The sequence below is a fragment of the Sciurus vulgaris genome (assembly GCF_902686455.1).
Source record: "Sciurus vulgaris genome assembly, chromosome: 16".
NCBI lineage: Eukaryota > Metazoa > Chordata > Mammalia > Rodentia > Sciuridae > Sciurus > Sciurus vulgaris.
Genome location: NC_136477.1, coordinates 3,485,527 through 3,621,568, shown reverse-complemented (window position 1 = coordinate 3,621,568; position 136,042 = coordinate 3,485,527). Strand labels below are relative to the sequence as shown.

Sequence of the window (136,042 nt, the reverse complement as noted above, 5' to 3'; positions counted from 1 at the left end):
TCTGGCAGCGGGCCGGGCGGGCGGAGGGCTCCAGGCACCCCAGGCCTGGCCCCACCCTGGCCCAGCTCCCTGCCGGGTCTGGGAGCCACCCACCCCCTCCCGGGACAGCCCCTTCCCACCCTCTCAGGCCCCCCAGCCTCTCTCTTTCCTCGGTAAGGACTGAATGGGTTAATGGCAGTGGCACCGTGGTTTGGAATTGGGGAGGATTTTGGCTGGGCCAGGGGTGAGCAGGAGTATCCCCCGCCCCTCATCCTAAACGGACCCTCTGGCTGTGCGCAGGAGTGGAGGCTGCAGAGGGGAGGCCTGGAGGCCACAGAAGAGAGCTCTGGGCCTGGGCCACTCTGCAGCCCTCACAAGGAGAGAGGGACTCAGGACAAGCACCTTAGACGGCGGGGACAGGGGGAGGCATCTGTGGACTGCTCAGAACCAAGCAAGCCACCTGGCCCGTCCAGGTCCAGAGAGACGGAGCTGGTGTTGAAACTGGTAGGAACTCCTGGCCAGGTGGCACCCCGCCTGCAGGGCTCGTGTGTGGGGGCCCGCGAGGGGAGCCAGGCCAAGGCGGGGCCTTCTGGAAGCTTCTGTGCCCGGCGTGGGGGAGGCCGCCCAGACCTGCCCTGCAGCCCCTGACCCTCCCTGCACCCCTCCCAAGCACCCCGACCGGCTCTTGGTCATTGCAAGGACTTTGCATTTTCTTCTTTTCCTTGAGACTCGGCCTCGCTAAGTTGCCCAGGCTGGCCTTGACCTCCTGCCTCGGCCTCACATGCTCTGCTCAGCACGAGCTTCTGGGCCAGGCTGCGTCCTCCTCACATGGTGCGGTTCCCCAGCTTGGTCCGAGCTGTGGGCACACGGGTCACGTGGGTGTGCGCTGCATTTCCCCGGTGAGACCCCCGGGCGCGCGGGGCTGGGTCACCTGCTAGGCGCGCTTCTCTCCAGAAGGAGTCGGGGCTACTGGTCTGCTTTCCGTTGCTGTAACAAAATGCCCGGGGCCATCAGCTTAGACAGACACAGGGTTTGCTCTGCTCACGTCCTAGAGGTTTGGGCCCTGTTGCCTCGGGCCCAGGGCGGGCGGCAAGTTGCAATGGGAGCGTGGGGCGGAGACAACTGCTCCGTGAGTGGCCGGGAGCGGAAGGCGGGAAAGAGGAGAGGCCCGGTTCCCCAGCGACAGTCCGCCTCTGGTGCCGTCCCGGAAAGACTCCCCCCCCCCCCCCCCCCCCCAGCACCAAGCTGGGACCGAGCTCAACCCAGATCCCAACCTCCGTGGGCTGAGCATTCGACCCTAACGGCTGCACATCCCAAGTGCGGGTCTTTTCCTTCCTCTTGAGATAACTCGGAAGGGGAGATAGGGCGGGCCACGTGGCTGGCAAGTGGCAGTCCAGGGCAGGGACTCGGCCAGGGTGTCCTGGAGCAGGGTGGGCCGGGAGTCCGCCCCCTTCAGTGTGTCTTCTGACCTGGCCGAGAGCAGCGTGCACTCTGCATGGTGTTCTCTGAGGGTTGGTGTCCAGAAGTCACTTAATGCATGCTCACAGAGACGCCAGGGAGAGCTGTGCACCCAGCAGGAAGTCGGCTCTCCCTCCTCCCCACCTAGAATCTGCAGGGGCTCCCTACTGCCCTTGGGTTAGGCTGAAGCTGCCTGTGCCTCCTGCAGGGGCATCCGAGGCCTCTCCCCGAGCCTGCGCCTTGCTGTTTGGGGAGCACCCAAGCCTGGGCTGCCTCAGGGTCTTTGCACTTGCTGATCTGCTGCCTGGAACCTCTGCTCTTGAATTGTAAGTGGACAGCTCCTCCCCCGTTGCGGTTTCACCTCAAAGTCGCCCCTCAGGTGAGCCCTCCGGCCTCCCGTCCAGCTTAGACGGCCCCGCCCTCCTCTCTGCCCTTAGAGGCGACACCGCAGAGTCCTTTACAGTGGGAGAGGAATCCTCTCGGGGCCTGGGCTGCGTCTGCACAAATCTCCTTAGTACTTCCTGTCACAGAGGAGGAGGCCGGCTGGGCGGTCCTGGCCATGCCGCTGAGGGACCAGGGGACACGCCCACCATCTGCCTGGGCTGCCGGCCCCATAGGGTCTGGTCAAGCTCTGGTTTTCTCAGACGCGGTGCCCGCGGCCCTGGGGTAGAGGTGACGTGCCCGTACCGAGGGTCCCGTCTCAGGCTCAGGATGGGACCTAGAGCAGCCACTGTGCGTCTGGGTGGGGGAGAAGCGAGGCCCGATTTGCAGTGGCCGTGTGGCTCTCATCGGGGTCTCTGAGCACCTATGGAGTGCCTGCTGGATACCAATGCCTCGGAAACACCGTGTAGAATCCAGGTTGCTCACGCCAGGTGGCCTGGTGGTCGGGGTCTTGGGACGGTCACCCCCACATTCTCCACAGCAGCCCCCAGGGCCCCCTCCCCACCCCAAGCCGCGAGGCTGGGGCCTGGGAGCCGTGGCCTGAGGGGGTGGCGGGGTGGCGCTGGCACCGGCAGCAGGCAGATGCCGGCTATTTCAATCCAGGGGAACTCGTTAGACAGCTGCTTCCCGCCCGGAGCTGGCGGAATTAGAATCCGACTCATTCCCGAATTAAAACGCGCGCACACATGCACACACGCACACACACGCGCACCCCGCCACCATTTGGAGGCGAGACTCATTCGCGGTTGGCAAGCTGTGCCTTCCCGCCTGAGCTCCGGGGCTCGGTTCCGCCTGGCAAGTTACATCACAGCCCAGCGGTTGCCAGCTGGGCCTGCGGCCAACACGCCCCAGGGGCCCTGATCCTCCCACCTGCCCAGGCTCCACTGCTGCCGGCCGGCTGCCAACCGGGCATCCCTTGGATTCCTTCTGGGGCCTGGGACCCAGCAGGGTGCCGACCCACGTCTGCTTCTCCTGGGGTCCTCGCTTCACCTGCCACTTATGGCAGAACCCGTGCATGCCCCCGCCTCCTCGTCAGCACCTGCAGTCCCAGACGGGACTTCCGGTGGCTGTGTTCCTCCCTGGCTGCTACTGCACTGGTCTGAGCCCGTATCACCTGCAGCCTGGATGCCTGTCCCACACCTCCCAGGCTCCCCTGCACTCTGTTATTGTCCCTCAGCAGCCAAGAGGATCTCCTCAGAGCTGCAGTGGCATCCTGTGGCTCTGCTTCCCAGGGTCTGGCTGGGCCGCACGTTAGGGGTTTCTGGGGCGAGGGAAGGCAGGCCCGTGCCATCCAGCTGGGCGCCGTGTGGCTGGGGAGCACCTGCGAGGGGCCATCTGGTGCGCCGTGTTCTCCCTGCCTGGTGCTGGCAGCATCCGTCCTCAGCTCTGCCCGAGGGCTCTGTGTCTGCTGGTGGCTGCTGGGGGGCCAGCACTGCGCCCCAACCTCAGTGCTGGTCCTGGGGGCGCTGGGAGGTGCCCACAGGGCAGCCTCGCCCAAAGCCGCTCCTACCGGCAGCTCTGCCCTCAGTGCTTCATGCTGCCCCTGGGCCTCCCAGCCTCCCCGCAGGAGCCCTGCGCCCAGCCTCTTCCCGCCCCGCCCCTCCCAGCTGCTTGAGACCCAAGTCGACCAGCCGCTCAGGCAATGAAAGCGGGCGGTGGGCCCCAGCTCGCCTCTGCCCGCCCGCCCTGCGCCGGCCTCGGCCTCCTCCTCAGACTTCCTTCTCCTTAGTGCCTTACGGAGTTTTTTTAGTGCCTAAGGTTTTCTGTTATTTTTTAAAAATGTTTTGTTTTGAAATAATTTTAAACTTACAGAAAAATTGCAAAAATAGCATAGAGTTCCTGAGCACCCTTCTTGCGGCTTCCCCTGCAGTTAACATCTTACATAAGCACAGAAGGACGATCAGACAGGGACAGCCGCCTGGCACCCTGTCACTCAGCCATCCACCCGCCGTACTGAGTGCCGCCAGATTTTAAAACAGAGACTTTGTCTGGGTGTGGTGGCCACGCTTCCCCTCCCAGGTACCTGGGAGGCTGAGGCAGGAGGATTGCAAGTTGGAGGCCAGCCTCAGCAACTTATCAAGACTCTGTATTAGAATAAAAAATAATGAGGGGTGGGGGTGGCACAGTGGCCGAGCCCCTGGACACCGTCCAGTTCTTCCTCCTGCCCAGCTGTGCCCCAGGACCCGCAGGCCCAGCCACGCATTCTACTCTCTCCTAGGAGTCCACCCCCCAGATCCTCCACTAAGGCCTTCTTTCTGTCCCGGGGTCCCAGGACCCCAACGAGGGGCCCACGTGCTGCCAGGTTGTCTGTCACCCCGTCCCCGTCAGACGGCTCCCAGTCTGGCCTCATCTGGAGGCCCCTGCAGGTCTTTGCAGAAGGTCCCTCTGTGAGGCGCCTGGCTTCTCCTGGCCAGGCGGGGCTCTGCTGCTGCCCAGAGCCCGGGAGGCGCCCGCCGGGTTCCCTCCTGGAAGCTCGCACGCTGTCCTCCGGGGCTCTGCGGCCTCCAGGGCTCTGCGGCCCCCATGCCCGGTCAGCCTCGCAGGTGGCCTCGCCCTCCAAAGCGTCCTGCTCATTGGTCTGGACAGAGTCCAGCAGCCTCTGTCTGGCAGAGCCCGGGGTGGGGACTGGGGGCCTGCGGCCACGCTGGTCCAGCACCCAGCACAGGGCCAGGTGGCTGCCAGGAACAGGGTGAGGACCAGGGACAAGGACCCGGGGATGGACAGATGGACGGATGGGAATGGGGCCCAGGAAGAGATACCCGGCCACCGGCCACCACCCTCAGATGGCCAGGGCCCGCCCACACCCGACAGATGCACTCCAGAGGGTCACAGGTGACACTGAGCCAGGGCAGAAGGTTCCGAGTGGGGGCAGAGGACCCTGGCAGCCTGGGCAACGGGCCAGGAGGCCTCCCTCGGGGCCTTGGATGCTGTCCCTCCCTCTCTGCTTCCCTCCAAGCTCCGCAGAGGCAGCCGGGGGACCAAGGACCCACGTCCTCCTCCCGAGCTGGCTGCCTTAGCCTTCGTCACAGTGACCGGAAGCTGACCGAGAGCAGGGACCCTGGAGGGGAGTGTGGTCACTTTGACCTCCCAGCCCCCAGGGGACCCGAGCGAGGAGGTGAAAGCACAGAGCGGGGTGCGGGGTGGTGGCCGTGCCCGTGGGTCCCCACGCGTGGGCACGGGTCCCCGAGGCCGCGCCTTTGGTTCATGATCGATCTGCCGCCTGTGTCTGACGGGGACGCCTCTCCTACAGCAGCCACGGGCCTGAGCTGAGTGGCACCACCCCAGAGGACCTCGTGCTCCCCACATTGCAGCAGCAGCCGGCCTTTTTGGTGCACCTACTGCATACAGTGGACCTGCTGTTATTGGGCACCAACGTGTGTGACTGGGAGGTCAGGCCACGACAAGCCAAGGGGTGGAGCCTGAAGAACGCGCTCAGACCTGCTCCCTGGGCCCCTGCACCTCCGTACTTGGCTTCCCTGGGGAAAGCAGCCACGAGGTTTGAAACCAACCCAGCAAGACCGCCGTGCTGTTCAGGAAGGCTGAGGAGTGTCCGAGACACTCAGTCCAGCTGAAGCCTGAAGTTGCAGATGTGGAGCCCGTGGGTACCGAGGGCCAGAGGGCCCGTGTGCGACAGCAAATGCCAGCGGACTGGGGTGCCTCCCCTCCCTGCTTTGCAAACGGTGCCGCGTGCACACCTCTCCCTCCTCACCACGACTGCCACGTCAGCAGGTGGAGGCGTCCCACTCCCTTTCAGGGGTGAGTAGTACTCCACTGCCTGGCCAGACCTACAGTGCTCTAGCTAGTTTCCTTTTGATGGGAACGCAGTGCTCCGCCGTGCGATCAGGCCACATGGCACGTGACCGATGTCATCGTGAGATGAAAGGCCACAGGTAGAATTTCTGGGTCAAAGGGAAGGGCCTTTTTTATTGGTCAGAATTCTCATGAAACGTTTCATCCATGGGGACACTTGGGAGTGGACCGTGGTCTCCACGCCCCGCCCGGAGGCAGGCTGCGGGTCGCCACCGCCCACCTGCACAGAGCGAGCCGTCCTATGGCCGCCTGAGGGTGGATGCAGAGGAGGGTCCCTGGGAGGGGCTGGGGCTCTGCCTTTGCAGGAGCAAGATCGGGGTCCCCGAGGTTAGGGGACGCCCTGAAGTCAGGACAGGGGCAGTGCTTTGTGGGTAGAGCGATTGAGACCCACAGGGAGGCAGCGAGGTGGGGGTGGAGGCCGAGGCAGGGAGAGGTGGGGCGTGGCCCGCAGGGTATGCAGCCTGCAGGAGCCGGGCCCCTGGAGACGGCGGGCAGGGGCCGGCCTGCGACAGCTCCCCTGGGCACAGCGTGGGCTGCAGAGGACCCTCCCTGCCTCCCACAGCCAGGAGGCTGAGGAGCCGCAAAGTCGAGGCTCAGATGAACTGAACAGCAGCCTCCTGGGGCGCAGCCGGCCGCTTGGGTCCCCCTCACCAGGCACGAGAGGCGTGGGGGTCGGGTAGATCCCCAAAGGCCCTGTCAGGCTTGGTCCCAGCCTGGAGCCACAGGGAGGCTGGGCCTCTAAGGGGGCCCGGGGGAGGTCTGAGGCCGCTGCTGGGCCCCGGTCTCCCTGCCGCTCCTCCACTCTTGGGTGCGCAGTCTGCTCCTCCGCCTGCTCCTGCCTGGCCAAGGCCCAGGGTGGCCGACCACCGACCTGGGACTGGCACCTCCACAGCCAGAGCCGGAGCCAACCTGTGTCCGGGACTGACCACCTCTGGCTCTGGGTTGTGGCCTGGGGGCCTGCGGGTCTGTCCTGGCGGCTCCTTCCCATGTGAGCGCGCACACCCAGCTCCCGTGTCCGGCCAGCCGCGTCCAGGAAGGTGGTGCTTGGCCTTCCAGCTGCCTGGAGCAGGGGTGGCTGCAGGAGAGACAGACAGACAGAGATGGAGCTGGGGAGAGACGAGAGAAGAAGAGAGGAGAGAGACGCGGGGGGTGGGGAGACAAGGCGCGTCCAGAGGAGACAGGAGGGGCCGGGCAGCGCCAACCTGCTGCGGCCAGACGCCCCCTGCCCGCTGGGCCGCACAGCTGGGGCCCCTCCTGCCACCTGCCGGGCCAAGTCCCAGGGCCAGTGTGGGCCGTGTGCCTAGCCCGCAGCCAATCCTGTGGCTTGGCGGGGGCCGCGCTCTCCCTGCCAGGCCTGGGCCAACTGCACCCGGCCAGCAGTTCCCCCAGGCACACCGGTGACTGGCCCCAGCAGGTCACAAAGATGGCCGGCACCACCACCATTATCCCTCATGGAGGAGCCGCTGGATGCCCAGAGAGGGCAGCCACAGACTTGGGGTTGCCCAGCAAGAGCAGCTGGGCTGGCACTGCGACCCACACTGGGGACGGAGGAGCAGTCAGCCAGCGTGAGGGGCAGGGGCGACACCGGCAGAGGAACGGGCTGGGCCAAGTGGAGGCCCGGAGGTGGAGGAAGGGCCTCCTCCAGGAGGGCGGTGAGGCCCTGCCCCCTGGGGTGCGGCCCTGCCCCAACCTGAAGCCAAAACGGCCAAGCAGCTTCAGCCGGGTCTGGCAGGTCTGGCTGGGGCTCCTCTCCTGCGCCAGGGTGGGTCCTGTGCCCACCCAGAGAAGCTGGCACCTCTTCCCGCGGCCTCCCTAAGCTTGGGGACCCACCCAGGCACCAGGCTGAGGTGCTCCTGCCACCACTTAGCCTCGGGCCAGCTGTGAGCTGCGAGGGGCTAAAGGGAGCCAGGAGCCACATGGGAGTGACACCATTCTTCTCTTCCGGCGGCCGGGCTGGTACAGTGCAGGCCTGGAGCTGCCTAAGCCGCGAGCGAGCCAGGCCCGGGCAGGATGAGGAATCCAAGAGGGAAGCACTCCTTCCTGCTCGGCCATTCCGAGTGCCTGGAGCCAGCCTCACCTGAGGCCCACGCTGTGGAATTACCAGTAACACACACTGACAGGTTCTCTTCTCCACTAAACCAGGGTGCACTGCGTTCTGTCTTCTGCCCACACAAGTCCTGACGGTACGCCTCTGTGACGTGGAACAAGAACCACGGAGAGGGGCTTCTGCACCCTCCAGCTCTCCCCGCCCCCTCAGCAGGCTCCAGGACAGGGCATGGGGGTCCCAGGCCCCTCTGTGTCTGCCCCTCCTGAGCTCCCTGTCTGTCCCGCCCCCCACACTGAGCTCGAAAAAGAAACCAGGCTGCGGGGTGGCAGGAAGCCAGACGCCAACAAGCTGGGACAGTGAGCCTGCCCTGTCCCTGGATCCTGAATTGGACTCAGAGTCTCCTTCGTGAGATGGGGCTTGGGGACCTTTCACTCTTTCACAGGCCTCTACTGAGGTCCTACTATGTGCCAGGGCAGGGCAGGCGGAGTCTCTCAAGGAACTCACGGTCCCATGGGGGAGGCAGACGAGGCTTGACTCTCGAGGAAGGTGACGTCACAGGGATGCTAGGCGGAGGGGCTGTGGACTGCTCTCAGCCAGGTGGCCAGGGAAGCTGGGCTCTGGAGGTGGGCGGGTGCTCCAGGCAGGGGTGCAGCCGTGCAAAGGCCCTGAGGCAGGATGGAGCCTGGTGTGTGGGAGGCACAGCTAGGAGCGTGTGGTTGGAAAGAGGCTGGGGAGGGGGTAGGCAGGCTCTGGGTCTTCAGCGCTGAACTCGTGTGGGCGGGTAACAAGTCCAGGTGCCCCTGAAGACTCAGAGGCGGCATCTTCTTGGTGAGCTTCTGGGACCCTCAGGGAGCACGGCTGAAGACTGCGTCTACGTTGGGGAACCTGGTCCACCTGTGGGCCCCACGGGCCTCCGTGGGTCTGGGGCTGCTGGAAGCCAAGATGCTCTGAGCTGGGGGGAGGTTTCCAAAGTCTGAGCGGCCCAGGGAGGGGCCCAGCTACGTCCCTGCAGTCCTGGGCCCAGGCGGCCGGGGACTCCCGGGACTGGAGTGTGCGGGACGATGTCACAGAGGCTGGAGGCCTCTAGAACCCTGAGGGCTCCTGGGCTCAGTGTCATCGGGCAGAAGGGCTGGCTGGGGCTGGACGCCCTGAGACCAGGCTGCTGAGACACCATGGGGGCCAGGCTGCCAGCAGGAGCCGCCTCTGCCTAGGGCCAGCCCGCCCCAGCACCGCGCCCCGCCGCCAGCCCCCACCAGCTCACCTCCCTTCCTTTCCCGGCCCAGGAGCCCCTGGGAGGCCCCAGAGATGCCCCAGGGCCTCCTGGAGCCCGCCGTCCCTGGGGGGACCTAACCCGGAGAGGCCGCAGGCGCGGGCTGCCATGGGGCGGCCGACCCCGGGGCTGGCCGTCAGGGCCGCGCTGATCCTGTCCCTGCTCCTGGTGCCCACGCAGGCGGTGGTGCGGGCCGTGCTGGAGGGCAACGCCAGCTCGGTGGACTTCGCAGACCTGCCCGCCTTGTTCGGGGTGCCCCTGGCGCCAGGCGGCGTGCGGGGCTACCTGATGGAAGCCAAGCCTGCCAACGCCTGCCACCCCATCGAGGGCCCGCGGCCCGGCAACCGCTCCCTGGGCGCCATCGCGCTGATCCGCCGCTACGACTGCACCTTCGACCTCAAGGTCCTGAACGCGCAGCGGGCCGGCTTCGAGGCTGCCATCGTGCACAACGTGCGCTCCGACGACCTGGTGCGCATGGCCCACGTCTACGAGGAGCTGCGGCGCCAGATCGCCATCCCCTCGGTGTTCGTGGGCGAGGCCGCCTCGCAGGACCTGCGGGTCATGGTGCGCTGCGACAAGTCCGCCCACGTCCTGCTGCTGCCCGACGCTCCGCCCTGCCCCGACCTGGACTGCCACCCCGTGCTGGCCGCGTCCTGGGTGCTGGGCCGCACCCTGGCCCTGGTGGCCTCCACCTGCTTCATCCTGCGCCGCCTGTGGCTCTGGATCCGGGGCTGGTGGCCGCGGGCGCCGCCGGCCAAGGCGCAGGCCTGCCAGAAGGCGCAGGTGCGCACCTTCACGCGCAGCAACGACCTGTGCGCCATCTGCCTGGACGAGTATGAGGAGGGCGACCGGCTCAAGATCCTGCCCTGCTCGCACGCCTACCACTGCAAGTGCATCGGGCCCTGGTTCTCCCAGGCCGCCCGGCGCTCCTGCCCCGTGTGCAAGCAGTCGGTGGCCAGCACCGAGGACGGCTCCGACTCCACGGTCGAGAGCTTCGGCGACGAGGACGCGTCCCTGCCCGGCCACCAGCCGCCCATTTGGGCCATCCAGGCCCGGCTGCGCTCCCGGAGGCTGGAGCTGCTGGCCCGAGCCAGCCCCAGCCGCCACTGCAGCACCACGTCCCTGGGGGCGGCGGACACCGGCGTGCCCTCCGACAGGTCCCCGGAACCCCCCTGAGGCTGCTGCCCTGGCCCGAGACAATCCAGGGCGGGAGGGTGGCAATGGATGTTTCTAGAATAAAGTGGGTTTGAATGTGGATTTTCGCCCTCCACTGCTCTTGGGCTACCCGGCCTCGGGCTGGGTCGGCGAGGGACGCCCGGCCCCGCCCCCGTGGCCCCGCCCTCCAATTGGCCCCGCCCAGCAGCCCGCCCCTCCCGCGGGCCGCGGACACGGAGGCTCCAGCCCCCTCGGTGCCGCCACCGTCGGGGAAACCGCCTCTGGCCCGGACGGCGCGTGCGCACGCCTTCTTTTCAAATAAACAGTTTACTTTGGAACCGTGTTGGATTTCCAGAAGCGTGTGCGACTGCGCGAGCGAGTCCCTTCCTTGTGCAGTCGGCAGCCCGGGCCCCAGTCTCTGGGAGAGCGACGCGTGCTCGTCCCGCCTGCCGGGCTGTGCAGACCTTCGCGCGTCCCGCAGCCGAGCGACCAGGCCTGGCCGCCCTGCAGGCGCTCAGCCACCCGCACATGGCAGCCAAGGCCCGGCTTCGAGTTGGCACACCGCAGCTGCAGCTATCTAGGGGTGCCACCCAGAGGGAATGGAGGCCACCCCCATGGCCGTCGGAGCCAGCCGTGTCCCCTCCTGGCCTCACTGGCTCTGCGACCGCTGCCCACTCCTTTCTTATGTGAAGCGAACCCCGTGTTTTTTCATCGTGAGGGTCTCCTGGCCCTTCCTGGTCACGCTCTGGCCTGCGTGGAATGGGGACAGAGGTGGTCTGAGGTCCCTGCCTGTCCCCCTAGGTCATGGCTCCGTGCTGGGGACCTCCACCAGCTTCCACAGGACCTCACCCCAGCCCGTCTAGTGCCACTGGGGGCCGTATTCAGGGTCCCTGGCTTGCTGGCGATGACCCTGGGTGGCCAGGCAAGGGCAGCCTGTCTATCTAGCAGGCAGAAGAGGGTGAGGACAGAGAAACAGACGCAGGAAGGGACAGTGTAAGAGCCAGCGCGGGCGTGGGATCCAGGCCCCGACCACAGCAGCACAGGCACACAGGACTAATTCCCAGTATGCGCCCTGAGTCTCGGGTGGCCTGGAGGCTCCATGCTGTTCAAACCAAGACTTTTCACGCCCTTGGCCCCCAGGCTCCACCTCCTGGGGCAATGCAGCTGCTTCAGCTCCACCTTCACACGGGCATTCCAGGCAATGAGGAAGGACTGGACTCTCCCTTTAAGGCCACTTTCCAGAAATCCCACTGCATTGGCTGGAAAGCTTGGGATGCTGGGAGGGTCATTTTATTCTGCGTGAGCAGCTGCCCTGGGCTGCATTTGCACAGGGGAGAGAGCAGGCGTGGTCCTGCCTGCCACAGGCCACTCTTGGGACCTACTGGACGCGGCCGCGGAGACTCGAGTCGGGGATGAATGAAAGACTCCCCAGGCTTTAGCCTGAGTCTCCTCCCAGGGGAGCGCGTCCCTGGACCAAAGCTCTTCCCGAGGCCCTACTGTGCGCGGGTCGCTCCACCATCCCGCCTCGGCGGCCGCGGTCTCCCACCCATGAACCGGGGAGCAGGCACCTGGGCGGCTCTCTGCGCTGCCTGCTGCGCTGAGTGACCTGCCCTCGGCCTGGCTGGGGTGGCGCCGCCCTTCCAGCTGCCGGGCTTCTGGGACGGGGTCTGCGCACAGGCGCCAGGCATCCGTGGAAAGGCCCGGGTCCCCCGCGGCCAGGAGGTGCTTACTGCGTGCCCGTGGGACCTGCGGCCTCCCGGCCTCCTCCAGCCTCCGCGAGGCCTCAGCGCAGCTCCCGGGAGCACAGGTGGAGGCCCCTTCCTGAGCGTCCAGGCGGCACGTGGAGGGCACTTGGGGACAAGCAGGGACTGCAGGCCCAGCGGAGGAGGCTGTGGCTGAGGACGCCGCTGCCCCGTCCCCAGGGCCGGGGACTCGCCTTTCTGCCCAGCGCATGTTCCCTGGGGCCCCTGAAGCTGGCCCGGAGGAAATATGAAAAGGACCGGCCTTCTCCTCATTGGGCCTTTTACCTACAGGATTTGGGGTGTCCAGCGCTGGCTCCTGTTCCCTTCCTGCGACATCAGACCTCCTCACACCGCTGCAAGAGAGGTAGGTTAATCCCACCTTCCACCTGAAGAACAGAGAGGTTCAGCAAGTTGCCTGAAGCCACACAGCATGCCAGGGCTAACCCAGGATTCCAACTCAGGTTCACAAGTTGTGCGTCACTCTTTCCCTCAACTGTCTCCCCATCCACGTTTAATAAGCACCTACTATGTGTTCAGTGCTGTGCTGGGGACTCTGTGACCAAGAGAGTTCCTGGCCCCACTCAGAGGGTTTGCTCCCTAGTTAGTTGTTCGGGGGCAGCGTTCCAGGGGTGGTGAACTGAAACAGGGGTGATCAGGGAGGGCATCCCCAAGGAGGTCACATGTGGGCAGAGACCTGGGACAGAAAGGCTTCAGCACGGGGAGAAGTGGGGACAGTGCAGGGCACAGCATTCGGGGTGGAGGGAACTGCCGGAGCAAAGGCCCTGAGGCCGGAGGCGTGAGGGGTCCTGGAGCAAAGAGGTCGGCAAGGAGAGGAGGGCCAAGGAAACAAGGTCTTCGGGCCATGGCGACAAGTTCAGAGTCACCTGGGAGTAACAGGGCGCCCCTGCGGTCTGTCCTGAGTCTCCGTGGACTTCAGGCCGCACAGTGGAACCCATCTCGCCCGCAGAGCCCTGCATTTGGCAAGCGCCCCCCCTGGGGCCGCAGCCTCCAGCGCCTGGGTCCTCCCCGCCCACCTGTCCCGGGAGGCCAGGGGCAGCCTCCCCACACTGTGCGAAGGTCCGCGGCTGCCTGCGTGGCTGGGCGGGTCCCTGCTCCCCTGCCTACGTGGCTCCGGCTCAGCAGGGCAGGGCCTTAGGGCCGTGGGGGACGCGGGTGCTGCGAGCCCAGGGGCCCTTGCCTCAGGGCGAAGGCTTCCCCGCACGAGGCCTCGACCGGGAGACCCAACCAATCCAGTGCAGGCTGCTGGGCGCAGGTGGAACAGAGTTCCAGGCGGAGGGCACAGCACTTGCGAGGGCCCTGGGTCCACAGCCCAGGAATTCAGCTTATTGAAAACCACACTCTCTTCAAACACGGACACACTTGCAGCCAGAGCAAATGATGGCACGTGGGGTGTGGCCCCGCCCAGCCGAGAGCAGCGGGAAAATGCCGGGCTCCACTATTCCAGAAAGAGAAACGGAAGTATTTATTTATCACGATACCAGGGATTGAACCTAGGGGTGCTTAACCAGGAAGCCACATCCCCAGCCCTTTTGATTTTATTTTGAGATAGGTTCTCGTAAATTGCTGAGGGCCTTGCTAAGTTGTAGAGGCTGGGGTCAAACTCGTAATCCTCCTGCCTCAGCCTCCTGAGTCGCTGGATTACAGGCGTGCACCACCACAATTGGCTAACCCTGTTTTTACAGGAGGAAACTGAAGCCCAGAGAGGTTAGGTAATTTTCCCAAGGGCAAACAGCATGAATGGGACAAAACTGGAATTTGGATCCAAAAAGTCCATCTCCAGAGGTTGTTGGCTACATCCATACTGTCCCTATGAAGACTAGGTGGAGGAGGAATGAATGGTGAACAGGGTGGACTGGGCCACCCCTCCTGTGCCAGGTTCCTAGGGCGCCTCTGTCCATGTTCCCCTTCCAACTGGCTTTGGTGGGTGCCAGTCCTCTACAATGTGGGCCAAGGAGAGTGTGTTCTTCACCTCCTTTATCCTGCTCTTTCTGCTCCCAGTGATACAACCAGGAAGAGGTGGATTCCCAGAGGCCACTTCTGCCATTCCCAGTGGTCACTGGAGAAGGCCACAGGAGGCCAGCTGCCAAGATGGCCGCCCTGACTGACGGGGAGCTGTGTGGAGGCTGGGGCCTCTGCCCTCCTCCTCCCTGTGCCCGCCTCTCCCCACGCCCTGCCCTCTCCTTGCCCACCCAGGAGGGGAGGACGTTCTCAGGAACAGATGGCTGCCTTCTCGCCCAGCGCTCTGCCAGTTAATTAACGCCGCCTGTAATTAAACTTCCCACAAATTAGCTGTCAGCTACGCTAAAGGGAACCGTCCCTCTCAAATGCCACCTTGACTCGCTGAATTGTGAGCCTTGTCGACAAAATAATTAAAGGCAGAGGGAGGCGACCGAAATTTGGAGCCTTTCCCCTAATATCTCTATCACCGTCCGTGCCAGGTGCTCCCAGCTGGGAGGCGGGAACGCCAGGCTGTGTTCTCAGGTTCCAGGAAGTAGCGGTCAGGCAGAAAGACTACTGAGTACCTGCTGTGTGCCAAGCACTGTGCTGGGGATGTGACGATGCCACACAGGTATACGCCACCTTCCTAGAACTGATGTCCCCTACAGACTGTGCAAAGGCCCAGGGGCAGCACAAGCCCGGCTGTTGGAGGCCCAGGGAGGAGGCCCAGGGGCTGGAGCAGAGGGAGGCGGGGAGGGGGGCGGGGCCCTGAGGGGGGCGGAGCCCTGCTCGGGTGCTCACTGGCGCCCTCTGGCTGCTGCAGGACTGGCTGTGGGGACGGGCACTGAGGCCACTTCCCTGGTCCCCAGGGGTGAGGATGGGGGCTGGACTGAGGAGGGGCAGCGGCAGAGCCAGGGTGGACCTGCCCGGAGGTACCGGCTTGCCTGGCGCCGTCTGGAAGGGGTGCGGAACTGGCCAAGCAGAGGCAGTTGCCTGGCGCTCAAGGGCACAGGGAGCAGGAGGGCCAGGGCTGAGTCCAGCCTTGGAACTGTGGGGCTGGGGCCAGTGGGTGACAGCCCGTCCTGCCCCTCCACCCTTCAGTCTGCAGATAAGGGCGAAGCGGCCCCCTGTGCGCGGTGTGGACCAGGCGGAGCCAGGACGCGGCACCAGCGCGCGGCCTCGGCTGGGCCGGGACTGCCCGCCGTGTTCCGGGGCCCTCAGGGACTCAGGAGGCTGAGGCGGGAGCACGGCAGCTCCTGGGTGGCCTGGGCGGCTCAGCAAGGCCTGTCTCCGCGTGGCGGAAGGGCCGGGATGCGGGCGGGGGTAAGGCACCTCTGGGCTCAGTGCCCACCACCGAGAAGTGAAGAGCCACCAGACAGACCGGAGGGGACTCCGGCCAGCCAGGGCCTCGGTGCAGCTTCCAGGCCAATCCGAGAGCAGGAAAGGGAAGCACAGGCTCGCTCTGGGTTACAACAGGCCGAGGGAGTTTCTGGAGAGCCCGCTGCTGCCGGTAGCAGTTACCCACATATCTGTCAAAACTTCTCCCAGCAGATCCTTAGAGTGTGTCTTGAAAAAGCCGATCCAGAGAAGAGAACAGGAATGCCAAGCACGACACCCAGGCGCTCTCCTCCTGAGCCCGGGAACCAAATGGCTCAGTCACTCCGAAACCACTTGGCAGTTTCTTAAAAAGTGAAATACACACCTACCACACAGCCCAGCATCAACTCCTAGGTGTTTACCCAAGAGAAGGAAAGCATATGTCCACCAGTGAGCGGGCGCTCAGGCAGCTGTCCTCCTAAGCGCCAGACACAGGACACCGTCCAAAGTCCGCCCACTGCAACCAGGCGCCTCTGCCGCCCCTCCTCACACTGGAGTACGACGCAGCCATCAAAAGGAGAGAAGAGGGCTGGGCTGGGCTCAGTGGCAGAGCGCTTGCCTAGCCTGTGTGAGGCACTGGGTTCCATCCTCAGCACCGCATAGAAATGAACAAATAAAATAAAGGCGCGCGTCCATCTACCACTGCAAAGAATAAGAAAGGAAAAGAATAAAAAGGAGCGAGGTGAGCGGCCCAACGGGATCTCGGGCAGAGGCTGAGCCAGAGGTGCCCGATTGAAGTCCACGCCCCGCGCGCTGCGCAAAGCCCCTGGGGGCGGCGAGGGCGGGAGTCGTCGGGGCGGAGGCGCGGGTCCCTCCGGCCCGCAGAGCGCGGCGAGAGAGGGAGAACGCGAAGTCTAGGGAAGGCGCGGGCTGCACTTGGGCGCAAGATTTTCAAACGCACCCAAACCCTCGGCGAGCAGCTAGAGAGCACGTGACCGCGGCATTTTTTAAAAAAATTCAAACGTAGTTCCAAAAAATTCCAGGATGAGCACGACATCAAAATTTCAAATGAAGACAGGCCTCCGCCTTCCCGCGGCCTGCCTGGCGCCGGCAGCTCCTGGCCCATCACCCACGCCCGGGTGCCCGGCGCGAGCACCTGGCCTGGCGACCCCGGCAGCCCTGCACGACGCCACCGCGAGGAACGTCGCCGGCAGGGCTGCGGGAGGGGACGACAGCAGGAATTCCCGAGAACGGAGCCCTTTTGCGGAGCGGGGACCAGATCCACCCTCGCTGGCTGACGGCGGCGGGGAAGCCAAGGCCGAGCACAGGGCCCGGGGCGCAGGCGAGGCGCCCTCCCGCCGCCCGTCTGCGGCCCGGGTGGGCTGCTGTCCCCGGCCTGGCTTCTCGTCCCCGCCGGCTGTGCTTTGCCCCCGTGGCCCTCAGCAAATGCGCGGTGGCCGGGCGGGGGCGGCTCAGGGGTCTCGCTCGCTGCGCGGTGGCGGGGAGGGGTCTGTCCCTGCTCACACTGGGGCCTCCCTGGGAGGCTGCGGGAGGCTGGGGTCTCTACGGCCAGCCCCGCCCCCTCTGACTAGGACCTGGGCCCGGAGAGGGCGTGGGCGGGCGGGGGTCCCACACGAGGGGCGAGCGTGGGGGCACCGTGCCCAGTGCCACCTTGGCTCTGCGCCCCGGTCGGCCGGCGCCTCCGAGGACTCAGGGACCCGAGCCAGCGGCGCACACAGTCGCTACCTCCCCGGGGCCGAGCGGAGAGGCCGCCAGGCCGGCCAATGGGAGCGCGGAGGGGGCGCATTACCTCACCAGGCGGCGCGGGCATTGGCTGCAGGCTGGCGGTGGGCGGGGCCTGGACTGCAGGGCCAGCGGGGAGGTCGGGGGCGGGATGAGGAGCCGAGGGCAGGGGAGGGAGATCGTGGGCTGGGGGATCCGCAACACCTGCGGGGCCTTTAGAAGCGGGTCCCCCTACCCCGTGTCGTCGGTCCCCTCGCCTGGCCATCCCCAGAACGATCTCGGGGGGGTGGGCTAGGGACATGAGAGGCCCCTCTCCCAGTCTAAATTAGGAGACCCACCTCCAGGGGCTCTTTTATCAACCCTCCCTGTGCAGTGTCCCCAGGGCGGCTCAAGCAGACGCCCCCACCCCCAGCCCAAACACCGCGGGTAGTGGGTCTGTGCTCGGGACACGCCCCTCACTCCCACCTCTCTGACCCCGTTCCCCGTTTCCCGCTGTGTGGAATGGGCTTCACAGAAGTCCCCACGCGGCCGCTGTGAGGGTGCATTTCAGAGGCACAAGAACAAACAGGGCAGTTACTGTGTGCATGGCCCTGTGCTGAGGGCCGAGGAAGCTGCCTTGACCAGCCGCCTGGACTCGGCTTCCTGCACCCTAAGGTCAGCTGGGGAGCTAGTGGGTCATTTTGGAAGACACTGTGCTTTGCAGGAAATGAAAGCGGAAGACCACGACGAGGTGGGGAGGGAGTCCAAGCAAGCACCAAGGAGAGCTCAGCTGAGGAGGCGACGTTTAGCAGAATAAGGAGAAGCTGTGTGATGTGAGAGGCGTTCAAGACTGTGCACAGCCTGTGCAAAGGTCCTGAGGCAGGACCAAGTCTGATGAATGAGGGGAAGAGAGAAAGGAGGCAGGGAGGGACAGGACAGGCGGTTCTAGCCCCAGGGAGGACTGGAGCTTTCACTCCTGAGGAAGGTGGAAGCCATGGTGGGCTGTGGGCAGAAGGAAGGACCTGACTCTGGTGGCTATAGTGAGGACAGTTTGCAGGGGGCAGGGTGGAGCCCTGGAGCAGGGTGCAGGTGACTGTCCAGGTCCTGGCAAGGGATGCCGGAGCTAGATCAAAGGTGCAGACACTGAAGGGTGAGAGGTTGGGACAGAGGTGGGGTCCGGCGCTGACAGTCATTCGGGGTGGATCGGGTGTGAGGGGGTGATAGGTTCTTGCCCTACAGGGGTACCCGCTGAGCGGGAGGGGTGAGTGGTAACGGGGTGGCGGGGCGACCCGGGGCCCCATGCTCCAGGCCATTGAGTGATGCCAGGCCAGGTGGCTGTGGGAAGTGCACAGCAGGCGCCGATTTAGGCTCCCTTTTGGGGCGGGTGCTCCAGAGTCGTCCATGCCCCCTGCCCAGCGTCCCAGAGCCAGAGGACCAAGTGGACTCCGTGCCTCTGCATGCATCCCGCCCTCCCGCTGGGAATCCCCTGCCGCCGACCCAGCCTCGTGTCCCCGCAGCCTTGGCGCCGCCCACCCTGCACACCTCCGCCAGGCGGTGAAAGCCCTGCTCTGGCCCCTCCGCCTGCGGGCGAGGCAGGGATGTCTTCTTACAGGCTAACCACTGTGCCCGTCTGCTGGGGACCCTCGACGGGTCCTCGTCGCCCTGAGAACGTCAAGCGTCCCTGCGCTTCGAAGGCCGGTGTGGCCTGGCGTCTCTTTCCAGTGGGTCCCATGCCTCTGCAGCGCCTGCTCCTCCTCCGGTAGAGGGCGGACCCCTCCTGGGTGCACTGCGCCCTCCAACCCAGCCTTGCGGGCCAGACTCCTGCTCGCCGCCCTCGGGCTCGGGGCGGGCGGCTGCCCGCAGGGCCTGCATTCCCGCGCTCCCTTCCCCGAGCGGCCCGCGGCGCTCCCCGAGGGCACCATTAGCCGACAGCCTCCTCCCAGCGCCGCGGGCTCCGCGCCCCACGCAGCCGCAGCCGCGCTTTTGAAGAGTGATTGACTAACGGCCATTAGATTAATGGGCAGGCGCAGGCGTTCATTTCTGCTGCATCTACAAACTAAATGTCCCCGTGTAATTACAATTAGGGACACGCTGGCCTGCGGCTCCTGCCTGGGCGGCCCCTCCCCCTGCTCTGCACCTCACTCCCTCCTCCTCCGACTGCCTCCCCTCTGCTCTGGGATGGGCCTCCGTCTGGAGCCTCCTCTGATGTTTCGCTGTCGGCTCTCTGTCTCTGCCTGTCTCCAGGCCTCCCTCCACGGAGCACAGCGACACATCCTTGGGGTGCCTTGCGCGTGCAGGTAGCGGGATGCTTGCGGGATGCCACCCAGGCAGCCACCGCCCGAGCAGACCCTGGCTTCAGCTCAGGGGCCCCCAGCCCTCACCTCCCTTTCCCTCTCCCTCCCACCCTGACCCCCAGCCTCCGGGCCCAGTTCGGGTCTTGGGAACCCTGTGCCTTTAGGTCTCCTGGCCCACTCGGCTGCCCCTGCAGAACAGGGCCCAGGGAACTGTGGCCTGGGGTCCAGGTAGGTCACCTGGGATGCTGTGGCCTGGAAGGGCCAGGACCCCCTTTGCCTTTCCAACTGTGCTCTGAAACCCCCGTTTTTGGCCCCCAGGGTCCCAGCACCCTCTGACTTGACCCTGCAGATGGGCCTTTGGGCACAGGGGCCTTCCACTCCCCCAAGATGGCAGAACGGGGGCCTGGCCTGGATGCCCACCCCAAGCCAGAGAGTGCGCCTGGACCAGGCCTCCTGGGGACAGCTCTTGGCCGCTGGCCTCAGGCGGGTCCCTTCTCTCTCCCAAGCCTCCGTCCCCCACCTGGGAAATGGAGGCTGGACATAGGCGGGCTTCTGAGGTGCTGTCCTGCGCTGGGGGCCAGGGTGGGGCTACTGGGGAGTGGCAAGGGAGCTTCTTCCTGCCCGAAGTTCAAGGTCAGAGGGGGCTCCCAGGAGAGGAAGCAGGTTGGCCGGTACCTGCTTTGTGTCCTGGTGCTGGGTTTGTGGGGCTCTCTGGTGACAAGGGGCCTGGGCTGGAGACCTCTCACAGAGGGTAGGGCTTCTGAGAATGAATCCAGCCCTGTCCGTCAGCCAGGATCCCCCGGCCTGCCAGGTCTCAGTGCTGGCTCAGTGCCTTGTCCCTAGCCACCCACTCCTTGGCGTAAGCTGGTCCTGCAGGGCCTCCTGCCCCTGCCCACCGGGCTGCCCAGCCACTGGAGGCAGGGCCTATGCCCCCTACTTCGTTTTGCTCTCCCCACAGGGCTGGGCCGGCAGCTGCAGAGCAGCATCAGTAAGGCCGACCCAGGCCCACACGGAGGCGTGTCACCTTCCCCTGACAGAGCCTTCTCCGCGTGCCAGGACTGTGGCAAGGCCCACTCTGGGCTGTCGGGACTCTTCACCGTCTGCTGGGCTAAACACGCCTTGCCCCATCTTACAGGTGCGAGACTGAAGCCCAGAGAAGGTGCGGCACTTGGCCCCGGGCCGCACAGCCACCGAGGGCAAGCTGGGATCCGCAGCCAGCTCAGGGGTGACCCCAGAGCTCCCACCACTGGACAAGGACATCAGAGGGGGTGCCTGCCCGGCCGGTTCTGCCCTGTGGCTGCAACTGGGTTTGCAGACGCCAAACGAACACCGGCTGTCAGCAGCTCCTCTGGCCTCTGATAAATTGAGAGAATTAAAATCCATTTAGAGGGAAATCTCTAAATAGGTCTGTGTTGTTTTGCGTGTGTGCTTTTTCTCCCTTCCCTGCTGTCTCCGGCTGGGTAATGTATTCCAGAAGCAGAACTGAGTCTGACTTAATTGAATTTAAAAGCAGGTTTTACATCTGCACCTTGTAAGCGAGTGCACGTGGAGGACTCGCTGCGGGATCGAGAGTTTTTATCCATCGTTCCTCAGTCCTTGCACCGAAGAAGTGACATGAATTCCCACTCGGGGTTCCCTGCAGGAAGCAGATCAGAGAGGTCGGGCCACGCGTGAGCTGGGGTCCCCAGGGCCCGGGAATGGGTGCGTGGCCCCAGCGCCCGCTTGTCCTCCATCTCTGCTCCTGCTCCTCAAGCCGCCCAGGCCCCGCTCTCCTCCGTGTCCCAGGCCGCACCCTGGTCCAAGCCTGGACCCCTGGCTTCATCCTGGATCTCACACAGCTGCCAATCTTTTTGGTATTCTTGGATGGGGTGACATATGCACGAGATCCGCCACCTGAGCCATTTCTGTGTACAGTCGGGGTGTTCCGTGCATTCGGGTCCACAGCCCTGCCCCTACCTCCACGCATCTCCTCCCCACAGAAACGCCCACCGGTAGGCACAGCTCCCGCCCCGACTGCAGCGCACTCACCTGTTTTCAGCCGCCCTCAGGATCTCACCCGTGGAACCGGCAACCTAGAGCTGCTTCCCTGAGCAACGTCCTCGAGGAAGAGCCGCCTGGCAGCTGTGTCGGGGCTTGTTTCTTTTTAAGGCTGAATACTGTTCCATTGGACGGACGGGCCACGCGGGTTGATCCGCTCATCTGCGCGGCTCCGGGTACTGTCCCCGTTGGCTGTTGTGTCGCTGAGGAGAACATGGGTGCCAGGGTTATCTGAACCCCCGCTGGAATGTGTCAGTCTCTCCCAAATCCCTGCTGTCCATCACCTTGGGTGCCCAGGAGCGCAACAGTTAGGGCCTGTTCGATAATTCTGATACTTGTTGTGGTGTTGGGGGGCGAACCTGGGGCTGTGCACATGGTGCCACTGAGGAACATCCCCAGCCCTTTTTATTTTTGAGACAAGGACTCCCTAAGTTGCCCAGGCTGACCTCCAGCTTGTGATCTTCCTGTTCCAGCCTCCTGAGTATGGAGGACACAGGCTTGCACCACCAAATACCACTTGTCCCTGTTTCCAATCCTTCTGTGGCTCCCTACTGTCCGCAGGATGGCTGAACCTTCCACAGCCCTCGAGCACTGCCAGCCTCAAACGCCGGCTCTCCTTACTCTTCCCGCTCTCACCCACGGCCTACTTCAGTCACCTCAGTCACCTCTACTGACCCCAGGCCTTGGCACAGGCTGCGTGCCTCTCTGGAACACTCTTGCCCACCTTCGTGATTGTCTCCTGTTCAGCCTTCAGATCTCACCTCTCCCTGCCTCCCAAAAGCCCCCTGAGCCCCCAGGCTGAGTCAGGAACTCCTCTGGGCCCCAGAGCTCCCTGGCTGTCCCGTCATGACTGTGATCATGTGATGTGCACGCCGCCCCCACCCTGCCCAGGACGCAGCACACCATGAGCGCACCAGCACTGCTGGCTGGACTCGGCCAAGATCCTTGCTCTTCTCGCACAGACTCCACGCCCTTGAGACATGAGACGCGGCCACTTCCACACCCATCTTCCCATCTAATAGCGTATCTCAAAAAGCATCTCAGGCTGTCGATTAGAAATAGATCCAATCAATGTGCTTGTTTTTCATCCCGGCGTGCCTCTGTGATGGATGGGCGGGTGGGAGTGCTATTAAGCCGGCAGAATTTTCTATATGTTCCAGGCGCTGGGCAGACTTGCTTCAAAAAGCTATCTGGCCCGATCTCAAAATGAGAAAGTCATTAAACACACACACACACTCACTCACACACACATATTGCAGGAGAGCATCTCGTTTCTGGGGGAAAAAAAAAAAACACACAGCAATTAATACACAACTGCAAATGTCGCAATCTGCGCATGGAGGCCGTGCAGCCTGCAACCAACAGGCAGGGAACAAGAGGCGATGAAGTTTTCCCAAACTTGGCAAGTTCTCCCTGGAAGCACTGGCCTTGCGGCTGTCCTCACTGCAGGGTCTGAGCAGGCCGAGGGAGCGAGCTCCTGAAGCAAGGAGCTGGTGGGGCGGGATGGGGTGGGAAAAGAGCAAGTGAGCCCCACCGGACTACAGGCAGCGGGGCGCGGCTCCTGGGTGACCCTGCAAGATGGCCAAGAGCATGCACCTGGTTGTCCCTCCCAAGCGGGGGAGGGCAGTGGGGTGTTTGTCCACCAGTGGCGCGTCACTGGCTGAGGACTGCTTCCTGAAGCCCCACCCCGTCGCTTCCAGCCTGCCTGGGCCCAGACTGGGACGCCAGGCGCTGGAACATGGGCGGGCACCAGCAGGGCTGCGCAGAGGAGCATTTCCAAAGCTCCCATTTCCTGTGTCGGTGGTACCTGGTGGACACCTGCTGGGGGGACCTGGGGAGAGGCCGGGGGTAGACTGGGGAGGGATGGGCGTCAGGGCTCATTAGGGTCTTTAAAACTGCAGAAACAAGATCCTGGGTTGGGGCCACCCAGGAAAAGGCCAGCCTCGATGGCAAGGCATCAAACACAGGAATAAATACGAGGACAAAGAAGCAATGACCTTTGCTCCCCTTTTTCCCTCCCAGCAGCAAATGTCCTGGGCCCTGGTCCAGCTCCGAGTCCCCGGCCCGGCAGCCCCAGGGGTCCTCAGGTGGTGGTCTCAGGAAACTGACCTATCAAGGGTCTCGGGCACCCTCCAGTCACGTGGCCTGGCTGAGCCAATCAGGAGGCCAGAGGGTGATTGGCAGGAGCTGGAGGCGGGGCCAATGGGCCCAGAGCGCTGGAAGGCGGAGGGTGAGTCCGTAGGGGCAGCGCTGCGCCCTAACCGAGCCAAGGTCCTCGCGTCCCTTCGTCCGCTGGTAACTCGAGGCTGGCGCCTCCTTCGTCTTCAAAGTGCAGCTCGTGGAAAGAACGTGGGCCAGAACGGACGTGGCGGCGACGTCACTCTCGCCCACTCTCCATTGGCCGGGCCCGTCACGTGCCCGCGGCGCTGCGGGGGATGCTGGGAACCCTGGCCTCGCGCCGGGCGGGGTGGCGGGCGGTGTCCACCCGGGCGGCCCCGGTCGCCCTGCAGCCCGCCTTCCCCGGGTGCTCGAGGGACGGGACCCAGGTGCGCAGGCCGCCACGAGGCTCTGAGCCAGGATGGGCGGCTGGGACGGGCGCCTGGCAGGGGACGCGGCGGGTGGCCGGGGTCCATGCAGGCCAGCGCCCTTCCCCTACCCAGGCTGCCCCATGCGCTGTGGCCACGGCTGGAGCCTCCAAGGCGGTCACTACCACAGCCCCGCCGTTCAGGTGGGTGGACGCTCGCCGGTGGCCAGCAGATGGCCTCCGGTGCCCGGCGAGCGGCCTCCAGACCCTGGACGGCGAGGCGAGCGCGCTCTGCGGTTGGTTTCAAGGCCTCGCCCGCCGCTGTCAGCCGGCACCACCGTCCTGGAAGCTGGACCTTCCCCTCGGACAGCGGGCGCGGGCCCTGCTCGGGTCCCCAGCGGTAGCTTCTGGGCTCGGAAACGAATAACACTGAGTTAGCGGCTGCTTCTGGCCCGCGCTTCTGGCTTTTCCTTTACAATCTTGATGAGCAGTCTGCTTTGAAATGATGTTAAGTTTTACAACGTGGGTCCATTTGGAGGAAAATACCAGGGACTGATAGGCGAGGCAGCAGACGGGGGTGAGGACGGAGCGAGGTCCCGACCTGCCCCACAGTGGCTGTGTGACCAGGGGCAAGTCGCTATCCCTCTCTGGAACTCGGTTTTCAGATCCGAAGTGCTTTTACCAGTGTTGTCTCGTCCCATAGTGTTGCGAGGAGCGGGGATGGCATAGCTGTGTGACCCTGGCCCCAGCTCCCCTCCCTCCTGGGTCTGGTTCTTCTCCTCTGCCTTGGAAGCCGGGCTGGGAGGAGGAGATGCAAGTTTCTCTTGAAGTGAGTGGGGCTGGATGTGGTGACAGGGGCGCCTCTCGCCTGGGCAGGTGGCGGGAGGTTTGGCATGTCCTTTGGAGGGAAGAAGGCCGTCACCCTGCAGGGGTTCTCCCAGGAGGTTTGCAGAGCACAGCAGGGTACAGAGGTGGCAGGGAGGCACCCTCGCCCTGGACAGTCTCTGGGGCGCAGCAGCGTGTGGGGTGTGTCAGGGCCACACCAGGCTCAGCACTCAGCCGCAGCCAGACCAGGAGGAGCCTGTGCCAGCGACCCGGGGACCTGGGCCCAGCTCCTCGACCTTCCTCCCTGTCCAGGCTGCACCCTCTCCTCCCAGCCCCCTCCCCTCCTGCCAGCCAGGACCGGTGTGTTTTCCCTCGATGACATTTGGAGTCTTTTAATAGTTGTCACATTAGCATACATTTGCATACCTTATGCTAATCAGGCTATTTATTTTTGAAAAGCACTTTGACTCGTGGGGCCCCTCCTCCCGGGAGCTCTCCCTGGCTGAGTTGTTCCTCGAGACTGTCCAAGTCCCTGTGGGCCCGGGGACTGCATTCTGCCAGGAACCCGGACAGGGGGACAGTACCCCCTCACAGACGCACCGAGGAGACAGCTGGGTCATCAGCGTGCCCTTTGGTGGGTGCTTGGCCGGTCCCGGGGGCGGAGGCCGGCTTGCACCCACTTTGCAGACTAGACAGGCAGTCGAGGCAGGAAGAGCCTGGGGCGCTGGCTCCAGCGGTGCCCTGTCCTGCCCTGCCCTGTCCTGGCTTTGCCGGGCCAGTCCCACCCCGCCAGCCCCATGCCCAGCTGGTACCGGCACCTCTGCCCCTCCTGGAGATCCTGGCCCGGGACCCCCGTCCCCCATCACCGGGCATCCCCTGTCCCCTGTCCCTCGGGGCCTTGCCCTGCTCGCCCACTCCCAGGCCCCAAACCCATCCACACCCCACAGTCCTGGGTCCTGTCTGCAGCCCAGACCTCCCCAGCCCTCCCTCCGTGGGCTTCCGCCCTCCCTGCAGGCCCCTCTGCTGACGGCAGCCCCTCGGCTGCTTGGTCAGAATCCCCGTGTCCCCTGCCCCTTCCGGTCACCCGCATTCTCAGCAAGGCCAGGCTCCCCCGTGAGAAGCACAGGGACCGGGAATGTGACTCAGCGCGTGCGTAGCCGTGTGCAGCTCTGGTTCCATCCCGGCCCTGCAGAACAGTGAGAAAGCACCTTAAATCTTTCCCTTTCCCTGGATTCCAGCCTCTGAGCTTCCTGCCCTCCGGGCCCCATCTCACCCTCTGGGCCCTGGACTCACTCGTGGATCCAGCCCCAGGGCCTTTGCATTGGCTGGTCCCTCTGCCTGAACCGTCTTCACATAAATGTTTTATTTCTAGCTGTATCTCCAGTGCCTAAAACAGCACCAGTGCACAGTAGGTGCTCAATAAATACTTTCCTGCTTATGGAATGTGTCAGTCAGCAAATCTGCATTCATCTGTTACATACATGAGCACATATGCATAGAAACCTGGAAGGACTCTCCTCCCCCATGGGTGTTGGGTGTTCCCGAGAGGAGCGCTCCCACCCGTCCTGCAGTCTTCTCTGATGTTTGCCACGGGGACTAGAACTTCACTGGACATTAAAACAAGACAACAACAACAGTGCGCTTCCCTTCTGTGATGGGCCCACCAGCTGTGTGACCTCAGGCAAGTGGCATTCCTTCTCTGAACCCCATTTCCTCCTGAAAACCAGCGTGGTCTTGGCAGCACCCCCAGCAGGGCTCTCCGCCAGTCGCGGGCAGTGAAACCCAGTCGCGGGCAGTGACGTTTGCAATGCACAGGGTTCAAACGTTTTCAAGAAGGAAAACAAATCCCGCCTTGCTCTCTGATTCACAGTAATTGCAAACCAGCAGCCATTAATGTCATTTTCCGCGGAGGGGGCGCCGGGGGCTCCACGCAGGGTCCAGTTCAGCCTGCTGCCCGGCGACCCGGGCGTGGGCTCAGCAGCGAGGAGCGTGGACGTCGCTGTGGAGCTCCTGAGTCACCGGCTTCACCCCAGGACCAGGATCTACCCAGGCTGCTTACCTTCAGTCTAGGTTTTCGGGGAAGGTGGCTCTGGGCGCACCCTCCGCACCAGGGAGGGTGACTGGGGTTGAAGGTCGGCCTGCTCTGGCCACTGAGGGCCAGGAGCCCCCCCAGGGCCGCGAGGCTCGGCACGTGGGAAAACTGAGGCCCAGAGCCCGGCTGCCTGAGCCCGCCCTACCGTGGGCGCGCCCGCGCTCAGGAGCCCTCCCCGGCTCCTGAGGGTCCCCTCGGGCTGTCCCTCCTACTCCAAGGAGAGTTTCAGATGGAGCCTGGGTCCACCTGCAGCGCGGACCCACACAGCGTCCAGAGGTGACCCTCGCGGCCTTGCATGGCCACGCGGCCTGAGCCCAGAGGCACCACGGAGGACAAAGCCACCCTGGACCTCACTGGGGCCAGCGACCCTTTCTGGAGGATGGTCAGCACAGGAAGGGGCTGTGGGCCTGGAAGGACACGTGCACTCCACCTGGCCATAGGAACACCCAGGTGGGCAGCGTGGCCCAGGTGACAAGGGACAGATGCTTCCGGAAGAGGAGGTGCAGGCTGCAGGGAAAGATGCCACCCGGCCACTACGGAAGCGCCAGGAGGGAGCACCGCACCCCTGGGCAGACAGCGCAGGCGCGGAGAAGCCACAGGCCGCCGTCCCATGGGACCGCGCACGCGCAGTGCCCTGGGGCGGGCATGCCAGGTTTTGTTTGCTGTTTTAGGAAAGTAAAGGCACTCTCCAGGGCCCAGCGTGCCTGCTTCAGGGGCACCTCAAGTGAGGACCGTGCTCCTGGGGGCCTGCTGTGATGAGCAGTGCCGTCCGAGTAGCTGGGCTTTGCCAGCAGCCGCCCTCCTGCAGTGGGTAGTGCCAGTGGGACAGACGGTAGACTACTACTCAGCCATGAAAAGGGAGGAGGAGGATAAGCGCAGTCGCTTGGGTGGCCCTTAAGGCTGCGCTGAATGGAGAGAGCCCTTCCCAAAGGGCCATGTGGCGCGCAGTGCTGCGTACACAGCCTTCCCGAGGAAAAGCAGGAGCATCACCTAAACCCAAGGACGGGGACCAGGCGAGGGGCTCTGGGGCAGGCGGAGCAGGAGGGGCGCTGGGTCTTCTGTGGTGTGGCCCTTTGAGCCGGACTTCTGGTGACACAACCCAGGAAACTAGTGGAGCCGGTGGGGCTGTTCCTGTGACTCCTGCTGGTGACCTCCAGGAGGCCCTGAGGGAGGCAGCGGGGGAGGACAGAGGCCGGTCTGCCTCACCCTCCCGAGCCACCTCGCTGAGAGGATTCGCCTGCGGGAATCGCCACCTGAAGCGCCGGCTCCTTGGCCGGTGGCCTGTTCCTGCAGCGGAGCTGGGAGGACCGGGAGCAGCCCCCGCTCCCAGCCCCGCCCGTGTCTGCGCACTCCTGTCCTGGAGCCTCCAGTCACCGGTCACACACTGTGGCCTTGTGCTCTGGGCTCTCACTGAGCACCAGGTCCCAGGTCCGCCCCTGCTGCAGCTGCCTCACCTGGCCGAGGATGCTGCAGGTGCGCAGGGTCACGTTCTGCTGGTGGGTGGTCACTGCGGCTGCAATGGCGCCATGTGCGCTGGGCCTGCCCACACCGCGGGGTGCTGGGCTGTCCAAGGACCACAGGTGGGAAGGGAGGGCCCGGCACTGCTGCCCGCAGTGTCCAGAACTGCGATGCGGGCACTGGGTTTGTGGCCCCCAGGGCCGGCGGGAGGGGCGGGTCCCTGCTCCCCACCTGTGGTCTTGGGTGGCGGTCGCCTGCAGATTCGGTCAAACTAAAGACCATGGAACTGCCCACTTTCAGTGGGCGAGTTGTTGGTATGTGAGTTATATCTCAATAAAACTCATTAAAAATTCATAAACTCTACACTTCTCCAAAAATCAATTTTACTGTGTGTTAATTTTAAAACTAAAAATTTAAATGACCCGCTGTGGCCTGGAGGCTCTGGAGAGTGTGGCCCATCTCTGCTCTCGGCTCCTCTGCTCCAGCCTCGCTGGCTTCCTGCTGTTCCGAATCCATCCCCACCCCAGGGCCTTTGCATGTGCCGTTCCCACCAGATACCCAGAGACCTGGCTTATTCTGTGCTTTGCATCGTCCCTCTGAGCTCCAGCCAGGGTCCCCTTGTTCCATTACGTCAGTCCACGGTGGGTTCTTGGAGTCTTAGAGTGCTGGCTAAAGTGCAGTGGATCCAGAACAGGCAGGCAAGTCCTGGAGACAGACAGCGGCCCCTTGTCACCAGGCCTGGGGCGCCAGGGAAGGAAGTGACTGCCGAGGGCGCTGGGTGTTTTCCTGGGTGATGCCGAGGCTTGGAGGTGGACAGAGCTGAGTCGCAAATCGGTGTGACCCTGGCAGACGCTGCTGGACCCAGGGCTGGCGAAGGGCGCCTCGTGTATCCCCGACCCACCTCCACTTAGATCCAGACGCAGTTCAGGCGCGTCTCTGCCTTGGGGCTCAGCGTCTGCGTGCTGCTGGGCAGGGGTCTGTGCTCTGGACTTGTTTCCTCACTTGCAAAATGGGACCACAGTAGAACCCACCTTGTGAGACTGTTATGGGGACACGGTGAGGTTAATAAGGGCACAGCTCCTGGGAGGGGGCCTGGCATACAGCAGGTGCCGCATAAATGCTCTCATCACCATCCACAATCACCTTGTGTTCATCTCCGCCTCCCCCGGTGCCTGGTCTGCAGCCTGGCACCTCGGTGGTCCCCGTCGCTTGGCCAGCCTGGGACAGCAGGCTGCGTGGAGGGAAGCCTGTCCCTGGCGGCATCAGGGGTCAGTCCTCGGTGCCTGACTCTGCTGCTTTGGGCCTGGGCACATCATGGCGGGCAGCGGAGGCTGGGCTCCTCGTGGGCTCCAGGAAGTGGAAGATGGGAAGGGCTGGGGTCCCAAGATCCCACGGAGGGCACAGCCGCGTGCGGGGGCGACTGGCTGCCAGGGCCTGAGGAGCCGGGACGAGCCACCTGGGGAGCGCCCATGGCCACGGGCACCTCGCCGGCTGCGAGGGGTTGGGGAGCTGCGTCCAGAGCTGGCAGCCCCGTCCCTGGGGCTGCACGGGGGGGGCGGGTGGACGTTGGGGGCGTTGGCACCTCTGTCGCGTCCCGCCAGGTCTCAGCAGATTCCCTGGTGGGCCGGCCAGCTGGAGGCTGGGAAGATGCCCGCGTGGCCAGCTGTGCTGGGTGTGGCGGGGACGCAGAGCCTGCTCCCGCGCACTGGAGGCCAGACGCCCTGGTCTTCGTCTGGGAGAGACCCCAAACTGTCCCCGTCCGCAAGGCCCCCAGCCGAGCCCCTGCCTGTCCGCGCATCTCCGCCCGCCTGGTCCTCGCGTCCACCTTGTTGACAGCAGGACCTGGTTCCCAGCCATGTTCTGGGTGCCCAGGCCTCGTCCCCACCGCTCGCCCCGTGTGACCCCACTGTGGTTTCCAGGGTGGGCTGGGTGCTGGATGGGCCCTGGGTGGAGGCCACTGTCATGAGGTGGGTCGCGGCCTGTGTGAGGAAGCGGAGGCCACAGCCGCGGGGCTGGACCTTGCAGGGACTCTCGGACGGCGGCGGGGCTGGACCCTCCTCTAGGTAAGGGGGCCTGGGAGTCGGTGAGGAGGAGGGCGAGCTGCGGGCCCAGGAGGAAGGGTCAGAGGCAGCCCACTGTTTGGCCTGGCCACCCAGTCGCCAGACAGCCTCTGCGTGACGCCAGGCATCTCCCCCAAGCCCTGCCCCAGCGGGAACCCTCCTGGGAGGAGGTCAGCCCCGCTGGGCGGTGGTGGCAAGAGCCACCGGCTCTGTCTTAATGGTCCCCAACAAGCACACAGAAGCAAACGCTCTTCACAATCATTATAAAATATTAAAATGACTCACAAAATGAATCATTCAGGCCTTGCGCTCCGGCTGCCAGGTGTCTGGGGGCTGATGAGACTTTTAGGTGCAGAGTGGCCGTGGTCCCTGGGGCTCGGGCGGAGCCTGTCGGTCACATCACTGAGCAGAGGGGACACTGAGGCACGGGCAGCAGGAGGCAGAGGCCAGTGGGGCGGAAGCACGGTGGTCACCGTGCCGCAGGGCCTGCTGCCTCCAAGCCGCCCATGGGCAGCTGCTGAGGGCCAGCGTCTGCTTGTCCCCCCGGCCAGCGGCAGGGGAGGCCGGGCCCTCTGTAGGCAGCGGGAGAGCCTGAGTCTTTCAGAGAGGCGGAGACAGAGATGGGGAGACGGGCAGGGAGACGGGCAGGGAGACGGGCAAGGCAGAGACACGGGGGCAGGGCGATGGGGACTGGAGACGCACACGGAAGAGCAGGAGGGGAGCAGACGGTGCGGCCACCCAGGGCCGCGCGGGGGTTGGTCACTGAAGGACCGTGGCAGCTCTCACGTGAGTGCATAGAGCTCGGGGCCAGTGGGTTTGGGAGGCCGGACCCTCTGCGTGGGAGGGGCTTCCGCCACCAGAGGCCAGGCGAGTGGTTCCCCCTCGGGGTCCCGCGGCCGGACAGCCCTGCCCAGAGCCTCAGCGCCTTCAGCACCACGGACAGCGCCGCAGCATCCGGCCGCAGGGGAGGCTGAGGCTCGGGCTCCAGGGCGCAGGGTCCACTCCCAGCCTGCCACAGAGCTGCCCAGCCTGCCGGGCGCCGCAGCGGCTACCAGAGAGGGCCTGCACCTCAGGAAAGCAGGTCCAGTGTGGAAACTGTGTGACGGGACCAAGGAGAGACTTCAGTGGGGGATCACAGAAGGCCCTTCCTGGGAGGTGACACACGAGCCGAAACTGAAGGACGTGGGGAGCAGGCCAACTGGAGGGCCCAGCAGGGGACGCGAGGCCCTGGCCAGACAAGGTGGGGTGAGCCCCAAGCGGACAGGAAGCCGCGGCCCGAGGCAGTGCCAGAGGAGGGCCCTGGGCCGGGCTGTCGGGAGAGCGGAGGAAGCCGCGGCCAGCCCAGGGCTCAGCTGGCAGAGTGCGTGGCCCGTGCCGGTCCCGGACCCTCCACCGCCGCGTCTTCAGGAGCAGTTCCCACCTGCTCCGGCCGCCTGCCCCGGGCCAGCTTCTGGTCAGGAAGGACACCCTCTTGAGGAACTGCGTGTGGGCCGGTCCTCGGCTCCCCTACCCCGCGGCCGGCGGCGGGAGGAGGGACGCTGGCTAGTCCTGCTTCCCGGCTCAGCCCTCCGTTCCTCAGCCTTTCCTGGGACTTCTGACCCTGCGGTGTCCGCCAGTGACCCGGAGTGGGCACCTGGCAAGAGGCCGGGGGAAAGGCCCGGTGTGAGTGGCCTTCCCGGCGGTGGGGGGCGGTCAGCACGGTGCTCCGGCAAATGCCCTTCCTCCTCCTTCTCGCCCGCCCACCTTCCCTTCTTCCCAGGCATTTATTGAGCACCTAGTGTATGCCAGGCCCAGTCCTGGGGGCCTCACTATAAAATGGATGGAGGCAGTGTGTCCTTCGGAGCTGGCGGTCAGCCGCGGCGGGATGAAGACCCCTAGGCAGGACAGGGCTGGGGGCCCTCAGGAGGCAGGATCCCCGGAGCTGGCGCCCCTCCTCCCGAGTGGGAGGCCCTGGACCTCCTCTGGGCCCCTTGGCTGTCACACGTCTGAGTCAGACGGGAGACGGCAGTTGCCATGGAGACGAGCAAGCCCCCCCAGGGAAGCGAGGGAGGGAGGGAAGCCCTGTGAGCCGGCCAGAGTGACCCAGCCGGTGCAGGGGAGCGGGTGCTGACTGGGGGTGCCCGCAGCAGCCGGGCTCCGCCAGCCCCACACACAGCATCACGCTCTGCCTGGTCCCCGGGCCCCCACCCGCTGAGGAGGCTGACCTTCCCCATGCCCCTCACGTCCAGGAGGCCCAAGGCTGCAGCCAAGAGTTGGCCAGAAACTTCCCAGTTCCCTCAGGGCTCCTAGACCAGCCAGCGGTCAGGCAGCAAAGAAACCCAGGACGGCTGTGCAGGGAAGATAAGAGAGCAGGCGGTGTGTCGGAGCCCAGGAGGAGCCCAGGAGGAGGCCCGGGGGCTTAGCCGGGGCGGCCAGGGAGAGCTCTGGGGGACAGCACTTCAGGCAGAGGGCGCGGCTGTGCAAAGGCCCTGGGGCAGGAGGAGCCTGGCAAGTCGTGCAAGGAGCGGTGTGGCAGAGCAGGGGGAGGGGAGAGAGGAGGAGGGAGGCAGGGAGGGACCGGCAGGACCTTTCTGACCACAGGGAGGCCTTGGGCTTTGACCTCCAGTGAGGTGGGAGCCTTCAAGGGCTGTGGGCAGAGGAGGGACCTCGGTCAGGTGCTCACGAGCGCCCTCTGGTGGCTGCAGGGAGGACAGCGGCAACGGCTGGTCCAGGTGGCGGCTGTGGCCCACCGTGTGTTGTCCGGGTCAGCCCAGCACTTGCACATCCGAGTACCAGGGAGTTTGTCTTGAAAGGCGCTTGGATTCCGGCTGTGTATGGTAGGAAGCGCGGCGTGTTAGGCTCACGCAGAGGCTGGAACTGCGCTTGGCCTGAGAGCCGAGGCAGCCCTGGGTGGCCCTGGTTCAGAGCCTCTCTGACCAGACCTGGCATGTGGCAAATGCCTGTGGTCACCAGGACGCGGGACCGAGGGGGCGAGGCGCAGACCTGTGGCGCCCCATCCCGCGGTTCCTCTCAGCTCTGTTTTGACAATGGGGACTTTCAGAGAGGGTGAGGCACTTCCCCGTATCACACAGCTTGTCATGAAGAGCCGAATATTTAAGCCATGGCTGGTTTTTTCCCGTTTGGATACTGTGGGGTGACAAATAGTGGCTCTGCCTTATTGGGGCAGGAGGGGTTCCCCCTGCCATTTTGACCCCCCAATCTACTCAGGTGGCCCCAGATTTTTTAGGGGGAACATTACATCCCTTGGTCCTGGTGATTGACTTGGAGGTGGCCATGTGACCTGAACCAAGTCAGTCAGAATCAACAGTGTGGGCTTTGCTGGAAACAGTAGAAGGTTTCCACTTCTGCTTGGGCTGCCCAGTGAGAAGATGGAGATGAGCCTGAACTTGAAGTGTCTTCCATAATTGGGGTGGGGGAGGCCGGGCTGCGGAAGAGGCCCACCCGAAGGAAGTCAAGCAGAGAAAGTAACAGGAAGGACTTCCAATAGCAATACTTCAACTCCTGGATCCAGCTACGCCTGAAGCTGGATCCTGGATTTAGCAATTGTCATTACTCATTTGCATCATTTTTTGTGGTTAAACCTGCTTCGGTTCCATTGGTCGCAGTGAAAGCAGAGCCCTGCGAGCACAGGGTGTCATCGCATCAGATCTGCTCTGGAGCGCGGTTCGGGGCTTCTTGGTTTACTAGCGAGTCCGGTGGTGGCAGAAGGCTCTCCTTCGCGCCCCGCCTCGCCTCCTCTGTGCTGGGGCTGAGCCCGGCGCCTCTGCCCCGCGCGGCCGGGAGCAGGCCTTGCTCAGTCGCCCAAGCTGGGAGGTGGTGACATGGCTGGTGTCAGAGCAGCGTCCGTTCAGATGCGGACCCTGCTGGGCCACCTGGGAAATGTGTCTGACGAGGGACCAAGGCAGGGGCCGCCGGCACCGCGCTCACGTCCTGCTCCATCCGCGGGCGCTGGCGCAGGGTCTGGCCGCTCTGCCTGGGGGCCCCTGCGGACGAGGGGACGCTGGGCAGCCACCCCGCCCAGCAGGGCCTAGCCCACCGCCCATCCTGCTGGTGGCGCCCGGCTGCTGCTTCTGACTGGAGTGGCCCCAGGACACCTCCGCCGGCAGGTGGCCCAGGCGGCCTCAGGTCCCCAGCTCTCCTCCCCGCGGGACACCCTGGGGGCGCTTCCAGCTCCTGCGCTGGGCCGGCAGTGGCCTCCCTCCTGGACGCCGGGTCCTCCCTGTCTGGGGCGGGGCCGTGGTGGTTTGGGGACCGGGTGCGCGGGTTGTGACCCTGGCCTCGCCGGGAGCACGGGGACCTTGCGGCCACCTGCCCCGCCGGCAGCACGCGGAGCGCTGGGCTGCGAAGACCGGAGTCCGGGGGCGGAGGATGTCGCGGAGGACGCGCCCTGAGCCTGCAGGCGGCTCGGGAAGCCCTGGGACGCCGGCCATGGAGCCGCCCCTTCCCGCCAGGCCCCCGGCACAGGCGCAGGCGCACTTCCGTCCGGGAGGGCGACCCCAGAGGGTGGCAGGGGTCCCGCCTCAGGGTCCCGGCCGTGGGGGTGGGGCAGGCGCCTCCCTGCCGCCCTGCGCTCGGCTGCCATGGCGACTGGGCCGGCCTCCCCCACCTGCGCCCCTCACCCTCAGACCAGGCCTTTGGGGACCAGCTCCTGGGCGCCATGGAAACGGTTTCCAGGCGCCGCAGTGCGTCCCCATTGGCGGAGCCAGGCTGCAGGCAAAGGTCAGCCCCGGGGTCGCCCTGCGGAGCCGGGTCTCCAGCAGGACCCCGAGGGTCGCGGAGGGTGGCCGAGGGTCGCGGAGTCAGCTGGAGGCCAGAGCCGCCTGCTCTGGGAGGGCTTCTCTTAGGGACCTTGGCTGTCCCCCAAGCCCCAGAGCCCTCGACGGGAGCAGAGGTGACCACCCTGCCTTGCTCTGCGGATGTGGCGCTGAGCGGAGCCTCCAGGCAGCCCCTCCAGGCAGCCCCTGCCCCTTCTAGAACTTTCTCCGGGTAGCGGGGCATCCCAGCAGGAGCTGTGGACCTGACAGGCCTGGACCTTGCACTTGGGGGTGGAGGACTGGACCCCGGGGACTGAGAAGCTAGAGAGGCTCCCAGGATGGGCTGCAGGGGGTCCGGGCAGACGTGGCCAGAACACAGGGGAACGTGGCAGGAAGATGGCTACCCATAGTCCCAGGCTAGAGACGGAAAGGGGACCCAGGGACCTCCAGGTCACACGCAGTTAAGGTAAGTGGCCGACAGGGGCTCGAACTCAGGTCACCAGCTCCAGCACCAGCAGTTCTAACCACCAGGCTCTTCTCTGCCATTGACCAGGGTCCCCTCTCGGACATCTGTGCTTGGCAGGGGACAGGGGACTGAGGAGGCATGGGAGGGAAAAGGGGCCCTGCCCAAGGCAGTGTGGGGGCTTCAGAGCCGCCACGCTCCTCCCGGGACCCCGTCCCAGTCTGGCTGCGAGCCTGCCGCATGCCTGGTCGGGCCCTGCTCAGGCCCAGGGACAGTCCCGAGGAGGCTTGGGTCCCAGGGGTCTGAGGAGGATCGGGGGTTCAGGGCTCCGAATGTCCGTTTAGCCCCCAGCTGGTGCGGAGACAGAACTGCCCAGACGCGTCAGGGAGCGGAGCGAGGCCGGGCACAGAGGGACACGGGCACTGAGGCCAGGGACTGGGCGGGCACCCAGGTCGTGAGGGAGGGGTTCTGGGCTACGGCAGCTGCGCAAGGCCCTGGAGGCACAGCGGCCAGGAGAGGGGAGGCAGGGAGGCGGGGAGGCAGGGAGGCAGGGAGGATGGCCAGGTCAGGAGAGCGGAGGCAACTTGGGAGGCTCGGAGTAAGAAGGGCTGGCCTGGGGAGATCTGGGAGTGGAACCCTCCGGGCGTAGGGCCAGCCTGTGCCAAGGCCCTGGGGCTTGGCAGGGCTGTTCCGGCAGAGGCAGGGCAGGCAGGGAGGGCTGCTGACCCTGGGTGGCCTGCACTGGCCCAGGCGGGTGAAGAGCAGCTGCCCAGGCAGCAGCCCAGGTGGCAGTTGGGCCGGGAATCTGAACCAGGGTAGGACGTAGAGCCGAGGCCTGGGCCTCCCTGAGGAGGGCGGCTTCCAGCCTCTTCCTCCCTGCGCAGGAAGCCCGGCCGCGGAGGGTGGGAGGGGACCACCAGGCTCGCAGACGGCAGTGCTCGGCTCCCACCAGCTGCCGCACACGCGGCCAGCTGTTCCATGCCGGGGACATCTGTGCCGGCCTTCCCTGGCATGGCTGCCTGGCTGCCTGGAGCGGCAGCTTGTGGAGGCTGGGGGAGGGAGGCCTGGGCGGGCGTGGGAGCGCTGGCCTGGCCCGTGGAGGCTGTGGGCATGGGCGGTGGGTCCAGGTTGGCCACTCGCCTTGGGGTTGGGAAAGGAGCCGCCAGACCCTGAGCCCTGGGGCCAGGGCAGAGGGACGGAGGGCAGGTCCCGCCTGGGCGGGCTCAGCCCTCGCTGTACCCCAGGCCCCACCGGGTCGGTACTGCCTCGGTCCATTCCTTGGCGAGGATGCACTGAGCCCCTGCTGGGTGCCCGGACTGTCCTTGTCCAGGAAGTTAGCAGCAGACGAAATCGAGCAGATCGTCCTAGCGACAGTCCCTGAGCTCAGGAGGCCCTCCAGCCATCAGGGGCAGAGTCTAACTACCGGTGGATAAAGGCACCGTGGACCCCGACAGCACAGACCTGGGAGGTGACGGGAGCCTGCAGTGCCCAGGGGCAGCCTGTCCAGGGAGCTGCAAATTCGCCTGAGAACTGAAGCAGAAGAGGAGGCAGCCCCGGGAGGAAAGGGTGGTTCTCTAGGTGGAGGTGCAGCTGAGCAAAGGTCCTGGGGCAGGACGTACCTGGTGGCCTGGGAAGGACAGAGAGCAGCCCCGTGGCTGGGTGGGAGGAGGGAGGCAGGAAGGGAACAGGCCGCGCATATGGAGGATCCTGGGGGGGCGTGGGTTCCACCGCGTGCGGAGTGTGGGACCTGGTGAGGGAGGATTTTCTACAGACAGGAACAGATCAGAGCAGGTCTATGAAGCATCTTTGCCAAAACTTCAGAGAGGGCGAGGCCCCGGCCACAGACACACAGGAACAACCTGGCCTTTCCGCATCCCAGAGACGGGGAAGCCCCCAGGAGGAGAAAACAGGAAAGAGACCCACCTGAGGTCTCCCGGCTGCCTGGGGGTCAGCAGAGGGAGGAGAGGGAGGGAGGGGAAGGGGGAGGGGGAGGGAGGGGGAGGGGGGATGGAGGGGGAGGGAGGGGGAAGGAGGGGAAGCTTTCCCGGCAATTTACCGCAGAACCTGCGGGAGCCGAGCTCTTCAACCCTGGGCTGCTGCGGAGCCCACGCCTGGAGGCAGGTGCTGAGATGCGGGGACATCCGGCCTCCGCCCTTGGCGGTCAGAGGAGCCGCCTGGGAAGCAGCCCTGCTGACCGAGCCGCGGGCGGTGGCCATGCTGAGGACAGCGGGGGCTTCCCGGGGGCCCAGAGCTTGGCAGTGGGCCCCACCTGTGCCCGTGCCCGCTGGCTTCCCTTCCCCAAGCCGGGCAGCGGGCCTTCGGGAGAATGGGGCGTCCCTGCCCCGCCTGTCCCGCCGCCTCAGCCCGCAACGTCTGTCCAGCCTGCTGCTCCTCTGCGCCCTGGCCTCCGACCCCGGGCCAGCTGGGTCTCGGCGGGACAGCAGGCTCCACTGCTTCCTGGCCATCTCCACCCTCCCTGCCTGCTGCTCACTCGCCCTGCAGCAGCCAGCAGATTCCTGAGAACAGTCCACCACTGGCAAAATCCAAGTCCTTTGATGTGGTCTTCCAGGTCCTCGGCGCGTCCTGGCGGCCTCTCTGCCCCTGCTGCCTGCCGTCCAGGGGCGCCGCGCTCGAGCCTCTGCCGAGCCTCCTCTGCTGCAGACGCTCTGCCAACTCACACACTCCTACGCACCCTGTGGGGGCCCGGCCTTCGCCGCCCCTGCCCGCAGAGGGTGCCCTTGCTCTGCGTCCCGCGCTCCAGCTGGGATTCTGTGGCTCCCGGGGACACGGGAACACGGCTGGATTCTGTCTGCCTGTCATCCGCCCAGCTGCCCAGTGACCCCGAGGGCAGGGGCCGCCTCGCCCTCCTGGACACCACTGGCCTGCGGTCCCGCGGCAGGGCCCAGGCGAGTGCAGCGACACCCGTGGAGAGCAGGCGGCACAGAGCCTGCCTGCGAGGCCCTGCGTGCATGGAGGACAACCAGGAGGGAGGTCCAGGGTCGCTGGGTCCTCGCACTGGGCCGCTGGCCACTGGACCAGAGAGGGGACGTGCCGGTTGCTTGGGGCAGGCCATTAACAGGCACCAGGGACCAACAAAACAACCTGCCACCAGCCGCGGCACGTCAGTGCCAACCCTCCAAGACCTCAAGAAGAGGCCACCCGCTCGGCTGGCCCTTCCCACCCCCAGGCGAGCTGACCCCACCACCGGCCGCGCTGGCCGGGACCCCCAAGTGGCAGCTCCTCCCCGGTGGGTGTGTGCCTGGCAGTGACGGGCACACAGAGCGGAGTTCGAGCCCAAGTCCTGGTTCTGTGGGTCCAGCAGGGGCGGCTCCCAGGAGCCCCATTTCCTCCCTGGGAGTCGGGGCAGCGGCCTCCCTGCCTCCAGACCCCAGGCCACAGGCGGAGCCCTCGGTGCTGTGCCAAGCGCCAAGCAGAAGCCGAGGGTGGCTGTCTCCCAGGCAGGGGGTTCCAGGGTGGGCCATCCTGCCCAGATCCCAGGGGGCTGCTCTGAGTCAGGGTCAGTGGCCATGGGAGGCAGGTGTCCATGGACCTGGGGGACAGTGATGGCTCTGTCAGCTTCAGGTCACCCAAGTTGATCAGAAGGAGCTGTTCATGGAAGGATCTGGAAGAAAGTGCTCCAGGCAGAGGGCACGGCCAGTGCAAAGGCCCTGGGGTAGGACCATGCAGGTACAGTCAGAGAGTGAGGCTTCAAAACCCACAGGATTAAAAGCAGGAGGCCCAAGCATGCTGTGCACCCATGTTCACAGCAGTACAACTCACACCACCTAAGGCAGGAGCAGCCCAAGTGCCCACCGCAGATGAATGGGCACACATCAGCAAGTGAAATATCACACAGCCATGAACAGGAAGGGCATCCCAACACCTGCCGCATCACACTTTGACTTGAGGATGTCATGTGCAGGGAGATGAGCCAGACACAGAGGCTGTGTTGCAGGGCCCACCCTCAGGAGGTCCTGGAGTCCTCAAGGTCACAGTCAGGAAGCAGCATGGTGGGTGCAGGGCGGGAAGGGAGCAGAGTCCATGTCCCAGGGGCAGAGCTGGTCTGGGAAGGTGGAAAGTTCTGGAAAGAACAGTTACAGCTACACGATATTGTGTATGGACCTAGCAACATCAAATGATCACTAACAATGGTTAAAATGATCAATTCATGTTGTGCAAAATTTACTGCTATAATTAATAAACAAAGCTTAAAAATAACAATACCACAGAGAAGGGGTCTTGAGGGGACAGGGAGACCCTGGGAGGTCTGTGCCTGTGGCAAGACAGCGGGACTTGTTCTGACAGCAGCTGCCACTGCTGGCTCGGCCTGGGGCACATGAGGACGGGGGCGCAGTTATCCGGGTGAAAGGTGACCTAGGCTGGGACGCATGCAGTATCAGTGAGAAAGCAGAGAGGGGCTGGGCTGGGATCTGGCTGGACGAAGTGATGGAGGAAGGACTCAAAGATGTCTTCTGGGCTTGGGGCTGAGGCCGTGGGTGACAGTCACTGAGGGGCTGCCTGCGGGCAGTGTTCGACCTGGGTGAGCTGTTCATTCCTTAGCCAGTCGGATCCACGTCCCACAACCTCACCAACTGCCTCTTGTCTGAATGAAATGTTTTCCCACCCGATGCACTGAAAAAGAATCTTCCTAAAATTTGTAAAATGTATCTTGCCATTTACATTCTTATTTTACTATGAGACTGGGCTTCTTTTATGTTATTTGGCCACCTGATTTCATATTTCCACTTTTGAAGAACTGCCTGCTCTATACCCTGTGCCCATTTTTCTAGTTTCTTCTTATTGATTTGTAAGCACTCTTTACATATTCTGGGATCACACCCTTTGTTTTATGTGTGGCATTTGTCTTTCCCCAGTTCTCTAAGAGAAGCGGGTCTTCTTTTTCGTTGTGAAATGTAAAATACATAAAATAAAAAATGTGTAGCATAGAATCCATCACTTGGGGGCACCAGGTAGCAGCACTAGGCACACTCACCTGGCCATGCAGCCTTTCCTACCTTCCATCTCCAGAACTTTCTCCCAAACCAAGCCTCTGTCCCTTTCAACCTCTGTCCCCCTCAGGCCCTCCCCAGCCCTGGCTTCCATGGAGGTAGATTCCCAAGAGGAACCAATTCTGGGATGGGAGTCTCCAAACCCTAAATTAAGCTGAACTATAGGAAACAAAGCGGCCATATGTCCTGTGAAGCTGGGCTTGTGTGATGACCCCAAAGCCATGCCTCCCGCTCGACAGTGGCCCTCAGGACAGGACTGTCTTCCCGAGTGTCTGCACAGGGTCAGGCATCTAGGAGGTCAGGGATCTGCAAATACTCTCTGTAAAGGGCTGTGTTGGAAATACAGTGTCCACCCTAACCACTGCAGAAAGAAGCAGCTTGCAAACCGACAGAGCTGTGTGCCAATAAAACTTTATTTACACACACAAGCTGGGGGCCAGATGTAGCCCGTGGGCCAGTGTGCTGACCCTGTGGTATGTGCCCCAGGAATACTTGTCCTGTGGTGAGAGGGATTCCTGGAGAGAAGGAGAGTCCTCGGGGCGGACAAGGAAGAATATTCCAGGAAGGGAAAACTGCTCAGTCTGGAGTCAGGAACCTGAGTGCCAGAGGTGGTTCTGGAGTGAAGGGGCCTCAGCGTCTGTGCGGGGAGGTGAGTTGATGCCACTGGGCAGAGGCAGCCAGAGGGTGTGACATGGGCGGGGACCCAGGGCAAACTTCCTCCAGCCCAGGCAGAATCACCAGGGTCCTGTTGGCTTGTTAGGGTCTAAAGGGGCCCCAAGACCCTTCCTGCCAACAGGTGCCCTGAGAAGCCCCGGGTCTCTGGCCTGGTCTGCAAGAGCCAGCGTGGTCATGGCCACGCGGCCGCGATTCCCCTTCACCTATTGAGGCAGGACCTGGACCCCTTTTGAGGACCCCACAGGGCATGGACCTGGGCTTCCTGGTGACAGCGAAGTGACCAGCCCTCTCGGTTTGGTTGGGGCTGAGGAGTTCCCAGGGACAAGGGACATCTAGCACTCAAACCAGGAAAGCTCCAGGGCCCCGGGGTGGCCGGCCGCGGGGACCTGCAGGCGGCCACCCCTCCAGGGCTGCCCGGTGCATGGCCCTGCCGAGCCTGGGTAAAGAAATCGCTGAAAATGACGTCAGCAAACGGCCCGTCTCTGGACGGGAGGCGGCGCGTTGTGCTACCCGGGGCCACGTTAGGCATCTCTGAGCCGCAGGGCGACTGGCCACAGCAGACCAAGCGACGGTTCTGCGGGGAGGGCTGGGGGCGTGCCACCCGCCGGGCCAGCCACCTCTGCCCCCGCGCCTGCCAGGCGCCTGCACTCTGGCCCCTGGCCCCGCTCGCCCACGTCGGTCCTCCCCGCAGCCGCCACCAGAGGGCACCTTGAGCGGCTGAGTCGCGTCCCTCCCTCCTCGGCCCACAGCCCTACATGGCTTCTCCTTGGCTCGCTCTTCCCTCGGGGTCAAGCCCAGGTCCCCCCACAGCCCAGGAGGCCCTGCGCGACCTTCCGTTCCCTGCCGGCCTCGCTCCCCCTCCCCCTCTCTGCTCCAGTCACAGGGGCTCCCAACACGCGGGGCTCCCCGTGCCCCAGGGCCTTTGAACGGCTGCACTCTGCTGGGACACCCTTCCTCCAGGTGTCGTCGTGCCAACGCCTTCTCGTTATTCCAGATGCCACAGCGAGGCCCGCTGGACACCCCGCTCCGGCGATCGGCCCCCCACGCCGCCCTGTGCCACTTCTGCTGGGCGGATCTGCGGGGTGCCTGTTACCGAGACTCCCGAGCTATCGCGGCTCTTGCGGTGCCGGGCTGTAGCCCAGGGCTCGCACGTGCTAGGCGGGCCTCCGCCCTGAGCCTCTCGCGGGCCTTTTCTTCTGATTTCAGAGTCTACTTCGCACAGACGGCCTGGAACCTGCGCCCTCCTGCCTCAGTCACCCACGTGGCTGGGACTTGGGGCGGGCGCCACCGGGCCCTGCAGGAACTCCACTTCTAAAGAGGGAAGTCTTGTTTGGGCGGCGGTGTCGGGGTTCCAGCGCGCGGTCAGCTGGCTGGTGGCCCTGGGCAGCAGGGCAGCAGACGCACGGGAAGCTGCTCAGGGCCGGAAACCGAGGGGCCGCCCCGCCCCAGGCCCCGCCTCCGCGAGGCCCCGCCCACAACGCCCAAAGGCCTCCCGGCAGGCCCCGCCTCTTAAAGGCTCCTCCCCCGAGGACCAAACCTCCAACAGGCGCCTTTGGCGACCTTGCGGAGGCTGTCCGGGCGGAGGCAACGGCTTCTGCGGAGGGTCGGCAAAGCCCACGCGGGCCGCGGCCCAGGCGGCGGGTACAGGCCCCGCCCTCCCCAAGCGCAGGCCAGAACCAGTGACAGCAGGGCCGGCGGGCCCTGCCTGCGCCTCCCTCCCGCCTCGGAACGAGATCGCGGACACACCGCCCCCTGGCCCCAGAGCGAGCCCTTGGCTGCGGAAAATTGAGCGTCCCGACACACCCAGAAAGAAGAGCAAGCTGGGGGCCATTTCCCCGGCGCCCCCTCGGGCTTCCCCGCGAGGCTACGGGTGGTGTTTTTTGTAACTGACCCTCTATCGTTAAGCATTTGGGTCGTGTCTGCCCTGTCGCTATTGCAATGGGAAGCAGCCGCCTCTCCAATTACTCCCTGGGGATCCACGGTGACTCCTCCAGCCCCCGGGACCACGCTCCCCTCCCCGCCCCTCCTCCCCGCCCCTCCTCGTCCTCCCCTCCCCCCTCGGTTCTCCTCCTCCTCCCTGTCCCTCCCCCTTCCTCGGTCCTCCCCTCCCCCTCCTCCCTCTCCTTCCTCCCTTCCTTCCTCCCTCTCCTTCCTTCCTTCCTTCCTTCCTTCCTTCCTTCCTCATTTAAAACGGATTCTTAGAGATTTGGTGGGACCTCCCTGTGTGCAGGGTCCCTTGATGCCCAAGCAGTGCACTGACACCTGTCCCCTTCGTGAGCAGGGGCCACGGGATCTCAGTGCCCACAGGGTGGACAAGCTCTTTCCCTGTCATCCTTGGAAATGTGCTATTCCTGGACTGATTCCCTGGTGAATCCTCTTCCATGAAGTCTCCTGGGCCATCGCCACAGGGACGGCCAAGGCCCCGGGGTCAGAAGCCACAGGAGGACCCAGCCCTACCAGGCTGTTCTCCTGTCCACACTGGCCTTGGTAAAGGCCGGTTCATAAACGGGGCGAGAGGCTAACAACCAGGAGGAACATGAGACTAGAACAACTAGAACACGGTGCGTTATGACAGGGACACGAACGTGGCCTCGACCCCACCTCTCCCTCTCAGTATCCTGCACTTTTCGTCCTTTCACTTGAACGAGCTCTTTGCAGCTTCTCTCTGGCGTGTGAGAACGGCCAGCACCAACGCTGAGGGTCTCTTGAACAGCCGCATGGCTCTGTGACAGCTGACCTGATGTCAGCCGAGCTGGCTACTGAGGACTGCTGGGCGGGAAGCATCTACGTGGTGGACATGCACGAAGGTGTCACACCCTGGGTGGGACAGGGAGCTCAGGATGTCCTGCCACCCAGAGCAGCTCTCAACAGTTTGGGAATGACTTGTTCTGGAATCTTCCACTTCATATTTTGGGCAGCGTTCCCCCATGGGGAACTGAACCCACGGAAATCAAAACTGCCCAAAGGGGGCCCTCCCAGCACCGCCCAGCACCGCCCTGGGCCTCCGGCCGCTCGCTCTCCGGATTCAAGGTTTTTTTGAGGGCAGGATCTCTGGATGTCACCCAGGCCTGCTTGGACCCCGGGGCTCCAGTGGCCCTGCGCCTTGGCCTCCGGAGCAGCTGGGTGGGCAGCATCCCTGAGCGGGTGGTCAGGACGTTCGGGTGACGTGGGATGCTCGTCTGCACCCCGCCGCCCCGCGACCGCTCTCACTTTTGGCGTCCCTCCCGCCCCCTGCGCCTTCCGGCAGCCCCTTTCCAAATCTGCCTCGTGTCTCCCTCATTGCAAGTTTAATTCCGTTAATTGCCAATGTGAGGACAAGGGCCTCCGCTCTGTCCCTCTGCTGGGCACAGCCCGGTGCACAGAAGGCGCTGGACGCATGCGCGGCAGGAGGCTTCCCGGGCAGCAGATCGTGTCTCAGCCCTTCCCGGCAGCACGCGGAGGTCACCGGACCCTTTGGCCAGTCTGTGGGCGTGGGTAGGAGTTGCTGACCAAGAAAGCCTGGTCCCCTGCTGTCACCTGTGCCTGGTGGAAAGTCAGGGTGTCACCGACGGTGAGGGGACAGAGGGGACAGTCTTCCAGAACCATCTCATCTACCTCTTCCTTTGCAGCTGGGGAAGCGCGGCCCAGACAGGGAACACACCTGGTCCAAAGAAATGCTGCAAAATGACAAGAGAGGCCTCCTCTCCTTCAAGCTGGTGACGCCTGCCATTCCAGCGGCTCACGGGTTCAAAGCAGCCTCAGCAACTCAGCAAGGTCTTGTCCCTAAATGAAAACTGAAAAGGGCTGGGGGTGTGGGTAAGCGCCCCCAGGGTCAATCCTGGAACCAAAGGAAAAGAGTGGTGCTGGTCACCCCGACGGGGTACGTGGTGCTGGGACTTGTGATCATCAGGAGCCCTGCTGATGGCCGCCCCTCGTCTGAGGCCCTGGACAGCGGCAGTGCAGGCCGGGCCGGGCAAGGTGGTCGCAGCCAGTCATTTTCTGCGCATTTGCTGAGCACCCACGCGCAGGCGCAACCGCCCCACGGCATCTCCAAGCGGGTCGGTGTGACTGTTCCCTCCCTTCAGGTCTCGGTTTCTGCGGTTCCACTTACCGAGGCCAGCTGACGTCCACGGGCAAGAGAGAGCGACCCACAAACTTGGCGGACAAGTGCGTTTCCTCGCTGCTTTCCCACTGCCCACGCCGGGTCTCCGGCGCCTAGCGGGCGGCCCCCCAGGGCCGGGTGGCGGGAGGGACGGGCTGCGCAGGGCTCCACGCCGCAGCTGCAGGGTCGGCTGGGGCCCCGAGGGTCGGGAGGACTGCTACCCCTCGCGCATTCTGCAGAGGAGGAACACTGAGGCCCAGAGAAGGTCCCTGTCCCCTCACGGCCACACGCAGGATGGAGTGGGGGTGGGAATGGGGCGGGGCACCCGGATGCAGCCATGGGCGCAGAGCGGGAAGCCGAGGCCCCGGGAGGAGGCTCGCGCACGTCCCCCGCCCAGGGGCACCGCCCGTCAGTCCCGCTGCCACCCCAACCCCCACTCCGTCTCAGCGTGTGGTCGGCGCCCAGCGGGAGCCCAGGGGCTGGGGTCACCGCCCCGGGCCCGCACAGGGCAGCCACTGGGCCTCAGGGCGGGCGGCACGCGGAGGCGGGGCTGCAGCCAGGCCGGCGCAGGACCCCAGGGGCGGCGGCCCTGCAGTGGGCGTGTGCCTCGTGGAGGCAGGTCCAGGCACACGCGTGTGCACACACTCAGGCACACGCACGCACGCTCACTCAGCACACAACGTGTGCACGCACGAACACGAGCACCGGGAGGCGCTCACGCCCACGCAGGCAGCACGCGGGCCCGCGCTTGCCGGCACACGTAAGCACACCCGCACACACGCACGCACCAACGCCCTTGCACGCACACCTGCGCAGGAGACCTGAGAGTCCCGGCGCCTCCCGCCCCTCCCTCCGCAGCTCTGCCTCCCCCCCTTCCTCCCTCCCCCCTCTTCAGAACCATTTAAACGATTACAAAGATGCTATTTTTATCTAGAGGAAAATTCAATTATAGACATTGACCTTTAAGTTTTTTTCCAGGCTCACTGTCGCTGGGCCGGGGTGCGTGCGAAAGGCTGGCGTGAACCTTCTCCGAGGAGAGGCGTCCTCAAGCCAGGATCTCATGGGCCAGGGAGAAAGCAGAGGCCCAGGGTCCGGGAGGCCAGTGTAGGCCGGTGTGGGCCTCAGGGAGCCCGAGGAGGTGCGGTCCCAGCGGGAGGCGCCGTCGACAGAGGCAGGCCGCCTTGGCCGAGGCTCAACTGCTGGGACACCCCGTCCACAGTGGCCTGGGCGTGGCCTCTGATGGCACAGTTTTGCAGGACCTGGCGGAGGCGGGGTCGCCCTTAGATGTTGAACTCCTCCACAGATACTGCCTGTGGCTCCGGCCACTGTCCCGGGTGCTGGGAGAGGGTGCTGAACAAGAGAACGAGGATGTGTTCAGGAGCCAGCAACGTGTGTCCAATACTGCAGGAGTCGGATCTTCCGAGATCAGAGGGCCACGAGAGCTGAGAGGAAAACAGCCGCGGGAGAGAAGGGGGAGTTGGTGGGGAGGCAGGCAGAACTGGCCTGGGAAGTAGCACATCCAAGTGGAGACAAAGGAGCGAGGCAGAGGGCACAGCTGTGCAAAGGCCCTGGGGCAGAATAGCCCAGCATGTTGGAGCATCAAGGAGCGTGTGTGGCTGGAGCAGAGGCAGCAGGGGGAAGACAGGAGGTGCAGGCAGGGAGGGAAGGGACCTGGCAGGTCCTGCAGGACCTTGTGGGCTGCAGGGAGGACTTGAGCTCCCACCCCCAGCAGGTGGGAGCTTGGGGGGCTGTGGGCACAGGAGGGCCAGCACCTGACAGCGGCTCACGGGCGCCCTCCGGTGGCTGCTGCAGGGAGACAGACCCTGGGGCACCAGGTGGAGGTGACTGAGCTGGTCCAGGTGAGCAGTGGGCGAGACCAGGGCACTCAGAAGACGTGGGCAGACCTTGGGCAGGCGCGCAGGCAGAGGGCCGTGGGCTGAGCACGCAGGGACTTGAGGCTCCTGGCCGGAGCACCCTGAGGTGGGCGCTGCTGCAAGACGGAGGGGCAGCGTTGTGGCTGGGGTTGCCATTGGGCCTGGGGGTCAGGTGAGCAGCCTTGGGCTCTGGAGGGAGTGTCCGCGAGAGGTGGTCCTGAGAAGGCCTGACCGCAGCCAGGTTGGCGGGCACTTGAATCCCTGAGGACAAAGCCGCCCAGGATGGCCTGCCTTTAGAATGGGCAGAAGGCCAGGCCTCGAGGGGCAGCAGGGACAGCAGGGACCACCTGAGGACAGTGTTCCCAGGAGGAGGCACCAGCCACGGCGGCCCTGCGGGGCGTCCAGGGAAAGGGACTGAGAAGTGACCACTGCACCTGGAGCTGGGGCCCCCCTCCCCAAGGCTTCCTGAACGACTGGGCGGGCCGCACTGAGGCCTGCGGTGGGCTTGGCCCTCGTGCTCGGCACCCGGGACTGGGGAGGGCTGTGGTGGCCGCCAGACCAGGCCAGGCCCAGTGACCGGCAGCACTCTGCTGGTGGAGCAGAGCTCGGGTGTGCAGGGCCCGCCCAGCTGTCCACACCTCTGTCCACCTGCTGCCCTCCCCTGGGGCTGGAGCCTCCTGGAGTTGGCCGCCTGGTTTCCAAGCCGGGCTCTGCCCAGCTGGCTTCCCTCCCAGCCTCGGGGTCCCCTCGGTGCAGTGGGCTGTGCCCGCCCTGCCCTGCCCGGAGTCATCAGGGGGACCACGTGGCTGAGATGTCATTGTCACTCATGCTGCCAGCCCCAGACACACTGAGGCCCCTTCCCGGGCCTGGGATGGGCACCGAGGCCCCCACTCTCCCAGCGAGGTAGGAGTGGGCTCGGACGTGGCGTCCCCAGGAAGCAGCGAGGGTGGGCGCAGATGCCCCCCAGAGCGGGTCAGCCTGGAGGCCGGGTGAGTCCCTCAGGGCTCCTGGGCTCTGCCCCAGTGACTTCCTCCCGACCTCGGCAGCCGGTGGGAGATGCCAGCTGAGGCGGGAGGAGACCCCCCCCCCAGCTGGACCTCCCCTGGGAGGGTACGGGGCTGGCATGGCAGGAGCACCCTGGCCAGAGGGACTCGGTTTCCCTGGGTTGCGTCACTTGCTCTGAGCCTGGGCCCTGGGGCCCAGGTGAGCACAGCAGCTTGGTGACTGTGGATGCCCGCCCTCCAGGCTGGGCGCCAGGGCCCAGGCACCCCGTGCAGAACCGGTCACTCCACCTGGAGAACAGCGGCCTGGGCATTTCCCTGGGGGCTGAAGGCAGAACTGGCCTTGGAATCCAGCGGTTCTTGGAAGGCCCGCCCCGCATGCCCGTTTCCACCAGCGGTCAGTCAGCACCTCGTGACTGTAGCCGCACCCCGGCCGCCTGAACTGTCACCACCCCTGCGAGGACACTAAAGCACGGAGAGGTGAAGTCACACAGCCAAAGGCGGAGCACGACTTTCGACTACCACGTGCTTTTTTGCCTTTTGAGGTTCAAAAGGGTCACAGGTAAAAATCACCTGGTGCCCCCCCGCCCCCCGCCCCTGCCCCAAGGTGGCCACTGCTGCAGTCCTGAACCCTCTGGGGACAGCTGGCACAGGCAGCTCCAGTGTGAAGTCCCCATGCGCATGATGTGTCCCCGCCTTCCGGTCCTCGTGGTCTCAGGGGACAAGGCACCTGGAGCCCAGCCCACCTCCTGGCTGCAGGAAGAGCCGCACCCGCGGCGCCCGTGTGAGAAAAGGGACGTGATATAGAATTGTGTCACTTTAACCTCTGAAGGCCCCTCCAGCGGCGCCCAGCGGGTCCCCACTGGGCCCCAAGCCTCGCCCCGCACGCCCGCCCCAGCCCCGCGACCCCAGGGGCTTCTGCCTTGGAGGTTGGGGTCCCAGGTCTCCCGCTGTGCTGGGCCCATCAGGCCCCACGTGCCCCTCCGGGTGCTTCCTGCGCTGGGCGTGAGGATCAGGGTCCGCGGCTGCGCAGTCTGTCGGGCCTCGGGCATTTTGACGGCTGAGCTGTCCGGGGCGTGGGCGGCGCATTTTGTTCGTCCATCCGCGTCCCCAGCCCTCGGTGATCGCGAGCGCGCTGCTGTGGGCCGGTGGCGGGTTTGCCGGAGGGCCTGCTCGCCATCCCCGATGGTAAACCCGACGGCCTCGAGTGACCCCCGCGGACGGACAGGGCGGCTCCCTCTTCTCTCTGCTGTTGCAGACGATGCTTCGGGAGCCTCTGTGCCTGCGGCGAGCCCCGCGGTCTCCCGTGCCTCGGTTTCCCCCCACAGAGAGGGCAGATAGCAGGAGGGCGGCTTGGACACGAGGCTGGCAGGGCCCAGCGCACAGTAAGTGCTCAGCTAACGCGGCCTCCCGGGAAGACGTCGCCGGCCTTCCCGCTGAGGGAGGAGCTGGCTGCCGGCGCGGGCGGGGTCTGGGTTGTCATTTAGCGGCTCCTGTTGGTTCCTCCACTCAAGCATTAGGCGCCTACTGCGTGCCAGGCAGGGCTGTCGCAGGCTGGGGGTGGTGAGTGGGGGCTTCCAGCAGGGACTGGGGAGGGGCAGAACCAGGCGGGAGAGGGAGAGTCCTGCCCGACCTGATTCCAGAAGGCTTCACTTAATTCACTCGATTGGGGCCTGGCGACTGAAGCTGGGGCGGCCACCTCTGGGCCACACCCCAGCCCTTGTTATATTTATTTGGAGACAGGGTCTCACTGAGTTGCTCAGGGCCTTGCTGAGTTGCTGAGGCTGGCGTTGAACTCGTGATCCTCCTGCCTCGTTGAACTCGTGATCCTCCTGCCTCAGCCTCCAGAGCTGCTGGGGTTACAGGTGTGGCCAGGGGGCAGCTCTGATTCCAGTTTCAAGCAGAGTCCCTGGCAGCCCTCTTGGTTCCTGGCTGGACAGCCCTGCCCACAGCAGAGGAAAAGGCGTGGGGGGCTTGGCACCCCTGCCTGGGGTCCCTGGGCTTGAGCCCAGGCCCCGCAGGCGGCCCGGCTCTGGTCCTGGCCAGCCCCAGCCGGCCGCTGTGCAGCTCCCCCTGAGCAGCCCCGGAGCCAAGCCTTGGCCAGCCCCGCGGGGCCTCAGCCCTCCAGGGCGTCCCCGGAGAGGTCCTGGTGAGCGGAGGCCCGAGATGCAGGGTGGCCTGGCCAGGGAGGATGTGAGGCCACTGGGCTCGGGGCTGCCGGCAGCCGAGGGGCCAGGGCAGGAGGCCCAGGCCCAGCAGGTGCAGGGCAGGCATCACTTTCCAGTCACCTCTCGTCCAGCACCGGCCCGGTGCGTTGGAAGTGTCCCCTCTTCCTCTGGCTCACCAGGGTCCCTCCAGTGCATGCCAAGGGACAGAGTGGCCCAGCCACCTGCGACAGGCACCAGGCTGGAGGGGCGCCAGGGCAGCGGGATGGCCCCAGGCTTGGCGGAGGGAGGACAGCAGGGCCAGGTGTGGGGACAGCCCCGCCCGCTGGTCCCCAGCTACGCTGTCCCTGTGCCCCTTTGTCTCCACGCACCACGAGGTGGCCCGGGGACAGAGCCAGCTGGGAGGAGCCACCAGGGCACCGCCAGGTCTGGAGGGCAGAGCTGGAGCCCTGGAGCCGGCTCTCGACTGGCCGCAGCTGAGCACAGCAGGGTCCCCAGCCACCAGGCTGCCGCAGCCACGCCCGGGGACCCCAGGACAACGCCCCCGAAGGAGAGGAGACGGGCGCAAGGTGCCCAGCTCCAGGGTGCAGGGAGGCCGCCGCAGGCCAAGCCCGTCCGAGTCCAGGAACCAGCCTCCGCCGGCCGGCTGGAGAGCTCGGGGGCGGGCGTCCCACACAGAGCACGGCCCGCGGTGGCCGTGACCGGCGTCCCTCACTGGGAGCCTGTCCTTTCCCTGCGGAATCCAGGCCACAGCCCAGGGGCTGCCCCGGGGGTGGGCGCTGCGCACTGGACACCCGACCCTCCTCCGCTCTCCGGGACCTGGCGCCTGCCCACTGCGGGCTGGGCGCCGCCTGCTGACCCCCTGTGCTCCCCGAAGAGCTCTGGCTGGGCTCCTGGCCCCGCTGGCCCAGTCCTCTGTCTGCCCTGTGTGGCCTCCGCCTCTCCCGGCTTGCTCTCCTCTCCCGCAGGGCCCTGCTAGAGGCCCTCTAGAGCAGGGCCTGGTCTGCCGGAGGGGGACAGAGGGCGAGCCCAGGAAGGACCGGGACACAGGACAGCCGGTGGCCGCGGGGCCGGGGCCGGGAGGACGTTCGCCTCCAGGTGGGGCGGGAGCGCTGGGCACTGCCTGGGGGCGTCCCTGCCCGGAGGACAGACAGGCAGGACCTGGCCCGGGCAGCCCTGGACCCCGTGCTGGCAAAGCCGTGGGACGACCCCCGCCGCACAGCCTGTGACCTTGATGTGACCTCGGCTCCGTCTTGGCACCGCTCCCTCCATGTGCGGGCTCAGCTCCGGAGCAATCACACTCTCTTTGTGGCTCTCTGGCCCCAGCCACTCTCGAGGGCCTGGCGCTCACAGCTGTGGGCACAGTCCGCGTGTGGAGGACAGGAAGTGTCCATCTTCACGTTCCGGCATCAGCGAGCCTTGCTCTTATTGAAACGGCATTTTCTTTCTCCCCCTGATAACCAAGAATGTATTTTTTTTTAGCTCTTCCGCCATCACTTGATTCCCAAGTCTGAATTGTCTGAAGTCTTAAAGCATTTCTGGCTACATCAACACATTTTAACATTTTCCTTTCCTGAAAGAGAAAAGCAGAAAAGAAAAAGAAAATGGGAAAAATGATTGTATTAACAGGAGTATGGGAAGCCAAAAAGAGGAGTTGATTGTCATGCTATCTCTGCTTATAGCCTCACTAGGAGGAGGGTGTTCAACTCTAAACCTCTGATAAGCTGAAACGTAGGAAGGAGTGTTCGGTGTAGGATATCACATATGACACATGCCATTTGTTTTGTTTTCATTCACAAGCATTTATTGAGCACCGAATGTGTATTGGGTGCCGTCCAAGGTGCTGAAGCCACAAGCATGGGGGAAGCAGGTGAAAACCCTGCCTTGTGGCACGGAGATCGTGTGGGGAGATCAGTGTTCCAGCTAGTGACATGACCAACAGCGATGGTCACCGATTTTAGCACAAGCTACTCAGCAAGGAGACAGCCCGAGAAGGACTCTGGCTAGCTTCTCAGCCACATGCTGGACACACAGTGCAGCCAACCTCTCTGTTCTCTGCTGCGCTGGTGCCTTCCTGCCTCAGGGCCCTTGCACATGCTGTTCCCTTTGCCCAGAATGCTCTTCCCACACTGGGCCTTGTGGGGTCGGTCCTGAGGACCCCGGAGCAGGGCCAAATTGGGGGCACACAGGAACAACCAAGGGCCCAAAGCAAAGGAGAGAGGAAGGACGAGCAGCCACACATTGGCACAGATCTATTAAAGTGCTGCGCGCCCTGTCCTGAGCTGGGCAGGGGCCACGGGGGCAGCCACGGAAGGGAACCTGTCCCCACCTTTTCCAGACAAGGAGGCCGAGGCTCAGAGGCACGGAGCGGCTGGCCCAGGGCTGCAGAGCTGCCGAGCTTTGGTGTCTGGCCCCAAACCCAGGGGTTCATCTGTTCCACCAGATTCCGGTCCTCAGAGTGACGGAAGAGGGCGGGGGAGGCCCTTCCGAGCGCGGGCGAGGCCAGCGGGGCTAAAGGGAGGAGAGGGCCAGCGGCAGGAGGAGGGCGGCCGAGCTCCTGGCAGTGCCCAGCGAAGGCTCGGGCACTGGGCTGAAGTCCCAACCCGGCTGCAGGCCAGGCCAGTCGGGATCAGAGGGATTTCTGCTCCAAGAAACCCACCGCTTCCCAGGTACCTCTGCCTTCCAAGAGCCCGTGACTCCAGGCACGAGGGACAGGGCAGCCATGGCCCAGCTCCATCTAGCACCCAGAGGCCGTGTTTCCCGTCCTGGCTGTGCTGTGTGGCCCTGGGCTGGCCCTCAGCCTCTCTGTGCCCTCCTGTAAAACAGGCAGCAACAGCAGAGCTCCCAGGACTGCGGGTCACCAGGGGCGGCAGGAGTGGCATGTGGAACTGAGGCTGCGCCCAGGGAGCGGGAGCTGATCACCCGGCTTCTGGCACTCCCAGGGCGTGGCTGGCCCTGGTCATCCTGGGGACGCCTGCCCCACTGCTCCCGTGTGGCAGGTGCCAGCACCGAGTCACTGCCAGAGTGGGGACCCAGCTGTGGCCCTGCGGCAGCACCTGGGGCAGCACTCGGGTCCCAGAAGACCCTAGAGGCCCCGGCCCAGGCCGATGCACCCCCAGGGGTCAGAGCCCAGCCGGGCAGCAGTGTCCTGGGCCACCACCCCTGGTTAATGTGCGAATGTGCCCCCTGCAGCTGCGCTGTCCCAGAGGCCCTAGGGGGCCACTCGGTCTCCTGTGGGTCCCCAGTCTGGCTACAGGGCCCCTCCATCTGGTCCCCGGGTCCACCCTCACCCCCAGCCTGTCCACACAGCAGCAGGGGGCGCCTGCGAGCCCTGGCCAGGCCCTCCCTCTGCCCACAGCCTCCCTGGGGTCAAGGCCCAGTCCCCCTGTGGCCCCAGGACCTGCAGGCCTGACCCTGCCCTCCCTGCCTCCACTTCCTCCCCCTCCCCACGCTGCTCCAGTCCCTGGGCTTCTTGTGCCTCCAGGCTGGGTTCTGCCCCAGGGCCTTTGCATGGCCTCGCCTCTGCCCTGGAGTGCTGTTCCGCACCTCGTGGGGTGCCTGGAACCCGCCACCTTGACCCCAGCTCTGGCCCCTCATCTTCCTCTGCCCCTCTCACTGTCAGACCTCCGTGATGTATCGATTCACCTGGTTCCATCTGTCTCGCCTCTTAAAATAGCCCATGTGGCGGTTTGTCCCCAGATTGCCTAGAACAGCATGTGGCCCTGGCAGGTCCTCCTACGTGGCGGACACGGGGCCTGAGCCCAGCCCCCTCCCTGAGCCTGGTGGCTCTGCTGTCCTGCTGGGCTGTGGGGGGCACTCTCCCCAGCCTGTGGCGGGGGATCCCCGTGATCTGCCAGCGTCCTCCCTGCTTTCCTCGGCCCCCTCCTCCGGGCTCGCAAACAAGCCTGTTCCTAAAGCAGGCACGGGGCCTCGGTGCGGAGGACGCAGGTTGGGCGGCAGGTCCGAAGCACCTCTGCCCATGGCGGGGGACACCCCCTGGAGGGCCCGGCAGCCGGGCCCAGGAGGGGACGCGGTCCTCTAATGGGGCTCATCACAGGTGGATTTGTTTGGCACTTAGGTTTTGTCCCAGGAGACAGCACCAGGGCCAGGACAGACCCAGCCACTCACGCCCTCAGGTCTCCGGGTTCCTTGTGCCTGGGGCAGGCGGGAGCCAGCGAGGGCGGCAGGCGAGGGCAGGTTCAAGCCTGTGGCACAGCGGTGGCTAATGTCAGAGGCGCTGGGTATTCCTCCTCTTTTTGGAGATGTGCAGCACCCAGACACGAGGTGCCTACTATGTGCCAAGTGCTATTCTGAGGGCTGCTGCCCGCCCATCCACCCTCCGGCCACCATGCTGTGAGGACAGGCTGCCCAGCCCTGCCCGGACTGCGGATGGGTAAACTGAGGCCAGCCTAGAATCCTGGGGGCCCCAGGCTGTCAGGGGAGGGGGCGCGAGGGGGCTGGCCCACAGCGCAGGGTGACCGGACCCTCACGACCCCCGCCCGGCGCCCCCTCCTGCCCCCACCTGCTCCCTTCAGCTGCGTTTCCAGGGGCTTCGCGACGCCCCTCCCCCTCGGATGGTGCAGCAGCCTATTCCCAAGATGCATCTGGGCAAGAAGTGCAAACGGGGCGTTGACCCCTGCAGACCCGCGGGGAGCGGCCCAGCACCCCCGCCTGTGCCCACTCCGAGAGTGGCTGGCCCCGCCTGCCCCAGGCCAGCGCTCGGGACGTGAGACAAGGGCTGCAAGAGACAGGAGCTCATCCTGCAGGGGCGGGCTGGGGTGGCCAGGGCAGAGGGCAGGCGGTGGGCACAAGGCAGGACATGCCGTTTTCGCAGCCAGCTGAACTTTATCCCAAACGTGTCCCCTGGCCAGCGGGGACCTCACCTGGAGCCTGTTCTGTGAGAGGGTCCCAGTCACGGACCTGTCCGAGACCTCAGCCCAGGGACACCACCCTGCTGGGCACCAGGGCTGCCTTGCTGCCTGTCTGACTCCAGCAAGGCCCAGGGCTCAGCAAGCGCACCGCCACGGGCGGAGCAGATCAGGGTGGCCACGTCCACCCGACGCCCGGGCAAAGCCCAGGCGACAAGCCCAGCGCCCGCTGGCCCTCCCGCCAGGAGTGTCTCACCTGGTGGAAATGCCCGTGGTGCTGGTGGCCAGATGCTCAGGACCCTGGGCGCGCCCACCTGGTGACGCTCCCTGAAACACATCGAGAGAGAAACAGCTCGGGTGGACGTGACGCTCAGCTGGTCCAGTGTGCAGTGCTTGAGGTCACCTGGCCTCCTGGTGGCAGGCTTGAGGCCATCAGTGATGGCCACTGGAGTCCCCGCACGTGGGTCCCGATGGCAAGGCCAGCGTGTGCCTCAGACCCTGCTTGTGACACCCAGCACAGCCCTGCCAGTGGACAGTCCAGGCAGCTGGCAGGAGGTGACAGAGACCTGACTTGAGCTGGTCACTGGGTCCCCAGGGAGGCGCAGGAGCCTCTGGTCCCCTGGCTGGGGCAGGGCAGCGCCTTCTGCCTGGGAGGCCGGGTTTCAGTTTAGGCCCAGCATCTCCAGCAGTGCGTCTTGGGGACTCCAAGCCCTGTATCCAGGAGCACTTGGGGTCCTTGGTCGCCATCCGCTCAGCCCCGTCCAGGGAAAGACCTATTGTGTCCAATGGTGTCGCCAGAGGAATGTGCTGGGGCCCTTAGCCCCAGAATGTGGCCTTAGGTGGAGGCGGTCTTCAGAGGCCAGCGGCTAAAACGACGCCTGGTTCCACGTGACTGGGTCTTTACGCAGAGCGACCCGAGGGGCGGCGTGGAGACACAGGGAGCCGAGCTGTCTGCGCCCCTGGAGGCCGACACAGGGTCCCCAGAGCTCCACGTGGCAGCAGGGGCGGTGCTGCCCGTTCATTTCTTCCCCGTCCACAAGAAATGAAGTGGCAGGTGCACGTCCGGCCGCCCAGAGGCTGGAGCAGGCCTCAGCCCTGGCCGAGGGAGGCTTTGGAAAGGCCGCAGCGACGCGGCCAGCAAGGCCCGCGGAAGCCCCGCAGGACCCCGCAGCTCCAGCCCAGCTTCCTTCACAGTGTCCTGCTTCCATGGGCGGGGGCAGCTCGCCGAGCTCTGCCGGGGTTCAGATCGTTCCAGCTCCCAGGAACGATCCCAGGCTCACGGAAATGGCGAAGTCGTCCGGATGGGGTCCCGTCCCCTGGGCCAGGTCTTCCAGGCGAGTGGAACCGCAGAAATACGGAGCCCACAGGTCCATCCGCCGACCCGTCCAGAGGGGCCTGGTTCCCCACTCACCCATGCGTCACTCATCCAGGGCTGTGTAGCCACCACCCCAAGGGACAGGCTGTGCTGCTTGGCATAAAGAAGCCATTTTCAAAGGACCGTGTGACCCACCCGCCCACCCTGCTCGGGGGACATTTCTGCAGGAGAAGCAGAGCAGAACCACCAAAGGGGGGACGGGGCAGGGTCCGCCCACTAAGGCATGGATTCTGTAACCAGGGGAAATGGGCCACTCTCAATTGCAACAAATTTGCATTTTAGGACCCACTTGTCAAGTTCTGCACAGAAGCTAATTGGGACTTTGATAGGGGTTGCGTTGACCCTATAGGTAAATTTGGAAGGCCCTGCCATCTTAACAATATTACCTTTCTAGTCCATGAACATGGGATGCCTTTCCGTTTTCCCCGCTTTTCATTAGTGTCTGCCCACGGTGTTCTGTTGTTTTCTAGCCCAGGTTTTGCACTTTTTTGGGTAAGTGAATTCCTAAATATTTTATTCTTTTTGATCAATTGCAAATGGAATTGGTTTCTTAATTTCATTTTGCTTGTTTGTTGCCACTGTAGGAAATACAGTGGATTTTTGTGCATCGATCTCCTACCCTGCAGCCTTTCTGAATTCATTTACCACTTTAATGTTTTTTAGAGGCTCCCTGGGGATTTTCTATGTATAAAATGATGTCAGGCACAAGCAGAGATAGGCGAGCTTCTTGCTTTCCAGTGAAGGTGCCGTTTATTTCATTTTCTCGCCGGTTTCCTGGTTATAACCTCCATCCAGTACAATCTCCCGATCTCAGGGGGGGGGCATTCGTCTTTCACTCCTAAGTATGACACTGGCCAAAGACGCCCTTTATCAGGGGAAGTTCTCTTCCTGATTTCTTGCGTGTTTTATTATGAAGGAATGCTGAATTTTGCCAATGTTGTGCCAGGATTTGAACTCATGTCTCTGATTCCAGAGCCCCAAATGATCACCCAACAGGCTAAATGCATGGATCCTCAAAGGATCCCCACATGGAGGTCAGTACACGGCAGACACTCAAGAAAGGGGTGCCCCTATCTTCCCCTTAGTCTTTGACAGCGGAAATTCATTTACAAGGAGAGCCAGAGAGGAAGAGGAGGACAGGAGGACGGGGAGAGAGGAGCAGAGGAATGGAGGGGCCAGACTTGAAGTGAGGCGTTACTTTGGAGTGAGGTGGACGATGGGGGGCCTGGCACAGGGCAGCGTCAGGGGCAGATGTTTCGCCCGGGCTCCGGATATCTAAGGCTGGGCTCGGCGCCGGCGGTCCTCAACTTGGCGTGAGGACGCCTGTTTGTGTTCAGTGACGGCGGCTGATGGCTCCCCTGGAGCCGGCTCAACCAAAACACAATGGCGCTAATTACCAGGTCCTGGAGACGCCAAGGCAGAGGTGGCACTGGCAGAGGGAAGCGGAGGGTGGGCGGCGGGGAGCAACACCCCCGCCACCTGCAGAAGTCGGGCATGTTCGCTGACTGAACTTGTCACCCAGCGGTGAGTCACAGCTCAGCGCTGGCACCGCTGGCACGGCAGTGCAGAGGTCGGACCGGCCTCCCACCGGCGTGCAGCTCGGGGCTCAGGCCATGCACCTGCCTCCCCTCCTCCACCGTCCTCAGGCCCTGGCTTGCGGGCGGCCGCCCTGGAGCCACTGGAACCTCGGCGTCCTCAGCACCTCCCGGCAGCTGTCAGCCCCTGGGGACCTGAGGCTGCCACCCTGCCAGACCAGAACGTCCCGCCCTGCGGGGCCTCCCCCGGCCGTGCCCACCCGCCTTGGGGCGCTGCCTCTGGTCACCCTGCCTTTCCTGGATTCCCCGTGACAGTGGCCACTCCCCTGGCAACCCCTGCTTGTCCCTCTACCGGTGCCAGGTGTTGACACGTAGTTCTCCCTCTCCCGGGACCCTCGGGACAGACTGTTGTCACCCGCACTAACAGGCAGGGAAACCGAGGCACAGCCAGAGCCGAGAGACAGGCAGCAGCAAAGGGCCCCGGAAATGAAACCACCCAAACTGTGAGGTGCTCTGCTGCGGGCGGAGAGCCACCGCAGGGAGAGGACTGGCCGTGGGAAGAGCCAGAGAACGCCAGCCAGGCGCGGGCGCCCGGGGCGGGCACAGCCAGGAGCCCGGGCGGCGGGGTCGGGGGCGCTGTCTTCTACACCGCCGCTGACTCCAGGCCTCTATGTCGGAGGCTGTCTGTCTGCGCCTGTGTCCGGAGTATGTGACCACATGGCTCACAGACTGATTGGCTGTCCCCTGGCGGTGCTGCACCGGACTTGGCAGGTTTTCCTGCTGCTCACAAGAAACCCTGAGGCTGAAGGGGTCGGCCCTCCTTTACAGTCGGCCCGCTGGGCTCAGTGTGCCAGCAGCTTCCTCTCCTGACGGGGCTCACACCAAGCCAGCCCTCCCACTTTACTCTGCCTTTCAGGGTATGCAAGGCTTGAGCACCTACTGTATAAGAGTAACCACGCTGTTTGCACATGGGCCTCAGGTTCATGAAGATGGGGCTGTGTCCCCACTGCTTGGATGAGAAAACTGAGGCTACTGTCAAGGGCCAGGGCAGGGTCACCCAGCCACAAGGAGGACAAACTGCTTGGACAGCCTGGCCACTGCACTGGCCTCTGGGAACCTCGCAGCTTAATATAGGTGCTTGTTAATTATTCATCCTCTCCTCTCTCTCCTCCCTGTTGTGACTTCGGCCTGTCGTCTGGCTCCCTGGGTCAATGCTTCCTGTTTTTCCGTATCTTTGGCCTGGAATGAATGAATCGACGATTTTGAAGGAAAAGCCCCGTATTCTGAAGGTGAACCTCAGGGCACACAGCCTCTCCCTATCACACCTCCAGGAGCTAAAGGGCTGCCCACACGCCTGCAACCCAGCTGTGGGTGTTCCGCTCCCCCTCGCCCCTTCTGCCCCCTTTCTTTCGTTCATTTTCAAGCGACGAGTGCAAGCGGGGCAGGCGCACGGGCAGTTCACCTAGAGACGTTCTGAGTTCCCGCTGCCTGCCTCCATTCTCAGAGGGGAGCAGAGACCCGGGAGCTCCACCCACTACACAGGTGGGAAAGGGCAAACCCAGGGCCCCCCGCAACCCGCCCCTTGGTCTGTCCTGGCGGGCGGCAGGGATGGCGATGAGGCCTAAAGCCCGGCTCCTGCAGGGGTCGCTGCCCAACCGCGCTCTTACCCACTCTTAGTGTGACCAGAACCAACAGGTCGATGGGACAGACAGGGGCGTGGGAGACTGGCGGTGGGACTGGGGCAGCTTCTCCCAGGTGCTGGATATTTGAGCAGAAATTGGAAAGATGACCGGAAAAAAGACCTCAAGGGAAGTGCATTTTGGACCAAGGAACTGCAAAGGCAAGGCGCTGCGTGAGGACTGGGCAGGCTGGATGCAGCTGGTTCGTCCTGGGCACGGTCAGGGGCCGGCGGGTGAGAGCGACAGCTAGCAGGCCAGGCGCCCAGAGGAGGCCGGATCTCGTTGGAAGGGCACCGGGGAGCCACAGCAGAGTCTAGAGCAGCGTATGGCAAGTGCCACGGCCTTTGCTCTGCTCCAAGCGTCCTGGGGTTTCTCTGCCGATAGTGGCAGGAGGGGCTCTTCGAACTAACGCCGTAGCCCACGTGTTCTGCGAAGCTCGGCGCCCGGCGCCCCACGTGCTACCGCGGCCCTTTAAATGCCCCTGGACCACATGACCGCGTCCAGCTGCCTCATTGGCGGGAAGGCGTGGCGGCGGCGCGGCTGCGCAGTGACGCGCGCGGGCCGGCCCCTCCCCGGCCCCGCCCCCGGCCGGCGGCGGCGGCGGAAGGGATGACGTCACCGGCTGGGGGGGCGCGCGAGCCGGCGCGAGGGGAGCGCGAGCCGCAGTGAGTGTCCTCGCGCCGCCCGCCCGGCAGCCCGGCCGGCGCGCGCACGCCGCGAGCCGCTGGCGCTCGGGCTCCGCTCGGATCCCATGCAACAGCCAGGATGTGAAGCGGGGCAGAGCCGGGGGAGCCCAGCCCAGCCAGCCTCCAGGTAACGGAGAGGACAGTCCGCGTTCCACCGACAAAAGCCCCGGCGCCCCGCGGGGGTCTCGGAGCCGCGGAGTGGGCAGCGCGCCGGCTTTGTGCCGGGGAGCCGCACGGCCATTGTGCTGGAGGATGCTCCGCCGCACCGGCTGCACGCCCCGCCGCCCAGCCCGAGACTGCGTCCGAACAAAGCCCCCGGGGCTGCGCCGCCAGGGCAGAGGCGCCGGGTCGGCGGGCGGGGGCCGCGCCGCGGCGGGGAGGGGGCTGGGCTGCCATCGCCCCGAGCGCGGCGTTGGAAGCTGCCCAGCGCCGCCGGCTGCACCACCCGGGCTGCGGGCGGGGACGCGCGTGTGTGCCGCGCGGGTGCTGGCCTCGGCCCGGGTCCCCGGGCGGGCCCTGGGGTGGGGGCGCGCGGGCGCCCGGAGTGGAGGCGAGCCCGGACCCGGGGCTCCGGCCGGTGAGCGCGGAGCCACCTGCTCTCTCCCGATCCCCCTCCCCGGGAGACCCCCGTTTCAACGCCGCCTCTCCCCTGCACCCTCCGGGCCCTGGCGCTCCCTCACGGGGAGGGGGCGTCCGTCCGGCACCCGGGCCTCGCCCCTCCCTCCTGCGGCCCGGGCGCCCCCTCCCAGCATCCCAGGCAGGGCGAGCCTCGGCCCCCAGCCCCAGGGACGCTGGCGCACGGGAGCGCGCGCCAGGCACCCAGACCTCCCCTTCGCGCTGGGGGCTCCGTGGGGATCCCGGGAGAGGGGAAGCCACTCCTTGAGCCAGCCGTCAGCCCCGCGGGTACAGCACGCCCCGGGAGCCCCTCGGGGCTCTGGGGGGAGGGGCGGTGACGTCACCGGGGGCGGGGCCGTGAGAGCGGGTCGCAGGGGGCTCGGGCGTGCCGGGAGGGGAGCCCCTCGGGTTGGAGCACCGGCACCGGCAGCGGGCTGCGAAGGATCGGCCGGGCTGCGCACAAGTTCCCTGCTCTTTGTGGGAGTCCCGGCTGAATTTAGGATCCCCTTTCCCAGCCCCCGGCACACAAAGCCAGGACACCAACCCCTCCTCCTAATTTGGGGAACTCCCCTTTAGCTGCTTTCTCAACAGAATTCTCAAAACAGGGAACCCCACCACCACCACCACAAACTGAAATCTTTCTCAGCCACACCCCCCCAAATCTGGAACCTCCCTCCTCGGTTCCCCTCCGTCGGCTCCTCCTCCCACACCCCTGACGCCCACCTTGGAGGATGCCCCTTCCTCTGCAGTTCTTCCTGGAATTCAGCCCCCTCAGCACTTCTGGGGGCTCCCTCCCCCTTCCAGACTCAGCTGGGATTCCCCTGTCCCCCCAAATCGGCCTGGGAGTGTGCGCCGTCCCCAGCGTGGGGCCCTTCTCTTCTGCCTGGGGCCAGACCCTGCAGAGCCAGCCTGGCCAAGGCTGCTGGTGCAGGGGGGTGGCCGAGGCGCCCTGTCCAGGCTGTGTGCTAGGGACTCGAGAAGCTGGGACAAAGCCAGAGGGTCCCCAGCGTCCCAAGGACAGCGACTCACTGCTCTGGGCCCCCCTGCCTCCACCCAGACTTTGGCTGCCAGAGTCCCAGCCTTCTTCCTGTCCCCCGTCTCTGCTGCCCCTGGGGTGTGAGGTGGGGGCGCTGTTTGGGGTGCCCTCTTTCCCATTAGTGATGCTGCCTCCGCCGCCAGAAGAGTGGGCTTCGCCTCTGTGCCTGTGACTCCAGCTGCCGGCCGGAGCTTTTACTAATGGCTGGGGACTCAGTCCATTCTGCCATTTGCATAGTTCCCCTCCCCCTCCCAGGGTCCCCCTGCCTTTGTGCCCCCTCCCCCTGCCAATCTCGCCTGCCTTCTGTCCCTGCTCCTCTCCTGCCAGCTGATACTTTGGCGGAGGCAGGCAGGCAGCTGGGGCCGGGGGAGGCTTCCTGCCCGCCCGTGCCAGCGCCTCCAGTTTGGGCCTGGGTCTCCCTGCTGGACCCCTTCCCCTCCACTGTGCCCCTCCCGCATCTCGTCCGCCTTGCTCCCACTGGCTCTGCCGTCTTCCCCTCCAGAAAGCCTGTCCAGCCCTGTCCCCATAGCCGGGGGCACCTGCGCCATGACGCTGCACTTCTGTGGGAGGAGAGCCCCACCAGCCCCCTGGGGCCACCACCCGCTATACTCGGTTGCCCTGAGAGTTGGTATAATTGGGCCGAGGCAAACAAAACGTCGCGGGGGACCCAGCCTGCCTGGTGAGCTCATGGCTTTTCTATTCCTGCCATTCCGGCTGGGCTGGTGACATAGGCCCCCCAGGGGGTGACAGAGGCTGGCACTGTCAGTGGCCATCCGGAGATGCTGTCCCAGGAGGAGATGTCTCGGCCTGAAGCCCCCTTTCTGTGGGAGCCGGTGACAGGCGATTCTGATGTGGCCAGGTGTGGCCTTGGAGGACACTGCTGGGTGCAGGCTGGCCCCCCGGGAATGCCCCTCCCAGGGTCCCTGGCAGGCCTCTGACCTTGGTGTGTGGTGGGTGCAGGAGAGGGGCGCTCGGCCCCAGCCGCTGGACGTCCCGCGCAGGCTCAACTCTCCCTGCCGCCGCCTGTTCCTTCTGCTGCGTGGCCTCTGAGTTCTTTAATTCTCTCTGCTTCCCGAGGGATTGCCGGCATCTTCGTGTCTGTCTGTCCCTCTAGGAGACACAGGCCTCTTCCCCCAACGCTGGGACACCGTGGAGCGGAGGGAATCCTGGTGGAAATCAGGAATTTGGTAGTGGCAGCACCGTGGGGAGCCGGCCGTCCACGGCTGGCTTTCCTCTTGGGGTGGCCCAGAACACCTGGCGGCCTGGGGTCCCCTGTGCACAGTCTTCCTGGAGTGACTTGGTTTCCCTCTTGCCTTTGGGCCTCGAAGAGGCGGGAGCAACGGGTTCCTCCAGCCCCGCTCAGGGCGGGGCCCAGGGAGACCTGTGGCTTTGCCGGTTCTCCCAGTGGCTGCCTGGACAACCATGGTCAGCGAGGTGACACGGGAGGCATGGGCAGAGTGATGTGGCCGTGGCGCAGCGCTGCCGGGCGCTCGTGGCCCGGGGTTCACCTGGTGGCTGCGACGGCAGCAGCCGCCGCGTGGGGGGAGGCGGGGGCGTCGAGAGCTGGGGCGGGGGCGAGCAAGGCACCCTAAAAATAAAGGCGGATATTTATAAACCCCGCGGCTCCGGGGATAATTGACAAAGCTGTGTTTCGGCTGAGAGCGACTCCGCCTCCCCACCGTCGCTGCGCTCGCTCGTGGAGTTGGGCGCAGCCAGGGGAGACCCGGGGCGCCGGCTGAGGCGCGGCGGGGCTCCTCCGCCCGGGACCCTCCTGCTCGCGCTCCCAGGGGCGCGCGCGCCACCGCCCAGGCCCCGAGGACGCCCCTCGCCATGCCTTCCCGGGTGCCCTTCCGCTGCCCTTCCCTGCGGCAAAAGATGCCCGGCGGGGGTCTGGAAGAGACCCCGGCGCTCCCCAGGCAGAGCGCCCCGGCCCTGCTGCGGTCGGAGGGAAGTTCGCGGCCGCGCGCCAGCTGCGGAGACCGGGGTCCAGCGAACAAAGGCCCGCGCCGGAGCGAGGGGTTCCCGCCCGAATGCCGGCGAGGGTGGGAGGCCAGGCTCCGCCGGCCCAGTCCCCAGGGGGCACTTTGACATGCTGAATTAGGGCCGGTGGGGACAGGAAGGAGCCCTGGTGAATGGAGGCGCGAAGATTGCACCTGTCTTTGAAAACGATGGCCCAGTGAGATGCACAGGAAGTAGGTGACAGCTGGGGTCCCCGGCCCTGAGGTCGCAGGCTGCGGAGTGTGGCCCCCGCTCCGGCTTGACGCTGAGGGGTGGCAAGTTGAAGTGGGCATTTGTTGCTACCGGGACAACAAACCAGGGCTGAGCTGCAGCCGGTGGCCGCCGCCACACTGGGGTCCCGAGCCCCAGCCCCAGCTCTGCCAGGAAAGAGGAGTCAGGAGAGGGTCCCCGCGCCCGTCCCTGCCTTGTCTCTGGTTTCAGAGGCGCCTGGGGCTGTGTGGGGACCGAGCCGGCCGCTTGCAGGCTGCACAGGCACGGTGACTCACGGGCAGGCCCCAGACTTGCTACCGCTTTATTTCTGTCCCTCCCTCCTCCCTTCTCCTCCTCCGCTGGCCGCTGGTCGCCCCTCCGCCCAGCCTGGCCAGACTGGGCCTGGGGGCTGCGGCTATTCTGGGCCAGCGGAATCTCCTCTTCTGTTCCCCCAAACAGAGGAGGCCGCCTCCTGGGAGCCCTGCGGAGGCCGAGGGATTCCACACCTGAGGCGACCCGCCTGCCCGGCTTTCCTGCCCCCGCGCCTCCCACGGAGTGGCCGGCTGGGCTAGTTTCTGGGTCGTGGTGACTCCCCTGCCGCGCCTTCGCAGACGCCCCTTCCTGAAGGGGCCGACTTGTCTCTGACGCTCCGCTGTTCCTGGGTGGCCCTGCTGCTTCGCAAGCCCTCCTCTTGCGTCTGATCTCGGCCTTCGTGGGCAGCGGCTTCGTGGTGCCAGGCCCAGCTCTTCTCTCCTGCCCTACCGGTGCCCCCGTCCCTGCGTTTCTCTGTCCAGGGGCACGTGTGCTTGCCGAACGAGGTGACCCTCTGGTCTCCCAGGCAACGGATGCCCTCACCCGACCTGCCAGCTCCGCAGCCACACCTCGCGCTGTGAACTGGGGCAGGTTGCCCGGCCGCTCTTCCCGTCTCTGAGCCTGCGGTCCCAGCCCGCACTGTGGCAGGCGGTGACAGAGGCGGCGTGGGGCCCGCACCTCCTGGCTCTCAGCCTGTCCTGTGCCCCCTGGGTCTTCCCCGGGGTGGTGGGTGTCAGCCGGAGCCCCGGGTGAGGCGGCTGCGTGGGATGGCCCCGTGGCTGGCGGGGGGTGTTCGGGGTCCTGGGGAGCTCAGTCGCGGTCTGTGTGTGATGAAGTGCTGCTTGTAAGTACCCGCGATCAGCAGATCCCCACGGCTCTGACTCGGGTGGCGGCCTCGCAGGTGCCAGGCTGCCCCCCGCCCTTCTCTCATCCTGCCAGCAGGTTGCTGTGACCAGACCCTGTGCCTCAGGGATGGAAAGTGAGGCCCAGATGGGAGTCTTCCCTGGCCCGAGGTCACACAGCCCACAGGTGACAGGGTGCCCAAGCATGGCGGGTGCCAGAACCTGGACCCTTAACCCTCAGGGGGGCTCTGCCCGGTGGGGGGAAGGGCTCCAGGGCTCCCAGCCTCCTAACTCCCAGGCCCTGGGCCAAGGCCTGGCCAATGCTGTGTGACCTGAGGCAAGTTGTTCGACATCTCTGGGTCTCCAGTTTCTCACCTGTAAAGTAGAGAGTGACCCTGCCACTCGGGAGGGAGGGTGTCCTCAGAGTGGCACTGGGACTGAGCTGGGGCTGCCGGGGGTCCTCACCCTTTGACCGCGGGCAGTGGGGACGGGTCCCCTGTGCCCCTCCAGCTACGCCCAGCCCCACGGGGCTCCCTGCTCTGCGGCTGGGCCTCCGGCAGCCCTTGGTGGGGTCAGGCCGAGAGCCGCTGGAAGACTCGGCCCCTGCCAGTGGGCGTCCTGTCCCCGGGCCTGATCAGGCTGCCCCACTTCTTTGCTGCAGGAGCCCAGCAGGGGGTCCGGGGCGGGGCGGGCCCTGCAGAGACCCTGACCACAGCGCCGGGTCCCTCCCCGCCTGCTCATCTGCCGCACGGTGCAGCGCCCGGGGCAGGGGGCTGGTCTGCGGGCACAGAGCGCGGCGCAGGCTTGGCCTGGTCGCTGGGTCCTCACGGTGACACTGCTCCGTCCAGCCCAGGAAGGGCCCCCGTGTCCGCCCGTGTCCCTCCAGAGCCGGCTTTTGCGCTCAGGCTGAGCACCAGGACCCACCGTCCCCCTGTCCCTGAGTGGCCGGGGCTGTGAGGAGGGACCAGCTGCCCTTTCCTGCAGGTGGGACCCTGAGGCCTGGCAGGGCTGAGTGGAGGGACGGCTCAGAGAGGCCCTCTGTGCCTGCGAGGCGGCCAGCGCCCACTGCCCAGCCGCGGCTTGAGCCCCCACGGGCTGCCCGCCTCCCAGCTGCCCTGAGCCCGCCGGCCGCGGCCGCAGGAGCCGGGGTTGTTGGACACGGAGCCCGTAGCCTTCTCCACGCCGGGGCCAGTCGTGAGGAGCCGGGCGGCAGCGACCCAGCGAGGAGGTGGCAGTGATGTGGCCATGGTGGGCGTGGCGAGGGTGGCGTCCGCGGGCCTGGGTGGCGGCCAGACGCCTCTGCTCCCGGGACCTCGTTCAGGTGCTGAGCTGGGTGACCTGGGGCGGCTGCTTTCCCTCTCTGGACAGCTTGCCTGCTCCGCTCACCTGCTTCTCTCCCTGCTGCCCTGTCCACCGTGGCCCTGCCCCCCAGCGTCCCCGCGGCCCCCCGTCACTCCCTGCCCACGCCCCTCCGCCCCAGACCTCTCCCAGGCGGGCTGCCAGCCATCCTGCCTCAGCCGCGGCTCCCCAACTGCCCATCAGGCAAGGGACAGTGGGACCCCCAGTGGGCGGGTCCTGGCCAGCGCCGCGTTCTGCTCTGACAGCTCTGGGACGCGTAAGGTTGCAGGAGGTGACCAGGCGCTGTCCCTGTGCAGGGAGGCCGGGAGCCCAGGCCCGGGTGGAGACGCTGTGTGGCCCCCACACACGCGCCCTCTCTGAGCTGCTGGAATCTGCGGCTTCTGGCGCACAGCAGCGGGGGCGCCCTGAGTGCTGCGTCCGCCGTCGACCTCAAGCTGACCTCAAGGACAGGCATTAGGGAGTCGGGGACCCAGAAACAGCCTACGAGGCTTCCTGCCTCCTGGGAAGATGGGACGATTTTCAAATGCCCGGGGACCCCAAATATCCGCAGCAGCAGGGACAGAGCAGTGGGGGACCTGCCAGCCCTGATGTTCCCTGGACGCCCTCCGTGACTGACCAGAGGGGACAGGAGCGGCCGAGGAGTGGCCAGTGGTGACTGGCCTTCTTCGGGCGTGCGGAGAGCCGGGTTTGGGTCTCGCTCAGCCTGTCCTGTACTGTGACCGGGCCTCGGAGTCCTCGGTGGGGTGGCACCGAGCTGCGTGGAGTGGAAGGGGCCCACTGAGCCGGGGTTAGTGACCAGTGGCCATGGCCTCCCAGGACAGGGATCAGCGCCCTTGGGAAGCCAGGCTGGGCCTCGGGGATGGCCCGGCCGCTGAGTGCGGGGACCAGGCCACAGGTTCGCTGGGTGCAGGTGGGTCGGCTTAGGCCTGGTCCCCTTGGGGACACTGAGTCACGCCCGCGTGGCCAGAGCCCTCAAGTGTGGAGGGTCAGTTTTGACCTCGGCCAGACCGAGGTCGCCTGCCGGCCCCAGGGTCTCCGGACTCCACATACAGGGCTCCTGATGGCTGGGCGGGTGGCACACGGCTGTCCTCCTCGAGTGACTCGGGAGGCCGGGACAGGAGGACCACAGGGTCCAGGCTGACCTCGGTGACTTCGTGAGACCCTGTCTCAAAAGGAGACAAGGGCCAGGGGCTCCCAGTGGCCACCTCCCCGGCCCACGGGACCCCTCCCTCGTGGGGACCCTGGCGCGTCCCTGATGTAAGCCGGCGTCACGAGGAGGTGGCCGGGGCGGGGTCGGCTTCCAGGTGCCCACCGGGCCTGAAGCTGCCCCTGCGCCCTCGTCGTGCTCGCGGGGACCCGCGACCTGCACAAGACGCACGGGCCAGCTGCAGCTGGACGGTGCGGCCCAGCGTATCGGCAGCCCCGCCCCTGCCCAGGCCCTGGGCGTCGGCTGTCCCCAAGCCCCTGAGGCAGCCCGGAGGGGACCCAGTTAAGCAACCTGACCAGCTCTGCTAGTCTCCCTGCTGCTCTTCACTGGGCAGTTGGAGCGCTGGCCACGGGGGACCTGGGGGCCACATGAGCAGGGCCTCTGTCGGGGTGCTGGACCTTGGAGCTGTGGGAGACAGACTTGGGGCGAGCAGAGGCCGTGGTGGTGTGGAGGCAGGGGGCTGGCCCTGATGACTCCCTCCACCCTGCAGGCCCGCCTCTGAGGCACAGTGGGAAGCCTAAGCGCAGTCCCCGGCCAGCCTCCCCGGCTCCCTTTGTGCCCGCCTGTAACAGCTAACGGTGTCGTGTTTACCTGAGCACACGGTCACCTGGAGGGAAGAGACATTTCCTGGCCTTCCTTTTACAGCTGTCTGCACCATCTGTTCATTCTGGGATAAATGAGTAGGATTTCCTGGAAATGCCTTTAAAGAGAGTGGTACATGCTCCCTTCTACTCCCATCTGGACTATGGAGGTGATGGCAGGTGCTCTGGCAGCCATTTGGGTCCACGAGGCAGCTGATATGGATGAGAGTGAGGGATTAAAGAGACGGGAAGAGCCAGGGCCCCGGTGTCATCCTGAAAGGCCAGCATGGGGGCTTCTCTTGTGCAAAAGGGGGATCACTCCTCTGTGTGTTTTCTGGCACTTGCAGGCCAGCCTGGCGCTATCAGTGGCACTACATGAATGTGGCACACATCGCTTTCTGGCAGTGTGGCTGCTCTTGCCTCTGCCCCAGGCTCCCGGCTTGGAGTCCCCCAGTGGAGGTGAGATGAGGCCCAGCGTGGGGACACCGATGGCCCCCCAGGCTCCTGGCTGAGGGCTTTGTGCACCATCCTGCGAGGAATGTGCAGCTGCCGCCCCCGGCAGAGGCGGGCATCAGAGAGGGCAAGAGTCACACAGCAAGCAGAGAGAGCCAGGACGGGCCGACCCCACGCTGGCCCCATCCTGATGCTCTCGGGAGCCTGTCCCTAGCCTCACCTCCGTCACCACCGCCAGGTCTGGCTCTGGTCTGTCTGCCTCCTGCAGCCTGAAGCCACACCTGCCCTCGACCCACAGAGCTGTCCCACCCAAGCCCCCACGGGAGCACCTGCTGTGAGCCAGGCCGCGGCCCAACCCAGGGGTCGGCTTGTGGGGGCGCTGCCTCCCCACCCCGTCCTGCCTCCCCGTGGCGCGGCCCCACTGCAGCCGCGCCGTCCTTGCCCACGGCCCCTGTCGCCGCCAGAGGGCGCCGGTGGGCCCTCCTCCCCGCAGCCCTGCGCGGCCCCGCCTCCGTGGGGTCAGAGCCGCAGCCCTCAGCGCCCTGCGCCGCCTGTCGCCTGTCTCCCTCCAGCCGCAGCCACCCGGGCTCCTCGCTGCGCCTCTGGGTGGTGGGCGTCCCGCCCCAGGGCCTTTGCACGGCCCTGTGTGTGGCCTGGCCGCAGCGGCGCCCATATCTAAGCAGGGCCTCCCTGACCACACGTGTCCGTGGGGCCCAGCTCTCCTCCCGGCTGGCCCTTGCCCATCCTCTCGGCCCTGGCCCAGCGCCTGCTGGCCTGTGGGCCACCTCGTCTCTGCTTGTGTCCCTGCGTGGGTGGGCATGGGCCCCGCAGGGAGCAGGTGGCCCGTCCTTGGTCCTGCACGCGCCCTGCGCTCCTTCCTGCGCCCCCGCCTTCTCACCTCAGCCTCCAGAAATAGCCCCTCCAGAATAGCGCGCATCCGGCTGCTGCCCACGCTGCCGCGAGGTGGCACTGGGCGCGTCCGGCGCATCGACGAGCCCCGCCCCCAGGGCTGCCCGGCCACTCCAGGCTGCGTGGGCCGGCTGGGGTCAGGAGCCCCGGGTGTCACCCAGAGCTGGTGACCTTGGCGGCTGGCCTCAGTTTACCTGGCGGAGGTGGCTGGCGCGTCCCGGGGACTGCCGGGCCTGGTGGGACCCGTGCCCACCGTCCCCGCTGCCCTGGCTGGCCGCCCGCCGTCCTCCCAGCCCCTGGGTGCTGGGGTTGCTGTGCTGGGCTCAGGCGCCTCCCTGAGGGGGGACGTCTGCCGGCGGCTGCCCAGCTGGCCCCTGCCTGCAGTCAGGACGCTGCACGTGCCCGGCCAAGGCCCCGGGCCAGTCGCCGCCCCCTGCTTCCTGCTCTGGCCCAGCAGGTGTGGCCCTCGCAGGGGACAGGAAGGGCCTCGGGGTGGGCGGGGGGCACTTCCGCTGCAGCCCTGGCCCTGGAGCTGTGCTCTCGGCCACCTGGGGCAGTGCCTGGGCACTGCTGTGCTGGCCCCACAGGGTGCAGCGTGGGTGGCCAAGGCCAGCCTTCCGGTCAGGGAGAACCAGTGACCAGAGCTGCCCATCCAACAGCAGTAGAACACAGAGGGGACCCTGCAGAGGGTGGGGTGTCACTCCAGGACGTCACCCTCCAGGAGGGACAGTTGGCCAAAGTCTGACGGAGGTGAGGGAGGAAGCCAGTGCCTGTGGCATGGCCGTGCCAAGGCCCTGGGGCCGGCGAGCCTGGTCTGGCGGGTGGCCTCCGAGGCGCCCAGCACTCTGCTCGAGCTTCGTGGCATCGCGTGAGGAGGGGGCTGAGGCCACACAGCCGGGCCCAGTGGTACCGCCCAGGCTGACCACGCTCCGTGGGGTCTGGACTCTCTTTCCAGATGGTGCCTGGTGCCCACTTGAGGGAAACCTGTGTGGTCAGCATCTCTGTGGCCGGGCTCATGTTCTTCCCGTACCTCGCACCGGGCTGTGTGGCCTCGTGGCTGTGGCTCAGCCTCTCTGGGCATCATTTCCCAAGAGGTCAGCTGCCAGGGTGGCGCAGCTGTTAGGGTGTCTGTCCTGCACTGGGCTCTGCCTCGGGCTGAGGGGTGGCCCCCGCATCCTGCCTCATCCACTGCCCCAGGGGGACAGTCTGCAGGCATGTGGCCTGCGGGGGTCAGCGGAGCCCACCTGGCCAGCCCCTGCTGTGGGTCCCAATGCACGGCCAGGAGGAAGGCCCTGGGGCAGCCAGGCGGCCTCCCGGGGCCATGCTGTGCCCCATGCCCCACGGTACCGTGTGCAAAAGCCCCAGTCGGCCTCTGGGGCAGAGCGCGGCTCTGGACCACCCGACCTGGCGCAGGGAGGGCCTTGCAGAAGACGCAGCCGGGCTTCCCTCGGGCTCCCTTGTGTGCGGCTCCGGGCGCCCTCGGAAGCTGTGGCCAGCAGTGGCCGTTCCCCACCACCTCGCTGCCCGAAGCCAGTTCGCTGTGCGCCCAAGGCCCAGCCCTGGCCTCCCGCAGGCCCCGCCCGCCCAGCCCCTGCCCGCGGCCGCACTGCACTCAGCCCTGTCTCCGCTCACCTTGCTCCTGGGCTTCTCCACGGCACTTATAGATCACCTGCTGTATACCATGCGAGGTGGCATGGTGACCACATCCCGGGCCAGATCTGGGGACCGGAGGCCTGCATTCACATCTGCCTTCCTGTGTTCCTGCCACGCCGCGTGGCCTCGGACAGGGCCTGACCTCTCTGAGACCGGTCTCCTCCTCGGTGAGTGGGGAGGCTCTGGTGCCAGCAGGCAGCCGTGTGCTGGCAGACGCAGCCCTGCCTGGCCCCCTCCCTGCCCCGGCAGCCCTGCTGCGCTGGGGACGGAACCAGCTGGGCTGGAAGAGTCCCGGCCACCTCAGGCTGTGCCCCTCGCCTGCGTGCCATTGAGCGCAGTGCCCGTTCGGCCAGGTGCTTGGCGCACTTGGGGTCATTTAGCGTCCCCCCTGCGTCCTCCGCCCAGTGTCTGTGGCCGCCCGCCTAGGAGGCCTCGCTGGCCGGGGTCCTCCCGTCCTGGGGAGGGCACGTGGAAAGCGGTCTCGGGCCTGCCGGGGTCCAGGAGCCACGTGGGCGTTCGTTGAGCACCTGCTCTGTGGGGCGCTGGGCAAGTGCTGGGAGAGAATGGTGAGGGGACGGAGGGAGCCCGGGGGACGAGACCTTTCCCAGTGTCTGCGCCGCGTCAGCTGTTCAGGAACGAGGCTGGGGCGCAGGGCGGGGTGCTGGCACAGCAGCAGAATCAGGAAGGCCTCCCGGGATAGGCAACCCCGAGAAAGGGCCGGGAGGTGGGCGAGCGGACGGGGAGGTGCAGCGGCGCAGCCGTGCTAAGGTCCTGGGGCAGGCGGCCTGCGTGTTGAGGCCCTGGAGTTGGAGCGGAAGAGGGAGCAGGGTGGGCTCGAGGGGACCCCGGCTCCCTTGCTCGAGCCTTGCAGAGACAGATGAACTGAAGTGAAGAGGGTGAGAGGGGCTGGCATGGACCCAGTGGTGTGGCCCTCCCAGACGTGCCCAGCAGCTGGGAGGGTGACTGGCTGAGCCCACGGGAGCTGCCCCGCGCTAGGCATGGATGATGATGGAAGTACTTAGAACAGCACCCAGGCAAGGTGCAGTGGCGCACACCTGTCATACCAGCACCTGGGGAGGCTGAGGCAGGAGGATGCCAAGTTCAAGACCCTTAACAACTCGCAAGACCCTGACTCCAAACAAAGTCAAAAGGACTGGGGTGGCTCAGCGTGTTCCCAGGACCTGGCCTGTCCCCAGTGCCACGGGGAGAGTCACCTGGAAACCCCAGGCCTGCACAGGACCTGGAGGACCTGCAGGCCGCACACCTAATGCCAGGATGTGCAGCAGAGGGTCTGGTTTGCAGATCAAAGCCCAGAGAGGGTTAGACACCTGCCCACGGACGCACAGCACCACTAGTACCAGTCAAGCCCCTCCCTTCTGTGGTTTCCCACCCCCAGAGCTGCTGCCTTTAGCTCTTGGCGGTTTCCAGGCTCCCCGTTGGCTCTGGCTTGGCGCTCAGCTCCCACCTCAGCACACTCTGCGCCCAGGGCCTGAGGCCGGGTGGGCTTGAGTGCCCCCACCTTACCCCAGGGCTCCTCTCCCTCCCTGCTTGGCTCCCCGGCGGGAGGGAGGCGGCAAAATTATATACACAGGGACATGTAAGAATTAGTTTAGGACCCGGGCCAAGAGCCACTTGCGCTTGGCCAAGCATTGTGGGTAATTCATCGCTGATTACCATAAAGCCATCGGGCTGGCGGCTGCGGGCTCGTGTTTAAGATTCTGGTGAATCTGTCATCGGCCTCCCTGAGCCCTGGTCCCTGGTCCCTGGTCCCTGGTCCCTGGTCCCTGGTTCCTGCCTTCTTCCCGGCCAAGAGCAGCCGAAGGAAGGAGGCCCGCGGGCTCCTGGGCACCACCTGGATAAGCCGGGCGTGGCGGTCAGTGCCCGGCGACCCGTGGTCCCACTGGCCCTGTGGCCTGGCCTGGGTGGTGCCCCATCTCCGATTCGCCTGCTCTCTGCATTTATGGGGTTCTGACTGTTTGCTTGGCCCCAAGTGGGTGCAGGGCCGTCGCCTGGGCCAGTGGACGGTGGGAAGGCTTTGTCCCTGCCTCTCGCCCAGGAGATGCACCGTCGCCCGGAGGGCCGGCGGGCATCGCGCTGGGCAGCGTGCTCTTCCTGACGCTCCCGGGCGATTCTGCGCCTCGGAAGGGCCTGCGCAGCCCTCCAGCCTCGCCGGCTCAGCGCGTCCGTGGGTCCCTCAGTGCCCGCAGCGCTGTGCCAGCGAGCGTTTCGGCAGCCATTCGGCCACCCGGCCCTGCAGCACCACCTTAGCGCCAGGTGCTTGTGACCCACTCCCCAGGCCGGGCCGGGGCCTTGTGAGGGCCCTGGGACCATGCGGTCCCCTGGACATCGGCAGGCTGAGTGGCTGAGTGGCGGCCAGGTCCGCAGCCCCACCCTCCTGCTTTGGTGGGCGCGTCCCGAAGGCCCTGCCCCCGCACTGCCGGCTGCTGCCTGGGCTGCACTCCCGTGACCGTCCCCGCCGAGGGCCGCCTGGGCTGGTGCGCCGTAGCGGGGGACCTGCAGCCTTTAGGACGGCAGACCCCGCCGGGCCCTGTGGGCAGACGGTGCGCGGTCGTGCGGGTGGGGCTGCCCGTCCCTCGCCGGGCCGCCCTTGGGCCCTTTGGCATCAGAGCCGGCGCCGATGCCAGACTGCCCAGGTGCCCGCCCACGGGCCTCGGGAGTGGCAGAGCCCTGCAGTGGCAGCGCTCACCGCGGGCTGTGTCGAGACACGCGGCCTGAGGAGCAGCCAAGGTAGCAACTTGTGAGCGTCCTCCGCTCCTGGGACTTGGGACAGAATCCGCCTGGGAGGGTCTCCAGGCCCGTCTCCATCCCAGGCCCCGTGACTCCCAAGAGCACCCCGCTGTCAGGTGTGCACCCTGCCAATGTCACGTGCCCTTGGGCCCGTCCCCAAGGCCCCCAGGCTGCCCAGGTGCCTCGGGCTGGGGGTGCAGGGGTGCCTCCGCCTGCCCTGGGGCCTTAGTACCAAGGCAAACTCCGGGCCGCTCAGGTGCGGGAAGCTCAGCCTGTACCAGCTCTGGGGTCTGGAGTTGGTCCAGGGACTGGAGCACTCATTAAGCTCCTGCTGTGTGCCACCTCTGTTCTGAGCACCTCCCCAGCCTAAGTGCTCGGGAAGGCGGGGTAAGGCCCAGACCCCTGCAGGCTGCGCCCCCGGCAGATCTGGGGCACCCAGGATGCTGCCCGAGGGCGTGTGCCACAGCCCTGGCTCTCCGCTGGGAGGCACCCGGCCGTCCCCCTCTCCTCTGCCTTGTCCCGTGCTTCTCTGCCTCCCTCCCGGCTCCCTCCACCCTAGCCTCAGGTGCACCGGGACAGCAGGATTCCTCCCATCCCCTCCTCGTGCCTGAGCCTCCCCTGCGGCCCTGCCAGGCGTGTCCCCCAGCGCGGTTCTGATCTGGACCTGCCTGTCTCCCTGCCTCCCTGATGCAGACGCAGGGCTGCATGGGCCACCCATGTCCCAAGTGTTCAGCCTGGGCCCTGGTATACAGTGGGTGCTCTATAAATGCCAGGGTAGGCTGGGAGGCCCATACCTGTTACTCCCGGCACGCCCGCTGCTCTTCCTTCGGCACCTGGTGTTTGTCCGCCTCAGGACCTTTGTGGAGGCCTGAAGGTGGGAAGGAAACCGTGGAAACGTGGAGGAGGGGCAGTCTAGGCAGAGGCACAGCCATGCAAAGGCCCTGGGGCAGAGTGAGGAGCCTGCGTAGCTGCAGCAGCGGCGGAGGGGAAGAGGAGGGAGGCAGGGAGGAGATGGGCAGGTCGTGCAGAGTCCAGAGTGCCGCAGGGGAGACTGGGGCTCTCCCCTCAGGGAAGTGCAGCCGTGGAGGGCTGTGGGCAGAGGAGGGACCCACTCAGCTGCTCACGGGGGCCCTCCGGCTGCCGCTGGGTGGAGAGTCTGCAGGGCCAAGACAAGAGCCCGGGCCGGGCTGCGATGACTCCACTGACCCACAGAGGCGATAACGGGGCTAGACATGTTGGGACGGGATGTGGAGGACAGACTTCTGAGTAAATCAGTCTTTCCATACGGATGAGGGAAGAGGGGAGTCGGGGTCAGTGCCCAGGTCTGGCCTCAGCCCCTTGCAGGTCACAGCTGCCTTCACCTGAAATGCAGCAGACAAGGAAGGAGCAGGTTTGCTGAATCCAGCCATTCCTGAAGCCAACTGCATTTGCCCAGGAGGAGAGGAAAGTAGTCGGACCCGTGGGGGCCACTGGTGGAAAGGGCAGCGTGGAGCTGGGCGTGCCCGTGGCGGGCAGTGAGCCTGCTGCACTGGATCTGGCAGGCAGACGTGGCTCCAGGCTCTGAGTGAGTGTGGGCGGCTCCTGGCCGGTTGGCACATGCTTGCTGCCCCGGGGCACAAATGCCATACTGGGTGTGGAGGGCCCATGGGCATGGCAGCCTGGGGCCGGGCGGCTGGGAGGAAGCTGTCCAACCAGTTTCTCCCTCCGGAAGGAGGCCGGGCGTGTGCCCTGGTGGTTGGCATGATGATTTGGGCCCCAAAGGTGAGGAGGCGGGCAGGGCGGGTGGGGTCCTGCATCAGGCAAACCACAGAGGTGGGCACAGTCCAGAGGCGTCCGCCCTGTCTGGGGAGCTGCCTGCTGGACGCGGGGGATGGAGATGTGATGGAGGATGTGCCTTCCAGGTTGCTCCCGCGGGGGACAGTGGGAAGCAGTGGCCCCAGGGCCTTTGCCCTCACCGTCTTGCTACCTGGAAGCTGTTCCCTTGGGGTCTCCGTCCCCACAGGGGTGAGGCCAGGGCCTGCCGTGCTGCACTCCGTCCTTTTGCTTTCATTTTGAGACAGGGTCTGGCTCTGTCGCCCAGGCTGGCCTGGAACTGGCGCTGCTCCTGCCCCCGCCCCCCGGAAGCTGGGTGACAGGTGTGCCCCACGGGTGGCTCTGGCGGGTTGCTGATCTGAGGTCGGATGCAGATGCGGCCCCTTCCAGCTCCGTCTCTTCTCGGGCTTCAGTGCTACCTGGTGTTGTGGGGTTCACCAGGCTGTGTTGGGGGCATCCCCCCACTTGTCTGCGAGCCCCCGAGGTGGGGGGTGGTTCTGTCCTGACACCACCGTGTCCCAGCAGCCCGGCATGTAGTAGGTGCTCAGTAAACGTTTGTGGGAAGAGCGAGTGAAAGTGACGTGGGCCGCGGTCTCTGGGCGCGCGGACGGACTGCAGCGGTTTTCCTTTCCTCCTCTGCTGATTCCCCTGCTCTGCTGCTGCACGCGCCTCTTTTATAATTAGAAGAGAAGTTATTTTGAAAAAAATTACCCCCAAAGTCCCAGCTGCAGGAGCTGACGTGATCCAGCCCTGTGTCCCTCCCCAAGGGCCACCTCCTGGTGTGTAGGGAGGACATCGCAGCTGAAGGTCAGGGACTCCTGGGTCGGCTCTCAAGGGCACCTGGTAGACTCCCGGAGCCGGGGTGCTGACCAGAGACCCTGGGGTCATTCTCGAGTCACACCCAGCAACCAGCCCTTTGGGGAACAGCCCGGAACCTGCCTCTCCTCCTGGACCAGCCGCACATCCACCCATCCTGGCTCCTGTCCCCACCCCACGCCTGCCCTCCACCCGGCGCAGAGGCGCCTGTGAGCACTGGGCCTCGCCCCTCCCTCCTCTGCCCACAGCCCTCCATGGCTCCCACCTCCCTGGGGTCAAAGCCCAGGTCCTCCTCGCAGCCCACAGGGCCCCCCCCATGTGACCCTTCCCACCTCCCCTGTCCCCTCCACTCTGCCACAGCCACCCAGGCTCCTTGCTGTGCCTCTGATGGTGGCCGGGCTCCATCCCACCCCAGGACCCTCACACAGGCTGAGTCGCTTGCTGCCTGGGTGGCGTCCTCTCTGGCGCCCTGCTCGTTCCCATCCCCCGACCTCCTTGGGGTCTTTCTCTCATACATCCCCCCGCAAAGCCCCCTCCTTCCTCGTTCAGCCTCTGGGGCTCCACCTCCTGATCCGGCCGCCCCTTTCCTTCACACTCCCCTCTGTGAGCGGAACCCTGTCGGTCTTGGCCACGGCTGGGCCTGGCGGCGGGTTCAGACGTGCCGATCCGGGCTGGTGCCCAGGCTGTGCAGCGTGGCTCTGCGGGGAGCCTGGGTCCCGGGTGCTCCTGGCTAAGAAGACCCCTGGCCGCCTGTGCAGACACTGCTCAGGGCTCCTGGGGGCCTGGTCCCCAGCTGGGGACGGAAACGGATGTCCCATCTGCCCTGAGAACACAGCCCGGCTGGATGGGCAGATGCATGTGGCAGTCGGGGCTCGTGCAGACGGGGTCTCCCCCCGCAGGAGGCAGCGGCCACCTGGCCCCGATCTCCCCACCCCACTGGGATGGCCGTGTTCCCAGACCACTGTGGTCACTGCCATCAGATGAGGACAGGCAGTCGTCCCCATGGAGAGACATGGCCAGCGGTCCCCAGAAGGCAGGGCTGGCTGGGGAGGGGTGGCAGGCCTTTGGCCACCACCCTCTGGGTCCTGGTCAGCTCGGAGGTGGGCACATCTGTCCCGGTCCCAGCTGCCTGGGGTCTTGACTACACAGACTTCTTGCCTGGCTAATGCTACGATGGGGGACTGAGGCTTGGGGTCACATGTGGGTCCCTGACTTCAAGCCCAGCTCAGTGCCTTGCTACAGGCAGGCGAGCACCTACTGTGTGCCCTGCCGAGTCAGGGCGGTAAGCACTGCCCGATTCATGGCCACGCTGACACAGCGCCTCCCCAGGCCCCTGGTGGGATGATCTGCACGGCGATGGCACTGCGGGGGTCCCCATTGCCCGCCTCCGTGAAGCTCCTACTGTGCACCTAGGGGTTGGGCTGCAAGGGAGCGGAGAGCCTCCTGGTGCCGGGCTCCGTGGTACCTGCTTCTGCTCGGTGTGGTGGGCGGGAGGGGATCTTCAGTTGAGAACCCACTGAGCAGCGCCCTCGCTCCAGGGCCGGGGGTCCACGCGCCTTTTGCAGAGGAGGGATGTGGAACAGACAGGGCGAGGCTCCTGGGACCCCCAAGAGGTGGGCGGCACAGCAGCCCGTGTCCCCGGGAGGAGCCATCTGCTGTCCGGCCGCCTTCGGAGCGCCAGTCCTTCATCCCACTTGGGAGGAGGGCTCTGCAGGGTGGGGCTCTGTCTCCAGCACTGCTGAGTCCCAGGTGGATGGAGGGCTTCAACCTTGAGTGACGTGCCCTGCATTCTGGGGCCACAGGCCTCAGCACTGGCCCCGCCTCTGGCCCCACCTGGGTTCAGTCCCTGGCCTTCTCAGAGCCCATGAGCAAGTTGTTTCTCCGCCTCTCTCTTTGGAAGCTGGGGTGATGGTGAGACCAGCCTCCCAGGGCCATCCGGGTGGCCTGAGCAGGCCCAGCGCTTGGGAGTTGCCAAGAGGTGCGTCTTGCGCCCTGAGCGGGAGAGACCCGATGCAGAGCGAGGCCGCCGGCCCGGGTGGCCCTGGGCCTCCGCTGGGTGCGCGCCCCGCACCACTGGCCTCTGCGTTCCCTTCCTCTCCAGTGGGGTTTTCAAACCCGGACCCTGGGCGCAGCGCGGGCGGGGATTGGCTGCCCGGCAGGCGCCCCTCCTCCTCCCGGCTCGGGTGTCGCGGGCCTGGCACGGCCGCCCCATCTGTTTCCAATCTGCCCTGCGCTCTCCGCCCCTCCTCAGAGTTGTGGCTCGGGTGGGGGCCTCTGCCACCCGCCCTCATTCATGCGGGTCCCCAGGGGGCCTGGGGCGGGAAGGCTCTCGGTGCCGCGCCCCTCCCCCTCCCTGGCCTGGGACTGGACCAGGGGACGCCCCCGCCGCGCGCCAGCCCCCCGGCCGGGAGGGCGCCCTGCCCCTTCTCTGATGATCTGGTCTGGATGTGCTTGGGGAGCCCGGTGCGTCTTCACGGCCACGGCCGCGCGGGGAGGGCGCAGGGCTGCCTCGGACCCGCTGGGGACGAGCGACGTGCCTGCAGGGGCGCTGCGCGGGTCCCGCGGGGCGTCTGGGCCGCGGAGGGGGCTCCTGGGGTCCCCCGTCCCACTTCCGGCCGGGGCCCCGCCCCCGCGCCCCCTCCGGCCCGCCCCGGCCCCGCCCCCAGGCCGAGCTTGCTGGGCCGCGGCCTCCCCGGAGTCCTCGCTGCGCCGCCGCGCTCGGGGCGGACGCGGGACGCGCGCGGACCGGCTGTGCAGGACCCGGCGAGGCAGCGCGGGGCTCGCCGATCTCGGAGCCGGGGTGAGTGGCCGGGTCCCCTCCAGCCCGAGGCTCGCCGCGCCTGGCTTTGTGCCCCTCCTCGCCCCCCGCCAGGCCGCGCAGCGGGGCGACCCCCGCGTCCCCCGCCCAGCGCGCGGGCCTGGCCTGGCCAGCCGCCCTCCGGGTAGCTCGGGCCGCCGCCGCCCGGCGCCCCCCATTCCGGTGGGCCTTCGCTCGCACTTTGGAAAAGTCCAGACCGTTATGCTCCGCGGCCCCTCGCCCCGCCCGCCCGCCCCTCCCCATCGCCGGGTGGAGCCCAGCGGGGCAGCGGGGCGCCCTCCCGGGGACCTGGGCATCCGCCACCAGCAAGGAGGCGGCAGGACCCCGTGCAAACAGGTGGGGGCGGGGATGTGTGGCTGGGATCCCCGCCCTTGGTCGCCCTCCAAACCACAGAAACTTTTCCTCCCCTCGGGGTCCTTGCGCTCCTCGCCCTGGCCTGACCCTGCGCCCCCGCCCCCCGGGGGTTTTAGGACGGGGGTGGGGGAGGGTGGGGGGGCCTGGGAGGACCGGACCTCGCCTTCCCTCGCCCCCGTGCCTGCGCTCCTGCCCGGCACCCCTAAGGCCTCCAGAGGCCTGCACACAGCCTTCCAGAGGCCTGGCGGGGGGACCCTGCACCCCGAGCCTCTGCCGCTCCCCGCTGGCCCCGGCCTGCCTGCCATTCACCCGGGCGTTAGGTGCGCCGCCCGTGCTGTGTGCGCAGGTTGCCGCCTGGAGCTTGCTGGCCCCGGCGGCCTCACCTGCATCAGGGCCTTGCTCTGGGCCTCAGTTTCCCTTGTAAAATGGAGGAGTGACCGGGACTGTGCGCTGGGGCCGGCGTGCAGGAGGCGTCCAGGGCGTGTAGAGGCCTTGGGTTCTTGGGGTGGAGAGAGGGCTCGTGCCCGGGGATCAAAGCCTGCGCCACACACTGGGCCTGGGGCCCTACATGCAGGGGACTTCGGGGATGCAGGAGGGCTGAGGTTTGGCGGGGACCAGGCATGGTGGGCTGGGCGGTGGGCCCCAGGGCACATGCAGCCAAGTGGGTGGCCAGGGCTGAGAAGGGAAAGGTGGGCTTTGTCGACGGGAGGGGCATCCTGGGCTCCTAGAACTGAACTGGGTCCTGGGGATCCAGGCCCAGCCCTGTCCACAGTCTCGGGGCTGCAGCTTACAGATGAGGAGCCCCAGGGAGAGGCCCAGAGGCTTGCAGGGCGCGGGTCCCTCCTGAAAGGCCTGGAGGCTGAGCAGAGGGCTGGAGCCTGGCAGGTGTGACAGCAGGGGTGTGCCCAGATGTGCCCACATCTTGTGTGGGGACAGGACAGCAGGGCTGAGGTGGGCAGGGGGCTCAGCCAGCCCTGTCCTCCGCTGAGCCCCTAGTGACCTGCCACCCTCTGCCTCCGCTTCCTTATCTGTCAGGAGGCATCTCACAGCTCCACCACCCACGCCTGACTGGGGACTTTGGGGACAGCACTCTGAGCCTTCACAACCATCACTAGAGCTGGCTCCTTGGTGCCGGGAAGTGTGGGCCCTGCTGAGTCCACTTCCAGCGGGAGGCGTTGGCCCAGGAGGGAGGGCCGGGCCCAGCCCCCATCCGCCAGTGCTGCCGGGCTCTCGGGGACAGGAGGCCTCGCTGGCCACAGGGTTCTGGTGGCCAGGCCCCGCGTGGCTCATCCTTGAGTGGCCCAGGCTTCCAAGGAGGCTGAAGTCCCTGGAGGGGCTGAGGTTCTGGAAATGACATTTCAGGCAGCAAGAACAGGCCTTGGGCCCAGAGGGAGGTGGCGGGCGAGGAGGGTGGCTGGGGGCGGTGCCAGGCCTGGGCCCCCGGCAGCCTCGCCTGCCTTGGTCTCCCCTGGCTGTGGGTGGGGGGGTCCCCTGGGGGTCCACATTGAGCACACAAGTCCCTGGACTCTCTGGGACGGAGGCCGGTGGCTGCATCAGCCCTGGGAGGGGCACCCAGTGTGTCCCCAGGCCGGGGACCCATGGTGCGGGTGACACAGCAGGGTCTGTGTGCCGCCAGCCCTGGCTCATAATCGCCCTTTCATGCTCCCTGGACCGCGTGGGCACACAAAGCCTGCCCCGCGACCGCGTGACCCAGAGCCTGGTGGATTGGGTGCCCGCTTGTCCCTCACAGCACAGAGACCCCAGCATGGCCCAGGAGCCATGCCGGGCCCAGATGATGCGCCGTCCACACGAGGTCCCCCCAGCTGAAGCCCTCAGGGAGCCCCCACTGCCCTAAATCTGTCCCTCCCTGTGGGGGAGGTGGGACCCACCTCTGCGCCTATCACGGGAGCCCTCAGTGCTGGCGGGTGAACGGGAGGGACTCTCCCTGAGCCCCAGGCCCCTGGCCCCCGTCACCTCCTTGCTGCACCCTCACCCGACTATGCCCTCCTCGTCACCCCACGGGCCTCCCAGCCTGGCGGGCGGCGGCTTCTGCCTCGCAGCAGCGTAGGGGTGGCCCAGCATCAAGCCGGTCATCTCCCTCCCTGCCTGGGCTGCGCAGGGCTTGGCTGCCCTGTGGCTCCTGTCCCACCCCACCCTCGGCCCTCACTGCCCCCCACTGAGACCCGTAGGTGCTGTTTCTCATCCTTCCTTGTGACGTGCCTCGTGGCTCGTGATTCCTATTCATCCTTTAATTCTCAGCTCATTAATAGCATTAACATTCCATCCAGGCACATGTGCAAAGGCCCTGGGGCACGACTGAGCCTGGCATGTTATAGGCACAGTTAGGAGCCTGTGGGCTGGAGCAGAGGGGGGAGGAGGGGAGGGCAAGGGTGGAACGGGGCAGCTTGTGCAGGGCCTGGCTGGCAGGGAGGACTTGGGCTTGACCCTGAGCAGGAGGGGGAGCCACAGAGGGCTGTGGGCAGAGGAGGCTGGGACCCTGATGTGGTTGTTCACAGGTGCCCCCTGGCCACTACAGGGAGTGGGATGTGGAGCCCAGATGCCAGGCCAGAGGGGACAGAGGGCCTAGCTAGAGGTGGAAGAAGAGGGTAAAACAGGCAGATGTGGGACAGATCCTCCAGGCAGAGCCAGGGGCTGCTGATGTTCCTCCTGGTCGCTTGAAGACGCTCTGCCCCCACGGCTGCCCCCATTCCTGCCCACTGCCCGTGTCTCGAAAGCCCCGGTGCCCCCCACCCCAGCCACCCTGGGGCCTCAGGGTGTCCATGGCCTAGTACCACCACGCGGGGCTCAGCCACCCCACCCAGACGTGGGCCCAGCAGGCTGGCACTGTGAGCCGGGCAGTGACTTGCCTTGGGGCTTGAGGGCAGCTGCCCGGCTCCCCAGGGTCGGCTGTGGCCAAGGCCCTGGGGGCGGTGGCCCTGGCTATGCCCCTGACTGCGGGCGTTCCTCTGTTATCCCAGAAGCCTGACCCCTGTGGTCGCACCCGACCCCTCCCTCCCAGATATAGCTGAGCAGATGTGCGTCCATGGGTGGGGTGGCCCTGTGGTCACTGCCTGGCTGCAGCTGGCTGCTCGCTTCCTCCTGGGCTGGTCGCTCCTGAGGACCTCGGGTGGGGACCTGGGACCCGGGACTGTGTCCTGGGCTCTCCCCCGGCTGGGTCCAGGTGTAAGTGTGGTCTGACTATGTGCGGGGCTGCGATTCTGCTCGGGAGGTCTGTTGGCTGCACGGCCTGTGGACTGACTGTGTGCTGCCGGGCACGCCTGCTCTGCCACGTGCCCACGTCTACCTAGGCCGAGCTGGGCACCTGCTGCCCATTGCCCTGCGGGCTGCGCCCTGTGAGGCCGAGGTCTGACCCGCATGGTCCGTGCAGCTGACCCGGCGGGTCTGTGGTATCAGTGTGCGCATGGTGGTCAGGCGCCTGGCCCAGGCGGCCCAGTGTGGGAATCTGGCCTGGCCTGTGCATCTGAGGTCTGGTCTTGTGCATGGCCGTGTTTGTGGCCTGACTGTGTGAGTCGATCAGGTGGGGTGTGCGTGAGCGCGTGCGTCTCCTGGATGCGTGTCGCTCTGCTTGCCATCTCGGTGGTTCTCCTCGTGTGCAGTCTGACTGCGCGCCTGCCCGTGACCTCCGTGGCCTGAGTGTGCTCATGCCAAACACCCCGCTGCCCCACCCGCCTGTTCTCCCCTCTGCGCCCTGGCCCTGACTGGCCACTGCAGGCCCAGCCCTCCCCTGGGGCTGCCAGGGCCAACATGGTGACCGCAGTGGGGTATTTTGGGAACAGATCACAGGGCTGCCCCGTCATTACGTGGCTCTGGTTCTGTGGCCACGGCCTGGCCCCGCCCGGGCATGGCCTGGTGGGTGCAGGGCGGGTGGCCACCAGGCTGTCCTCCGCCTTGCCTGGCCTCCACCCGCCTCTGCAGGAGACGTCGCTGGGGTGCAGGTGGCCCCTCTGCCCTGGGAGGACGGTGTTCTGGTGCCGTGCCTGCCGGCTCGCGGGGCACAAGCACGTCACCTGCCAAGCGACGGCCAGCGGGGGAGCCGTGGAGGCGTTTGCGCGGTGGACGTGGGGCATGGGGCGCAGTCCCGCGTGGGGCTGCCGTCCCCCGAGCTCCACGGTCTGGGTCCCACCCACGCCCCCTGCTGCCCTCACATCCGCTGTCTCTGCAGACGCTGCCCGCCTGACGCTCCGCTGGAGGCCGCCCTCTGAGGGACCAGGCCGTCCCGCCCAGCGGAGGGCGGAGGTCGCTGTCCAGCATGGCGCCTGCCTGGGGTCCCAGCCCGTCCGCAGTGGCGCCCACGGGCCTCCTGCTGGTCCTGCTGGTCGGCGGCTGCACTGCGGAAGGTAAGAGGCGGACGGGGCGGGCGGCCAGGGGGCCCCCAGCATGGCTCTTGCTTCTGAGGGGACGCCTGCGGGGCCCGCGGCTGTGTGGGCAAGGGCACAGCGGACATGCCACCCCTCCCACAGCCGGGAGCAGGGCGAGGGAGCCGGGGAGGGAGGGGTGCATGATTAAGGGCAGGCGTGAGGTGGCCCACGAGGACCCCAGTGAGGAGGTGGCGTCTGAGGAGAGGCCTGAAGGACCTGAGGGACGAGCCCTTGGGTGTCGAGGAAAGGAGTCTCCGCAGAGGGTGCGGCCGTGCAAAGGCCCGGAGGCAGGACGGAGCCAGGAGCGGGAGCAGGAGGGCGGAATGCGGGGCCCTGCGCCTGCGGGGAGGTGGAGCCAGGAGGCGGTGGCAGGAGGGCCAGCGCCCGTGCTCAGGTGCCTGCTGGCTCTGGCCATGGGGAGGGGCAGGTGCGCCCAGGACAGCGCTGCCCTAGCCTCAGACCCAGGCGCGTCTCCAAGCATGGCGCATCTGGGCCCAGGAAGCGGGTCTGTCCGGTGGGACTGAGCACAGGGTGCCCAGCAGGGGCTGTGGGCATGTGACCTGGGCTGGCAGTATCAGGAAGTGGCCTGGGTCCTTGGGGATGCACAGGGTGGGGCCCCTGGCCCCTGGAAGGCCTGGACAGGCAGCTGAAGCGTTCACAGGTGCCAAGAGAGGGATTCCTGCCGTAGAAGTGGTTCCCGGTCCAGGGGGACCTTCCGGGTGCCGTGGGGCTGGGCCTGGCAGGGTTGGGGGCAGGGGCTGGCCCTGCTCTCAGGCCAGATTATTTCCTACACAATCCGAAATGGAAAAACAGAAACCGGGCCAAGCCCGGCCCGGAGGGGGAGGCCAGGCCCCAGCCTCGGCCTCTGCACTTACTGCAGTCACTACTCCGTGCTTCCGTCTCTGTGAGACGCAGGGACTGGGTGCTCAGGTCGGGGCAGGCCTGAAACTCCTCTCCCAGCTGCACTGACCCTGCGCTCGGCCCGGTGGTGAGCTGGGTGACCCAGGCAGGGCATTTCCCCACGCGGCCTCAGGTGTGCGCGGAGAGGCTGGCCACTTCGCAGGCTGGGGCGCTCGTCCTGTGCCTCAGCCCCTCTGCCCAGAGAGAGGGTCGGGAGGGCTGTGCCCAGGAGATTCCAGGAACCCACGGGACGCCTGCCGACGGGGCCGCAGTGGGCAGAGAAAGCTCGCCAGGGCTGGCGGGGCGCCCGGAGCTGCCCGAGGTGGGCCGGTCGGGCCTCTGCTCAGCAGAGCAGGCCTGCGGCTGGGGGCAGGGTCAGCAGGCAGCGGGATGGGCAAGGTCCCAGGGACAGGGCGGCTGCCAGGTGAGGGCCAGGGCCAGGGAGCAGCAGCCCAGACAAGGGCCATGTCCCCCCAGGCTGTCTGTTGGAGGGTGCAGGGGGCGTGTCCTGGCTCCTGGCCACCCAGGCAGCTGGGCGCAGCTCACTGCCCCCTCCTTTCAGTTTACCCTCTGTGGTGACTTTCCCCGTGCCCTCGGCTGAGGACATGTGACCTGGGGTCACCATTCCTGAGGCGGGAAGGAGGGGGCCCAGGCAGGCAGCCAGGGAGGGACGGGGAGCAAAATGTCTGCCTTAATCAGGCTGGAGGCCTGGACTTGGTAGGAACCTGAGATTCAGGCTCCAAGACGGAGACCTAGCACAAACCTCAGTGCTTTGTGTCTGAGCTCTGTGACCTTTGCAAGTCCCTTAGCGTCCCCAGCTGTACAGTGGGATCAGCAATCACTGGGCCAGGACACACAGCAGTTGAGTGAGGCTGCAGGTGCCTGTATGCCAGAGTCTACTGCTTCTCAGGAGAGATGGCCAGTGTAGACAGATGGTGATATCAACAGGAGCAGGGTGTTATGTGAGGGAGGTGAGACTGGTCCTGCTGGAGCCACGGATGGGAAGAGCTGGGCCTGTGGGGACCCAGAGTTGGAACCTGAGGCCTCTGAGCTGCTCTGTGTTTCTCAAACTTCCCAGAACCCTCGGGGAGAACCTGTGTGGCCCTGAGGTCTCTCCACCCCCTGGCCTGGCCCATAAGCGTGGAAACCCTCCGTCGCCTGGCCGGGCTCTGGCCCTGCCCTGCCTCCAGCCCCAGGCTCTGACTTACTCGAGTTCTTACTTTCTTGTTTAGTCAGCTCCTTTCTAAAGACGATTTTATTGTGCAAAATAATGCAGATACCTTTAAGTGGTTCTTAACCCTAACAGGGCGCTGGGCGAGGACACCGCCCTGCCCACTTCCACCGCGGTCTGGGCACAGTGAGCACACGCTCACGTGCGGCCGTGCCCAGCTGTCTTCCCCAGTGGCCGTGGCTCTTCTGTCCTCTGGCTGGTCTCGCTGCTCCCCGGGGGCTCGCAGCCGCGTGGTCCTGCCCCATGGTCACCCGGGTGACTTGCTGGGTCCCCTCTGGTTGGACGTGTGGTTGAGGGACTTCCTGAGGCAGGGTCACTGGGGCGATTCAGGTCTGTGCTGGCACCACCGTGGAGGGCAGCTGGGCCCCTGCGGGGGCACGAGAGGCTGGTCCACAGCCTGGGCTCCTTGCTGCCATCCAGGTCCCGGGAGTGAGACGGCCCTGCCGGAGTGTCCGGGCAGCGGGCTGCGGGGAGAGGCCAGGGTGCGCTGGGCGCCTGTCGAGACCCCTGGGGCGGGTGCCGGGTGGACGGCTCCGCGGCCTGGCCTGGGTGCACCTTGCCGGCCGCCCCAGGCCGGCTGCTCTGCGGTCGGCAGGCACGTCCCCTCCGTCCCCTCTCCTTTCAGCCTTCGGGGTTTGGCTGGGCACCTTGGGCCCTCCTGGCGCTGCTTTGGGGGTCCCAGCGCCTCGGCTCTTCCCACGACTAGCAGCCCCGGTCTGGGGACACAGGCCATGCGCGGCCCGGTGCCCACGGGCGCCCTGGTCAGGGGAAGGTGCCGGGTGCTCTGCTCCCCGCCCTCCCCGCGGCCCAGACCCACCGCAGCCGCCCTCTCGCTGACCCCCAGAGCCGCCCCGGTTCATCAAGGAGCCCAAGGACCAGATCGGCGTGTCGGGGGGCGTGGCCTCCTTCGTGTGCCAGGCCACGGGCGACCCCAGGCCCCGGGTGACCTGGAACAAGAAGGGCAAGAAGGTCAACTCGCAGCGCTTCGAGGTGAGTGGGCCGCACCTGCCCAGAGGACCTCACGGGTGTGACGGGGGGCACCGGGCTGGCGGCCCCTCCGGCCTCGCGAGGCCCTGCGCTGTGTGCCCGCGAGCTCGCCCGCCCGGTCCGAGCCTCGGCCCGGCAGGTGCCCGGCGTGGGCGGGACGTCGCTCCGCGTGCGCTCCGGCCAGCCACGCCCACGGCGCCTGGACCGGCCCTGCCCGCCGGCCCGGTCTCACCCCGCGCCCCCTGCCCCGCAGACCATCGAGTTTGACGAGAGCTCGGGCGCGGTGCTGAGGATCCAGCCGCTGCGGACGCCGCGGGACGAGAACGTGTACGAGTGCGTGGCCCAGAACCCCGTCGGGGAGATCGCCGTGCACGCCAAGCTCACCGTGCTCCGAGGTAGCGGATCAGGCCAGCCGCCGCTCTGGGTCCTTCTGGGGACCTTCGATCTCCCTCCTCCAGCCCCTGGCGCTGCGGCCCAGGCCTGCTACGCAGGGTCTGTTCAGCCCCTTTGGGAGAAAGTCACTGGGGGCCGGAAGTCGGCCTCCTTGTTGCTTCCCCGTCTCCTCTGAGGACAAGAGGCGGCTCCGACTCCCCCAGCTCAAGCGCAAGAGAGAATTAACACGTTTGTGTAGATCATGTCTGCGGAGGGTTCGGCTGGCTTCAGGTTCAGCTGGATCCAGGGGTTCGTCCCGGGCTCCCAGGGCTCGGCCCCTTGGCTTGTTCTCCTCCGCGCTGATTTTATCCCTGGTGAGACTCGGCTCATCCCAGTTAACTTAGGTCTCAGCCCCCAGCTAATCACCCTGGTTTAGGAGGAGCCAGTACTCCAGGTGCCTGGCATTTCCCTGGATGGTTTAGTGATGGTGGCTCCCCCAAAGAAGAAAGGCCCAGCAGGTGCACAGCTGACCCCTGCTGCTTGGCAGGTACTGGGCCCATGGGCCGGCTTCCTGGTTTTGTTCAACTGGTTTTGAAGCCACCAAAAAGTTGGTTTCTCATAAAACAGCACCACCCAGGCAGCCTTGCCACAGCCCTCAGCCGGCCACCCTTGTGTGCCACACCAGGGTGTAGCCCTGGGGCCAGCCTCGAGAGTCCATGTCCCAAGAGGCAACCACTCTGTAGCTGTGTGACCTCAGGCAAGTTAACTGAGCTGCAGTTTCCGAGTGTGTCAAGTAGGATGAGGTCTGCACTCACAAGTGGTAGTCCCCTGACCCAGATGAGTGGATGCTGCAGGAGGCCTGGAGCCCGCAGGACAGTGCTGCTGGTCAGTCACCTTTGACCATCGCTGCCAGCCTGTCTGCAGCCTCTGGGGGTTCAGCCAGGGGTTGAACACATCCCTGCTGTGGGCGTGAGCCACAGGCGGCTTTAGCTGAGGGATGGCTCCCGGGTGGGGCTTGCCACTGTCCCCCGTGGCCCCAGGGCACTGCCTGAGGCTGGCAGGTGGCTGGTTTCACGGAGTGGCTGCTGCGGAGACCTTAGGTCTCTGTGCTCTGCTGTCACATCTGGAGGGTCTTGATCATCTTCTAAGGCCAGGCCAGCCAGGCCCGAGCTGGATCCTGCCCCTGTCTAGTGGGGCCGACAGGGTGGGGTCCTCCTGCACCCAGGCTCCTCCCCGGGGTGGCTTTGTGCTGACCTTTCCCGGGCACATGGTCTGCCAGCCACTGTGCCCGCCTCTGCCCAGTGCCCGGGGAGTGGAAAGGCCTCGCTTTGGATCCTCAGCCTCCGGGCCTGGGCCCTGGTGCCCTGGCTGCCCTGCCTCCTGGGCATGGCCTCCGACCAGGCCTCGCCCACCCCGCCCCCAGGTCTGGGGCAGGAACTGTCTAATCGGGCACTCCTCACAGTGGCCGGGCCTCCCCTGCCCCGCCACTGCGCCCACAGGCTCCCGGGCCCCAGCGGTGGTGTGCACACGGGTGGAGGTGCTCACGGCGGCCTTGCGCACGCACCCATGCCCAGGGAGCAGAGCGCTGGTGGCCCGTGCCTTGCAAGGCACCTAGAAGGGCAGCTGCACCCACAGCCAGGCCCACAGGGAGCATCCAGGCCCCGCTGCTTAGCCTGAGCCCCATGACGTCATCAGCAACCCCCCAGAGCTGCCTGTGAGGCTGCCCGCCAGCGTCCAGGGAAGATGAGTGGGCAGGCACCACCTCAGGGAGGCCCAGCTCCCGGGCCCCAGGGCCCTGACCCTCAGCAGGTCCTGCAGCACCCAGCCAGGCCTGCATCCCCTCCTGGCTGGGGATGGCTGGGTGCACACCTGCCCAGCCTGGCCTCCGGGAAATGGCCGGGCCTTCGAGGGGCCACGGACCCTCTGCCCTGCAGCAGCTGGCACGCGGTCAGCACCCAGACAGGCCTGCCTGGCTTCAGCTGGCAGTTCCCCTGGGGAGTGGGGCTCCGGCCCCGCCCACCTTTGTGTTCCCACCAGACAGGGGCTTCTGGCCTGCCTCTGTCCCCGACCACCCTTTTCACTGTACCCCGTGTCCCCTCTGGACACTTGCAAGCACCTTGGCACCCTGTCCCCTGGCTGTGGGCAGCAGCATGGTGGACCCCGGGGCAGGCTGCTGCTCGCACTCCAAACCCTGAGAGGAAGCCTGGCCCTGCGGCCAGGCCCCAAGCCCTGTGCTCCGCGGTCCCAGCAGGTCACCTGCTGTAGTGACGGGAAGAGTGACCAGTCTGGTGCCAGTAAAACTCTTTCCAGCTCCGGTGGGGCCGGTGGCCAGGCTGCTGCCTGTGGCCCTCTGTCCTCGCCGTCGTTCGCTTTGAATGTGGTGGCTTTGGCAGCACCGCCTGGACCTTGTCCCCGACTCCGTTTAGCCACCCCTCCTACTCCCCACGGGGTCGTCCACGGATGGCCCGTGTCCCTGTTGAAGGCATCGGTGGTCCCTGCACCTCCGGGCCCACTGTGTGGGCGCCCGGGCGCAGGGGCTGCCCTGCTGAGTCAAGGCGGGGTCCCTGGTCGAAGGCGCCGTGCTGTCCCCGGCTCTGTTGCCCCACCAGCACCCCCCCCTCCGCAGGCCGGTGTCCCAGTCCATCAGCACTTGATTGTCACTTTAGTCTCTTGTCTTCTGGGGACAGTCTGCTCAGCTTCCTGATGCCGCGGACACCCAGAGAAGCCCAAGGTCAAGGCCGGGCAGGGCCCACTCCTCCCTAGGCCTGCCGGGGTCGCCGTCCCTCTGCCGGCCCTGTCCCCGTCCCCCCTTCACGTGAGGCCCCTGCAGGGAAGGGCCCAGGCTGGAGTGGCCACTGTACCCTAATGCGTCTCTTCAGCCGTCCCCACCCAGCCCTCCAGAGGTCCAGGGTCCAGGGCCAGCGGTTCTGCTCGGCGCTGAGGAGGCTCCCAGGAGGCGTGGGCCAGGAGCCTGGGCAGGTCCAGCTGAAGGAGGCCACTGCGCCTCGGGGTCCGCAGAGCCCGGGTGAGGCGACCTACGTTAGCTGGTGGCCCCGACTGCATCCCCGCCGTGACCAGAGTGGGAACCGTTCGTTTCCCGAGTTCATTTCCCTCCTCGTTCCCCTCCCCCCACGCTGCTGTCCAGGAGCCAGACCTGGCCAGCTGGGGGCGGAGGCCCCGAGGTGTGGTGTGTTCGGGAATGGCAGTGGCCAGGAAGGCGGCTGAGGTTGACGCTGCTGTGTGCCGGGCCCTGGGCTGGTGTGAGGGGCCGCGCTGGCCCAGCCATCCTGACTTCAGGGGGCACGGCGCAGGCGGGGGGGGGGGGGGCCCAGGCTGGCGGCCGCAGGACCAGGTGGCCTGGGGCCCTCAATGGCTTTGGGCAGTGGGGGGCGCCTGGCCGTCCTGCACGGGGCAAGAGGAGGGCAGCACCCTTCAGCTGCGAGCAGCCGAGCCCAGGCCGGGTGGTCGTGCTTGGCTGCTGCACAAGGCCGGGGCAGGTGGCCTCGCTGGGCCCGGGGCTGCCCTCCTGCTGGGACGGCCACAGGCGTCCCAGGCGATGCCCTTGGCCCCAGGAGCCATGTCACCCCGGCCGAGGACAGCTGGCCGCCTATGGCCCCCCGGCCACGCCCCTCACTGCCTGTCTCCGTCCTCAGAGGACCAGCTGCCCCCCGGCTTCCCCAGCATCGACATGGGCCCCCAGCTGAAGGTGGTGGAGCGGACGCGCACGGCCACCATGCTCTGTGCCGCCAGCGGCAACCCCGACCCCGAGATCGCCTGGTTCAAGGACTTCCTGCCCGTGGACCCCAGCGCCAGCAACGGGCGCATCAAGCAGCTGCGGTCAGGTGAGCGCGGGCTGCGGACGGGGCGGCGGAGGCACCAGGCCCTCATGCGGGGACAGCTCGCCCCGGTGGGCAAGAGGGCGGCTCTGAGGCGGAGCGTCCTGGGTGACGGGGACCGGAGGGGACACGGCGCCCAGCCCTGGGCAGACAGGCCGGGGATGGCGAGCCTCGGAACCGGCCGCGCAGGACACGAGACGGGCTGGAGGTCGGCGTGGCAGGTGGCAGAGCGTCTGTTGCGGCAGAGCCGCGGTGTGGGCGTCTCCAGGGCTGGGCTGGGGAGGGCGCGGGAGCTGAAGACGGTGGTCTCGGCACCGAGGCGGCAGGGCCGGCGGAGCCTCCCCTCGGTGCCCGTGCTGTGGCGTCGGCTGTGTGTGTCTGTCCGTCACCCTTCTGTGGTGTCCGCGTCCACCCGGTGCCGGCCGGACCTCCTCCCTCCCCAGCAGGCCTCTCCCACTGGCCTCCCCGGGGCGCCTGGCCAGGCCTGGCACAGCCCCACCTGCACTCCTGGTGCCCTGCTTGGGGACACGTGCGCCGGCCCGAGTCACCCTGGGGACGCGGTGCTGCGCGTCTGTGCCGAGGCTGGCCTTCCAGGGGCCGCCCCACCCTGCAGCTCAGTCCAGCACCCGGGTCGGGCCCTCCCGACCTCAGTTCCCTGTGAGAGGTGCCCACGCGCCTGGCGTGCCCCTGAATATCCGGCCACGGGGCCATCATCCTTACCCGCCCTGCTGCCTGTCCAGCAGCCCCGTTAATGTTCCTCTTCTCTTTTCTTGTCCCTCCGTAAACGTCCAGAAACCTTTGGTAAGTCTGCCTCTCCCAACTCCACGACTAACGTCCTCCTGCGTCCCTCCCGCCCTCCCAGACTAACAGCCACCGCGACAGTAACTGTGACCCACTGCGTGGCATGTTTACTAACCTGACCCCTCGGCCACCCCTCCCAGCTGGGCGCCAGGACCCACAGAGACGAGCCCAGAAGGAAAAGAGGAAAAGGATGCGCTGGCCAGGCGCCCGCGGGCCTCAGGGCGGGCACCAAGCCCCTCAGGCAGGGGAGTCCCCAGTCCAGAGACTCCTGCCGCGCACTGGGCACCAATGGAGAAGGACCGAATGAGCAGTTTGGAGACAGGGACTCAAAATTGCCCCGCTGGACTGGCCCTGGTGCCTGTCACCCTCTGGCACTTGCCCAAATGTCTGGGCTCGTTCTCACTATGATGTGAGTGGCTCACGCAGGACTCCAGTGGTCCCGTCTGTCCCCCTCAGTGCGGGAAGCAGACCTACTTTAAGTGGTAAGGGACGCACCCTTCTGCTCGCGTGGTGACCACGGGCAGTTCGGCCATCTTGGGAGGCCTGGTCTCCAGCCCGGTTTCCACATCGTCATCCAAGTGCAGCGAGACGATGAAACCAGAGCAGCCCGGGTGGCCTTCCAGCTCCCGGCTGCGGGACCTTTGCAGATCCCCTGGGCTCCGAGGGTGGCGCAGAGTGGCCTTAAGGGTCGAGGTGCTCACAAGAGGAGGTGGGGCACAGATGTTCAGGCCAGAGGGCCCGAAGCCCTCACCACCTTGGCCCCAGGTGACCTGCGGTTCCTGGGCTCCCTCCTGGGCCCCGCGGGCCCCTGCAGCCCGGGCCCAGGCCACCCGGAAAGGGCTGTGCTCGTGCCTGACTGCTGGTGACAGCCACTGCCGTGCCTCGGCCCGGCCCTGGGGTTCTCTTGTCCCTAGCAAGTGACCAGCCATCCTCACGAGAAGGGGCTGGACTGTCCCCAGGGAGAGCAGAGCCGTGTGGCCGTGGCCTGGGGCTGCCTTTCCTGGCTCCCCAGGTCGCCCCCTGCCCGGCCCAGTCACCCAGCCGAGGACCGCCTGCCCTTTCCTCTTTTCCTCTGGGAGCTGGACAGGCCACGGCGTCTCCCTCCATCCTGGGCTCCTCCGCGTCCCCAACTTGTCTGTGACACCTTGCCTCGCTGCCTTAGCCCAGCCCTGGGGCACTAACCCTCCTGTCCCTTGTCTCTAACAAGACTCCCAAGACCCCCATGGCTTCCTGTCCCTCCCAGTCTGGACTTAAAAGCAGCCCCTTGCTGGACCCCCAAGAAGGAAAGGGGGGGGAGGTGAGGAGCCTCCCCGTCACCTCGGGGAGGCGGCGGGGCACAGAGACCGCAGCACCCTCCCTCTGGGGCCCTGCCTGCCAGCCCCCAGCCCCCCGCGAGGCCTCCTGGGTCTCCAGGCCCTGGCTGGCTGGCCTCCGCCCGGCCGCCCCTGCCTCCTGACATTCACCTGGTTTCTCTGCTTCCCTTACAGAAAGCACTCCGATCCGAGGTAAGAGGCCCGCTCCCACCGCCCGCCACTGGCCCCAGGGCCCCGCCACCACCCTGCCCAGTGTCCATCCGTTTCTGTGTCTATGCGTGGCCAGGGCGAGTGCGGCAGCGGGTGACCACCTCCTGTGGGGAGGGGCGCACCTCCCACGCCACCCAGAGCACTGGGGCCACACAGACCCCATGCCCGTCCACAGCCTCTGCAGCCTCAGTTCTCCCTCTGTAAACTGAGCTGCAGAGCAGCCTTCTGGATCGCTGGGATCTGGGCATGTGGCCCGAGGGAACAGAGGCGGGCAGTCCCGAAGGCCTGGTGCTGCCTCGGGGACTCCTGAGGCCGGGGTGGAAGCCTGGGGAGAAGGCTCCCTACCCTCTCTGGGCCTCCACAGCCGTCTCTGCCTGCTTATCACCCCACAGACCGAGGTCGGGAAGAATATAGGAACTTGTTCTGTGGGGACAGAGCCGTTACCTGCTGCCCTCAAAGAGACCCTCCCTGGGGTCCATGCCACTTATGTGGGACAACCATGAACAGACCTGGCTTTGCACCCCTGGTGCCGTGGTCCTGATGGAGGCTGGCAGTCAGGGCCAGCTGGGTGTCGTGGTCTTCCTTGACTCAACCAGGCCAGCAGGCCCGTGATGCGAGCGTGCTTACGTGCGTCCACTGTGCTGTAGTTTTTATGAAAGCGGAGGTTTCCGTGCAGGCCTGTGATCGCAGGCCTGCTTGTGAGACGTTGCTCGTGCTTTGTTGGTAAGTGCGTGTGTCTCTCCGAGGCCCGTGACTCCAGACACGCTCACTTCGTTGTGAAGCGGAACGTATTCCAGGCTTAGGTCTCCAACATCCGTGGGGAAATCTTGGCCTCGTTTTCATTAACTTGTATCATTAACTTAATTCGGGACTTCAGTGATTGTTTGAAATGTTCGTAGGCAGCGAAGTCTGGTTTCAGGGCCTGGATTTCAAACGTAGGGAGGAGGCTCAGCCTGGCCTCGGCAGCCTGTGGCCCTGAGCCCGGGGAGGGGTGGCTTGGTTCTCAAAGTTGGCCTCCTCCCCCGGCCTTCCTTCACGGCCAGCCAGTCACCTGAGCAGGCCTATGATCTAGACCCGCTTGGTCAGCCTCAGCTTCATTTGTGAGTGGAAGAGGCCTCGGTCAGACTCTGGTCACTAACAGCTGAAAATCCCGTTGTGATTCTCCTCCCACCACGTCTGTCAGGGCGTGGGGTGGAACCCGAGTCCAGACGGGGTTCCCTTCAGTTATTTATGAGCAGCAGAACCTGGGACCCAGGCCTGTGGTGTTGGCAGGTCAGGTGTTCAGAGTGCCTGACTTGGACGACTCGACATGTTGGGGCGACCCTGGCTCCTTTCCGGTGCTCCTCCGAGGTTTGGGTCCCGGCCTCTGACGCCAGAGGACCCTGGTGGGCAGGCCCTAGACACTCAGACTCTGCAGAGGGGTCTGCCTCCTGTGCTTTGAGGCCCGTGATCACACACCCTGTCGAGGCCCGCAGAGCCACCCCAGCCCCTGCATCCAGTCCACCACTGGTGGCCCCGAGTCTCCTGGGAGGCCGTTGTGGTTGAATGCCCCCCACCCCAAGATGTCACTCCGTGCTTCCTCACGTCCACCCCAGCACACCCGTGGCCACCCCACTGCCGCGTGACCTGCTCCTCTTCTAGTGGGAGCGGAGGATGTGCCAGGCAACCTGGGATGTGCCAGCCAGTGTGGGCCAGGCCCGGGGTGGGGTCCAGCCGGACCTCGGGCTCGCTCTCCGGCGCGGTCGCCCTCTCCAGCTCTGCCGGCGCGGGAGGCAGGCCAGCGGGGCCTGGGGACGGCCTCCGCAGTGCCCGGGCCCCTCAACGCCGGGTTCCCCCCTCTCCCCGCAGGGGCCCTGCAGATCGAGAGCAGCGAGGAGACGGACCAGGGCAAGTACGAGTGCGTGGCCACCAACAGCGCGGGCGTGCGCTACTCCTCGCCGGCCAACCTCTACGTGCGAGGTAGGGAGCGCGGCGCCCAGGTCCCCGCAGGGCCCCGCCCCGCCCCGCCCGGCGCCCGCCGCAGCCCCGGCAGGAGCCTCCGCGCGCGGACGGCGGCCTCCGGACCTCGGCTTCCTGGCCTGGGCACCGGGCGGCTCGGCCCTGCCCGGGCCTGTGCCGGGCGCCCCCGGGCGGCGGTGGGCAGCGGCTTCCGTGGTGTGTGGTGCCCGTGTCGTGTGCTGGCTTCGCTTCTCCGGACTGTGGCCGCCCTCCCGCTTCCCCAGCCCGGCGCCTCGTCCCGTGGGGCGGGGTCTCAGGCGGCCCCCGCTGGCCAGAGCCGGCTGGGTCTCCTCCCGAGGACCCGCAGGACAGCACTCGCCCGGGCCAGCGGGGGGACCGGCCGCGGCAGGCACACCACCGCGCCTGCTGGCCCCTGGGCCGGCCCCGGTTTCCACTCCCGCTCGTCCGCCGGAGGCCTGGGTCCTCGTCCCGGTGCCTCCCCGAGGGAGCGGGGCCGCCCTGCCCCGGCGCCACCCGGGCCCTTCCGCAGGTCCCGGCCTCCTCCTCCCGCCCCGCCCCGCCCCGCCCCCAGCCCCGCCCCTGCCCGCGGCCAGCACCGCGCTGGCCCCGAAGCGCCCTGGGCCCGGACCCTGGGCGCCCCTGCGGGAGGAGGCCGGTGGAGGGAGGGTGCGGGCGGGCGGGCACGTCTGAGCCGCGCGCACCGGGGAGTCGCCGCCCCGCGACCCTGGTGAGGGTCCTCGTCTCACCTGTTGCTTCTCTGCCAACTCCGGGATGGGGCGTGCGAGTCTGGCGGGGCGAGGGGCAGCGTAGCCGGCAGGCGGGCGGGGGCTTCGGCCAGGCCGGGGGCCGCAGCGGCCTCGGCCGGCGCAGGGTCCAGCCGGCCTCCTTCCTCGGGGGCAGCCGAGGGACCGGGTCCAGCCTCCGACCGTTGGCTGGGTCTCAGACACTCCAGAGCCGAGTTTAGAAAGCGTGGAGAGGCGGACGGAGGCCTTGCGTGTTGAGGCAGAGCGGAGGGAAGAAGGAAGATCATTACTGTTTTTTTCTTTTTTAATTTTAATTTTTTTTTTTTGGTTTAAAGAGAAAAAAAAAAAAAAAAAAACGATCGCAGCGTTAGCCTCGGGAAGTCCTCTTTTTACTCTCTGTGTTTCCCCTATTTTTTCTCTTCTCCCCATGTCATTGTGTTCCGCATCAAACCCCCTTTACATCCCTCAGAGCTTCGAGAAGGTTGGTGTGTTTTTTTCTTTTTTACTTTCTTTACCCACATTTTTACATTCCGAAAAAATGACACGCACACACACGAAACACACGTAGACGCCACGCAGACACGCAGACACGCACACGGCAGAAGCAGACTGAACCAAAACACGGAATACGGACAATTAGCGCAAAGCAAACCAAACAAAAAACCGCCAAGCGAGAGCAAAACCCAGAAAGACACGAAAACCTCAGCCGCGCCCAGCCCGGCTCGGGCCGGCCGCACACGTGCGATGCTTGCATTGTGCTCGCCTCTGCATCCGTTGGTAATGCTGTTGCTAAGTTTTTGCACTCCTCGTCGTCATGGTAACTGGGCCTGATGCATGCTGGGAGAATGTAAGACCTTCTCTGCATGCGACTCTTGTTGGTTTGGTTTGGTGAATTCCCAAAGCCTCTGTTGGAGTGTTTCTTGTCTTCCGTTCCGTTATTTTGTTTTGTTTTGATTTTTTTTTTTTTTTTTTTTTTGGTTTCATTTTGTTTTCCTTTTTTTTTTTTTTTTTTTTTAAGTTTTGTTTCATTTTGGGGGGAGAAATCGACTAGTTGGTTTTTTCCCCTGCCATCCCCTTCACCTGGTCCCCTTCTCCCCCAAAGCGACTGTCTTTGGTTCTGTCTCGTTTCTGTGCCGTTTGGTTTCTGTTTCTTGGGCTGAGCTGTTCTGTGGTTGTTCTCCAAACGCATTGTGACTTAAAAGCCAGTGTTCCTGTCCCAGCCCTCATCCAGGAGGGCAGAAGGGTCCCACAGCTGGGATGCTGAGGCAGAAAGTGGCCGCCAGGCGGGAGGGTGGCGGGAGGTGGTGGAGATGGATGGATGGCAGGCAGAGCCTGGGCAGGGCACCTGGGGAGAGCAGCCCCCTCCAGAGCCCCTCCAGGGCAGCCATGCTGGACGGAGCTCAGGCAGGTATTTTCTCATTCTGCCTCCGATGAGGCTACCCTCACTGTCCCAAATAACCAAAAATAAATTAGTAAAATAAAAAGAATTTGAGCTATAGCTGAAGGGGCATCAGAATTGGGCATGTCCACATAAAGGTGACCCTCAGCGAGGAATAATTGTACCTCCCCCAGCAGTTCAGGCTGGGCACACGGTGCTCAGGACGGCAGCTGGTGGGATGACTTTATCGTCCCGGCCAGGCACAGATCCAGAACTGCTCGTGCAAACACGCAGCAGGCAGACTGCGTGCAGAAGAGGCGCCTGGCCGGGCGTCTGGCCCGGCCTGCTACGCCTCCGCCTCCCGGGCCACGTTGGCTGCTCCCCTCCTCCCCTCAGGCTCTGAGCCCAGCACGGTTGTCTTTAGTCCAACAACAGCACGGTCACTTTCTGAGTTACCTGAGCATCGAAGCTGTGGAATTCTGGAGAAAACCAGGGGAATTTTGGACACAGCCTCTCCCCCACTCTCTTTCTCTGTCTCCTGGCTCTTCCTCCTCTCGCTCTCTCCTGCTGTCTCCCTCTCTCTTTCTCCCTCTCTCTTCTTCCCTCTCTCCCTTCTTTCTCTCCCTTTCTCTCCCCGCCTCCCTCTCTCCCTCTCACTCTCCCCCTCCCTCTTCCCCTCCCTCGCTCCCTCTCCCCCCATTTACAGACCTTCAGAGGTGCAGACCCTCTCTCTCCTGCTCCCTCCCCAAGAAAGGCAAGCCCTTGAGAGTTTCACACCAACTCCAGATAAAGAAAGACCAGCCCTGATAAGCCTCATAGGCTTCCGACCTCTAGCCCCCTGGCTGCGCAGCTTAGACGCTGGGCTTGGTTTCCTTCCCCTACTGCCCTTGCCTGCCTTCTTGAGACCCCCAGCCACTAGACCCAAGCCAAGCTGGCGAGAGGACCTTAGGTGCAGCGGGAAGGGATCTGCTTCTCCCATGTCACTCAGCCAGCCTGACAGCTGCCACACTGGGAAATGAGGTCTCCCAGCCCCTCCACCAAAGCTAGGTCCTGGTGAATTTCAGCTGAGGGGCTGGAGGGTGTCAGAAGACCCCTTGGACTTGGAGGCAGTGTGGCCTGTAACTGAGCTGTGCAGAGGTTCCAGGCCCAGGACTCTGGCTGCCCGGGACTCCAGTCCTTTGCCCTTCCTGGCCGTGTGCCCTCTGCTGGGCCACTGACCCTGGGGCAGCCCTGTCTGTCTCTGAAGGATGAAGACTAAACACGCCCAGCCTAGATGAGCAGAGAGCTGGGGAGCCCGGCTCCAGTCGCTCGCCTCCCCTGCCGGGCTGCCCGCGAGCCCCTAGGCCCCCTATGCACAGGAGGCATTGGGGAAGCTGCCGGAACCGGGGGCAGAAGCTCACGCACCGCTCAGATCTTGCTTCTCACTCGTGCCTTTCTGAGCCTGTCCCACGGTCTCATTTCTGCCGGCTCCAGCCCTGCCCCCAGAGACCAACCGCTGCCCCGGGGCCCCTGCCCTCTTCCGGCTGCCACTGGAAGGCGCGCTCAGATGCCCAACAGCCCTGCTCAGGAGCGCCAGCCCTCGGACCTGCCCATCCTGTTCTGCCCCAAAGGCTACAAGTACTTACACTGCTGCCACCCACCAGCTCCCAGGACCCCACCCCAGGCAAGCTCCTGGCTGACCCTCTGGCTCCCTCTGGGCGCCGAGGGTGGGAGATTCAGACAGGCCCTTCTCCTAAAATTGCCAAAGGGCCAACACCAAAAATTCCTGCCCCTTGTAAATGTCCTGCCCGGCAGCTCTGTCCCCAGGACCCCAGGGATGGTGCTCTCCGGCTCTGACAGGTGTCGGGGCTCGGGGCTCCCTCTGCTCACGTTCTGGCCTCTGTGGAGCTGTAGGCCTAGAAGGTACAGGGCCGCTAACGGTGGCATCTGTGCCAGCCTGTCCAGCAGCACAGCGTCCTGGGACTCAGGACCCCTGTTTAATGGCTCTCAGTGCCAGCTGGGGACATGGGCAGAATGTCACCACAGTGGACTTAGATGCCTTCAGTGTTGTGGAGGAGGCCAGAGGGCACGGAATAATCGCACAGAGCCTGAAGTTCTGAGTGGGGTCGCTGGGACGGGACGCGGGAGCCAAGTCCAGCTGCTCCGGTCACAGGGTCTTCAGGACACTGATCGACCCCAGGCCTTTCCAGCCATTTCATGGGTCAGATGACTTTTTAAATTAAGTTTCCAGCACCCAAGCCCTGGAATTGGTGGACGTTAGCGCTAGGTCTTCCCCATACCTCCTCTGTGGCCCCAGACAGTGGTGGACGCAGACACAGGGCCTGGGACACCTCTCCCTCCCTGCCACGCCCAGACTTCTGGGGCCAGCGGGCTGCTCCCCAGGCCCCTGCCGCAGCTGGCCCGGCCCCACCCTGGGCCCTGGTCCTGGGGCGGGGCTCTAAGAGCAGGACCCACCCCCTATCTCCTGGGAGAGGGGCTCCAGGTGGGCGGGCTCCCCACCTGGGCCTGGGGGTCAGGAGGGGCCCTGCAGGAACACTGTGCTCTGACCCCCGCCTGCTGCCTGCACCCCACCCTGAGCATGGCTGTCTCCTCTGTGGGGGGCGTTAGATTACACCTCGTCCTCGGAAAGCCCAGGTCTCAGCCACGGCGAGGGGGCCAGGTGGCCAGTCAATTGGCAAGAATGGGGGTCAAAGAGGGGAGAGAGAGTGGGCAAAACTCCAGAAAAGACCCCGGCAGTCAGAAACCAGATGCCTGCGGCACAGCACGATGTCCAGCTCAAAGTGCCCACAGCTTGCCAAGGCCCCTGGTCAGCCCGGGGCGGGATCCAGGACCTGCGGGCCTGCAAGCTGCTGTCTTCATGGCAGAGGGAGCTGGCAGCGGGAGGGCAGATGGGTGGCAGGGGCTGAGCACCCAGATGGCGGGAGGGGTCGGGGTGCCCGACAGGTGTAATCTAAGCCCAGGTGACCCCGGAGGCTGCGCATCTCTGGGCGCCCCCCCATCCGCCTATTCATTTTGGAGTTTGGAGAAACACACAGAAGTTTCTCTCACCCCAAAGTGCCCAGCAGGCCCCCCTCGGAGCTGCGGCTTGCTGAACCGTTGACATGGCTGACACTGTCGGGTCCCTACCTAGTGCTTCAACCGATCACCTCACTTTTGAGTTCCTTTCCCAACCCTCCTCTGCCCACCCCTGAACCCCACTTTTGATTTTTGAGTTTCTGCCTCTTCCTGCCTGGGGGAGGGGTCGTCTCCTGGTTGCTTTGACGGTTTTTGAGTTGTTTTTCCATGTGAATCGGGGTTTGAAGCGACCACCCCCCAACCTGCCACCACCCCACCCCACCCCCGCCGCCCACCCTCCTGACCCCCTCGCCCATGCGGGTCCCCCTGCTGGGACCCCCCGGCTACTCAGTGACGAGAAGAGCTGGGACCAGAGCCAGCTGCAGCGTGCTGAGGACCAAGGCTGGTGTGGTCCTTTATAACCCGCCTGGACCCTCCATTCAGGTCGGTAATTGGGGCGGGGGTCCCGCGGGCCTCTCTGTCCCGTGGGCTCCGTGCCCACCTTATTCTCTCACCTGCACCTCAAGCTTGCAGCCAGGGGTGGAAAGATGACGTGGGTGGGTGTCACACCACACTGGGCAGAACACAGCGTCAGCCGCCCACTCCCGCTGGCCGGGAGGGCGCCCGCAGGCCCTACCAAGCCCCGGGGAGATCTGAGTTACCCGGTGCCAGTGGGCACGAGATCCTTCCCCAAGTCGTGGCAAACCAGCCCTCTTCCTACAGCCCACCCTCAGAAGCAATTTGGTGGGTGAGAAAGCAAGTGGGCAGTGTCCTGGGTGCTGAGGAGCCTTCGCAGCTTATTGGCAGACCCATTTAACAGATGGCTGCTGGCCATGTTGGGGACCGTGAGCACTGAGACTGCTGCTCTTGATAACTGCCCTCTGCCTTTAACTGATGTGGAATTAGCGACCCTCAACGGCAAGTCTTTCCGTACCTTCAGGATGTGTGTGACGCTTAGTTACGCAAAGGAGTGACACTTTCCCAGCTATGATGCCCCTCAGGAGATATTCTAAGATATGATAGACATGAACAGGGTTTTTGGACAAGAAGGTGGCACTGGAGAAGAGACAGACTGGCCAGATGCTGAAACTAGACCTTGATCCCTTGACGTTCCAGCAGTTCCTTTGGCGTGAGCCTTTTACTGATGGCTTCTGCACATTTAGTGTGAAGGCTGCTGAACACCTAGGTCTTGTACCTAGGTGATGGGTACTTTTGCCCTCTTTGGTGTTCCCAGTGGGTACGGACGGTGCCAAGAAGGGACACCTGCTATCATCCTTGCTACTTAACTGTGTGAGCAAAGGCTCGTTTTGTGTCAGGGAAAGGGATCAGTGGGCCTGACTCTGAGCTCTGGCCACAGCGTTTCCTTGGCAGGCCTGCGACCTCTCTGACCCTATTTCCTCATCTGCATATTGGGTCTAAGGACATTTGCTTCTTAACATCAGCAGGAAGGACAAAGCAAGGACAGGGACGTGCTTAATGTTTCCATTTTTAAAACCGATCCCGACTTGCTGACATAGAGACTCTCTATTGGATCTCCCTGGTGCCTGGGAGACTGGGTACTACCCTCTGCCCCAGGCCCGGCTTGAGCGCCTACTGCATGCAGGGCTCTGGATCATCCTCTGTCGGTCGCCTGCCTGCCCCCTTTTACAGATGAGGAAATTGAGGCCCGGGCCAGTGCCTTCCCAAGGCCGGGGCTCCTTCAGCCAGGGAACGGGATGCTAGGGCCCCGAGTCGTTGGCTGTGTGACTTGAGCCCCTGCCCGGGCAGGGCCTTGTCGGGGGCTGAGGGGCTGCAGGAGAAGCCCAGGCGGGTTGGTTTGCAGCGAAGCTCCTTTCTGCACCAGGATCCCGTCCCGCTGGCCCCGCGAAGCCTGGGCTCGTCCCTGGTGCCGGGCGGGAGGCCAGATCCTGTGTTCTGCCGGGGGCGGGGGGCACCTCCCGGGAAGCCACGGCCCCTCCGTTCAGACCCCGATTTTCAGCCCTGCACCCATTCCATCTTTTGTTCTTGCTCCGGGCATTGTGTTGTTTCCGAGGGTTGTTTTCGTTTGTTTGGTTTTTTCTCTTTTTTTCTTTTTTCCTTTTTGCTTTTGCCTTTATCATTTTACCCCCTGGTTCTGTTTTGGACGTCGATGCCGTTTTCTGTCCTGGATTAATTAGCTCCCCCACGCTCATTCCCCCATCGTGTTCTGTTTCCATGACAACGCAGCCTCGGCATCCCCCACCCGCGCCTCCAGCCTCGCTGTGGATGCCGCGCTGGCCGGGACCGTCGGCCGGCCGGACCCCTCCCCGCTCCCCATCAGCACCGCCCTCACCTCCAGTCTGTCTGCATGCCCCTCCGTGACCCTGCCCCACACCCCGACCCTTCTCCAGCGTGACTCTGGACTTTTCGTGGGGCTTCGTTTTCCGAAGGGCTGCCAGCTTCCAGACAGACCCTCGCTCCGCCCGCCGGCCTTCCTCTTTGCCTCCCACCTGGCTTCAGGGAGCAGGGCTTGGGGCCTCCGGGAGGGCGAGGCGGGGCAGAGCTAGGGCTGCCTCCCTGCCCTGCCGCGAGACCCTCCTCCCTAGAGCAGGCCAGACCTCCAGCCCGGCCCTTGGACCGCAGCCCCGGGAGCCCGCGGCAGCCGGAGCCAGGCCGCAGTGGGACCCGTTCCATCCCTGGTGGCCCCGCAGGTAGCACTGTGGCCGCCGCTGAGGCGAGTCTCCGTCACCCAGCCTGGGGAGGCACCCCTGTGGGCCCCGGGGGTCCCCAGGGTCGGCCTGAGTCTCCGCCCAGAGTCCAGCACACTTCCTTCTTAGCAGAGCCTTTTGAGTCCAGGCGCCCGAGTCCACCCCGCTCCACCCCAGAACTCCCCAACTTCTGAAAATGGAGCCCCCGAAACGCATCCTGCCGCCTTCGTCCTCTGCGAGGTCCTCAGGGAAGGCTGCACCCCCCTGGGACGCGCCCTCGACGCCCCGCGGCCCCTGTCCCAGCTCATTCCCTGGTTGTCGATTATTATTATCATACTACTACCCTATTATGATTCTGCCAGGGCCATGATGTGACAATGTGACCTGTCACATTGGGTCACATCTGCTAGATCAGTATGCAGCGCCGGGTGGGCCCTGCGCGCTCTGCCCCGCCCCCGTCCCGTCTCTCTCCACTCATCCGTCGGCGCTCCGGTCCTCCCGAGCGCCTCCTGAGACCCCTCTGCCTCTGCACCCTCTGTCCCTCCTCTCCCTCCTCCTCTCTCTCTCTCTCTCTCCTGTTTTGCATGATGTCTGTGACTTGGAGAGCCGCATCTATGATGGAAACTTGTCAGACCGACAGAAGCTTTTAGAAGGGTTTCTAACCCAAAACCACAAAAATTTCATTAGAGTTTCTCATCTTTCCTTTGGGGAAGTGGGCGGAGTCCCTGCGTCACCAGAGGGGGTCGAGAGTGGGGGCCGAGCTGCCAGGCCTCTGCCTCGGGGTCCTCTCTGCAGGACCTTCCCTGTGGCCTGAGAACGGGGGGTGGGTTGAGGGGGCAAGTCGGGCGTCCCCAGGACCCCTGCCCAAGGTGTCCCAGCTGGACCTTCCACACTCCGCGGGGTGGCCGCCCCACTCGGGAGCACACGGGGGCCGTTCCCCGAGCCACGCTGTCAGCAAAGATGAGAAACCGCTGATAAATTTTTGTGTCCATCCCTGTGCTGTGACCAGCCACGCTGGTCTCCGACCCTGTTGCTCTGAGGTCAGCGCTTCGCGTCTCTACTCTGTATCGGTATCTCTCTATATTGTTTGTGGAGTTGCCTTTCTTTGACGTTTTGGTTTTTTGTGTTGGAATTTGGTTTTTTGATTTTGGCTTTTGTTTCCTTTTCATTTTGGGGGACGGTTGACCGGGGAGCAGCAGTCCTGTTTATATTTAAACGGCTTTCTGCTTTTTCCCTTTTTCCCGTCTTCTTTCTTTCCTTCCTCCTGCCTTCCTCTCTCCTCCTCCGCCACCTCCCCTCCCCGTGCCTCTCGGCCGCCGCCACACCCCCCAGTCCGCCGCGTGGCCCCCCGCTTCTCCATCTTGCCCACCAGCCACGAGATCATGCCGGGCGGCAACGTGAACATCACCTGCGTGGCCGTGGGCTCGCCCATGCCCTATGTCAAGTGGATGCAGGGGGCCGAGGACCTGACGCCCGAGGACGACATGCCAGTGGGCCGGAACGTGCTGGAGCTCACCGACGTCAAGGACTCGGCCAACTACACCTGTGTGGCCATGTCCAGTCTGGGCGTCATCGAGGCGGTGGCCCAGATCACGGTGAAGTGTAAGCCGGGGCAGGCGGGCGTCTCACTCGGGCCGGGGCCCAGCTCTGGCGCGTCGGCCCTACGGTCATGCGCCGCTTACTGAGGGGACCTGTCCTGAGCAGCACGGCGTCAGCGGCTTTCCGCCATGTGGGGCAGCCCCAACCTAGACAGCTGAGACAAGCCCTCAGAGACCCGTGCCATCCTGGCCACTCAGGAGGCTGAGGCAGGAGGATGGCAAGTTCCAGGCCAGCTGGGCCACTTGGCCAGAGTGTCTCAGCGAAGTCAACAGGGCCGGGGTGTGGCTGGGTGGCAGAGTGCTCACCAGGTGCGCGCAGGCCTGGGTTCCATCCCAAGTGCCACAAACAGGAAAGAAAAGGCTGCGGTAGGCATGCACACAGTGCTGGAGGCTGCTGCTGGAGGCTTGGCCTCCTCCGGGGTCTTCCTGGAGGCTGCGGTGACCAGAAGCACTGTGTAGTGAGCCGCAGCGGCTGTCCCGTGCACTCAGCTCTGCTGCCGCAGGTGCTCCCCTGCGCGCTCGGCCGTCTGCACACTCATGCCCCGGGGAGCGCAGGTCTGCGGAAGGAAGGGCAGACGTGGGGTCACTGGCGGAATTTTCAGCTCCATAATCTCATGGGACTACCGTTGGATATTCAGCCTGTTGCCACGCACATCCTGACTGTGACTCATTCTGAGCCCACAGAGGCAGGCAGCAGTGACCTAGGGCCGTTAGGGGTGTAACAGGGACACACAGTGAGTGCCTTGAAACCCCCAGAGTGATGGGCTCATCTTCCAGCAAAGTTAGGGAAGAGCATGTCTCAGTCAAAAGGCTGAAAACTGAACAAGCGTGAGCCAAAGAGGAGGAACAGATCTGGAGACGGTGGGACAGTCCATGCAGGGTTTCAGGAAATCTGGAGAGGAAATGGGACCCTAGGTTATCAAGTTTAAAAGCCGTCAAGTGGGGACGAGCAAACTGTGGCCTGTGGGCCCAGTCTGGCCCTCGGCTTTTTGGTGTAAAGTTTTATTGGCATGTGGTCACACTCATTCGTTGACACCTTGTCCGTGGCAGTTTTTGGGTGACTGCTGCAGAGCAGAGTTAGAAAAGGCTGGCAGGCCCAGACCCAGGCTATTGGAAGCTTTGGTGTTAGCTGGTGTCAGTCATCCTCCTGAGGGTCAGTTGCCTCTGGGCCTCTGTCAGTTGCTGTCTTGGGACACATGGGAGAAAGTCAACTGTGAACGAAACTCAGGCCCCCACTGCTGGGACAACAGGTGAAAAATGGGAGAGCCTCATATGGCACTGTGAGGTGGGAACAGTGCCTCCTGCCAAGGGAGGAAGGACACAGGGCAGGCAGCGGGGCCCAGCAGGGGTGGAGTGGAGCAGATGAGGCTCCCGTGTGGAAGCCAAGTGCAGCGGAGAGCGGGCAGCCCGTCCGTGGAGAGCAGATCCAGGATGGAGCCCCAGCCTCGCGCGCTAGGCAGGGGCGCCTCCACTGAGCCACTGGCCCTTTTTGTTTTATTTTGAGACAGGGCCTTGCTAAGTTGCCAAGCTGGCCTAGAAGGTGCTACCTCCTGCCTCGGCCTCCTGAGTCACACCTGATGACAGGTGTGCGCCCTGGGCCAGCTGTTGTCCAGTTCTTAAAACAGGAAGCGGTTCAGCAGGGGCCGGCTGGGCTGGGGTGCAGCCGTTCAGCTCGGCCACCATGGAACCAGAGCAGCCATGGACAGTACCTCAGCATGGCTGTGTCCCGATAAAACTGTACTTAGCGGCCCGGGTGCCACCCACGGCCGCTGCTGGCTGGCTCCTGCTGTAGATGAGACCAGAGGGCCCCTGACTCCTCCAGGGAAACCAAGCAGGAGAGGACAGTGTGTGGTCGGAGGTCATGCGGCCTCTGGGGCCGCAGATGGTGTGCCCGACCCGCCACCTGCCTCCCTCCACAGCACTCCCCAAAGCCCCTGGGACTCCCGTGGTGACGGAGAACACAGCCACCAGCATCACCATCACCTGGGACTCGGGTAACCCGGACCCTGTGTCCTACTACGTCATCGAGTACAAGTCCAAGAGCCAGGACGGGCCGTACCAGATCAAGGAAGATATCACCACCACGCGCTACAGCATCGGCGGCCTGAGCCCCAACTCCGAGTACGAGATCTGGGTGTCGGCCGTCAACTCCATCGGCCAGGGCCCCCCCAGCGAGTCCGTGGTCACCCGCACTGGCGAGCAGGCCCCGGCCAGCGCCCCGCGCAACGTGCAGGCCCGCATGCTCAGCGCCACCACCATGATCGTGCAGTGGGAAGAGCCAGTGGAGCCCAATGGGCTGATCCGCGGCTACCGCGTCTACTACACCATGGAGCCTGAGCACCCGGTGGGCAACTGGCAGAAGCACAACGTGGACGACAGCCTGCTGACCACTGTGGGCAGTCTGCTGGAAGACGAGACCTACACCGTGCGCGTGCTGGCCTTCACCTCCGTGGGCGACGGGCCCCTCTCGGACCCCATCCAGGTCAAGACCCAGCAGGGAGGTGAGGCCGGGGGCGTCAGGGCTGGGGCTCGGAGCTGGGGGAGCACAAGGCCAGGCAGGCCCAGTGGCCGATGGCCACAGAGTGGCTTTGGGATCCCGCATGATGCTTTGAGAGCTGCTTCTGCTGGTATCAGAAGGCATGGAGTTGTCCCAGAAAACCAAAAAATTCTGGCTTTCCTCGCAAAGTCCAGTGGGCCAGCCCCCAGGGCTCCCGGTAGCTGAGTCTGGGGACCCTCTTCTCTTAACTCCGGGATGTCAGCATTTGGGTTTGAGAGCCCCGCCCGCAGCTGTCACTGTAGGGACGAGCTGCTCCCTCCGAATTAGCGAATGAGAAGTGCGTCAAGCCCCCCCCCCCCCACATGGCTCCTCCCTCTCAGGTGGAAGGACGCGAGGGCTGTTCGATGTGGGGGCCCAGCTCCCAGTGGGCTTCTGACTCTTCCCTGGGGTTCAGGCTCTTGAAGCAAAGTCCAGGAAGACTGGGGCTGCTGCAGAAGGGGTGGGAATGGAGAGCCCCGCTTTCAACCATGCCCCTTCCGGGGCTGGGAAGTTACTGGGGCAGTTGAAGAGAGGGACGGGATGGGGCTGGCTGGACAGGGGAGCTGGGGTTTCTGAGAGAATGAGAACTTCGGGGGCGGGCCGGAGCTCAGCAGCCCTTCCTCGAGGCCATCCCGCGCTTGTCTTTGGGAGAATGAGGATCCTTTGTGCGGCCGCCCCCGACGCTGCCTCCCCCATTTCTGGTCATTGCTCCTTTTCCCCCAGTACCTGGCCAGCCCATGAACTTGCGGGCCGAGGCCAAGTCAGAGACCAGCATCGGGCTCTCCTGGAGCCCCCCACGGCAGGAGAGCATCATCAAGTACGAGCTCCTCTTCCGCGAGGGCGACCGCGGCCGAGAGGTACCTGCGGGGCTTAGGTGGTAGGGCGGAGTGGGCGGGGCTCGCCAGGCAGGGGCGGGGCTCGCCGGAGATGGGCGGGACGGCCGGGAGGGCGGGGCTCGCCGGAGATGGGCGGGACGGCCGGGAGGGGCGGGGCTCCCGGGGAGGGGGCCGCCCTCTGCCTCTGCTCGGCTTCCCGGGCCTCGCGTTCGTGCCTTTTATTGCTGAGTTTCTTCTTTCTGGCTCTGCGGTTTCTCCGTCTCTGTCCCTTCCCCACTGTCGCCTCTGACCCGCTCCCTCTTCTCTTTGTATCTCCGTCTCATCGTTTTCCCTCCTGACTCTGGCCTTTTCCCCGCTTTCTGTCTCCACCTCTATCGATTCCCCTGTCTCCATTTCTCCGTCTCTGTCTCCCTGTCTCTCCCGGACCCCAGGTGGGGAGGACCTTCGACCCCACGACGGCCTTCGTGGTGGACGACCTCAAGCCCAACACCGAGTACGCCTTCCGCCTGGCGGCCCGCTCGCCGCAGGGCCTGGGCGCCTTCACCTCGGTGGTGCGGCAGCGCACGCTGCAGTCCAGTACGTGTCTCGGCGACCGCCCTTCTCTGCGGGGGGGACCGCGGCCTGGCGCAGCCGGCCCTCGGGGCCTGACCGGGCAGAGCCCGCCGCAGGGGGTGGGGGGCGCCTGCGGCCGACTCCCTTCGCCCCTGGACCTCGGACGCATCGCCAGTGCTGTGCCTCGGTTTCCCCATCAGCACAGTGAGGGTCTCGCCGTGGGGTCCTCTGTGTCCCCGGCCTGTTGACTTGGGTTGAGAATTAGGGACCAGGAGAATGGCTGACTTCGCCCTGGTTCAGGAGACGTGGCCAGGCGCACTCTCTCCTCCTCCTCTGGCCTGGTTCTGAGGCCATTCCCAGGCCTCTCCACAGCTGGCACCAGTGGTTGCCAGAGAGAGCGGAGGACACAGTTGACCCCCCCCCATGGCCCTCCTGCCCAGCAGGGAGCAGCGCCTCTCTGGGCCCAGGCCTGCTCCGGTCCCGAGGGCGGGGGTGCGCTCAGGCCTGATTGGCGTGTGCAGCCAGAACCGGGTTCTTGGGTCCCTGCAGTTCTCTGCTGTGCCTGCCCGGGCTCCTGTCACAAGCCACCCTTCATCCAGCGGCTGGTGTGGGCCACCCTGTGGCCCCTGCCACCACCTCCACCGTGGCCCTCCCTGCCTGCTCTGTGCTTGGGCCCGCAGCGGCCCCTTGCTGTCTCCTGCTGAGCCCCTCCTGTGCCCTGGTCCACCGTGGCCTTCCTGCCGCGGCCCTCGGTCTGTTCTGGAAGCAGCGCGGCCTTCAGACTTCAGGCCCCGAGCGCGAGCTCACGGGGCGTCTTGGGTTAGTCAAGGGTGCCCTCGGCTCGGGCCGGGTGTCAGAGAGTGGGGCGTGGAGGCGCAGCCCCGTGCCCGCCCCCTCCTTCCGCTGCCCACGTGAGCTCCGAGGCGCCTGGGCACGACTGTCAGGTGGAGGTCAGTGAGGGTGGCCTGTGGCTTGGGTGGCCACCTGAGAGGCCGGCAGAGGTGTCACAAAGGTGAGTACCAGCTGGTCTCGAGCAAGTTCACAAACACAGCCCACCCTGCGTGCCCCCTGGCCCCCAGCAGCTCTGGGCTGCACGGCCCAGAGCCAGCGCTGCCCGGCCCAGAGCCAGCGCTGCCCCAGGTCCCCTCCTGACCCCGGGCTTAGGCCGCCGGAGGCTGGCCAGCTTCTCACGTGCCTGCCCGGCCCTTCCTGAGACATCACGCAGGTTGGGCTGGATTGTGAAGGACGCGGCCTCCACGGTCGCCTAGAAAGCGGCTTCGGCCCAGCCATGCGAACCTCCGGGGCGGCCCAGGACAGGGAGTGGGGGGAAGGGACTCCCCACTTCTTGCCCCAAGACGGGTGGGGCCCGAGAGGAGCAGCAGCAGAGACTCAGGGCCAGGCGTACCCCCGGGGCTGCGGGCTCCTTAGTCTGAGCACAAGGGTAGGTGGAGGTCAGATGCTCAGCATGGGTCTCCTGAGACACTGTCCCACCTGCCCGCCTCCAAGGCCTCGGGCCACTGCGTCCGAGGCCCACCAGAGCCTGGCCCAGCCCTGTAGCGCAGCGCCGCCTCCCTCGTAAGAAAGTCTTGTAAGTTAGCAGGTGAAGAGTGGAAGGTAGGTAACAGACTGGGAGTTTTCTGGACGGCGTCTTTCTTTCTTTTATTATGGTTTTTCTCATCATCACCACCATCACCGTCGTTTCTTATTTTATTATGGTTTTGGTTTTATCTTTCCTCCCCCTTTCTCAGCAAATCCATTCCTTCTGGTACATTCCCTGGTTGGTTTTTCTGCTCCTGCCTGACTCCCCTGGGCACTTTGGGTTGGGGTGACTGGTCAAGAAATGGGAGAGGGGCACCCACCCCAGGTCTAGCTTCAGAGGAAGGGTTTCCCGTGTTTCACTTGGAGGCTGGAGGGCGTTCTCACTAACCTAAACTGTGGGGTGGCCTCTGAGGTCCGGGACGGCACAGCGCCTTTGCAGACGGGAGCCCTGCTCCACCTCTGGACCTCAGAGCCCAGCACAGGATGTCCCTGTGGTCGTAGGTGCCAGATCCGTGACAGAGGAGTGGCCTTTCCCTGCAGGTGAGGCAGGCCAGAGTCCTGGGCAGCTCCAAGTGGCTCTAGCCACCCTCAGCCAGACGGCCAAGGGCAGCGAGGCCTTGCTTCAGGGCCTGCTTTGCTGTTCCCTCACCTGTGAATTGGGGCCCGCCCTGGCTTCTAGAATGTTCAGAGAGGCGATGGGAACGTGCCCTGGGGCTGGTCTACTAGCAGGTCATAACCAGCGATGATGGCAGCCCCCCGGGGTCTCTGAGATCAGCTTCCCTGCCCACTAAAGCCCAGGGCTGGGGTGGGGACAGCCACAGCCACCTGCGTGGCCACAAGGGTCGAGCCGTGCCACTCGGGGACAGCCTCGCGGGCAGCACGTCCAGGGGACTGGAAGTGCAGGACGGGGGAGGTGTCGCCCGTCGCCCCAGTGACAGCGTGGCCCAGCAGGGACTCAGGTGGAGACGCTACTCCATGGGAACAAGCACTACTGTTGAGCTAACACTGCAGGCACACAGTAGGTGCTCCACAAGGGCTGCTAGAAACGTAGATGTGGAACAGCAATGGTGGGGGATAGGAAGTTGGCACTCGGCAGAAGCCGCCAGCGGTGTGTGACTAGCAGAACCCGGTGCCAGGCACCCAAGGTGTGGGCTGCACAACTGCACGCCGCGCCTCTGATACCGCCTGGCACACCCGCGGTCAGAGCTTCATCAGTGGCACTTGCTATAAGAAGTTGGCCTGGGCTAGGTGCCCAGCAGGTGCTCAGGCTAGTACCCCGTCAGTCTGCAAGAGCCTCATGTGGCGAGTGCTGTAGTCGCTGCCTGCAAAGCCCTTGGCACAGAGTGCAGCTGGTAGGTGCTCAGTAAGTTACAGCCATTAGTATTTTTATGTAAGGTGCTTAGCACAAAACCATGCACACAGTAGGTGATTAATAGTTATGAGCTATTAAACAGTAACACTCTGAGCACAGTTTGGCTAAGTAGGTAGGTGCTTGATGTGTAGGAGCTCTTATTGTTTAAGGCTCTTAGCACCTAGCACATAGTAGGTGCTTAATGTGTGGGAGCTGTTCCTGTTTTCCTCTAACTCTCCTAGCAGGGTACCTGGCACCCAGTAGGTGCTACGTAAATGCTACCTGCTGCTCGTCTTCAGAGGACTGTTGGCATGCCTGGTCCCTAGCAGGTGCTCAGTAAATGAGACTTGCCATTGATCGCGGTGGACTCAGCGCAGTGCTGGGGCACAGCAGCACCCACAATAGGCTCCATGGGAGCTGGCACACCTGCTCCCCGACATTTGGTGTCCAGTAAATGGGCACTGTCATCACTCTCCAAAGTGCTCAGCATGCTAACTGGCACACAGTAGGTGCTCAACGCATGGGCATTGATTTTATTTTCCAAGTAAGGCCAAGTGGGGCCCTAAGGGGAGTGAGCTCTTGGTCCCCATGGTCACACATGTTCAGTGAACACATGCTTGGCCCATAAAAATCTGCCACTGTATTTTTACCATAAAATATTTGAAGCCCTTGGTACCATGCCTTGCACATAGTATGTGTTCAATAAATAAGGGTGTTTGTTATCTGTGAAGCCTTTGTCAGGGGCCTGGCACATAGTAGGTGCCCAGTGGATGGGGCCTTATTGAGATTTTTCTGGCTTGGTGCCCAGCACATAGTAGGTGCCCAGTACATGGGGCCTTATTGAGATTCCCCTGGCTTGGTGCCTGACACATAGTAGGTGCCCAGCGAATAATAGGTACCCAGTGGATGGTACCTTATTGCACTTCCCCTGACTTGCTGTCTGGCACATAGTAGGTGCCCAGTGGATGGGACCTTATTGAGATTCCTCTGGCTTGGTGTCCGGCACGTAGTAGGTGCACAGTAGTTGAGGCTTTTATTGAGATTCCCCTGGCCTGGTGCCTGGCACATAGTAGGTGTCCAGCACATAGTAGGTGCCCAATAGATAGGGCCGTAATGAGATTCCCCTCACTTGATGTCTGGCACATAGTGGGTGCCTAGTAGATGCGGCCTTATTTCACTCCCCCTAACTTGGTGTCTGACACATAGTAGGTGCCTAGTAGATGGGGCCTTATTGAGATTCCTCTGGCTTGGTGCCTGGCACATAGTAGGTGCCCAGTAGATGGGGCCTTATTGAGATTTCCCCTGGCTTGGTGTCTGCCACATAGTAGTGCCTGGCACATAGTAGGTGCCCAGTGGATGGGGCCTTATTGAGATTCCCCTGGCTTGGTGCCTGGCACATAGTAGGTCCCGGCACATAGTAGGTGCCCAGTATATGGGGCCTTAATGAGATTCCCCTCTCTTGATGTCTGACACATAGTGGGTGCCCACTAGATGGGGCCTTATTGCACTTCCCCTGACTTGGTGTCTGGCATGTAGTAGGTGCCCAGCACACAGTAGGTACCTAAGATGGGGCCTTATTGCACTTCCCCTGGCTTGGTGCCTGGCACACAGTGGGTGCCCAGTAGATGGGGCCTTATTGCACTTCTCCTGACTTGGTGCCTGGCACACAGTGGGTGCCCAGTAGATGGGGCCTTATTGCACTTCCCCTGGCTTGGTGCCTGGCACACAGTGGGTGTTCAGTATACAGATGTTTTCTGCTATATGTGGACAAACACCCCGTTCATCCTGGTGACTGAAGGCTGAGGCAGGAAGAGCCCAAGTTCAAGGCCAGTCTCAGCAATTTCCAAGACTGAGTGTCCATAACTGGCTTTTAGAGAAGGACTGGGGTGTGGCTCACCCACCACCCGGGTTCACCCACCAGTGCTGCAAGTAAAATCAAAACAGGTGTCTCCTGTCCGCGGAGCCCCGCAGGTGCCTGGCACTGTGCGTGCCACATGCACACCCCTGCTCCCTGTGCTGAGACCTACTGTGTGCCAGGCAGGCAGGCCCTGAACGTGAGCGCAGTGTTCTTGGCCAGCGCCCCGCCCATTCCGCCGCCCATCACCCGCCCATCTCACCTTTGGTTGACACCCGCTTCTTTTGGGTCCGACTTCTTTTTGGTTCGGTTCTGTTTTGTTTGTTATCATCTTCTTTTTTATTTTCTCTTTCCCATCTTTTGTTTCCCCGCCCCCTTCCCCGCCCATCCCACCTCCCCCCCCACGCTCTCCCCCATAGAACCGTCAGCCCCCCCTCAAGACGTTAAATGTACCAGCATGCGCTCCACGGCCATTCTGGTAAGTTGGCGCCCGCCGCCGCCGGAAACACACAACGGGGCCCTGGTGGGCTACAGCGTCCGCTACCGACCGCTGGGCTCGGAGGACCCGGAACCCAAGGAGGTGAACGGCATCCCCCCGACCACCACCCAGATCCTGCTGGAAGCGCTGGAGAAGTGGACCCAGTACCGTATCACAACTGTGGCTCACACAGAGGTGGGACCAGGGCCCGAGAGCTCGCCCGTGGTCGTCCGCACCGACGAGGACGGTAAGCACCAGCCGGCCCGGACCCCCGCAGGCCCCAGCCCGCCTGCCTTGGAGCCGCCATCTCTGGAAAGCTGGGCTGGCGGTCAGAAGGCGGGAGCCGCGAAGCAGCCAGTCCCCCAGCTGGGACTTGGTGGCTCCAGGCCTGGGCAGCCTTAGCCAAGCAGTGCTCACCCGCGGGCTGTGCCTGGCAGGAGCAGCTGGCAGCCCACAACTTTGGCCAGGCAGGCAGAGCCATGGAAATGGGGTACTCAGAGGTAGAAGGCTCCGGGGTTGGCACACAGGTGCTCCAGAAATCAGTCACCTCAGGAACCCAAGTCTTGGACTCTTGGCATAAGCCAGCACGTGCCACTCCCTCTGAGACGTCCGGCTAGGAAGTAGTGACCCTGCTGATCTGCAGCACTGGCCAATTTCCGTGGTGTAAATAGTCCCACTGCGGCCAGTGACAGGCTGGGAAATTTTAAGCAGGAAAACCAGGTGGTGGCCTTAGTTCAGAGTCGGTGGCAGGAACTGTGCACATGGAAGAAAGGAAGCTACTGGGTGGGTGGGACGAAGGTGCTGAGGGCTAGCAGACAGAAAAAGATCCTCAGTGCCAAGTGGACCAGCCACCTGCTGGAGTATTTAGGCGGTGCAGCCCAACCGCCTGGTTCAGAGCCTGGCGCTGACGCTTGCTGATCACGGAGTCACCTCTCCCAGCCCGTTTCCCCACCTGTGAAGTGAGAACCCCAAGCCCCGCCCAGCGGGGACGGGTGCCTGAGGGCGGGGTCCCCTCCAGCAGTGTGGGGAGCCCTGAGGGCGGCAGCGCAGCAGGGCCAAGCCCGGCCTCCCTGCCCTCTGTAAGTGGGGCCTGCCATCAGGGCCCCTGGGGTCGCGGGAGGGCGGGCGAGGGCCGGGCCCTCCTGGGCAGTGGTGAGCGCTCTGCGCCCCGTGGCCCTGCGGCATCCTGGCATCGGGCAGTGTCGCTGCCCGGGGCAGGGCCGGCCCCGGGTAACGGCCCCGCTCGCCCCCCTCCCCTCCCGCCCGCCAGTGCCCAGCGCGCCGCCGCGGAAGGTGGAGGCGGAGGCCCTCAACGCCACGGCCATCCGCGTGCTGTGGCGCTCGCCCGCGCCCGGCCGGCAGCACGGCCAGATCCGCGGCTACCAGGTCCACTACGTGCGCATGGAGGGCGCCGAGGCCCGCGGGCCACCGCGCATCAAAGACGTCATGCTGGCCGATGCCCAGGTGGGCGGGGCCGGGGCTGGGGCGGGCGGGCACTGTCCTCCGCGCTTCCCTCGCCCCGGGCCTCGCTCACCTCCCTCCTCTCTCCCCTGCCGCCCTCCCGCTCAGTGGGAGACGGATGACACGGCCGAATACGTAAGTAGCCCAGCGGCTGTGCGCGCTGTGACGCTGGCAGAGGGTCTCCTCCCCCGCGCCCACGTGGCGCCAGGCAGACGTGAGGCTCTGACCCTGCGCGCCTCACCTGGGGGCTCCCCGCTGCTGGGGCCCTCGCCACTCCAGGCTCCTTCCTCCTGGGTCTTCACCACAGACCCAGGCCCACTCGCACCAGCTCAGCTCTGCTACCTGGACGTTGCGCTGTGGCTGAGCTGCCCGTCACTGCTGGCCTGTGAGCGCTGGGAAGCGCCAGCGCAGGAAGGATGCCCGGCAGAGCCACCACTGACACCCCCAAGTTTCCCTGGGAGGCTCCGGAGCAGAGCAGGGTCACTGTGTGGCTTGGAGCAAGTCACTGCCCCCCATCTGGGCTCTTTCTGCCCAATTGATGGCTCTGCTAAGAGCCCCAAAAGGTTTTTTTTGGGGGTGCTGGGGATTGAACCCAGAGGCACTAACCACTGAGCAACGTCCCAGTCCTTTCTATATTTTGTCTAGAGACAGGGTCTTGCTAAATTGCTGAGGCTGGCTTTGAACTCGTGATCCTCCTGGCTCAGCCTCCCAGTGTTTCAGGCGTGTGCCTCCGCATCCAGCTGGGGCCAGTTCAGCCCCTCCCACCAAGCCCTGGAAAGGAGGCGGGAGGCAGGGCAGGAGACCCCCTGCCAGCTGCCGGCCTGCTGCCCGACCCCCAGGCGTGCCTGCTGTGCTGTGTGCATGCTGGCTGGTGCGGGGTGTGGGGGTGCGCGGGTCTGCCTGGCTCCTCAGGTGCGGCTTCCTGAGCACCAGCCGCGTGCTGGAGCCTGTGGGGGCCGAGCCCTCCTTCCCTGGGGGGATCAGCCCAGCAGGGGAGCTGGGTGTGAGCCAGACTGAGACTTGGAGGCACACACCCCCCAGCTGCGTGGGGACAGGGGCAAGACGTCGGCGCTCTGGGCAGCTCGTTGGCATCAGTGCTCTCTGCCGAGGTGTCTATGCCGACCCTGTGCCCACATCCCGCCAGGAAGGTCCCCTATGGCTGCGCACAGAAGGGCGCCCAGAGGGCGGGGCTTAGCAAATGGGCAGGAGAGGGCCGGCTCCAGTGCTCCCTGCCCCACCCTTGACGTGGTCTGTCCCACTGAGAGTCCATCCAGCTTGGTGCTTAGTGATCGCTGTTCCACATCTGGCAGACAAAGTTCCCAAAAAATTCTGTTGGTGCTCACCAGCTGGTAGGGCCTGACAGACCCAGGAGTGTAGAGGCATAGAATAGCCCATGCAAAGGCCCTGGGGCAGGACCCAGCCTGGCGAGCTGGAGGCACAGTGAGGAGCCCTGTCGCTGGGAAGAGAGGAGGGAGGCAGGTGGCGCAGGGCCTGTGGGCAGCAGGGAGGACTTGGGCTCTGACCCCCCAGGAAGTGGGAGCCATGAAGGGTGCCCACAGGGGAGGGTGGCCAGTACCAGCAGAGGCGACTGGGTGCGGCAGGCCCTGGGAGCCGGGTCCCTGCATGTGCTTGTGTGCACGTCTGCTGCGGCCCAGGCTGCCTCCTCTGCTGGACCTTGCTGCGGGAGGGGCTGGGGCAGGCTGTCCTGCCAGGCGTGGCGCTGACCCCCGCCTTGCCTGCAGGAAATGGTCATCACGAACCTGCAGCCCGAGACTGCCTACTCCATCACGGTAGCCGCCTACACCATGAAGGGCGACGGCGCCCGCAGCAAACCCAAGGTGGTGGTGACCAAGGGAGCAGGTGCGAGGCGACGTGCCAGGGTCCTGGGGCGGGGTGGCCTCCCCTGCGGAGCTTCTTGCTGGGCCTGCACCTCTTGCGGAAGGGCCGCTGCCCCCCACGCCTCCGCTGGGCGCCTGTGCGGGTGCCGGTCCCCTCCCGCCCCCGGCTCCCAGCGGCTCCTCCAGGACCCTCCCGTCAGCCCCAGGGGCTTGGGTGTCCTCCTGTTTCAAGCTGAATAGGGAGAAAGGCCACTGTGGATGGCAAGGGGAGGGGACAGCTGTGGGTCTGTGGAGTGCCAGCAGACTCCGTGCCTTGGCCGCCCCGCATGTCCTCAGGGCCTCCGTGCCACCTGACCCTGTGGCCTGTCTCTGCCTCCTCCAGGGTGCTCCCGTGACCCCCGGGACGTCCAGCTAGAGCTGAGGGCAGCACGCCCGCCAGGGTGGTGGTGGAGCCCCCTCCCTCCCCTCTTCCTCAAGCCTGGCACCTCTGGGTCGCCAGTGCCTACACAGGCTGGGACCGGGAGCAGGGTCCCTGAGGTGCCCGAGTTACTCCCCAGGGCCTGCCGGTCGTGTTCTCAGCCCTCCGCCAGTTCTTCTGCCTGTACCGCCCCTCACGGTCCTGCCCCAGGACCTTGGCACCGGCCCTTCTCTCCTTGGAACATGGTTCCTCCATCTCCCCGCAGCCCCCACTCAGCTCTGCCAGCCAGAGGCCTCCTGAGACGCACTTAAGAGTGGACACCCTGGCGCATGCCTGGGTCCCACTGCTTGGGAGACTGGGGCAGGGTTGCTCGAGGCCAGCCGGGCGGCGCGTGAGGACCCCTAGCAGAGACCCTGCCTGCGCTCCGGGCCCTGACACCTGCCCTGTCCCCGCAGTGCTGGGCCGCCCCACCCTGTCGGTGCAGCAGACCCCCGAGGGCAGCCTGCTGGCGCGCTGGGAGCCCCCCGCCGGCGCCGCGGAGGACCAGGTGCTGGGCTACCGCCTGCAGTTCGGCCGCCAGGACGCCCCGCCCCTGGCCACACTGGAGTTCGCGCCCTCCGAGGACCGCTACACGGCGGCCGGCGTTCACAAGGGGGCCACCTACGTGTTCCGACTGGCGGCCCGGAGCCGCGGCGGCCTGGGCGAGGAGGCGGCCGAGGTCCTGAGCATCCCTGAGGACGCGCCCCGCGGCCACCCGCAGATCCTGGAGGCGGCCGGCAACGCCTCTGCCGGCACTGTGCTGCTGCGCTGGCTGCCGCCCGTGCCCGCCGAGCGCAACGGGGCCATCGTCAAGTACACGGTGGCCGTGCGGGAGGCCGGCGCCCTGGGCCCCGCCCGCGAGACTGAGCTGCCGGCGGCGGCCGAGCCGGGGGCCGAGAACGTCCTCACGCTGCAGGGCCTCAAGCCCGACACGGCCTACGACCTACAAGTGCGCGCGCACACGCGCAGGGGCCCCGGCCCCTACAGCCCCCCTGTCCGCTACCGCACGTTCCTGCGGGACCAAGGTAGGCGCTCGGAGAGCCGGACTGGGCCTCGTGCCCGCCCCCCCCTCCCCCCCAGGTAAGTGGCCGCTTTTCTGCTTCCTCCTGGACGCTCGAGCGAGGCCGGACCCGAGGCTGGCGTTGGCACAGGTGGGACAGCCTCTGGCACCGCCGCCCCCACCCTCTCTCCGCAGCCACCGCCGTCTCCGCAGCAGGGACCTGGGACAGGGCAGGCAGGGCCGGGCCAGGGCCAGGCAGGAAGGCCGTGGGCACAGGCACAGCCACGACAGGGAGCGCCTGGGCCGCCCCTCCGCCCTCCACAGTCTCTCACCTGCCTCTCCTCTGCTCTCTCCCCTGCTGCTGCGGCACAGTCTCGCCCAAGAACTTCAAGGTGAAGATGATCATGAAGACCTCGGTGCTGCTGAGCTGGGAGTTTCCAGACAACTACAACTCGCCCACGCCCTACAAGGTGCGCAGCCAGCCCTGGGGCTGGGGCGCTGCTGAGTGTGTCCAGGGCTCTGCCGGGATGGAGGCTTGGTCAGAACTGAGACTTGGTCTGCCTGAGATCCAGGCTCAGTCAGGATTGGACTCGGAGTTGGGCTCTGCCCGGGATCCAGGCTCAGTCAGAACTGAGACTTGGAATTAGGCTCTGCCTGAGATCCAGGCTCAGTCAGAATTGGACTCTGAGTTGGACTCTGCCCAGGATTGGTGCTCAGTCTGGATTGGTGCTCAGTCGGGATCAGGACCCAGTCAGGGTTGGGGCTCACCTGGGGTGGAGCTTCAGCCTGGGGCCGGGACCCAGGCTGGGGCTACAGATCAGCAGGAGTGAGGTCTCATGATTGGCACTCGGTGTTAGGACTCAGCCAGCAGTCGGGGCATGCTTGGTGCTCAGGCCAGTCTGGGGCCAGAGCCTATGTTGGGGTCAGGGTCCCGCAGGCAGGGGCTGCAGTGGGGGCTCTGAGCCAGTCCCACCCGCAGATCCAGTACAACGGGCTCACGCTGGACGTGGACGGCAGAACCACGAAGAAGCTGATCACACGCCTCAAGCCCCACACCTTCTACAACTTTGTGCTGACCAACCGCGGCAGCAGCCTGGGCGGCCTCCAGCAGACGGTCACCGCCTGGACGGCCTTCAACCTGCTCAGCAGCAAGCCCAGCGTGGCCCCCAAGCCTGCCTCTGACGGCTTCATCGTGGTGTACCTGCCTGACGGCCAGAGCCCCGTGCCCGTGCAGTACGCTCCCCTTCCCGCCAGCCCCTACTGCCGCTGTGTGACCGGACGAGGCCCCCGCCCTCTGGGCCTCTCTGTAAACAGAGACCCCACCTGGACCCCACCAGCCCCACCTCACAGATTGTGCTAAAAATTCAGTGCTTCTCGCGGCCGTGGTCAGGAGAGGCCCCGTGTCTGCTCCAGCACCTGACACACCCCCACTGCCTGACCCTTCACCGGGCATGGCCCCCAAGGAGGTCGGGGCTCAGGCTTCTAGACTGGAGGGAAGCCGGGAGGCCCCGGAGGAGAGGGAGGGAGGACGGGAGCTCACGGTCAGCCTTGCGTCCGGAGGGTGGGTGGCCGAGTCGGGCTGGGCAGCTGGGGCTGGCCCTGCGGCCGACGGCCCTTCCGGCCCCACAGGAACTACTTCATCGTAATGGTGCCCCTGCGCAAGTCTCGCGGGGGCCAGTTCCTGACCCCGCTGGGCAGCCCCGAGGACATGGACCTGGAGGAGGTAAGGGCGGCGTCCCTCCGGGCCCCACGTCCATCCCGGCCCCGCGGGCTCGCGTCCCCGCCCTGACGCGCCTCTGTGCCCACAGCTCATCCAGGACGTGGCCAGGCTGCAGCGGCGCAGCCTGCGGCACTCGCGCCAGCTGGAGGCGCCCAGGCCCTACATCGCCGCCCGCTTCTCCGTGCTGCCCTCCGTTTTCCACCCCGGGGACCAGAAGCAGTATGGCGGCTTCGACAACCGCGGCCTGGAGCCCGGCCACCGATACGTGCTGTTCGTGCTGGCGGTCCTGCAGAAGAGCGAGCCGGTGAGTGCGGGGACCCCGGGGAGACTCAGGGAGGCACGGGCCTCGGAACTGGGGTTTTGAGGAGTGGGTAGGAGTTCGGCAGGAGAAGGCGCGAGCCGACGTCTGGCGGTGCTGGAGGGGCAGGAGGCCGCAGGCACGGGCGCTGGGCACTGAGGCTCCACCTCCCGTTCCGCAGACCTTCGCGGCCAGCCCCTTTTCAGACCCCTTCCAGCTGGACAACCCGGACCCGCAGCCCATCGTGGACGGCGAGGAGGGGCTCATCTGGGTGATCGGGCCGGTGCTGGCCGTGGTCTTCATCATCTGCATCGTCATCGCCATTCTGCTCTACAAGAAGTGAGGCCCGGGGCTCCCCCAGCAGCGGGCCTCCCAGAGGGGGGTCAGCTCAGCATCGTCACCAGAGGCCCCTGTGGTTCGCATGGGGAAACTGATGCTCAGAGAGGCGGAGCCGCTTGGTCAAGGTCACACAGCCTGGGGGGGCAGGGCTGAGACTCAGCAGGACCCGGGTGCGGTGGTCACCGCGGCCCCACGGGCGGGGCGGCCTCCTTACCCAGGGCGTGCCGAGACAGTCTGGGTGGAGCTGGGCGCCAGGGGAGGAGACCACAGCCGAGGGGCCGAGGGCCGCCGGTCGCAGCCCTTGGTGGCCCGGCCCTCACCTCTTTCCTTCCCTCCCGCCCCTGTGTCTGGCTTCGGGAGCAGCAAGCCTGACAGGTGAGGACCGGCCCTGCCCACGGGAGGGTCACCTGACATGTGGCCAAGCACGCGTACAGCCGCCTCCTGCCGTGCATCTCGCGTGTGCGCGTTGTGTCTTCACACACACGGCCCTCACGCGACTGTCCCGCTTGCCCCCGTGCAGCAAGCGCAAGGACTCGGAGCCCCGCACCAAGTGCCTGCTGAACAACGCAGACCTCGCCCCCCACCACCCCAAGGACCCCGTGGAGATGCGGCGCATCAACTTCCAGACCCCAGGTAGGTGCTGGCCCCTGGCAAAGGACCCCACAATAGGGAAGGAGCTGGGGGAGAGGAAGCGGCCACCTTGGGGGATCCCCAGCACCCCTCTCAACCACAGGGGTACAGCTAAACCCCTAATTTCCAAATAGCACCCATCCTATGTGGGCCTGGGCTTGGAGCTCATGGGTTGGTTCTGCATACCACCAAGCGAGGCTTTTTAAAAAGATACATTATTTAACTGATGGTCGCTGTCTTCTCAGGAATCTAAAGAATATCGTAAAGTAGAAGCAGCACTGTTTTGGCAGGAGGAGGGGTGCCTCTGTTTACACCTCCAGCTCTAGCACCCCTAGGCCGTGGGGGTGTCGGTGGGCCTTGGCCATTGTCCTGCCCTAGGGACATCCCCAGCAAGGCACAGAAACAGCCCCTCCCCCGGCCCAGCCCGCGCCCTCTGCCTGCAGTGGCTCCTACCCTCCAGGCCTCCTCAGGGGCGCTGTAGGGCACTGGGATTCACCCCTGGACGGAGAACTGAAGCCGGTCTTGTGATTCACAAGCTTCCCCATCTCTCCCCCCTTAATGGGCTCATGCCAGCTGCTTCTAACTAAAAAAGAATTTTTAACCGAACATTCGACTGCTGTTCTCCTTATAGGTCCACAGCATAGTTACATCTGTCCCTCAACTGGTTCATGTCAACTCTGTTTCCAACTAAATGGGAATTTCAAACATTTGTATTTAACTGATGACTGCAGGCCTGAAGGAATCATGCATGACCTCACATGCTACTCCTAATGTGTTGTTTTTTCTGTGTCTGGACTGGCTCATGTCACTTCTATTTTCCTCCAAGTGATTCTGACTGACTGCGTACTGATGGCCGCAGGTCTCCTGAATGGGTCACAGGATCTCATTTATCAGCTTTACTGTACTCTTTTCCCTTTCTTGTCTCTGACTGGCTCATGTCACTTCAGTTGAAGATTTTGACCATTTGTATTTAACTGATGGCTGCAGAGCTCCTGGAGGGAACACGCAGGGTCTCATGTCACCCCTAGTGTGTGTTCTTCTCTTTCTCGTCTCTGGACTGGCTCATGTCACTTCAGTTTTCACCTAGGTTTTAAGTACGTGTGTTTAACCAATGGCTGCATTCCTTTGAAGGGATCACGTAGAGTCCCACATGTCACCACTAATGTGCTGCCATGCTTTTCTGGCTCTGGACTGTCTTACATCAGTTGTTTCCATCCACATGGGGATTTTAAATGTGTTTAACTGATGGCTGCTGTCCTCCTTAAGGTTCATGGCATGGGCCCATATTTCCTTATCTGCCTCCTAGCTTTTCCCTTCCACCCTGCATCACTCTCCCCCATATCCCCTCTGCTGGCCTCAACAGGGGACCCGAGGCCAGGATGGTCTGGGGTGGGGGACACGTAGACGGAGGAACCTGAATCTTTGGGGTCTTCCTGGACTCATGGCTAAAGAGCAGCAGTGGCCACTGGCCAGCCAGAGGAACCCGGCTTGCGGCTGGGCGGGCCGTGCGTGCTCTGCTTCACCCGCTGCTTGCCGTCTCTGCAGACTCGGGCCTCCGCAGCCCCCTCAGGGAGCCGGGGCTTCACTCTCAAAGTTAGTTCCTGTGTCTGTCGCGCTTTCCCGCCTGTTCGTTTTCATCCTGGGTCTTTCCATCCCGCCTCCTGTCTGTCCACACGCCCACCCCAGCCAGCCTCTGCCCGCCTGTCCCATGCTGGCACCTCGGGGAGGGCAGGGGTCTGCTCCGCGGGCCCTCGGGTGGCTGATCGCGACTGCCCGCGCTTGGACGTGGCTCCTGGGAAGCGGCAGGCCCGCCAGGCCACCTGCGGGCTCTGGGTGTGCAGGCCCTGGTTCACAGGGCTTGGGAGTGGGCAGTGGCCTGCAGACCCAGAGGCCCCCAGGCGGGCCAGGACCGCAGTGCACCTGCCTGCCCAGGCTGCAGCGGACAGGCGGAGCCGCCGGCCCACGTGCGGGGACTCCAGGGCTCCGACCCATGTGGGCGGCTCCTGAGGTCCCCGCTGCCTGCGCTTCCTCATCTCTGGGCCTCCTGTGTGCGCCTTGCCACCAGTCCCTGAGACGGGCAGTGCTGCCGGGACCCTCCCCCAGCCCCTGCGCCCGCCGGGTGGGGGCCCAGGACCCGCCAGCACTGGAGCAGCCATCGGGAGCCCCCCGCACCGCCCGCCACCCCTTCTAACCGCAGCTTGTCCGCGCAGACTCACACTGTCCGGCCACCCCGGCCGCCCGTGACCCCGTCTGCTCTCCCCGCAGGCATGCTCAGCCACCCGCCCATCCCCATCGCAGACATGGCGGAGCACACGGAGCGCCTGAAGGCCAACGACAGCCTGAAGCTGTCCCAGGAGTACGAGGTGAGCTGGGCCACTGCCCGCCTCCAGGGCTCAGCGCGCCCACCTGAAGGCCCAACCCCCTGCCCTTCCTCCACAGTCCATCGACCCCGGACAGCAGTTCACATGGGAACACTCCAACCTGGAAGTGAACAAGCCCAAGAACCGCTACGCCAACGTCATTGCCTACGACCACTCCCGGGTCATCCTCCAGCCCATCGAAGGTAGCCTGGGAGCTTTGTTCTGGTCTCCAACGACACCAAGCTCAGACGCCGCACTGCCTCGGCAGCTGAGCCCAACTGGTTGTGTACCCGATCTAGCTCCAGCTGGAGGTCGCTGGGCGTCAGTAGATATGTATTTAACTGATGGCTGCTGTTCAGAACGTGGCTTCATCTGCTCCTCTACATAGGTGCTTCTCGATCAGGGCAGTTTTGCTGCCTAAGAGCAACATCTGGGGGCATTTTGGGTTGTCACAGTTTGGGTGATGGGAGTGCTGTAGCATCACGTGGGGGAGCTCAGGAATGGGGCGCAGCACCCTATAGAGGGGCTCCCTCTCCGGGGATGATTTGACCCCAGGAGGCTACGATAACCCAGTAGTGCCGTGTGTGTGCCTGGCCACGCGATGTTACCCCGAGTAACGATGCCTGCCTCGAACGTGGCGCCGGGGCCAGAGCGAGCCCTGAGGTGCGGGCGGGGCCCTGCCTTTGCTGCAGGCCTCGCGGGCAGCGACTACATCAACGCCAACTACGTGGACGGCTACCGGCGGCAGAACGCCTACATCGCCACGCAGGGGCCCCTGCCGGAGACCTTCGGGGACTTCTGGCGCATGGTGTGGGAGCAGCGGTCGGCCACCGTCGTCATGATGACGCGGCTGGAAGAAAAGTCGCGGGTGAGGCCCGGACCCCGCGGCCCATGAGCCCTGCCAGCTGCAGCCCGCGCTCACCCCCGCTCTCGCCCGGCAGGTCAAATGTGATCAGTACTGGCCCAGCCGAGGCACGGAGACCTACGGCTTCATCCAGGTCACACTGCTGGACACCATCGAGCTGGCCACGTTCTGTGTGCGGACGTTCTCCCTGCACAAGGTAGAGCCCGGCTGCGGGGAGGACCGAGGCCCGGCTCCACTCAGAGCTCCCCCAGGACAGAGCAGCGGGCACAGGCGGACCACATGCCCCTGGAGGCAGAGAGGGCCCTGCCCCATCCGGCCCGCAGCTTAGAGTCTAAGCTGGCTCGGAACTGGGCCCTTTCCCTCAGTCATAGCCCAGGCTCCCTTGCCTGCTTAACCTCTGACCCCACCCAATGGGGCCTGTGACGGGGGCCCTAGCAGAGTCTGTCCTGCCTTTGAGGGGCTGCCAGACAGAGCTAGATAAACACTGCCAGCGCGTGCAGTGAGGGCTGGAGTGGAGAGCCTTTAGATGCATATTTAACTGATGGCTGCTGTCCACACCCCCTGTTCTGCATCGATGGTTCTGAACTGAGGCAGTTCTGCCATCCAGGGTATTATCATGATAAAGATGTGCTGCTGGCACCACTGTGTGCCCCAGACACCTGACCAGGCCCTTTAACATCAATTCCCTGTCTGGCCCAAGTGCCAGAAATCTGGGCAGATGGACAGGAGAGATGTAAGATTTCTCAGTTCATTCACACATGTGAAGCATGGACTGTGTGCCAGATCCCAGCCGGGGCACCAGAACACAGCAGGGAAACAGCATCTCGGGGAAAAGCCACAGAGAGCGAGTATGTGAGAGGAGATAGGATGTGTGTCCAGAAACCTGGATGAGGGAGCCAGGAGACCTCCAGAGGTCTCTGCTGTGCAAAGGCCCTGAGGCAGGATGGGCCTGGTGTGTTTGAGGGAAAGCAAGCAGCCCACGTGGGTGGAGCAGAGGGCATGAGGGGTAGAGGAGGAGGGTAGGAGGGCCCCAGAGGGCTGTGGGCAGAGGGAGGGCCTGACTTAGTGCCCACAGGTGCCCTCTGGGGATGGAAGGAGCCCCCTGATGCAGGCAGCTGAGTGGTCTGGGGGCCATGATAGGTCTGGACACGGTGGCCACTGGACATGGGTGGAGGCAGGGGAAGTGGGAGGCCCAGAGCCAGGCGCTCAGGAGGTGAGGACACCGAATGGGGCGCTCTGGGACCCGGCGGTCTGGAGGTGAGCGTGGGTTCACCTGGGGAGAGACAGTCACAGGCCGCGCCCTGTGTTCCCCAGAACGGCTCCAGTGAGAAACGCGAGGTCCGCCAGTTCCAGTTCACAGCGTGGCCCGACCACGGCGTGCCCGAGTACCCGACGCCCTTCCTGGCCTTCCTGCGGAGGGTCAAGACCTGCAACCCGCCCGACGCGGGCCCCGTGGTGGTGCACTGCAGGTGAGCGCAGCGCCCCGCCCGCCCCGCCTGCGAGCCCCGCCCCGCCTCCAGCCCGCCTGACGCGCATTCGCCCGCAGCGCCGGCGTGGGCCGCACGGGCTGCTTCATTGTCATCGACGCCATGCTGGAGCGCATCAAGCCCGAGAAGACGGTGGACGTGTACGGACATGTGACGCTCATGCGCTCCCAGCGCAACTACATGGTGCAGACCGAGGACCAGTACAGCTTCATCCACGAGGCGCTGCTGGAGGCCGTGGGCTGTGGCAACACCGAGGTGCCCGCGCGGAGCCTCTACTCCTACATCCAGAAGCTGGCCCAGCTGGAGCCCGGGGAGCATGTCACCGGCATGGAACTCGAGTTCAAGGTGAGGAGGGCGGTGCCGGAGCAGCACCCCTCCCGGCCGAGCGGCGCGTCCCTGACAGCTGTCCCCGGCCGCCTTGTCCCCACAGAGGCTGGCCAACTCCAAAGCCCACACGTCCCGCTTCATCAGTGCCAACCTGCCTTGTAACAAGTTCAAGAACCGCCTGGTGAACATCATGCCCTACGAGAGCACCCGCGTCTGCCTGCAGCCCATCCGGGGTGTGGAGGGGTCCGACTACATCAACGCCAGCTTCATCGACGGCTACAGGTACCGCCCGGCACACCCGCGACGCCGCCCGCCCAGGAGTCTCCAGCCTGGCGGAGACAGCTGACGTGGCTGGTCCCGGGCTGGACCTTTAACTGATGGCTACTGTTCAGAGTGGGGTTCTTTCTGTCCTTCAACAGTGGTTTCCAGTGGGACTGAGTTGGTTGTTCAGGGGACATTTGGCAACATCTGGGGACATTCTGGTCACGAGGGGACTTGGAGGGAGGGGCCACTCACAGCCCTCGTCCTGCAGGCAGCAGAAGGCCTACATCGCGACGCAGGGGCCACTGGCGGAGACCACAGAGGACTTCTGGCGCATGCTGTGGGAGAACAACTCCACCATCGTGGTGATGCTCACCAAGCTGCGGGAGATGGGCCGGGTGAGCTGGGGCCACCGTGGGCGGGCAGTGGCCGGGCCTCCAGCGGGGACTGACGCAGTGTTGTCCTCCGCAGGAGAAGTGTCACCAGTACTGGCCAGCCGAGCGCTCTGCCCGCTATCAGTACTTCGTGGTGGATCCCATGGCCGAGTATAACATGCCTCAGTACATCCTCCGAGAGTTCAAGGTCACGGATGCCCGGGTGAGCCTGGGAAGAGTGCCTCGAGGGGCTGGGCTGCGCACCCCCGTGCAAGGGTGGGGCTGGAGCAAAGGCCCTGGGGCAGGGATCAGGTTGTCAAGTAGAGGTGGTCAGTGGGCCACTTCATCCTCCCATCAGGCGGGTAGAAGAGGGCCACGGTCCTGTGCCAAGCCTGCAGTGCCCAGCACGACTCACTGGGGAGTGGCCCGAGCGGATCTCGGGAAGGAGCGAGCGGCCTTTTCCCTGTGGAGGGTCTGGGGCTGGAAGGGCAGGGGAGAGGCCGGTGGCTGAGGGGCAGGTGGCGATGTGGTCTTGTGGAGTCCTCCCAAGGGGGCGGGAACCCACGGGCAGAAGCTGGCACCGTGGTGTGGGGATGGACAGTGGTGGCTTGTGTGGGGGAGGGACTGGCGATGGGGGCGACTGAAAACTGACCCTGAAGGTGGCCTCTTGGAGACTGGTGGGGGACACTAGTCCAGACGATGCCTGTGAGGCACCTTGGTTGGCAGCACTGTGGTGGGTACAGTGGTGCCAGGGGCGGAGGGCAGTGGAGGGAGGCGGCCAGGCAGGCGGGATGCAGAGCAGAGCTAGAGCACTGAGTGTGGGGGAGGCGGGAGCCGCAGGGTGGGCAGTGGGCGGCCGCGGGATGCCCGTCGCCTCTGCACCAGAGAAGGGCAGATGTTTGGCCTGGGAACCGGAAAGATGGGCGCCGATCGGTGGTGGAGGACCGACCCAGCAGGGCCAGGGGGGCTGGCACGTGGCCCCACGTGCACGGGAGGGTGCGAGGTGGGCCCCTGGCTGGAGGGGCGGTGCGGCCCAGGTGAAGGGGAGGCACCGCGCAGGGGACGCGGGGCAGGGGTCAGGAGGGAGCCGGCGTCCTGCCATCGTGGTTGACCCGATGACATCCAGGGGGTGTCATGGTGAAGGCAGAGGCTGGTGCCGGCACCGTGGGTGCGATGGGAGATGCACCACCATGCAGTGACAGACCTGGGGTGTGAGGCCAGGGCTGCAGGTTGGTGCCAACAGCAGGTGTCCTCTCTGTCCCAGGACGGCCAGTCCCGGACCGTCCGGCAGTTTCAGTTCACGGACTGGCCAGAGCAGGGTGTGCCAAAGTCCGGGGAGGGCTTCATCGACTTCATCGGCCAAGTGCATAAGACCAAGGAGCAGTTCGGCCAGGACGGGCCCATCTCCGTGCACTGCAGGTGAGCCCCGCGGCTCGGGTCGGGCGCCCACGCTGCCGTGCGCGTGACGCCCGCGGGCCTGACGCGTGCTGGTCCCGCAGTGCCGGCGTGGGCAGGACCGGCGTGTTCATCACGCTCAGCATCGTGCTGGAGCGCATGCGGTACGAGGGCGTGGTGGACATCTTCCAGACGGTGAAGATGCTGCGCACCCAGCGGCCCGCCATGGTGCAGACCGAGGTACGGCGGGGCCTCCAGCAGCCCCTCCCTGGGCGGGAAGGGGACACTCAAGGCTGGACACGTTCTGTCCAGGCAGTGTCCTCGGTGGACCGAGATAGGCCTCCAGGTCACTGCCAGGTCCTGCGCGTCCAGAGGGGCGGGGAAACCGGCCCGCAGGCGGCGCTTCCGCCAGTCTTGGCCACTCGGTGCGTCCCCGTCGGGGAAGCCGAGCAGCCCCGCCGGTGCGGAGCCCTTGACGCGGCCTCTCCCTGCAGGACGAGTACCAGTTCTGCTACCAGGCGGCGCTGGAGTACCTGGGCAGCTTCGACCACTATGCAACCTAAAGCCATGGCGGCTCTGCGGCCGACCCGCTGCCCGCGCCGGACCGAGGCCGGGCGCCCGGAGGGCAGAACGCGCTGGCGGCGGCACCTCCGCGGCCCTCGAGCCCCGCGCGGCCGTCGCTGCCGATACTCGCACATTCCTGACCCTTCGGATCGCAGACGAGGCCCGGGTGGGGCGGCGAGGCTGCGCGGGCAGACGCGCTCTCAGACTCTGTGACTGTCGGTGACGTTTCTTTTCTTCTTCTTCTTTCTAAATAGTGTATTTTTTTTCTTTCTTTCTTTCTTTTTTTTTTTTTTTTAAAGAAGAAACAAAAGACTTGCCGGTCAACGACTTTAAAAGAGCAGCTTCGCTTCCTCCCTTCTGTGCCAGACACTATTTTTCCACGGCCCGCCTGTGCGCCTGCGTCGGAGCGCGTCCCCAGCTGGCCCTCTGTGCAGCCACGGCGCTCCCCGCGCGATGGGCGACCCTCCCCTCGTTTCTCTTCTTCCTTTTGGGCTCTTGTCTCCTACTTTGTTTTTCTAAATTTTCAGACATATCAAGCAGCCCTGGGGTGGGCAACAGGTCGGCCCCCAGGGGTGGGTCAGACCCGCGGGGTCAGGCGAGCGCGGCCCGAGCGTTTGCCTGCCCCGCCATCAGGGACCCTGTCCCCTAGGACTGTGGGGCAGGTTGGGGACAAACTGAAGGACCGGCCCCCCCACCGTGAGCAAGTGAGTTTTTCCTCTTTGTACGAGAGCGGTCTGCCGTTGCTTTCAACACTGTTTGTTCAAACGGAAGCAGCTAGGTGGCTTTCCCACCTCTGTGTATGTAGATAAACCGACTTTGTATTAAAGGAAGATCGTCCGACCCGGCCCACTGCGCAGTCTGTCCTGCATCCACCAGCCCTGCCTGGCGCCCCTGGGGGAGGAGTGGGGGAGGTCGCCTGGCCCCATCGGGGCATGGGTCATCCACTCAGCCACCTCCTGGATGGGTCAGGAGTTGAACCCAGGCTGCCTCAAGCCCCCCAGAGGAACCACCACGGAGAATCGCGGGATTGTTACAGATGGCAAAGGCTCAGAGGGAGGCGCCAACCCCAGGGCAGCAAGCTCAGGAGCTGGAGTCCACAACTGGCCAGTCCCACCCACATCCTCAGCCAGAGCCCAGCCTCCTGGGAGCTAGGGAGGCTGGGGACTCCTTGCCCCATGTCCAAGGCCACCCAAGGAGGGGTGGGGGGATGCCCCTCTTGCTGCCCATCTCCAGGGATGGAAAGACGGTCAGGTGGGGGCAGGGCCCTGCCTGGGAAGTGGGGTTCACCCTGTCGGGAACAGTTAAGGATACCAAGCCCTCCACCCATCCTCTAACCAAGGAAACTGGTAAAACCAGCGAACATCTTCACAACTCTCCCCAAAACAGAAACAGAACTCCTCAGCCTGCAAAGGTTTCCACTTTGCATGCTGTGACGCAGTGCACGCTGGGGGGAACCACGCTGTGCATCGTGGCCTTTCCCGGGGCAGTGGCATCCTGCTCTGGTGATGTGGGACAGCAGGATGAGCCAGCACTCCCAGGAGGCTGTGTGACCACAGGAAGAGGAAGTGAGGATGCTCCACAGCTGCGCAGCTAAGCCACCTGTTCGGTAGCTTAGGCATATTAAGCGTAGTCTGCCTTACTATATTTTCAGCTTACAGTGAATTTTTCTGGTCATAATTCCATCATAAGTTGAGCATCTGTGTTAGATAGCTTGATCTTAGCTCTGAGGGACAGATTCTGCCATAAAGTTCGTTTCTTTTGAAAATACCTAAATTGGGAAATTGAACACATTTCTAAATAAGACATGGGTTAGAGAAGGGATCAACACAAAAGAGTCTTAAAAACTGAGCAGTAATTCAAAGTGTACATTATGTAATGAAACCTGAGATGCAGCCAAAATGATATGCAGAGGACAATTCATAGCCTTGAGCACACTCTGAGAAGACATTTGAAAATACATGAACTGTCAAAGGTAAGGGGACTGGGGTGTGGCTCAGTGGAAGAGCACTTGTGTAGCATGCACACGGCCCTGGCCCTGATCCCTGGCACCACAAAAACTAAATAAAAAGGGAAAAGTGAACCAAACTTCAAGGAGCCACAAGAATAGGATAAGCTCAAATAGAAAAATGAAAGTGGAAAGTGGGCATTTTTAGGTGGTTCTTGTACATCAACAAAATAACTTTCTTTGAAAACACCAAAGGTAGATAAAATCTTTTACAATCACTGGGAAAAAAAGAAAAGTGGAAAGATACCCTAGAGATTTTTTTTCTTTTTGTAAGATGAGCATTAGGGAGCGAAGGCGGCACAGTGGGAGAGGGGCAGACTTGGCATGGGAAAAAGTCCCTTCGCCCGTCGGAGAGGGAAAGACAGTGACAAGAGAGGAAGACGGAAAGGAGCCACGTAAGCAGGACATTTAGTAACCTGAGTGCCGAGTTCGAAAAGTAGAGGGGAGGGACTGTCAGGCGCAACCGAAGAACAGACCGCTCACCACCGAGAGCCCAAATCTGTCTTCATTAGCGGCCGGCAGACCGCCTCACGCAAGGTCCAGAATGGCTCTTGGAGGTTGGCCCCGAGCACAGGGCAGGGCTTGACACCACAGTCAGCGTGTCAGTCACAAGTGGCTGCCGCTGGGATCCAGAACTGCAGACGAACACCAAAGTCATGGGCAGAAGGGAAGTGGGTCAAAGCAGCCTTAGTCGGTCACCAACATCTAGACAATCGTCTGACAGGGTGCACTGTCCAAGAACAACAGGAACCAAAAAGCACGATTTTACATGATACAAGAACTGCCATTTGTGTTGCCGAACTTGCTGTGCTCAGTGACTGTCGGTGGCTACAGAGGCCGGGTGTTCCCACGGGAGAAGCATTTCCTACGTGACACGGAGTCTCGGGGAAAGCGGAGTCTGTTCAGTCACTGCCCCCACAGCCTGGCCCATAACAGAACCTCTTAGTGACACATTGTGGGATAAAACACAGAAAATGCAAGCCCTAACCCCAGGCTTTCCTTTCTGGATCGTCCTGCCCGGGAAAGGCCTGCTGGACCCCAACGCCCATACTCAGCTCCGCTCAGAGGCATCTTGATTTTCCTCCTCTGGGCTCCCAACCCCAAGCCCACCAAGACAAAGCAGCTAAATAGGTCTGCTTTGCCCTCACTGGAAAGGAGAGGAAAGCCACAGGGAAGTCATGGCTGGGGTGTGCGCCTATGTGACCCTCAGGTGCTCAGGGCCCTGGGGGGTAGGTGCAGCTGCTGTCCTGGAAGAAGGGTCCCTGAGGAGTCATGTCAACCCACAGCCATGACCTCTCCAGGTGCCTTGGCCACCTCTCACAGGTATCCAAACCCCTTGTTTATTGAGCACTTCTTACGTGCTGGGCTGACACCGTCTTGTTTGACCCTTACGACAACGCACCACTGGACAAGAGGCCCAGCGATCAGGTGTCTTGTCCAGGATCACCCCGGCAGCAAGTGGTAGACCTGCACCAGGAGCCAGGTCTTTCTCCAGGTCCTTCTTCACCCTTAGGCAATTCGGGGCACCTGTGAGCTCTGTCCACCCACAGTCAGCACTGGCCACACTTGGAAACCGGCTGGGAGACCTGAATACTGGAGCAAAGACCAGCCACACGCCAGTGATGCCCCCAAGGCTAAAATGCCCTCCATAAATACATCCTGCCCCCCAACAATGGGGCTGAAAATGCTTAAGCAGAAACACGCACAGGAGACTGGAGGACCTTTCAGAGAGTAAAAGACCAAGCAGACAAAACCATGAAGATCCTGAGGAGAGGAAACATGCAACCACAAACGTGGCCAAGTAGATCCATACGGGATCTCGTACCAAAAAAGAATGTGTGCAGCTGTCTCGAGAACAGACCTTACGCTAGACCACAAGGGAAGCTCAGCACCCGGGTTTCAGAGACAAGCCCCGGCGCAATGAGGGCGCACGTCGGGGGTGACATAGCTCTCTGAATCTAAATGAGACTTCCTAGCACACACCGAAAATCCAGCAGGACCCGGCATGATGGGCCCCAAGTCCTGCAGGAAAGTACCAAGATTTCTACAGCCAGCGATCCATCCTTCAACCTTCCAAAATAAGGTGGAACTCAGAATCCAGGACGACTAAGCCAGCTCTACAGGATTTACTTAAAGAAATGCTGCACACAGAGGAAGAAAGCTGCGGATCCCAGAGCTCGAAAGCAGCCTCGCTGGAGGGCAGCCAAGCAAGTGAGAAGAGACGCCGTCGCCCCAGCATGTCAGCTCTCCGACCGAAAGAGACTGCGTCCCCGCCGGCGGGCCAGGCCTGGGTGTGCCTGGCGGGCACGGGTGGGCTCTGCCCTCTGCGCTCCCACAGGGCCTGTCCAGCAGCTCCTCAGGATCGCCCCCGGCACTTGGGAGCCGAGGGCAGCCTCACGCCCCTGCCAGGGCCTTGCCGTGACCCAGCGTCTGGGAGCGTGAGCCCGGCACAGTGGTGCGCGTGCCTGTGTGGCCGTTCCTGTCCTGCGGGTCAACAAAATTCCCACGGCCCCGCATCTGCCCCGTTAGTCCCCCTCTGTGAGTCTACAGGAATCCAGTGACAGAAACAAAGGCCAGCAGGCTGTAAGGGCGGCAGAGACGGGACCCACAGGAATCCGTGACGACGGGGGGACACGCAACGTTCCCCAGGGAACTCAAGTGTTTTCAGAATGGACCCGGAAACAGGAAGCACCTTCTCTGTAGCCGTCTCCGACCTTCTCTGAAACTAGGATTTTGGATGGAGAGTTCATCTGGGAAGCACGTGGTGTTCATATTTAACTTCGTTCTATTGAATGACCTCATTCTTGAGTTCCGTTCTCATTATAGTAGCTTTTCTATTATCGCTGTTTTAATAATAGGAATAAATAGGTTTGTACCAGTAAATGCCCAGCACTCAAAGGTCGCGGGCCTACATCCATCCGCATGGACTTGCCTGCTGCCTGCTCTAACCGCCTTTTAACTTGAGTAAGTTCTACTGTGAAATGGCGCAGACGATGATGGTGTGAAGCGTGACGGGCAGAACCGCCGTCCAGCAGGACGAAGCAGCTCATCTGTAAGAGCAAGTGCTGCGGCTTGCTGATCTGGGGACGGTGGGGAGAAGGGCGTGGGCAAGCTGAAGCACGACACTCCCTCACGGAAACGTCTGCGTGGTGCAGAATTAGAGTGCTCTTGCCTCCCGCGTTCCCACAGGTACGCTGGACATGCAGACAGACTGAAGAGCGGGTTGAAAAGACGAGACTCAACCACGCGTCGTTTGCAGAGGCGAGCTCCACAGGTGGACGCTCGGGGCTGGAGTGAAAGCGGGGGCCTGAGAACAGGCTGGGGGGCACTCTCAGAAGCAGCCGAGAGGCTTCACGCCTCTGCCGACCAGAAGACGAGGAAGCCGCTGCACCCGGAAATGGGAGCACTCCCACAAGGGGACGTGGGGGGCGCTTATGCCCCAAAGAGTGGTGCACCTAGTTACAGAAGAGACACTGCCCAAATGGGGGCCTCGGAGAGACCCCAGAACAGTAATGCGGGTGCCTTCAACACACCTCCTCCACCACCAGACAGCCATCGAGATACAGACTCAGTAAAGACTCAGACCTGAACAAATGTCATAGAGCAAATGGACTTAACAGACATCTGTAGACTGTTTCATCCAACGAGAGCCGAATGCATTTTCTTCTCAGCAGCTCATGGAAGCTTCTTCAAAATAGTCCCTATTTTAGACAAAGTCACTCTTAGCAAATAACAAAAAAATTGATATAATTGCTTGCATCTGTCCAGATCATAATGGAAGGAAATTAGAGATCAATGACACCACTGAACAGAAACTGTAAGCACATGGAGACTGACAGATACACTCCTGAATGATGAACGGTGTCGGAGAAATCAGCGAGGAGTTGTCAAGAAGTTCTTAGGTTCAAACAAGAGCAGTGATGCAACGAATCAGACCATGTGCAACACTGGGAAAGCGGGTCCAAGAGGAAGGTTCACAGCTGTGGTGCTCACATAAGGGAATTGGAAT

The 136,042-nt window shown here is 64.7% G+C and overlaps 2 protein-coding genes and 2 long non-coding RNA genes across 17 annotated transcripts; 3 read left to right on the top strand and 1 right to left on the bottom strand.

The window, feature by feature from the left end:
* Nucleotides 1-5,117: 5,117 nt before the first annotated feature.
* ZNRF4 (zinc and ring finger 4) lies at nucleotides 5,118-10,491 on the top strand. 2 transcript variants are annotated; one of them, XM_079116532.1, is made up of 2 exons: nucleotides 5,118-5,768; nucleotides 9,186-10,491. In XM_079116532.1, the coding sequence occupies exon 2, from the start codon at nucleotides 9,294-9,296 to the stop codon at nucleotides 10,179-10,181; it is 888 nt and encodes a 295-aa protein (XP_078972658.1). In that variant the 5' UTR covers nucleotides 5,118-5,768; nucleotides 9,186-9,293; the 3' UTR covers nucleotides 10,182-10,491. The 2 variants fall into 2 exon arrangements, with proteins under 2 accessions (XP_078972658.1, XP_078972657.1); XM_079116531.1 differs by lacking the exon at nucleotides 5,118-5,768 and having other exon boundaries at nucleotides 8,987-10,491.
* A 1,356-nt stretch (nucleotides 10,492-11,847) lies between these two features.
* On the top strand, nucleotides 11,848-15,924 carry LOC306646354. Its single transcript, XR_013759854.1, has 4 exons — nucleotides 11,848-11,967; nucleotides 12,194-12,266; nucleotides 14,362-14,492; nucleotides 15,410-15,924. It is a non-coding gene; the product is annotated as an uncharacterized lncRNA (long non-coding RNA).
* A 28,468-nt stretch (nucleotides 15,925-44,392) lies between these two features.
* LOC306646548 lies at nucleotides 44,393-45,394 on the bottom strand. The gene is made up of 3 exons (XR_013759873.1): nucleotides 45,182-45,394; nucleotides 44,732-44,864; nucleotides 44,393-44,613 (listed from the first exon to the last, which is right to left on the bottom strand). It is a non-coding gene; the product is annotated as an uncharacterized lncRNA (long non-coding RNA).
* A 14,917-nt stretch (nucleotides 45,395-60,311) lies between these two features.
* On the top strand, nucleotides 60,312-130,873 carry PTPRS (protein tyrosine phosphatase receptor type S). 13 transcript variants are annotated; one of them, XM_079116295.1, is made up of 36 exons: nucleotides 79,560-79,706; nucleotides 84,262-84,436; nucleotides 87,433-87,578; nucleotides 87,829-87,970; nucleotides 91,601-91,789; nucleotides 95,956-96,066; nucleotides 105,240-105,509; nucleotides 107,425-108,006; nucleotides 108,765-108,898; nucleotides 109,309-109,453; nucleotides 114,594-114,652; nucleotides 114,785-114,899; nucleotides 115,923-116,116; nucleotides 116,222-116,248; nucleotides 117,856-117,973; nucleotides 118,825-119,433; nucleotides 119,781-119,878; nucleotides 120,388-120,641; nucleotides 121,038-121,131; nucleotides 121,217-121,432; nucleotides 121,608-121,765; nucleotides 122,129-122,140; nucleotides 122,286-122,398; nucleotides 123,941-123,988; nucleotides 124,661-124,758; nucleotides 124,835-124,958; nucleotides 125,448-125,623; nucleotides 125,697-125,816; nucleotides 126,935-127,089; nucleotides 127,167-127,452; nucleotides 127,538-127,716; nucleotides 127,967-128,093; nucleotides 128,167-128,292; nucleotides 129,334-129,488; nucleotides 129,569-129,704; nucleotides 129,959-130,873. In XM_079116295.1, exons 2-36 carry the CDS (start codon nucleotides 84,349-84,351, stop codon nucleotides 130,025-130,027), a joined length of 5,673 nt encoding a protein of 1,890 aa, XP_078972421.1. In that variant the 5' UTR covers nucleotides 79,560-79,706; nucleotides 84,262-84,348; the 3' UTR covers nucleotides 130,028-130,873. The 13 variants fall into 13 exon arrangements, with proteins under 13 accessions (XP_078972414.1, XP_078972421.1, XP_078972409.1 ...); XM_079116288.1 differs by lacking the exon at nucleotides 79,560-79,706 and adding an exon at nucleotides 60,312-60,482 and having other exon boundaries at nucleotides 114,594-114,899; XM_079116283.1 differs by having other exon boundaries at nucleotides 114,594-114,899.
* Nucleotides 130,874-136,042: the final 5,169 nt, after the last annotated feature.

Excerpts from the sequence above, each read along its gene's own strand:
- PTPRS (XM_079116288.1), top strand. The coding sequence starts at position 84,349 with ATGGCGCCTGCCTGGGGTCCCAGCCCGTCCGCAGTGGCGCCCACGGGC. Across the intron at positions 108,899-109,308 it reads AGGGCGACCGCGGCCGAGAG|GTGGGGAGGACCTTCGACCC; the intron begins GTACCTGCGGGG and ends CCCGGACCCCAG. Across the intron at positions 117,974-118,824 it reads GGTGGTGACCAAGGGAGCAG|TGCTGGGCCGCCCCACCCTG; the intron begins GTGCGAGGCGAC and ends CTGTCCCCGCAG.
- ZNRF4 (XM_079116531.1), top strand. The coding sequence starts at position 9,114 with ATGGGGCGGCCGACCCCGGGGCTGGCCGTCAGGGCCGCGCTGATCCTG.